We start from the raw sequence: 144179 nt of genomic DNA on the forward strand, positions 1-144179 counted from the left end.
TTTCCGCACCTTGGCTTCGGAACTCGGGTGGAATAACGAGGCCCTAACCGCCGCCTTCTGGGAAGGACTCTCGGGTCGAATCAAAGATGAGCTGGCTGGTCGTGACGTACCGTCCACCCTGGACGCCCTGATTACCCTAGCGACTCGAGTGGACATTCGCTTTCAGGAGCGGTCCAAAGAGGTGTCCCGTGAGAGACGTCCAGTACGGCATTCCTCCCCTCCACAGAAGCCCGCCGTACTCCAGTCAACGGCCTCTGGTGTCTCCGTCCATGAGCCCATGCAGATTGACCGTGTGCGACAGTCTGAACAACGTCGAGCAGAGCGGCTCGCCAAGGGCCTCTGCTTCTACTGCGGAGAAGGCACACACCTGCTACGCGCCTGTCCAGAGAGGCCGGGAAACTCCAAAGCCTAGGGTTGGTAGGAGAGGCCACCCTAGGTGCTGGGACTCTCTCAGACCCGGTTACATGGACTGTGCAAGTGACAACGGGAGAGACGCGGTTCACGGCTGAGGCGTACCTCGATTCTGGGGCAGCAGGCAATTTCATCCAGCAGGCCACGGTGGACAAGTACCAGGTGCCTGTTACTCCACTCGCTAAACCTCTTGTGATTGCCTCTGTGGATGGGAGACCCCTCTCTGACACCATCTCCTGGATCACCAAGCCGCTTGAACTGCGTATCGGTGCTCTGCACACCGAGAACATCGCTCTCTACGTCCTCCCACACATGTCACATCAAATCCTGCTGGGCCTTCCTTGGTTGCGGACACACGAACCCTCAGTCAGCTGGGGCACTGGTGATATCACTCGATGGGGGTCTTCTTGTCATGAGAACTGTCTGAAGACCATACAACCCATCCGGCGACCTCCGGTTCCAGAGTCCCTACCGGGACTGCCCTCAGCCTATTGGTCCTTCGCGGACGTCTTTGATAAGAAGGAGTCAGAGGTACTTCCGCCACATCGTCCTTACGACTGTGCCATTGACCTGCTCCCGGGAACTACACCACCTCGAGGACGGATATATCCCCTGTCTCCAGCCGAAACAAGGGCCATGTCTACGTACATCACAGAGAGCCTGGCTAGGGGATTCATTCGGAGATCCTCCTCTCCTGCTGGAGCAGGCTTCTTCTTCGTAAAGAAGAAAGAGGGCGACCTACGCCCATGCATAGACTACCGGGGATTGAATCAAATCACCGTAAAAAACAAGTACCCCCTGCCGCTCATCCCCGAATTGTTTGATCGGCTCAGAGGAGCTCGTGTGTTCACCAAGTTGGATCTTCGGGGTGCCTACAACCTGGTCCGTATCCGCTCGGGGGACGAATGGAAGACCGCGTTCAACACTCGCGATGGGCACTATGAATATTGCGTGATGCACTTCGGCCTGTGTAATGCACCAGCAGTCTTCCAAGAATTAGTGAACGACGTGTTCCGGGACCTTCTCTACATCTGTGTGGTGGTATATCTGGATGACATCCTTGTCTTCTCTCCGGACCTCCAGACCCACCGAGAGAACGTGCAACTGGTTCTACAAAGACTGAGAGAGAATCGTCTGTACACCAAGTACGAGAAGTGTGTCTTCGAACAGTCTTCTCTCCCCTTTCTGGGTTACCTCATCACCGATACCGGACTGCAGATGGATCCAAAGAAGGTCTCTGCCATTCTCAACTGGCCTCCTCCTTCTGGACTGAAGGCAATCCAACGCTTTCTGGGATTCGCCAACTATTACCGCCAGTTCATTCTTCACTTCTCTGCTCTGACTGCTCCTCTCTCCGCCTTGACCAAGAAGGGGGCTAATCAAAAGGACTGGTCACCTGCGGCCGACGCCGCGTTTGGCTCTCTAAAGCGAGCCTTTGCCTCCTCTCCTGTACTCCACCTTCCAGAGTTAAACCGCCAGCTCACCTTGGAGGTGGATGCCTCCTCCTCGGGAGCCGGAGCAGTGCTCATGCAGAAGTCCTCCTCCGGGAAGATGGTGACTTGCGGTTTCTTCTCCAAGAGCTTCTCCGCGCCTGAACGCAATTACACCATCGGTGACCGAGAGTTATTGGCAGTCAAACTGGCTCTGGAGGAATGGCGCTATCTTCTGGAAGGAGCAGTGTACCCCGTCATTATTTACACGGACCACAAAAACCTGGAATACCTGCGGTCTGCTCAGCGACTGAACCCACGGCAAGCCAGGTGGTCCTTGTTCTTTGCCAGATTCGACTTCTAGCTCCATTTCCGACCTGCGGACAAGAATGTACGCGCTGATGCCTTGTCTAGGTCTTTCATGCCCATGGAGCAAGAGGAGGAGACATCCCAACCCATCATCTGTCCTAGTAAGATTATTCCGGTGGCTCCTGTCACCCTGGCCCAGATACCGCCCGGGAAGACCTATGTCTCTGAGACTGACAGGCAAAAAGTGTTACACTGGGGCCATGCCTCGAAAACAGCCGGTCATGCTGGTCAGAAGAGAACATGGAGTGCGATTGTACGTCATTACTGGTGGCCATCCCTTCGCACGGACGTCGCTTCTTTTGTCTCTGCCTGCTCCTCTTGTGCCAGGAACAAGACGCCCAAACACCTGCCATATGGCCGTCTTCTGCCTCTGCCTATACCCTCAGTTCCCTGGCAACACATTGCGATGGACTTTATTACGGACTTGCCATTGTCCTCCGGACACACAGTCATATGGGTCGTGGTGGATCGGTTCTCTAAAATGGCCCATTTCGTCCCTATGGCTGGACTGCTCTCTGCCCAGGAACTCGCGGACGCCTATATACATCACATCTTCCGCTTGCATGGCTTTCCATCACATATTGTGTCTGACAGAGGAACTCAGTTCACCTCCCGCTTCTGGAGGGCTCTTTGTAAACATCTGGGAGTAACTCTGGACTTTTCTTCTGCCTACCACCCTCAGTCAAACGGCCAAGTGGAACGGGTCAATCAGATCTTGACCTCCTTCTTACGTCACTACGTCAACGCCCATCATGACGATTGGTCCACACTTCTTCCTTGGGCGGAATTCTCCCATAATCACCATGTCAATGAGTCCTCCTCCAGTTCTCCCTTCCATGTCGTCTACGGACTTCAGCCGTCTGTCCCATTGCCTGTATCCTCTTCCTCGGATATCCCTGCTGCTGATGCAGTACTCCGTGACTTTACAACCATTTGGGACTCAGTTAAGGCGTCCCTTGCACGTGCATCTCTGCGGATGAAGAGACACACGGACAAGAGACGTCTGGATCCTCCATGTTTCTCTCCAGGAGATCTCGTCTGGCTTGCTTCTAAGAACGTGTGATTGAAGTTACCATCCTACAAGCTGGGACCTCGCTACATCGGACCGTTTAAAGTCCTCGGCAAGATCAATGAGGTCTCCTACAAACTGCAGCTCCCGGCCACGATGAGGATACCCAACTCCTTCCACGTCTCTCTGCTCAAGCCGGTTGTCCTTGGTCCCTTCTCCGCTGCTGCCAGTCCGGCTCCTCCTCCTATTGCTGAGGACGACATCTATGCGGTAAGGGATATCGTGGCCATGAAGACCGTACGAGGTCGACAGTTCTTCCTGGTGGACTGGGCAGGGTATGGTCCTGAGGATAGGTCCTGGGAGCCCAGGGAGAATGTGGGCACTCCTCTGATCCGTGCCTTCCTGTCCCGGTTGCGGGGAGAGGGGTGTGGGGGGGGGGGTACTGTCACGCTCCCCGGCTCACCTGCCACGCTCCCCGCTCTCCAGCCTCCATTGCCCTAGGAGTCAGGTCTCCTTGTGTTCCTGTGAGATACTTACCTCTCTCTCTTCCTAGAGCCGATCCTGCATTGCCATCCGGTCCTGCTGTATCTCGAACCCCGAACGCTGCCTATCTGCCATCCTGACAGTCCGTACCATCTCTGTTCCCTGCGGTGACCCGTCATCTTGCTCCAACGGTTCCGGACCCCGCCTGACATCATCTCGGCTTCCGAACCTGAGCTCCGTCACCCGGACCACCATCAGTGACCCCGTGGTCCCAGGGACTTCTCCATTGTGCTCTAGTGCACAGACTGTCCTGCTACCTAAAGTGCTCCGGCTACCGGACTCCTTTCCCTCATCGGGGAGTTCGGCCCAGTGGATCCACCTCCCAGGTCTGCCCATCCATCTGGCCCTAACACATGCTAACTACCACCTGAAAAACTTTTTGTCTCATGTTTCTGTTTTCTCCTGACCTGTTTCCTTAATGAGTTTATTGTGTATCTCAGTGAACTCTCTCTCAGTGCTCTGGATCACGCTATCTTCTGAATATGTGGCGCTCCTGAGGCTCAGGTCACCACAGGGTACTGCACCCTACTCAGGGTGTGGTGCTGATCATTGATCCAAAAGGAGGTCGATACCGGTTTCATTATCCACAACTACTACACACATTGGTTGCCCCTTCCCCACTGGGGACTGGGCTAAGGTCGGGTATAAAAGGGGTTTCCAATAGTGTGTGACATTTACAGGATGCCATCACAACAGGGGTCCCAATCCACTAGCTTAGGACCTGGATAGGGGGAGGAGCGGCCACCAGGGGGAGTTAGGAGTCACACACACAGTTTACAATTTCAGTGAGTTCTTCAGCAGGAGTGATAGTGAGCAGACGTCTTTCCCAGCAGCTCCTGTGGGACATAGGAGTTTAATGGTCGCTGAGAAGGATACCGTGTCAGTTCCCTCGGGACCAGCCCTGTTCAGGGTGCAGCACCCTAGGGTGGTGTAATTCCACATTGTATTACTAGATTCTGCCAGATGGAGAGGTTCCACGCTTCTTCGACCACCCAAGTTTACAGAGCCAGGTGGCATATAGGACTCCCGGGGCTTAGATTACAGTCAGACTCAAGGGGATCCCCGCTACTGGCATAGGGAACAGTACTCTACCTGGTACGGAAGGGACTCTAAGTGCTTCAAGCCACAGGGCCCTACACTACAAAGTGCAGTGAGGAAGGGCCCCGTAGACTAGTGGACCGGTTCTGACCTGCCGCGCTTCTTCGACCACCCAAGTTTACAGAGCCAGGTGGCATATAGGACTCCCGGGGCCTAGATTACAGTCAGACTCAAGGGGATCCCCGCTACTGGCATAGGGAACAGTACTCTACATGGTACAGAAGGGACTCTAAGTGCTTCAAGCCACAGGGCCCCACACTACAAAGTGCAGTGAGGAAGGGCCCCGTGGACTAGCGGACCGGTTCTGACCTCCCGCGGATCGACCTGAGCCCATCACGGCAATGACCAGTGTCATTACAGCCATATAATTCCTTTTTCTTCCTTTCAGCCGCTTTTATAGCGGTTCTGCACTACTATCACCTCCCCTATGGGAAATAACAGTACATTGTCTACATTATCTGCTCCATAGAGGTAAAATAATTGCTTTGTAAACATGAATGTTATTCATGTGTTTTCCTAGGTATCCGTTTAACTACATATTTGATTATGTCCCATAGATATCTATAAATCTGAAACTTACCAGACTCCTTGAGCCCTTAATTACAAGGAGACTCTATTGAGCTCCAATTAAGTATGTTTCATTTATTCAAGATGTTTATTATTTTTTTACTTATCTTTCCTTATCCTTCAACATATGGGCATGATTTTTCATAGATATAAATTAATATCAAGCACGTCTGACGTTCTTCCTAGAATCTTTGCATACATTATTTAGGTAAATTTATTAGACTATATGGCATTATGTACTGTACATATATCTGGATACTGATATGAAATTGAAAAAATATATATCCATGGTACTAATTGTATTCTTTTTGTATTCCATTATGTAATATTTCAGTTATGAAGAAGGCATCAGCCGAAACGTCATAATTTTCTGATTATGAAATAGACAAAAATTCTTTTTTCATCATATATGAGTGCCAGAGTTCTTTATACTAGGCAATGACCAGTGTGACCGGGCTGGCAGCTGAAGTTGTGAGTAAACTACACCCTAAACCCGCAGAGACTGTGTTGGTTAGTCCTAACCGGTGGCGCCGTCCAGCGTTTAGGCGCCAACAGCCATTACAACCCTCATCATCCACTCGGGGCCCGTTATGCCTTTGGGGAGCGATACTATCCCGGCTGCCTTAACACCTGCCCTGGAGAGGAACCCGGCAGCGGCGGCTATTACCTGGCCGCATATCACAGGTGGCGTCATGACAAACTCTCCCAATTACCCCACTTCCCCACCATTTACTGTACGCCTTGGGGCAACGGAACTGGGCAAGGCCACCCGTGACATCGCCTGACCTGACCTGAAATGGCCCGGCGACCAGTAGGTTAACCGCCTGATATCCTCTGTCATGCGGCTCTGCTAACTAGCCAGACCTTAGGTCTGCTCTCACTGCACGCTGGGCCTTATCTGCTCTCCTAACAGAAAACCATCACGGTCCCTTCCCTCTAGCCTCTCCCACTCTGGCTTCATCCCAAATATGAACTTTTTCTTACCCTATTTTGAAGCAAAATATGCTTTAACACAAATGATGCATATCCCAGTTCACATTACATGTTGCAGTAACACTGGTGTATTCAAGGGGGAACATGGGCAGTATGTCCATCTTCTTACACACACAAAATGCAGACATACTTATGTAAATGTGCACAAAGATATATACATAGGGTCTGATTCGTCTTTGGAGTTGAGTCCTTTTTGTCTAGTTTTTGCAGTTTCTATCCTATTTTGGATTTGCGCTGAATTTCTGCCTTTAATTGCATCTTTTCATAAGTCTTTTATATGTGTTCACTTGTTTTTGGGCTTTTTTTTATGTTTGCCAATGTGGGCATGATTTTTGTTTTCCAGATCTTGAAGGCTGATTCATGAATTACAGTCACTTCTTGACGTTATTTTATCTATATCTGAATTTTTAAGTGAATTTTGCAATATTTTAGCGGAAGATGCAACTTTTTGCTCTAAAAAGGCACAAAAAGGTGAAAGAAAAAAAACAAACAAAAAACTGCATTTTTAATTTGGCGCAAGATTCATGAACTGTGTGTGCCAATGACTGGCTGAAGCACTCAAAGCGCATAACAATATTATGCAAGACCCAGGAGACGCAGCTCCGACATACTTGGGATGGTGGGCGTGGAGAGTACTTGTTTGTTTTTATTTCCAGGGAATACAATATAAAAAGGGGATATCTGAATAGTGGACAACCCTTTTAATAAGGCACTCATTATAATGCTGCTCTAGACACCCTACCTCAAAGCACTTAGTGACAAATTCAGCTAAAACAAAGGCATACAATATTACCGCAACTCGTGCCAAAACCTGACCATCTCATTTTCAGCATTGCTGCCCTGTTTTGCCAAAAATAAGACCTACCCCAAAAAAAAGCCCTAGTAGCATTTTTGGGGCTTCTTTGAGTATGCTTAAAATATAAGACCTTCTCCAAAAATAAGCCCTAGTAAGATTTTTGGGGCTTCTTTGAGTATGCTTCAAATATAAGCCCTTGTCCAAAAATAAGCCCTAGGCGCGGTTCCATAAGGAAATTAAAAGAGGTAAAGAATACAGCAGGACTTTTCATCAAAGAATGTAGACATCCCAAAAGAAAGCAGACCCCCCCAAAAAAAGTGACATTCACCAGACCCCAAACAATTACAGTTGGCAAGTGCCAATGGTGGATGGGCTCTCACACAGAGATCTGCATTGCTGTCAGGTCCTTTGCTATTCCAGCTGCATTGCACTGAAGCTCTCAAACAGATCAGGTATGAGCATTACTCCACACAAGTGATACTACTTCCAGTCACCAGGGGGAGCCATCTGCTGTAAAAGGCAGGAGGACCTAAGAGCGATGCAGATTTGTATGTGAGAGCCTATTCACTTCCCAACACTAATTGTTTGGAGACTGGTAAGTGCGATTCTTTTACGGAGTGTCTGCTTTTTTTGGGGGGTAAACTTAGCAGTACATAGAGAATAATAAATTTAAGCAGGTAATTTAAACCTTTGTAAGTATGGTATGTACCCTCCACTATAGGACTGGTTCTGCACTACAGGAATAGCAGATCAGATAAGACAATGTGCATCTGAGGCAGTAATTGGATTAACACAAAATGTTGATGTTCCGAAATGTGATGACAGGATTAGATTTGAATAAATGTTGATTTCTTTTTGTTCAAGAATATGTGGATTGTTCAAGGGAAATCATAAGACATTCCCTAAAAATAAGTCCTAGCGCATCTTTTGGAGCAAAAAATAATATATAACCCTGTCTTATTTTTGGGGAAACATGTTACCAATATTGTCAAATACAAGCAATGCAGTGTTTACATTGATCTTAAGTGTCTCTCCATGGTAGAACATTTAATGCGTAGATATCCATTTACGTCGCCTATAAGTGCGGGTCGGCTTCCTAAGAACAGTCTTATTTCACACTCTTCTTTACGTGGTTCTGTATTGTGCTGTCTGCATCTTTGGAGAGTGAGCTGTGATTAATGATATACCGGCTGTGGAACAATGTGTCTATGTTTATGTAATATGTACTATATGGCAGTTCTTTATAGTACTCGGACATACAACGCAGTACTCGTAACTTATGAATGATGCATCAAATTACTTAATGTGCTGTGTGTAGAAATATGTATATAGATGTAAATACTGTAAAGTGTACAAAATCTAATAGTATCATGATCAGTAGTGCTGAGGACTCCGGATCATTCACAGTGCATATCCATCCTCCACCGGCCGCCATGAACAGTGAGGTATGTGTGACGTCACTGCCCATTCATTAGCATGTTAGTACTGCCACAGGGGCGTGCTACCATGCTATATAAGCCGACTAGCTAAGGGAACAAACACCCTTGGGACTAGTCCCTGCACTCATTAGCATATAATATACGATCTTTAGAAATACTTTTTCTTAAGATCTCTTTATCTATGCTAGTGTATATGTGGCGCCCCTGAGGCTTCCATTGCCACAGAGACATGCACCCCAGCCAGAGGTGTGATGTCCCATCCTGGGTAAGGACAGGGGTAAACACCGGTTCACAGCCAAATTCACACTACACCCATTGTTAGGCATATATTGGGACCAGGGATAGTGGCAGCTACCCCCATGCTGCGTGCTGGGGGGGCCGTAAGACCCATCTCTTCTCCCATAGGAGGGGCCTAGCAACAGGGAAAGTGGGAAGAGCCAATCAAAAGACAGAGCAGAGTCAGGAAGTTGAAAAGTTAGTTGAAGTCAGTAAGGAGAGCTGAAAGGAGTTAGTTGTGAGCAGTGAGTGAAGAGAGTTGAGAGGAGAAGGAGAGGGAGGTTGATACCTCAGAAAAAATGACAGAGAGTGAAGCTTCCTGGTGGAGACCCTGGGGCCCAGATAGGCCCAGGTGACACCACAGACCAAGAGAAAGGATTCCAGGGCCACGGAAGGCTTTCAAGCTCGTGGCCTGTTCCACTAGGACATTGGGTGGAGGGATCAGGCTGCATCCAGGGACGGTCCATAGAAACCAAGGAAAAAAAGACATTTCCAAAGTAAACACCGAAGGCCCGGGGTGGTTGCAAGCGCCCCAGGCCACATCCCACCGTAGATCCCCTGGGAAGAGGGCAAGAAACCAGTGAGGCAAGCCCCCTTGACCAGAATCTATGGTGGAGGCCGAGACAGGTTTATCCAGAGAGGTCAAGGCTTTGAAGACAGCCGAGGGAAGAGACACAACTAAAGGGTGCACCGGCATTTACTCCCAGAACTACCCGGGATTGGTGGAGGTCCCTGACAGGGAATCCCAACACACCAGTGGGCAACCAGTTTGCTGCAGCCTGGAACAGTGAGTAAAACCTTGAAACTGCACCCCCTGGTGTTGCCTCCTTTATTTCGCCCTGCACTGCACCATCCCCAAAGACACCATTGACTTTAATAAGCACCAACGGTTGCCCCGGGGTACCGCTCCACCTGTGGGGAGCAGAACCATCCCAACTGCCATTCCAACAGCCCCGGATGTCCCATCCAGCAGTGGCGGCTCCATAGCCGCAATCCACAGGTGGCATCACAAATAATTCTACAAACTTTATTATTAATTACCACCCCCATAACTGCCATATTAGTTGACCCCGCCAGGGTCATGGAGTCGGGCCCCGCCACCACTGACTACCCCCGGACTAGTCCGGCCCGACACCGGGTGTCCCAAAGCCCTGGGGTGGGCGAGTCATATACAGGGACTGCTAGGCAGGAATTGTACCACCTCGCGGGCTCGGCTGCGACCACCGAGCCGCTCGGATCCGTGCTCGTATGGTGGGTGGTGGCTTGAGTCTCTCACGGACCCGGGGGTCACGTCGCTCTGCAAGGGAGTTGGCGCTACACGCAGGGACTTTACGGGGAGTTCCACGGCCGGGGCTGCGGTGGTTTGGTTTGGGATGTAAGTTCGTGACGCCACCCACGGGTTATGGTGAATGCATGGACACCACCGCTGCCGTTAAATAGGCCTCCAGGGGACGGTGTTGCGCAGCTTGGTGTTGACCCCTCCGTGGGTAGGGCACCGATGGTCCCGGGGGCCCGAGGGAGGTGCTGAGGCGGGGGAGCGGGTGCATGCTGGGTGCTGATGCTGTGCGGCCCGAAGGCACTGGTGAACTCACTATGACACAATACACTGGAGTCTCTGGTAAACCAAACGGGGTGATGAACGGGGCCCGCAGCCGGCTTCAGCTTCTCCCAGAATAGGTTGGTGGTTTCCGCCTTTCTCCTGCACCTCTTTGTAAGAATGTTTTGACTCCTATGCCTAAGCAACGGTAGTCCGCTCCCCGACTTGTATACGTCGAAGGAGCCCGTTTGCCCGCAGACGCTGGCCCTTTGGGTCTCTATGCCTTGGCGGTGGCTTTACCCTGTATGGTTGGGCTGTTGTCTTCTAACGGGTCTTATGTGGGATAGGTCCTTAAGTCCAGTCCTCAATCAGTTGATTTGACTTGGCCAGGACTTTGTACTGGGTCTGAGAAGCCCTCCTGGTGCTCCGGTTTCCAATCGGTTCCCCGGTTCGGTTTCGGCGGGCCACCGCCCGACCCCGGTCCCTACGGTTCCACCAGCTGTAATCCCAGCTCCTGCAGGCAGCCACCACCGTCTGCCTCCTTGCCAAAGGTGACTGGGCTCCGACCCAGCCACCGGAGTAGTCTGTTGGCAGGCCTGGACACAGGTCTGCCCTTGAACTCGACTTCTCTCTACTCTGCACTACAACTTGTGTTTGTTTTCCCGCCTCCAGGCCTGTGAACTCCTTGGTGGGCGGAGCCAACTGCCTGGCTCCGCCCCCCTGGTGTGGACATCAAACCTGGAGGGTTGTGACAAGGGTTTCTAGGTTGGCTGCTGTCAACTAATCGGGGAGGGGGGTGATGTGTGTGTGACTACCTGGGACGACCTGACTAGTCCAGGGCGTCACAAAATCACTAATATGCACCCAGAACTGCTCGTGGTTCCGGGTGCACATCAGTTCGGGAAGGTCCATGGTTCTTTGGGCTTTTAAGAGCCTCAAAATGCCAGCCCACAGCTGCCTAAGACTTAGTTGCACATCACATTAGATGCGCCAATTCTGGCACTTCACACCAGCTCTTCCTGATTGCACTGGTGGGTTGGTAGTCGGGGTATTGGTATTTGGGGTGGATGTCAGCTGTGTAGTGTAAGCTGGCATCAAGCCCAGGCTTTAGTAATGGAGAGGTGTCTATCAGACACGTCAATTACTAACCCAGTAAGTAAAAAACACAGAAAAAAATAGTTTATTTTAAAAAAAACACTCTCTGACTTTTTCCCTGGTTCACCAATTTATTTAAAAAAAAAAAATCAGGCAGGTCCGATGTAGTCCCGAAAATCCAACGTTGTCCACAAATGGAAACATGGAAAACATAAATGGAGAAACTAAAGCAAGAGACTGTCCCTCATTCAACAATGTTTTAGAAAGCAAAGTTCCCGTGCAGGTCCGATGTAATCCAGCGCTTCTCACAACGTTCCCCAACGTTCCCCAACTCCGACTATTGAAGGCTATAGAGCCTCGTTCTGAGGCTCCATTGGCTTGGAGCAGGAGCAACTCCCGGCTTACACTGAGCTCCGCGAGATCCAGTGAATGTAATGAACGGTAACATCAGGAACATCACCATTTTCCATTTGTGGACTACATCGGAATACATGTACTACATTAGACCTGTCTGGGTTTTTCTCTTAAATAAATTGATGTACCAGGAAAAAAGTCAAGGAATATTTTTTTTTAAATAAACTATATTAGTGTGTGTGTTTTTTTTCCTTTTTACTTACTGGGTTAGAAATGATGGTGTCCGATAGACACCTCTTCATTACTAACACCAGGGCTTGATGCCAGCTGACACTACACAGCTGACATCAACTCCAACTATCATTGCTCCAGGGCATCAGGAAGAGCAGAGGCAAACTGCTAAAATTGTTACATCTAATGTAATGCGTCACTTCTGGGGTGGCTGTGGCCTTGTATTGTTAGGCTGGAATAGCCCCAATAGCCAATGACCTTCCCAGCCTGATAATATCAGCCTATAGCTGTGTACTTTACCTTTGTTTGTTATCAATAATGGAGGGGACCCCATGTCATTTTTTAAAATTAGGCTTGATTAACTTAATAAATAAATACACTTTAGTGGCACATGAAAGGCAAATACAAATTCCGTAACTAGGCCTCCATCTCCTATGTGCCATTTATAACACTGATATCTTATTTGGCATAGGCAGTGTCGGACTGGCTACCGGAGGAATCTCCAGTAATGCCAAGGCCTGGATTCAGTTACCTGCACTCAACTCCGAAGCTCTCACCTAAACTCCGGAGATCAGCCCAGCCTATCCACAGCTGTCATGAACTTAACCGCAATCGCCGGGGAATCAATCACTCGGCGCTCGCGGTGCAGTCGTGCAAACTCTCAGATCAGTCCAGGCTGCAGGTGAGAGTTCCGGTGTGCAATGCAGGTAACTGAATCCAGGCCTGGCATTACTGGAGATTCCTCCAGTAGCCAGTCTGACCATGGACATAGGGGCATTTGGATCCCCTTTAGCCATAGAACCAGCTTATGTTTGCAGTCTGAACTACCATAGCTATGACTCTGTTGCCAGTATTTTGTTAGACTAAACTACCAGCCTCTAGTGTAAGGACCTTGCCGCTGAATAACCTTTCAATTCTGAGATCCCCATTTTTCAATATGAGATAGGTAAATGGATTGTCACGCTAGTGGGTTTGGATCCACTGAGCCACGACAGAGCTTACCCGGATGGGCGTGGCTACTGGTTGTCACCAGTGCCTCTAATGGTGAAAATGCATGGGCTGCCGGTAGACCCTAGGCACTACCCACTCCAGGGCAGTCCCTGATACTGCAACAGCTGATCCAAAGGTCAGGGACAAAGGTACAGGAGGGCAGGCTGGATGGAGATAAAGTAGCAAGCAGGTGTCTGTACTTAACACTGACAGGACGGAGTCAAGACTGAAGACAGACAGAGGAATCGGAGCAACAGACATGAGTAGTTTGTCAAGCAGCAGGCAACAGACTGGAGTTCTAGCAAGAACTAACATACCAAGAACCTAATTGCTCAGGCACCTTCCTACAGGGGGAGGTGCCTTAAATATCCAGTGCCTCACAGCGATAGGCTGTAGAGCACTTCAGAGTGCGCACTGTCCCTTTAAGTGATGAGGAGCACACGCTCACACCCTAAGGATGTCGCAGTAGATCTGCCCAGCAGGCAGAGGGCCTGGGGTGTGGGAACAAGCAGGGCAGCTGCAGCAGTGAAGCAAGCAGTACAGTGCAGGGATGCAGGCATTACAAGGACAACCTGGTTATACACAGTCACACTCAGGTGGACTTTTCAGGACAAATCTGCACAGTAATATCATGGGCCTATAAAATAACACTAAATAATCTGCTTTACATCTGCAACCTGACATTGAGCATAAAAATGCCTGACGTTCATCCACATTTTTGTAATTGTCCATGTATTGAATCAGTAAGTTTTGTGATCTCCTGGTGGAGGATTAAGGGTTACCCAACCTTAAAAGGACTCTTGGCAGCACATTATGGCCTGTGTCAGACTGTCAGATGGCGTCTGTCAAGGACAATATCTATCCTTGGACAATGAACGGCAGAGCCTGTCCAGGAAGCATTGGGAGAGCGGGGCTTTCCTCTCTTTGTTCTGTCTGCAGACGATTGGGAAGGCGTTCTCCACCCTGCTTTACACATCCCTGATCCATGTGGGGGGCATCATCTCCCGGTTCCTGGTTATTAATACATTTACATAGTGACAGATTGGCTCCAGCATTCTCTTCTTACCTGTCTGTCCTTTGTGCTTTCATATCCTCTATAAAATGTTTTTGATGAACTCTGATGGTGATAACATCTGCTAACAACTGCAGAATATCACAACCTCATGTAATATCTAGATTGGATACTATGACTGAGGTCAACTATATCAGTAGTAGAAGTACTAGGATCCCCTAAAGTGGAATAAGAATCCCCTAAAGTGCAATAATAAAAAAACCTCTAAAAAGAGGTGAGAGCTGAAATGTTAGCATGGCCATAAGATTTATTTATAAATTATATTCATTAAATTATATATTTTTAATAGAAAAAAATGTGATATATATAATGGCTAAAGATTGGGTTGAAGATTTCATAAACATCTACAAAATAACATGCTGCACTATCTCTTCTTGCAAAATGATGGAAACCTGAAGGACATCTTTATAGTCAGTAGAGTCTGGCAGCCATCACCGGTGTCTGCCATGTGATGGATCTGGCACTGCCGCTAATTTTAATGTTCAGTTTCTGTGATGAAGCAGTACAATAGATTTAACTAACATAAACCAACTCTGTACACTTGTATGTGGCACAACCGTAATGTCAGTTTGGATGTTAACGTTAAAAGGGTATTCCCATCTCTAAAATCCTTTCGCAGGCCTCTTTCCACGTTCATGAAAAAACACGCACGTTTTTCCCGGACGTGTCAGAGGTGCATTTTGCCCTCCATGAGCCGTGTTTATGGCACATGTGTGTTCTCTGTGTGTTATCCGTGATAACACACGGAGAACGGGAACTTTCTGCTCACCTGTCCCTGGCGTCGCTGTCCGTGGTGCTGATCTTCGGTCTCCGGTCCTGCCGCCTCCCGCTGCTGCAGCTTCCGGCCGCAGTGAAGTGAATATTCAATTAGCATAATGAGCGGCGGTCAACAGCAAGTGACAGCAGCGGCAGAGACAGGAGGGCTGGAGAAGGTGAGTAAAGTTTTTGTTTTTTTCTCGCAGACACATGTCTTTTCTCCGGTGCGTGTCACACGGAACACATACGTGTGGTCCGTGTGTGTTACGTGTGACAGGTTTGCGTTCCGTGTCCCGGAGAGAAAATGGACATGTTGCCGTGAGAAACACATGGATGTACGGAACGGACACACGTTCCGTGCGTAAATACATACGTGTATCCAAATCCATTGGAATACCTAGGTCTACGTGTGTACGTGTCATTGGTACGTGCGGAAACTGACCAAACACGTACCGGAAGCACGTACGTGTGAAAGAGGCCTCAATACGTAATAAGTATAATGTAGTATAGTTCTCCTAATTAGCTATGTCGCTTACCTCATGTGCAGGGTATTACAGCTTAAGTGTGGTGGACAGCACAGGGCAGGAAGTGTTAGTGTCGCGGGCAGAGGAGGGGACACTGCGCTCTCCCACTGCTCGGGTCCGGCTGCTGCTGCTCGGTGGTGGCTCGAGCGGTGGGCCGGATCCCGGGGACTCGAGCGGCGTTCCTCGCCCGTGAGTGAAAAGGGGGGGAATTGATTGTGGGGATTTGATATTGTCCGTGACGCCACCTACGGTTGTGGTGAGATTGGTGACACCACCGCTGCTCTGGACGGGGATCCCGGGAGTGATGACAGGGAGCAGCCTGGATGTTAGTTCTCCCCTCCGTGGGTAGGGGGTTGGTTGTCCCGGGGCCCGGTGAGGGGGGTAGGAATTGATTGCAGGCGGGCTACGGGGCCTGGTGAGGTGCAGGGTCGCGGGGGCAGCGCTGTGCCGCACGGCACGGTGGTACTCACTCAGCCAATGATGAACACAGAGTCTCCGGTAAAACAAACGGCTGGATGGACGGGTCCCACAGACGGCTGCGGTGTTTCTTCTCCCGGCAGGTTGATGGTGACTGCCTTTCCCTGCACCTGAGTAGTGTGTACGGTTCCAATGGGTTCCCACCGGTAACCCGCTCCCCAGCTTTGATATGTGCTGAAGGAGCCCCTTTTGCCCGCAGGCTCTGGCCCTGGGAACTTTAGCCTTGGCGGTGACTGTGTTTCCCTCTAACGGTTGGACTGTTGCCTTCTATCGGGACTTGGCTGCTGGGAAACCTAATGGATTTGACAAATTGCACGGCGACTCCTAGCCTTATCGGGGTCCGTAAGCCCCTGCCGAATGGTGCTGGCTTCTCTTTGCGTACCGGTCCGGTACCGCCGGGCCACGGCCCGTCCACGGTCCTTACGGCTAGCTCCAATAGGCCACTCCTGCAGACGGTCACCACCGTCTGCCAACCTTGCTGTTCCGTCCGGGCCAGACACCCGGACCAACTTCAGGCTCCTCAACTGCCACTTCACTCCTCTCACTTTCACTTCCAAAACTCATCTGCCTGCTTTTCCCACCTCCAGGACTGTGAACTCCTCGGTAGGCAGGACCAACCGCCTGGCCCACCCCCTGGTGTGAACATCAGCCCCTGGAGGAAGGCAACAAGGGTTTTTGTCTGACTTTGGTGTGCCTGACCGGGAGTGTGGGGTGTGTTGGTGCAGTGCTTGTGACGTCCTGGCTTGCCCAGGGTGCCACATTCCCCCTTAGTAAAATGCAGAACGTCCGCGGGCTGCCCGTCCATCACCGGTTTTATTTTCACAACTGAAAAAGATAAACGGTAAAACATATAAAAACATTTTGCAATCTTCCCACATCGGGAGGTACATAACCGACTTCCGCTCTCTCCCACCCAAGCAACCTGGCCCTGATGCTGCCCCTAAGCAAATGGGCAGCACCCCTTGACCCCAGTCCAGCACAAGTTACCCGAGCGGGTTCTGTCCTTTTCAGGGGACCCACGTCCATGGGGAACCCCTGAAACCCCTGGAGGATTGCCACCGGTTGCGGTAGTGGCGGGCCTGGGCCATCACTTCCCTCCAGGCCCATCCTCCAAATCAGCCTCTCCGGAGGCGGTCACGGTTTAGCCATAAAACATTTTTTTATTTACAGACCACACGTTCGTGGTTGCCCTGCCAGTTCTCGGGCTTGTCCGTAGTAGTTCCTACGCATAACATGTAGACAGTCCCCACGGGGACAACAGTTGCCGGCAACGACCGGTTCTAATCAGGGTTGCAGTAAATCAGGTGAACTGCGGTAATCATTATTTCTTATCATTTGCTAAACTTTCAAACAGCATTCTGGTGGTCCCAACGGGGACAACTTGCAGCGGGGCTCCGCTGCCGTTACTCGGACTCTTCGGTTGAGGCGGCCCCATCCTCCGCCACCAGCATATCGAACATGCAGTGACATGCCTGCTGTGAAAGGGTTGCCCGGTATCCATTCCCACCGGTGTGCGGGGTGTAATAAACCACAGGCCCCCCCTCGTAGCGGAGACGCTCACTCGCCTCCTCGGGTTCAGGTGTGGGCTCGGAGCCGGGGCCAGAGTCGTTTTCCTTCATCCCTGCGCCAGGCGGGTTGCCGCCAGCTGCCGCAGTTTCCAGGCCACCGACATCCAGCACATCAGGTTCAGCTGTAGTAACACGGGGTAGCAGATCGGGTTGGTCAACACTGAGGTGCCTCATGAGTAACGGCAGGGACGACGCGAGGGCCGAGACGGGACCGGGCCCTCCAGCCGCAGTGGCCGGTCCTGGTAGCACATGGGGACGTGGGTTACCCGTCGGCTCCGTCACATCTGCTCCCATCCCATACATTGGGGCAGCTGCAAACAGCATTTCCACCTCATGGGTCCACTGCTCCATCATGAGATATATCTGATGTTGCTGGCGCTGATTGAACTCGACTACTCTGGCCTTCATCCACGCCACGGTCCCGGTCTCGGGCACAGCGCCTGGTGCCCTCCTGGCCGGGGCCTCTGACACATCTTCATTAAGGGGCCGCGATATCGGCGGTTCCCACAGGGGCGATTCAGGACGGCCCCGCGCGTCTGCAGCCAGTCGGTCCGCCGGGGCGGATTGGCAGGGTGTCGGTACCGGTTGGACGGGTAGCGGGCCTAGTGGCGGGGCGGCAGCCACTAACACGGGTAGCGGGGGAGGAGGTAGGGTGAGCGGGCGCAGGCCGGGCCCCCCAGCCGCAGTGGCCGATCCCTCGGGAATACAGGGGCGTGGGTCTCTTACCCGCTCCTCCGAATCCTCCTCCACCTCGCGTCTCCGCATAGCAGCCACCACGTCCGCCATGTCGGTCTCCCACTCCTCCAGGAGGAGCTGCATGTGGGCCTGCAGATGGTTACTCAGCGGGGCGGTCTGGTCTCTCAGCCACGTCGCCGTGCCGGGTGCGGGGGCATCATCGTTGGTAGTCGGACTGTGCATCTCGGCAATGAGGTTTTCCAGGAACCCAGTATCGCTGCAGAGTCCTGGCGTCCCTGCTTTTATAGCCACGGGCTACATGCGGCCAGACGCCATCAGTCCCCCTTAGTCTTTTTCCGGCTCCTCCTCTACAGGGGCGGGATTTTGGCCTTCGCGCCTCCACTGCTCGAGGAGACACTCGAGCGGGGAATTTTCACGCCCAAGATGGCGGCTTCTCAAAATTTTCGGCCGGACACCTCCGGTGGTCACAAGGCGCACCTCTACCAGACGGCAGAGCGGTAAGATCCTGTTCGTGACGCCAAGTTGTCGCGGGCGGAGGAGGGGACGCTGCGCTCTCCCACTGCTCGGGTCCGGCTGCTGCTGCGGCTGCTGCGACTGCTACTCGGTGGTGGCTCGAGCGGTGGGCCGGATCCCGGGGACTCGAGCGGCGTTCCTCGCCCGTGAGTGACAAGGGGGGGAATTGATTGTGGGGATTTGATATTGTCCGTGACGCCACCCACGGTTGTGGTGAGATTGGTGACACCACCGCTGCTCTGGACGGGGATCCCGGGAGCGATGACAGGGAGCAGCCTGGATGTTAGTTCTCCCCTCCGTGGGTAGGGGGTTGGTTGTCCCGGGGCCCGGTGAGGGGGGTAGGAATGGATTGCAGGCGGGCTAGGGGCCTGGTGAGGTGCAGGGTCGCGGGGGCAGCGCTGTGCCGCACGGCACGGTGGTACTCACTCAGCCAATGATGAACACAGAGTCTCCGGTAAAACAAACGGCTGGATGGACGGGTCCCACAGACGGCTGCGGTGTTTCTTCTCCCGGCAGGTTGATGGTGACTGCCTTTCCCTGCACCTGAGTAGTGTGTACGGTTCCAATGGGTTCCCACCGGTAACCCGCTCCCCAGCTTGGATATGTGCTGAAGGAGCCCCTTTTGCCCACAGGCTCTGGCCCTGGGAACTTTAGCCTTGGCGGTGACTGTGTTTCCCTCTCTCGGTTGGACTGTTGCCTTCTGTCAGGACTTGGCTGCTGGGAAACCCAGGAGGTTCCCTTCGCTAACGGATTTGACAAATTGCACGGCGACTCCTAGCCTTGTCGGGGTCCGTAAGCCCCTGCCAGATGGTGCTGGCTTCTCTTTGCGTACCGGTCCGGTATCGCCGGGCCACCGCCCGTCCACGGTCCTTACGGCTAGCTCCAATAGGCCACTCCTGCAGACGGTCACCACCGTCTGCCAACCTTGCTGTTCCGTTCGGGCACACACCCGGACCAACTTCAGGCTCCTCAACTGCCACTTCACTCCTCTCACTTTCACTTCCAAAACTCATCTGCCTGCTTTTCCCGCCTCCAGGACTGTGAACTCCTCGGTGGGTGGGACCAACCGCCTGGCCCACCCCCTGGTGTGAACATCAGCCCCTGGAGGAAGGCAACAAGGGTTTTTGTCTGACTTTGGTGTGCCTGACCGGGAGTGTGGGGTGTGTTGGTGTAGTGCTTGTGACGTCCTGGCTTGCCCAGGGCGCCACATTAGTAGTCGGGTTGAAGGGGTCAACAAGCCGCAGGGCAGCCGTCCGTTAACCCCTTGCCTCCACGTCGCCGCACCACACACAGGAGAATTCTGTAACCGTTCAGGCGACATTGCTTTCTTGCTTACAGCAAATAAAGTCCTGACACTGTTTCTTCTCTCAAACATGCAAACTTTATTTTACTTTAACTTCTGGGCTACTTCGGTCCGCGCTTCGCCGGTACAATTCCCATAGGGGTTCCTTTCACTCTTTCTTCTCATACACAATTTAGCAGCAGTCCGTATCCATGGCACCTGGGTTCTGTCTGTCACCTCTAGGCTTCTCCTTCCATCACTGCACTTCACACTGGCACTGACCAGATCATTAAGTCCGTTGAGCCACTTCACCCCACCCACAGCGGATGGTAACACGTAAGAAGGACTGCAACCGACAGGGCTCGTCCATGCTTGCGCAGGCTATCCAGCCATACCCTACTCCTTGAGGGCGCTCTAACTTTCAGCTAGTGAGGAAGTCGTTGAGTATCACAAGCCAGGTGATACAGATGCCAGACTCCCAACCGTCTGACTAAACCCCTCTTTCTGGGGTCGCAGTTGGACAATCTGGACCGGATCCCGCGTGTCACGGCCACAGGGGTGACCCTTAGGGTCAGAATCTTTAAATTGGGGATTGTTAACACTGCGTTCTCCACTGGGATTCTCCGGTCCCCTTCCCATTTTCTCTCCCTTATAGATCCTCTACTCTCCTCCTCCTCCTGCCCACCCAGGTGCCAGGACAATTGTGCTGCTACACTGCCAACTGGTAGCGATTCTACACAAGGCATTTACATTTTACAATTGTTACACAGACCTTCAGTGTGATGGACACGAATACAGGGGTGGGCCTAACCCTAAACCCCCCTAGAGCTTACGTACTGTATCTATGATTATGAACATGACCAACTAACTAACTGTGAATATATGAGTGAGCGTAACCATGAAAACCCAAGCTGCAATGCCCTGCACATGAGGTAAGAGATGCAGCTAATCAGAACTATACTATATTTCTAATTGGAGGTATTTGCTAATATTATTGTTACACCTTCTACATATTGGGATGGGATCGAGAAGATGAGAGTACCCCTTTAATTATAGGCATTGGAAATTTTCGACCATGGATCTTGACATTTTAGAAGCAAAACCACACTAAAAATTGTGGTATGTGTCGCATGCCATGGACCATGTGGTCTGTGGTAGTTAACACGCCACCATTGTAGTGTCAAAAAGTAGAAAACAAAAAAAAAAAAGAAAAGAAAGTTTGTGACGCCAGTGTGCACTCTATTTACCTTTGTTTCCTGGCAGTGTGGTGTAATGTGGTGCACTCTGATTACTCTAGAAAGCAGGGAGGCCAGTGGAGCAAAAAACAACACATCAACTTGTAAGTTTACATAGGTACATCCAGATGAATGATGTTTGCACACAGGCTCAATTCCTATTCAGCCATCACAGGGTAGTCATGTGGTTATAGCTTCACTTTCAGATGTCATGCACAATCCTAAGCACACAATTTGTACCGCCCCGACGCAGACCAGGGTGCTCGTGGCTCGAGGGGTCCGGACCCGGGCTCGGCACTCGCTCCGATCCTTGAAAGGGAATTATTTACAGGGGAGAAGTTTGTGACGCCACCTGCGGGTTGCGGTAATGAGAGTACCGCCGCTGCTGGAAAGAGTACCCGGGCAGATGGTGGGGAGCAGCAAGTTGTCAGTCCCCCCGCAGGTAGGGAAGACCCCGGTCTCTGGGGTATTTTGGTTAGATGTTTGGGAGCACAGGGTGCAGGGGAACCAGTGTACTCACTGTGGGTAGTCGTGGTGCAGGATGAGGATTATAAAGCAGACACTCACACTGAAGATAAACCAAAGACTCTGTGCATCACAGTCTCTACGGGGGATACCGTTCAGACGTCCGCTCCCACCGGTGCCACTGTGTAATCCGGAGCCGCCTCCGTGCACAAGTTAGTTCTCTGTGTGGCCCCTCGGCTTGAAGCTGTTGGGGCCCCGCTCACTATATTTTGTGTCTTCAAAGTAAGAGGAGAAAAGGGGTTAATCCCGCACAATCCGCCAGAATGAGATGTAGAAATGTTGATAAATTAATAACTCTTTTATTCCATAGGTCTACGCATTTCGAGGTGTAAAAACCTCTTCCTCAGGCCCAGAATATTGATATTCTGGTCCTGAGGAAGAGGTTTTTACACCTCGAATTGCGTAGACCTATGGAATAAAAGAGTTATTAATTTATCAACATTTCTACATCTCATTCTGGCAGATTGCGCGAGATTAATCTCTTTTCTCCTCCTACTTTGAAGACATTTCCACGTGGGGCCGCGGCAGCCGCCATTATCTCATGCTATCTATGGTGGTTGAGACCCTTCACAACCACAATTGGTGAGTGTATTATATTATATACTACCTCGTTGTTTATCTAGTAAGACCCTATCAGCGCTTCTGTTTTCTAGCTATATTATATTTTTAGTGTAGCTGTAATCTTGATGGCTGGCACTTGGGATTTTATTGGACCGCGTTACTGGAAAGCCCTATCCCCCACGGTGTGCTGTCACCTTCAATCTCTGAGGTCCTAGGAAACTTCATAAAGATACTCTCTCCCACCCAGGTTAATTATCAGGACGATGAACTGCTCCTGATCTAGGGTCCTGTACCCCGTCGTGCTCGGTATCGGTCAGTTATCTTGGATGTCTGATGCCGGCAGTCCTCCTAGACTATGTCCGTCGCACCCTTCCAATGTCGCTGCCACCAGTCCCCGACTCCTCTGGTTCCGGACCACCGTCTGCGACCAAACCTCGGTCTAGCTCCTCGGGAGCTACTACTCCCCAGCTCCTCACTCTTTGAGGGCTCTCACTTGACTCTCTAGACTCAACTGACTGAACATCCCTCCAACCAGTCTGCCTGACCCCTAGGTAGGTGGCCTTATTCCGCTTATCCAACCCACTGGTGTGTCTGACAGGTTGTGATGTGAGGTGTGATTGGGATTGGTGCTGATGTTAGTGACACCGGCTTCTTAAGAACCTGGAACCATGGGGGGTAGGTCCCGCACCCTGGGTAAGGATTGCAGTATCCTGTGGCACCCTGATATACTCAGGGGCGCTACAAATTATCTGCAGCTGAGGCTCTGGGTTTTGATATATACAGGCGCTATGGCTGCTCCCTACTGGGTTCTGTATTTTTTGTTTGTTTGTTTTTTAAACCCGCCTTACACCGACAGAGATATGATCCTTTTTAGTGCAAATTTGTATTGTCTAACAATGGGCTTGGCTAACAGTTTATTAAAGTGAACCTGTCACGTACAATATGCACCCACAAGCACGAGTAGTTCTGGGTGTATATTGCTAATCTCTGCCTAAGGGTCCCTGTATACACTAGCATAGATAAAGAGATCTTTAGAAAAAGTATTTCTAAAGATCTTTTATCGTATGCTAATGAGGCAGAGACTAGTCGCAAGGGCGTTTCTTCCCTTGGCTAGTTGGCCCCCTTAGCATGTAAGCACACCCACATGGGTGTGTTAACATGCTAATGAATGTGTAGCGTCAGAGGATGATGGCTCTCACCGCTCTCTGCTGCCATCGCTGGTTTTTGGCTCAGTGCGTATGATCAGAAGTTCAGAAGAACGATCAGAAGTTCAGAAGATCAGAAGGACTTCTGGTCATGCGCACTACAGTAGTTTGAATCTGGGATGTGTACACCGGGCTTCATAGTGCACATGACTAGAAGTCCGGGACTTTCCTATGTGATGTGTGTGCCTCCAGCATCTCCTGGGATGTGTATACAGCGTCTGTTATATGATGTATATGATTTACCAATCTTATCACAAGGAGTTGACTGTGCTCCAGACCGAAACAAACCTGAAAAAGCAGCTGTGTGAAGAAACATGATTAGTATCATCAAACATGACAGCCGCACCACAGACAAGCAGCTCCGGCCGCCACAGTAGGGGTGAGTTAATTAATTGTTTGACCAAATATAGCAGGGTCATTTTCACATTGATAATTTTGTGCGGCCCCCAAAGGTTGGTAGAAATTTCCCCCGGCAGAAAAAAGGTTCCCCACCCCTGCCCTACACAGTATGATACCCACACACTATGATGCCCCAATAGCCACGCTGCACAGTATGATGACTCCAGTTACATTCCACAGAACCACAGCCCACTACAGACTCCCACACACAGTACAATGACCTATAGCACCCCACACAGTATGTTGGCTTCATTATGGCCCCCTTCATGGTATGATGTCCCCCACACAGTTTGAAGGTCCTCACTACACAGGATGATGCCTTCACTGACCCACACGCAATGTTATGCCCTGCATCCCCCGCCTCCCACACTATGAAGCCTACATCCCGCTAATAAAATTAAATAATAATGTCAGTACCAATAGCTTTGACAGCCAGTTCAGGCTCTTGCATGATATGTCATGCATAGTGAGTTGAGGTCTGTACTCCTTAGCCTGATGAAGTTCACTGTGCATGACAGGAGGCGACCTGAGGCCGGATCCCGGAAGTGTATGCACTGGATTTCAAAGAATATGGTGCTGATGTCACCTGGCGTAAGCCATCAAAGAGAAAGCACATTTCTTCCAACCATTACGCGGTGACTTGGCGGGTATACAGCACCGCCCTGATGACTCAGAAGTACCATTTTCCACTTACAAAGGAAAGTTTGCTCTTTGGAACTATGGCAAAATCCCTACACACATAGTTTAGCTACAAAAATCATTGTAATTATCATGCTATTGCCTGCAGGATCATTGGATTTGATTACTAGGCAATTGTCTGGTGCCAGGTTCCCTTTAAAGACTGGGTGATTTTTTTTATCTTTGATCTTTCGTTTTTTTCTTCACCTTTCAAGAGTCATAACTTTTCATTTCTCCATCCACATTGTCATATGACGGTTTATTTTTTCATAGGGCGAGTTGTAGTCTAGAGAATGACAGCATTTCATTATACAGCGTACCGAAAGACACTAATAAAAATTACAAGTAAAAAAAATCTGTTATATATTATATTAAATAAATTATATATATATATATATATAATAATAATAATAATAATAATATAATATAATATATATATAATATATAATATATTTTGCAGTTTGTTTTTATGGCGCTCATTGTATGGTAAAAATGACCTGGCCACATTATTCTTAAGATCTGTATAATTATGGAGATTCTAAACTTGCAAAAATCTATTTTTTATTTATGTGATGTAAAGGAAAAAAAAACAAAACAGAAATTTGTAAAAAAAAAAAAATGTATTGGTAGCAGATTTGTGTCACCATTTTCTGTAACCTTTTTCTGTTTTTTCGTGGATGGAGATGTGTGAGGGCTTGATTTTTGATTTGTGAGCTAAGATTTTCATTAGTACCATTTTGGGGTACAAAATCGTTTTTGATCATTTTTTTATGCATTATTTGGGGTAAAGTGCGACTACAAACGACAGTGTTTACCGATTGGTTAGTTTGATATGTTGATAAATCTGACTTTTAGGGATGTGGTTATACAATTTTTATTTCTTTTTTTCTATTTTTATTGGGGATGTTTTGAATTTTTACCTATATAATCGTTTAATTTAAAAAACTTTTTTTTACTTTATTTTTTAGTCAACCTTGTTCTGTATACTGCAATAACACAGGAATACCAAGATGGCCTTTAGTAATTTTATGGTTGCAATGGTAAGCCAGTGGTACCCCACAGAGGGCCTATGGGAGCCAGTGTGCACATACTGTTGAGCGTTCCATTTAAAGAGGACTGCCCACCAGGATTTTCCTATAGAAACTAAAGCCAGTGCTATACTGGTGCTATCACGCTCATTCTATGCATACCTTTAGTTGTGAGATCGGATGTATAGTTTCTGAAATACAGGCAAGTAAAGTTCGTGAAATGCACTGTTATATGATTGATAGATGCTACAGAATATCTAATAGGTGGGTCGAGTTTTGCTGGTTCTTCCTGCCCCTATCTGCTGCCTGTCCTTCCTCCCCCTGTAATAACAGAGACGGTTGGAGGAAGGACAGGCAGCAGACAGGGGCAGGAATAACTAGCAAAACCTGACCCATATATTAGCTATTCTGCAGCACCTAGCAATCAAGTAACAGTGTATTTCACAAACTTTACTTGCCTGTATTTCAGATACTATACAGTGCTGGCCAAAAGTATTGGCACCCCTGCAATTCTGCACCCGTGTCCACTATAGCTGTGCCAGCCAACCTGGTGCCACTCTCCCACCGATGCACTCTGGTGTATTTGTCGGTCCTCCTTGGTGTGGAGCTCCTGGAGGTCCGTCTGGTGTCTGGGTCCTGCCGCAGGCAGCTTGGACTATTTAAGGGTATATAGTTCCGGTCCCCCTTTGCTGCTGATGCCTCGGAAGTTTGTGGTTGTAGATAACTCCTGAAAACCCACCCGCCTGGCAGATTTAACAGATGGCTTGAAGTCCTGGTCTGTTCTGGGATCTGTACCCCGTGTGTGTGTAAAGTACTGGGAGCCTGGATGTCCACCCCACAGGATCCCTCTGTGCTTGGAGCTTGCTCTCTCGCTCTCCAGCTACTTTCTCCTCTCAGTGGCTGATCTTTCTACTCAGGTCTTGGCGGGGTCTTTGCTACTTTCACTATGTCCTCAAGATTCTGTTGTCTGTCTTGACACTTGTCCTTTTACTACTGCTCACTTCTCACTCCTCTTCTCAACTCTCAACTCCTTTCTCACTCAACTCCTTTCTCTCTCTCTGTCTACCCACACTTCCCAGGTCACTCGCTCCTCCCCCAGGTCTGGTCCCTCCCTTCCAGATGGCTGCCTGTTAGCTCACAGTGCCCAGCCCTGTCACCTGGTTCTAAGGGGGGTCTCCCGCCCTGGTTGTGAGTGTAAGTTTCCTGGTGTGCTAGTATGTGTACTGATTGGTACAGTCATGTAGGGCTGTTACAGTGATGTTACCTTGTTTTTGTGACACCTGGTTACCACAGGGGCGTCACATATCCATGGTTATGACCACTCATATAGTGACAGTTAGGGGTACAATGCACGTTGCGACATCGCTACTGCGATATCGTCGGGGTCAAATCGAAAGTGACGCACATCCGGCGCCGGTAACGATGTTGCAACGTGTAAAGCCTAGATGCGCCGATAAACAATCGTAAAAGCGTCGAAAATCGGTGATCTGTGTAGTGTCGGACATTTTCATAATGTCGCACCAATAGGACATACGATGTTGTTCCTCGTTCCTGGGCCAGCTGCAGGAGCGAGGAACATCTCCTTACCTGCCTCCACTGGTTATGCGGAAGGAAGGAGGTGGGCGGGATATTTACGTCCCGCTCATCTCCGCCCCTTCGCTTCTATTGGCCGCCTGCCGCGTGACGTCGCTGTGACGCCGCATGACCCCCCCTTAGGAAGGAGGCGGGTCGCCGGCCAGAGCGATGTCGCAGGGCAGGTAAGTCCATGTGAAGCTGCCGTAGCAATAATGTTCGCTACGGCAGCTATCACAAGATATTGCATGTGCGACGGGGGCGGGGACTATCGCGCTCGGCATCGCTAGCATCGTCGATGTCGCAGCGTGCAAAGTACCTTTTAGTTGCGTTTGGTCACAACTATAAATACCTAAGCTGCAATGCCCTTCACATGAGGTAAGAAACATGGCTATATCATGAGAACTATATTACATTTCTAATTGGAGGCATTTGCTAATATTATTATTACACCTACTACATATTGGGCAGGATCTTGGAGTTCCCTTTAAGAGGGTTTGTTTGTATCTGTAAGAATCTTCAAATGTCCGAAAAAAGTACAGACATTCATATGTGGGAAGTGCAGGCGGCTCTGTGCTAAATATCAGCTGTTTTGAGGTGGATTGGATTCTGTAGGGAACAAGTTTCTGAAAAGTTGTAACATTGTGTTCCGGAGATCCCGCGCTGTTCCATCCTCTTTTTATCTAGTACAAGTCCCTTTCTGTGTTCTCTGCTTGCATACTAATTGTGCAGCGGCAAGCAATAATACAGTTTCTCCTTGTATGCACTGCTACACAGGGCAGGAAACAGTCATTTTCTCAAAATGTCACCGGTAATGATAGGATGCTGCATTTCAGTCAGGAATTTCTGCTTCTGAGATTTAATACATTTATTTCACTGCTGCTTATGTTAATATTGGATTTTTTCAGCATGTAGTGGAAATAGTTCCTATTAAAAAAAAAGTCATATAGGGATACTGTCCATAATGCAAAGGGAATCTAGATGTAAATTTCCACTCTTTTGCTTTATGCATAGCTACAGTTATGTTCAAGATAATAGTGTGTTCAAAATCATCAGTTAAGCCCAAAATCTGTATAGTTTAATTTCCATGCATTGGGAATGTTGCACACTGTTTTCTAAATCAAAACATGCAGAGAAATGTTCATAATGTTACAGAAAATATAAAAAAATGAACATTGAGCTGTTCAAAAAAAATACTAGTATCTGTGTTTGTCTTTACATACTCAGAATCTGTTCTCTTTATATTCAGGATTTAGCATTCCTGTGAATCACTAACCTAATATACAGTGTGTCCACCCATATCCTGTCCACCGCCATTAACTTGAGAATGGCGGCAGCTATAGGCATAGAAGTGGTGTTTAGGTATAGTAAAGTAGCCTTATGCTACACAATGAAACCACCTATAGCGCCACCTGGTGGAAAACAACGGAGTCAGCATTTTTATCTCGAAAGCGGAACGAGATAGAGGAAAAAAAGTGAATTACAAAGTTGTAGGGCATCATCAATTCAATAAGAATCGACACCTTGCATACAGAAATGCTATGATAAGAATGTGTAAAACTCCCAAGGACGTGAAGCGATACCTCATGGAGACCTTATAGTTTCATAGTTTCATAGTTTTTAAGGTTGAAGGGAGACTCTAAGTCCATCTAGTTCAACCCGTAGCCTAACATGTTGATCCAGAAGAAGGCAAAAAAAAACCCCAATGTGGCAAACAAGTTCCAATGGGGAAAAAAATTTCCTTCCTGACTCCACACACGGCAATCAGACTAGTTCCCTGGATCAATACCCTGTCATAAAATCTAATATACATAACTGGTAATATTAAATTTTTCAAGAAAGGCGTCCAGGCTCTGCTTAAATGTTAGTAGTGAATCACTCATTACAACATCATGCGGCAGAGAGTTCCATAGTCTCACTGCTCGTACAGTAAAGGATCCTTGTCTGTGATTATGATTAAACCTTCTTTCCTCAAGACGTAGTGGATGTCCCCGTGTTCCAGTCGCAGGCCTAGGTGTAAAAAGATCTTTGGAAAGGTCTCTGTACTGTCCCCTCATATATTTATACATTGTGATTAGATCCCCCCTAAGCCTTCGTTTTTCCAAACTAAATAACCCCAAGTTTAATAACCTATCTTGGTATTGCAGCCCCCCCATTCCTCTAATAATCTTGGTGGCTCTTCTCTGCACCCTCTCCAGTTCAGCTATGTCCTTCTTATATATCGGTGACCAGAATTGTACACAGTATTCTAAGTGCGGTCGCACTAGTGACTTGTACAGAGGTAGAACTATATTTTTTTCATGAACACTTATACCTCTTTTAATACATCCCATTATTTTATTAGCCCTGGCAGCAGCTGCCTGACACTGTCCACTAAAGTGAAGTTTACCATCCACCCATACACCCAAGTCTTTTTCTGTGTCTGTTTTACCCAGTGTTTTACAATTAAGTACATAATCATAAATGTTATTTCCTCTACCCAAGTGCATGACCTTACATTTATCTACATTAAACTTCAATTGCCACTTCTCAGCCCAATCCTCCAATTTACATAAATCTCCCTGTAATATAAAATTATCCTCCTCTGTATTGATTACCCTGCAGAGTTTAGTATCATCTGCAAATATTGAAATTCTACTCCGCATGCCCCCAACAAGGTCATTTATAAATATGTTGAAAAGAAGCGGGCCCAATACTGACCCCTGTGGTACCCCACTATGAACTGAGACCCAGTCCGAGTACGTACCATTAATAACCACCTTCCTACAAGTCATTGGGAATGGTGGCTGTGTGGAGTGGCCTCCACGCTCACCTGACCCCATTGGACTTCTTTCTGTGAGGTCACATCAAACACCAGGTGTATGCGACCCCTCCACCAACATTGCAGGACCTACGACGACGTAACAAAGATGCTTGTGCAAACGTGTCGCCTACCATATTGCACAGCGTGCAGCAAGATACAGTATGATGTGCAGAGTCCAGATGTGCATTGCAGCTGACGGTGGCCACTTTGAGCGTCAAAGTTAAATGAGCGCCATATGCGTGACCAGCATTCAATGTTTTGGGGGGGTCATGGGTTTCATATCATAGCATTTCTGTATGCCAGGTGTTGATTCGTATTGAGTTGATGATGCCCTACAATTTTTTAATTCACTATTTTTCTCTATCTGGTTCCGTTTTCAAGATAAAAATGCTAACTCCGTTGTTTTCCACCAGGTGGCGCTATAGGTGGTTTCATTGCGTAGCACATGGCTACTCTATGCCTATAGCTGCTGCCGTTCTCAAGTTAATGGTGGTGGACAGGATATCGGTGGACACACTGTATAGTTGTATAACCTCAGTTTCTTAGAGCTGTCTCATATCTATGTTGCACAGAATCACCACCTTATGGCTCCTGTCACCTGTTATTCCAGCCCAGAATGCTTTGACTACATACCACAATTTATTTGCATTTGTTAGTTTTGCATAAGAAACAGCATTTTTGATGTCACCCCAAAAGTGTTCTTCATAGTTGTAAGGTTGAAGGGAGACTCTAAAGGGGGCTTTACACGCTACGACATCGCTAATGCGAACTCGTTGGAGTCACGGAATTTGTGACGCACATCCGGCCGCATTAGCGATGCTGTTGCGTGTGACACCGATGAGCGACTTTGCATCGTTGCAAAAACGTGCAAAATCGCTCATCGGTGACATGGGGTTCCATTCTCAAAAATCGTTACTGCAGCAGTAACGAGGTTGTTCCTCGTTCCTGCGGCAGCACACATCGCTCCGTGTGACACCGCAGGAACAAGGAAGCTCTCCTTACCTGCCTCCCGGCCACAATGCGGAAGGAAGGAGGTGGGCGGGATGTTACGTCCCGCTCAGCTCCGCTCCTCCGCTGCTATTGGGCGGCCGCTCAGTGACGTCACTGTGACGCCGCACGGACCGCCCCCTTAGAAAGGAGGCGGTTCGCCGGTCACAGCGACGTCGCCGGGCAGGTAAGTATGTGTGACGGGTCTGGGCGATGTTGTGCGGCACGGGCAGTGATTTGCCTGTGTCGCGCAACAGATGGGGGCGGGTACCCACACTAGCGATATCGGGACCGATATCGCAGTGTGTAAAGCCCGCTTATGTCCATCTAGTTCAACCCGTAGCCTAACATGTTGATCCAGAGGAAGGCAAAAAAAACCCCAATGTGTCAAACAAGCTCCAATGGGGAAAAAAATTCCTTCCTGACTCCACATCCGGCAATCAGACTAGTTCCCTGGATCAACACCCTGTCATAAAATCTAATATACATAACTGGTAATATTTAATTTTTCAAGAAAGGCGTCCAGGCTCTGCTTAAGGCCTCTGCCACACTCACGTGAAATTCACGCACGTGCCGAGAGACACGTATTTTCCCTGCGTGTTGCATGCAGGTAAGTACGTGTCTCTGGTACGTGCGTGACACGTGTGTTCTACGTGTGCTATCCGCGATACCACACGTAGAATCAGTAATTATTATACTCACCTGGTCCTTCCTGATGTCCGCGCTGCTGTCCGTGGTGCTGATCCTCGGTCTCCAGCCCTCCCGTCTCCCCGCTGCTGCTGCTGCCAGGCAGTGAAGTGAATATTCAATGAGAATAATGAGCGGCGGTCGGCAGCAAGAGGCAGCAGCGGCAGAGACAGGAGGGCTGGAGAAGGTGAGTTAATGTTTTGTTTTTTTTTCACTGACATGTGTGTTTTCTCCGGCGCGTGTCACACGGGACCGCATCCACACTACACCCGTGTGGTACGGGTGCGGGCCGTGTGACACCCGTGCTGCCGGTGAAAAAACGGACATGTCAGCGCTTTGAAAATCGCACACACGTACAAACGCACACGGACACACGTTCCGTGTGGTTTTACGTGTGTGTGCCTGCTACAATAGGGTAGCATTGGTTAAAGTGTCTCCGTGCCGCCGGTACGTGTAAAAAATGACAAACACGTGCCGGAGGCACGGATGTGTGGCGCAGGCCTTAATGTTAGTAGTGAATCCCTCATTACAACATCATGCGGCAGAGAGTTCCATAGTCTCACTGCTCGTACAGTAAAGAATCCTCGTCTGTGATTATGATTAAACCTTCTTTCCTCAAGACGTAGCGGATGCCCCCGTGTTCCAGTCGCAGGCCTAGGTGTAAAGAGATCTTTGGAAAGGTCTCTGTACTGTCCCCTCATATATTTATACATTGTGATTAGATCCCCCCTAAGCCTTTGTTTTTCCAAACTAAATAACCCCCAAGTTTAATAACCTGTCTTGGTGTTGCAGCCCACCCATTCCTCTAATAATCTTGGTCGCTCTTCTATCTACCTGTAAGATTATGCTATTTATAACCTTCTATACTTTTGCTATCAAGAAAAGCATCCATTCCTCTCTTAAATTCATTCAGTGAGTTGGCCTTCACCACTTCCTCAGGAAGAGAGTTCCAGAGCCTCACTGCTCTTACCGTGAAGAACCCTCTTCTATGCTGATGTAGGAATTTTCTTTCCTCCAATTGAAGAGAATGCCCCCTTGTTCTTGTCATAGTCCTTGGTACAAACAGATCATGGGAGAGATCTCTATATTGCCCTCTGATATATTTGTACATATTTATTAGGTCTCCCCTAATTCTTCTCTTTTCTAGAGTAAATAGACCTAATTTTGATAACCTTTCTGGGTATTGTAATGCACCCACTCCATTTATTATTTTAGTAGCCCGCCTCTGAACCCTTTCAAGTTCAGTAATGTCTTTCTTGAGCACCGGCGCCCAAAATTGCACACAATACTCCAAGTGTGGTCTGACAAGTGATTTGTACAGAGGGAGAATGATGTTTTCATCTCGTGCCCCCAGACCTCTTCTAATGCATCCCATCACCCTATTTGCTTTGGTGACTGCTGCCTGACACTGGGCACTCCAATTTAGCTTCTTATTGACTAATATGCCTAAAGGGGGCTTTACACGCTACGACATCGCTAATGCAAACTTGTTGGGGTCACGAAATTGGTGATGCACATCCGGCCGCATTAGCGATGCCGTTGCGTGTGACACCGATGAGCGATTTTGCATCGTTGCAAAAACATGCAAAGTCGCTCATCGGTGACATGGGGGTCCATTCTCAAAAATCGTTACTGCAGCAGTAACGAGGTTGTTCCTCGTTCCTGCGGCAGCACACATCGCTCCGTGTGACACCGCAGGAACGAGGAACCTCACCTTACCTGCCTCCCAGCCGCTATACGGAAGGAAGGAGGTGGGCGGGATGTTACATCCCGCTGAGCTCCTCCCCTCCGCTGCTATTGGGCGGCTGCTCAGTGACGTCACTGTGACGCCGCACGGACCGCCCCCTTAGAAAGGAGGCGGTTCGCCGGTCACAGCGACGTCGCCGGGCAGGTAAGTATGTGTGATGGGTCTGGGCGATGTTGTGCGGCACGGGCAGCGATTTGCCCGTGTCGCACAACAGATGGGGGCGGGTACCCACGCTGGCGATATCGGGACCGATATCGCAGCGTGTAAAGCCCGCTTTAGTCTTTTTCCATGTCTGATTTCTCCAGCAGTTTTCCATCTATCGGATTAGGTGTGGGGATTGGGCTGGCCGCTCCATAACCTCATTTTGTTGGACTGGAACCAAGATTTTGCTCCTTTACTGGTGTGTTTAGTGTCGTGGTCTTGTTGAATGACCCATTTCAAGGGCATTTCCTCTTCAACATAAGGTAACATGACCTCTTCAAGTATTTTGATATATGCAAAATGGTCCATGATCCCTGATATTCAGTAATTAGGCTCGGCACCCTAGTAAGAGAAACATGCCCATATCATGATGCTTGCACCACCATGCTTCACGATCTTAAGAGTGTCCTGTGGCTTGGATTCAGAGTTTGGGGGTCATCTGACGAACTGTCCTGGACGCAAAAAAGAACAATTTTGCTTTCATTGGCCCACAAAATGTTTCTCCATTTATCTTTACGCCAGTTGATGTGTCTTTGGGAAATTGTATTCGCTTCAGTCATACCTCCCAACTTTTAAAGAAGGAAAAGAGGGACAAAGTTTGCGGCGCGCGTAGCGCGCCGCGGCAAATTTTTAGGCCACGCCCCCTAACCACACCCATTTCACAGTCACGCCCATATCCACTCCCCATCCACACCCATTCAGCACAAACACGCAGGCAGCCGGCAGGCCTCCAGCACGGACACGCAGGCAGCCGGCGGGCCTCCAGCACGGACACGCAGGCAGCCGGCGGGCCTCCAGCACGGACACGCAGGCAGCCGGCGGGCCTCCAGCACGGACACGCAGGCAGCCGGCGGGCCTCCAGCACGGACACGCAGGCAGCCGGCGGGCCTCCAGCACGGACACGCAGGCAGCCGGCGGGCCTCCAGCACGGACACGCAGGCAGCCGGCGGGCCTCCAGCACGGACACGCAGGCAGCCGGCGGGCCTCCAGCACGGACACGCAGGCAGCCGGCGGGCCTCCAGCACGGACACGCAGGCAGCCGGCGGGCCTCCAGCACGGACACGCAGGCAGCCGGCGGGCCTCCAGCACGGACACGCAGGCAGCCGGCGGGCCTCCAGCACGGACACGCAGGCAGCCGGCGGGCCTCCAGCACGGACACGCAGGCAGCCGGCGGGCCTCCAGCACGGACACGCAGGCAGCCGGCGGGCCTCCAGCACGGACACGCAGGCAGCCGGCGGGCCTCCAGCACGGACACGCAGGCAGCCGGCGGGCCTCCAGCACGGACACGCAGGCAGCCGGCGGGCCTCCAGCACGGACACGCAGGCAGCCGGCGGGCCTCCAGCACGGACACGCAGGCAGCCGGCGGGCCTCCAGCACGGACACGCAGGCAGCCGGCGGGCCTCCAGCACGGACACGCAGGCAGCCGGCGGGCCTCCAGCACGGACACGCAGGCAGCCGGCGGGCCTCCAGCACGGACACGCAGGCAGCCGGCGGGCCTCCAGCACGGACACGCAGGCAGCCGGCGGGCCTCCAGCACGGACACGCAGGCAGCCGGCGGGCCTCCAGCACGGACACGCAGGCAGCCGGCGGGCCTCCAGCACGGACACGCAGGCAGCCGGCGGGCCTCCAGCACGGACACGCAAGCAGCCGGCGGGCCTCCAGCACGGACACGCAGGCAGCCGGCGGGCCTCCAGCACGGACACGCAGGCAGCCACAGTGAGGCGGCCGGTCGCCCGCACAGTGAGGCGGCCGGCCGCCTTCACAGACAGGCGGCGGGCCGCCCGCACAGAGAGGCGGCCAGCCGCCCGCACAGAGAGGCGGCCGGCCGCCCGCACAATGAGGCGGCGGGCCGCCCGCACAGACAGGCGGCAGGGGGGCGCCCGCACAGACAGGCGGCAGGGGGGCGCCCGCACAGACAGGCGGCAGGGGGGCGCCCGCACAGACAGGCGGCAGGGGGGCGCCCGCACAGACAGGCGGCAGGGGGGCGCCCGCACAGACAGGCGGCAGGGGGGCGCCCGCACAGACAGGCGGCAGGGGGGCGCCCGCACAGACAGGCGGCAGGGGGGCGCCCGCACAGACAGGCGGCAGGGGGGCGCCCGCACAGACAGGCGGCAGGGGGGCGCCCGCACAGACAGGCGGCAGGGGGGCGCCCGCACAGACAGGCGGCAGGGGGGCGCCCGCACAGACAGGCGGAGGGTGGCGCCCGCACAGACAGGCGGCGGGTGGCGCCCGCACAGACAGGCGTCGGGCCGACCGCACAGACAGGCGGCGGGCCGACCGCACAGACAGGCGGCGGGCCGACCGCACAGACAGGCGGCGGGCCGACCGCACAGACAGGCGGCCGGCCGCACAGACAGGCGGCCGGCCGACCGCACAGACAGGCTCCGGCCGGGGGTGAGGGGGGAGGGAGGGAAATCAGCGCTGGGGAGATTAGTTTACTGTACCAGCAGCAGCACAGGCAGCGCTCCTCTCTATGCCACGTGTACTAGGATGGTAGGAGGGAAAAGCAGGGAGGCGGAGAGAGAGTGGGTGGGCGGAGCCCAGGAGCCGGCCGTCCCGCCCGTGGCAACGGGACAAACAACGTAAAGCGTGAAAGTCCCGCTGTATCCGGGACGGTTGGGAGGTATGCAGCATGTTAGAATGTGTACATAAGATCCCGCTGGTGGTGGCCGCAGCTTATAGGCCCCAAATCTGGTGACAGGTTCCCTTTAAAGTGAACCTGTCAGGTGCAATATGCACTCAGAGCCAGGAGCAGTTCTGGGTGTATATTGCTAATCCCTGCCTAACCGTCCCTGTATACACTAGCATAGATAAAGAGATCAAGAACAAATATTTTTAAAGATCTTATATCTTATGCTAATGAGCGCGGGGACTAGTCACAAGGGCGTTACTTCACTTGGCTAGTCGGCTCGCATAGCATGTTAGCATGTTATTACGCCCCTGTGTGAGTACTAACACGCTATATGAGCCGACTAGCCAAGTGAAGTAACGCCCTTGGGACTAGTCCCCGCGCTAATTAGCATAAGATATAAGCTCTTTAAAAATACTTTTTCTATAGATGCCTTTATCTATGCTAGTGTATACAGGGACAGTTAGGCAGGGATTAGCAATATACACCCAGAACTGCTCCTGGCTCTGAGTGCAGATTGCACCTGATAGGTTCCCTTTAAAGGGAAACTGTCACCAGAAATTTAGCAAAAAAAATAAAAGATTCCCCTGTGCAGCTCCTGGGCTGCATTCTGGAAAGGTTCCTGTTGCTATTGTGCCCCCTTTGAGACCTAAAAAAATACTTTATGAAGTCTTACCTTTTTGTATGCAAATCTGTTTTTATGGTCACGGGGGCGGGCTGCCTGGCGTCCGTTATTCCCCCTCCTGCCGCTGTACGCCGTCCCCCATTGCTCATTTCCATACATGAGGACGCCTTCCTCATGTAACTGTCCTCCTGAAGTTTTGTGCATGCCCAGTGCCACTCTCGCGGGACTGAGCACTGTGCAAAGTGTGAACGCTTTTGAGGTGATTGCGCAGGCGCGAGATTATGGGCGGCGCTGTGATTGTCATCAGCAGCGTCATCCAAGTACCCACCCATAATCTCGTGCCCACGCTTCTCACTCTGCCTCCACCGTTATGCGCAAGCACTGGCCATATGAACCACGTTACCTATTACCATGGGCGCGAGATTATGGGCGGCGCTGTGATTGTCATCAGCAGCGTCATCCAAGTACCCACCCATAATCTCGTGCCCGCGCTTCTCACTCTGCCTCCACCGTTATGCGCAAGCACTGGCCATATGAACCATGTTACCTATTACCATGGGCGCGAGATTATGGGCGGCGCTGTGATTGTCATCAGCAAAGTCATCCAAGTACCCGCCCATAATCTCGTGCAAGCAGTAATAGGTAACATGGTTCATATGGCCAGCACTTGCGCATAACGGTGGAGGCAGAGGGAAAAGTGCGGGCACGAGATTATGGGCGGGTACTTGGTTAACGCTGTTGATGACAATCACAGCGCCGCCCATAATCTCGCGCCTGCGCAATCACCTGAAAAAGCGTTCACATGCGCAAAACTTCGGGAGGACAGTTACATGAGGAAGGCGTCCTTGTGTATGTAAATGAGCAATGGGGGACTGCGTAAAGCGGCAGGAGGGGGAATAACGGACGCCAGACAGCCCGCCCCCGTGACCATAAAAACACATTTGCATACAAAAAGGTAAGACTTCATAAAGTATTTTTGTAGGTCTCAAAGGGGGCACAATAACAACAGGAACCTTTCTAGAAGCAGCCCAGGAGCTGCAGAGGGGAATCTTTTATTTTTATTGTGAAATTTCTGCTGACATGTTCCCTTTAACTGGTAGGGGAGCCAGGATAAAGCAGAGCTGAAGCTGTTGGGAAGCTAGGACCCAGCAGCTCTGCTCCACAGGCAGGAGACCACTGATCGGTAATAGAAGTCTGCAGATGTCACTCTGCATAGGTTATTGTCACTGCTATCTGCAGGAGATAAGTGCTGATTGCACGGTCTCCTCAGCTTCCTGATTCCCCGTGTCTGCAGCAGTGAGAAGCCGCACACGGGGAATCAGAGACAACAGCTGCAGACAAACGCAGGCTCCGGGACTGGGGGGGTCGGCTCTGGTGCAGGGGGGGGGGGCTCTGCTGCAGGGGGGGGGGTCGCTCTGCTGCAGGGGGGTCGCTCTGTTGCAGGGGGTGATTCATACCTCAGCAGCAGTCACAGGAGTAGGTGCGCGCTCGGCTCTGTAATGAATAGAAGGGAGAAACAGCGAGGCGGGGCTACAGTGGGTGGGTGGAGCCCGGGATAAACAGCCTCACGGGCGGGACCCGGGATCAAAGGCTCAGAAGAGGGACTGTCCCGCTGTATCCGGGACGGTTGGGAGGTATGGCTTCAGTGTATGTTGTTTTTTAACAGTGGGACTTTTCGGGGACTTCTTGCTAATAGATTAGCTTCACACAGGCGTCTAACTGTCACAGTATTCACAGATAACTTGACACGTCTTTGATCATTCTGGAGCTGACCATTGGCCGAGCCTTTGCCATTCTGGCTATTCTTCCATACATTCGAATGGTCGTCTTCTGTTTTCTTCTGTGTCTCTGTTTTTGCTTTGCATTGTAAAGCATTGGAGATCATTGTAGCTGAACAAGCCGATCATTGTCTGCACTTCTTTATAAGTTTTATCTTCTCCAATCAACTTTTTAATCAAAGTACGCTTTTCTTCTGAACAATGTCTCACACAACCCATATTTCTCAGGCTTTCAAGGAGAATTGAATGTACAAAATGTGCCGGCTTCAGCCTTAAAGGGAACCTGTCACCAGTTTTTTGCCCTATAACCACCACTGAGCCCTTATATAGAGTGTTCTAACATACTGTACATAAGAGCCCAGGCCGCTGTGTAGAACATAATTTTTTTTATAATACTCACCTAAACTGGTCGCTGCGGTGGATGTGGTTCAAATGGGTGTCTTCGTGCCGGCGCCTCCTCTTTCGGACATCTTTGTCCTGCATCTTCTGAAGCCGCGGTGCATAACGCATCCAATGTCATACACACTCGCCGGCATTCAGGTGCTGAGCAGGGCAGATAAAAGTATTGTAGTGCGCATGCGCGGGACCGGCGAGTGTGTATGAAGTAGACGCGTCATGCTCACAGGCTTCAGAAGGAGGACGAAGATGGCCGAAAGGTGGTGGCCGCAGCTAATAGGGCAAAAAACTGGTGACAGGTTCCCTTTAAATAAGGGCCACCTGATTCACACCAATTTCTTCACAGAATGATTGACCGCACTAATGTAACTCCTGCTACTATTTTGAACACCCCCTTTCAATTAATTATTAAAAACCTGCAGATCATGAATTCTGAGTCTGGGGTTTTTCTAAGAATTTACTGCAACAACTGGTAAATTGTCTGACATGTGGTAATATATGTGCTTTATACCAAAAACAGTGAATAATCTGGTTAGTCATATTGGACTGTTATTATTTTGAACACTACTGTACATCTAAGAAATAACTTCTAAAGACCCCATCCCCATAAGGCCAAGACGACCAATGAAAGCTGAATCCTAGAAACTCAGTAACAGTGCCAAGTATTGTCTCCATAAGGGCTTTTGAATAGAACCGTATTTTCGGTCCGAGTGATATCCGGATCGCACACTGACCCATAGTATTCAATAACACTGTGCAGATAAACTTTTTTTTTCCTCAGATCAAGTGTCCATAAGAATAAAGAATTGCGTCAGGCACTACTGGAATTTGAGCTTTGGATGAGACTCCCCCATTCAAGTCTATGGAAGAGAGAAAAAAACTATATCCCACATGGAGCATCAGAGTGGCATCTGGTTTATACAGATAGATTTCTATTATAAACCTAAGATACTGTATGTGATCATGTAGTTGTATGAAAAGGGATCAATTGAACACGGATAGCTCTCAGATGTCACACGGATGTAAAAAACGGACACACAGGTGGCACATGGATGAAAGTCTGATGAAATTTAGGAAAAACTTATCCAAATTTTCTGCATAAAAATTGGACAATTTTTCATACATTCATCTGCAGCCACCCTAATTCAGGGGCACAATGGCTGTCACTGTTTTAGGGTCCCTGTGATTGTGACTAGTTTAGGGGCCCCTGTGGCTTTCACTATTTTGGAAACACTGTAGCGGTCAGTAATTCAGGAGCACTGTGGTTGTTTTTTTGAGGTGGGGGGGGGGGTTGCTGTCACTATACGCCATCCGAGAAAAACATACGATTCCTATCACTAGTTTAGGGGCCCTGTTGCTGTCACTAATTTAGGGACATTGTAGCTGTCACAATTACTGGGGCACGGAGGATATCACTATTTTAGGGTCTTGTGACTGTCAGTAGTTTAGGAACATCGTGAATCTAAACTAGTGACAGCTGCAATGTTTCCAAAGTACTTATAGCCACAATCCCCAAAAGTCGTGAGAGCTACAGGGCCCCAAAAATAGTGACAGTCACAGGCCCCTAAAGTAGTGAGAGCCACAGTGCCCCAAAAATAGTGACGGTCACAGGCCCCTAAAGTAGTGAGAGCCACAGGGCCCCTAAAATAGTGACGGTCACAGGCCCCTAAAGTAGTGAGAGCCACAGGACCCCACAAATAGTGACGGTCACAGGCCCCTAAAGTAGTGAGAGCGACAGGGCCCCTAAAATAGTGACGGTCACAGACCCCTAAAGTAGTGAGAGCCACAGGGCCCCTAAAATAGTGACGGTCACAGGCCCCTAAAGTAGTGAGAGCCACAGGGCCCCTAAAATAGTGACGGTCACAGGCCCCTAAAGTAGTGAGAGCCACAGGACCCCACAAATAGTGACAGTCACAGGCCCCTAGAGTAGTGAGAGCCACAGGGCCCCTAAAATAGTGACGGTCACAGGCCCCTAAAGTAGTGAGAGCCACAGGACCCCACAAATAGTGACAGTCACAGGCCCCTAAAGTAGTGAGAGCCACAGGGCCCCTAAAATAGTGACGGTCACAGGCCCCTGAAATAGTGACAGCCATGTTTCCCCTAAACTAGTGATATTCACAGGCCCCCTGACAGCCATGGGGGCACATAAAGTAGTGACAGTCACAGTGCCGATAAACTAGTGACAGTCACAATGCCCCTAAACTAGTGATAGTCACAGGCCCCCTGACAGTCAAGGGGGCCGCTAAAGTAATGACAGTCACAGTGCCCCTGAAATAGTGACAGCCACAGGGCCCCCAAACTAGTGACAGACATCCACAGGACCCCTAAACTAGTATTAGTAAGAGTGTCTCCAAATTAATGACAACCATAGTGGTTTTAAAATGGAGACACTTTCAGTGTTCATAAACTAATGACAGCTACATTGCCCCTAAAATAGTAAAACCGTAACAGCAAAGTCCTTTAAAATAGTGACATTTATGTTGCCCCTAAAAGTTTCATTTGCAGAGGTCATAAAATAATCACAGTTATATGCCCCTAAAATCGTGACATTGACAGTACTCCAATAAGAGTGCTAGCCACAATGACCTCACTTTCGCCACATATGGGTAGATGGGCAGTAAGATTCATGATGGCAGCAGGAACTGGTATTTGTCCAGAGGTGGCTACACTCTTGTGATGGCATACACGGGCACCATTTACATGTCACGGGTGGCGGGGCGCTGCGCTCGCCAACGCTCGGGTCCGGCGCTGCTGCTGCTCGGTGGCTCGAGCGGTGGGCCGGATCCGGGGACTCGAGCGGCGCTCCTCGCCCGTGAGTGAAAAGGGGATGGTTTGGTGTGGGGATGTTGTCCGTGACGCCACCCACGGTTGTGGTGAGGTTGAGACACCACCGCTGCTCTGGACGGGGATCCCGGGACCGATGACAGGGAGCAGCTGAGATGTTTCTCTCCCCTCCGTGGGTAGGGGGTTTTGGTGGTCCCGGGGCCCGGTGATGGTGACTGTAAGATGGATAGCGGGGTTTGGCGAGGTGCAGGGTCGCAGGGGCAGCGCGGTGCCGGACGGCACGATGGTACTCACTCAGCCAATGACGTAGACGGAGTAAAACAAACGGCTGGATGGACGGGTCCCGCAGCCGGCTGCAATGGTCACTCCCGGTAGGTTGGCGGTGACTGTCTCTCCCTGCACCTGTGTTGTGTTGTCGGCTCCGATGGCTTCCCACCGGTAACCCGCTCCCCAGCGGTGTATTTGCCAGAGGAGCCCCTTTATGCCCGCAGGCTCTGGCCCTGGGAACTCTAGCTGTGGCGGTAGCTGTATTTCCCTTCACGGTTGAGCGGTCGCCTTCAGTCGGGTCTTTGCTGCTGGGAAACCCCGGAGGTTCCCGTCGCTGACGGATTTGACCGGTTTAACGGCGACTCCAAGCCTGGTCGAGGTCCGTAGGCCCTGCCGAATGGTGCTGGCTTCTCTTTGCTCCCCGGTCCGGTACCGGCGGGCCACCGCCCGTCCCCTGGTCTTTATGGTTGTGCGTCATTGGCTGAGTGAGTACTACCGTGCCGCCTGGCACTGCGCTGCCCTCCCGCGACCCTGCACCTCACCAAACCCCGCTATCCATCTTACAGTCACCATCACCGGGCCCCGGGACCCCCAAAACCCCCCCTACCTCTCCCTGCTATCGCTCCCGGGATCCCCGTCCAGAGCAGCGGTGGTGTCCCAACTTCACCACAACCGTGGGTGGCGTCACGGACAAAATCCCCAAACCACCCCCTTTCACTCACGGGCGAGGAGCGCTGCTCGAGTCCCCGGATCCGGCCCACCGCTCGAGCCACTGAGCAGCAGCAGCAGGCAGCAGCGCCGGACCCAAGCGTTAGCGAGCGCAGCGCCCCGCCGCCTGCGACAACTTGGCGTCATGAACAGGATCGGACCCCTCTACTTACCAGTAGAAGTGCGCCTTGTGTCCCGCCGGAGGTGTCCGGCCGAAAATTTTCAGAAGCCGCCATCTTGGGCGCGAAAAGTTCCCCGCTCGAACGTCTTCCCGAGCAGTGGAGGCGCGAAAGCCGAGGCTCCACCCCTGAAGAGGAGGTGCCGGAAAGAAACCAAGGGGGAACGGATGGCGTCTGGCCGCATGTAAGACACGGCTATAAAAGCAGGGATGCCAGGACTCTGCGGCCATCTTTGGTTCCTGGAAGAGGCCGCTGCAACGATGCACCATCTGACCGGCAGCACCGTAGCCCCCGCGCCCGGCACCGCGGCGTGGGTGGAGGTCCGGACCGCCCAACTAAGTAGCCGTCTGCAGATCCGAGTGCAGCTCCTCTTGGAGGAGTGGGAGGCCGACATGGCGGATGTGGTGGCGGCCATACGGAGACACGAGGTGGAGGACGTTTTGGAAGAGCGGGTAAGCGACCCACGCCCCTGTATCCCTACCGGGTTGGTCGTCGTGGCTGAGGGGCCCGGCCTACACCCGCTCGCCCTGCTGCCTCCCCCGCTGCCCATGTTGGCTGCCGCTGCCCCGCCACTAGGCCCGCTACCACCGCAACCAGTAGCGGCACCCTGCCTATCCGCCAAAGCGGACCGATCTGCAGGCGAAGCCTGGGGCCGCCCTGAACCGCTTCCCTGGAAGCTGCCGAAGACCAAGCCCGTCGGCGGAGATGTACCGGAGGCACATGCGGTGATCGTGCCTGGTTCTGTGCCCGTGGCCCACACCCTGCGCCCCGGACTATGGCGTGGCTGAGTGCCCGAGTAACTGAGTCCAACCAACACCATCGGAACCAGATACGTCTCCTGGCGGAGCAATGGATCACCGAGGTGGAAACGCTGGCTGCGGTTGCCCAGATGCCCGAGATGGGAGCTGACGTGACGGAGCTGGTGAGTGACCCACGCCTCCATGTCCCACAGGAACCGGCCGCTGCGGCTGGGAGGCGCAGTCCGATCCTGGCCCTCGTACCGTCCCTGCCATGACCCATGGGCCATCCCAGTGTTAGTCTACCTGACCTGCTGCCCCGCGCTGCAACGGTGGGGCCTGGCGTGCTGAGTGCCGGGGGTCAGGATGCTGCCGCGACTGGTGGCGACTCACATGGTGCAGAGTCCGAGGAAGCGGGTGAAAGCCCTCGCCACGACGGTGGACCGGTGGTTTTCTATACCCTGTGCACCAGTGGAAATGGATACCGGGCGCCCCTTTCCCAACAGGCCTGCCACCGCATGTTTGAAATATTGGTAGCGGAGGGTGAAGCCACCTCAGCAGAAGAGACGGAGTGAGGCAGCGGCCCCCCGCTGCAACTTGTCCCCGTTGGGACCACTAGTACCGTTAAGTAACCGAATGATAAGATTAAATCAGCCGAAGATGTTATCCGATTTGCAACTGTGATTGAACCGGCCGTTGCCAGCAAGTTGTCCCTGAAGGGACCCTTTGCACCGTTTGTGTAAGGAACTACTTACAGACATGCCCGAGAACTTGCAGGGCAACCACAAACTTGTGGCATGCAAATAATTGTTGGCATACATCCGTTACCGCCTCCGGAGTGGCAGATTGGAGGAAGGGCCTGCAGTGGAGTAGGCTGGGGCCCGGCCACCACCTGGACCGGTGGCCAACCTCCGGGGGTCAGAGGTCCCCCCTGGACATGGGTCCCCTGAAAGCGACCGTACCCGCTCGGGCAGCTTGGTAATGGACTGGGGCAGGGGGTGCTGTCCACTTCTTAGGGGCAGCATCAGGGCCGGGTTGTTTGGGTGGGAGAGCGCGGAAGCCGTGTACCGTTAATGAAAATGTATTTGGTAACGTTAAAGGAAGTGCCTCCCGTTAAGGGAAGAGTTATAACATGCTTATGTTTGAATGTTTTATGTGCTTTCCCCTTTTTCTACAGTTGCAGGGTGGGACTGGTGATGGACGGGCAGCCTGCGGACGGTCTGCGTTTGACCAGGGGGGAGTGTGGCGCCCTGGACAAGCCGGGGCGTCACAGGTGCTGCGACAGCACACCCCACGCCCCGGTTGGGCACATCGGTCGCACACAAATCCTTGTTGCATCCCTCCAGGGGCTGATGTCCACATCAGGTGGCCCCACCCACTGAGGAGTTCACAGTCCGGGAGGCGGGAAAGGAAGTCAGTGTAGTTAAGGAGAGTGAAAGTGAAGGAGCAAGAATTGTAGTTAAGGAGAGTGAAAGTGAAGGAGTGAGGAGTGGTAGTTGAGGAGAAAGAGCAGACTGACCGTGTCCGGGTACGTGGCCCGGGCACCTAAGAGCAAGGTTGGCAGACGGTGGTGACCGTCTGCAGGCGAGGCCGATTGACGCACAACCGTAAGGACCGGGGACGGGCGGTGGCCCGCCGGTACCGGACCGGGGAGCGAAGAGAAGCCAGCACCATTCGGCAGGGCCTACGGACCCCGACCAGGCTTGGAGTCGCCGTTAAACCGGTCAAATCCGTCAGCGACGGGAACCTCCGGGGTTGCCCAGCAGCAAAGACCCAACTGAAGGCAACCGCTCAACCGTGAAGGGAAATACAGCTACCGCCACAGCTAGAGTTCCCAGGGCCAGAGCCTGCGGGCAAAAAAGGGCTCCTCTGGCAAATACACCGCTGGGGAGCGGGTTACCGGTGGGAAGCCATCGGAGCCGAAGACACATTACAGGTGCAGGGAGAGACAGTCACCGCCAACCTACCGGGAGTGACCATCGCAGCCGGCTGTGGGACCCGTCCATCCAGCCGTTTGTTTTATCAGAGACTCCGTCTGCGTCATTGGCTTAGTGAGTACTACCGTGCCGTCTGGCACTGCGCTGCCCTCCCGTGACCCTGCACCTCACCAAACCCCGCCATCCATCTTACAGTCACCATCACCGGGCCCCGGGACCCCCAAAACCCCCCTACCCACGGAGGGGAGAAAAACATCTCGGCTGCTCCCTGTCATCGCTCCCGGGATCCCGAGCAGCGGTGGTGTCCCAAACTTCACCACAACCGTGGGTGGCGTCACGGACAAAATCCCCAAACCAAACCACCCCCTTTCACTCACGGGCGAGGAGCGCCGCTCGAGTCCCCGGAACCGGCCCACCGCTCGAGCCACCGAGCAGCAGCAGCAGGCAGCAGCGCCGGACCCGAGCGTTAGCGAGCGCAGCGCCCCGCCGCCGGCGACATAGGCATCATAGAGCCAAAAATGTAACACAGTGATGTTTGGAGAAAGGCCCTCTTATTTTTTTATTTTTTTAACACTTTTTTAAAGCTTCTATGATTTACTTTCATCTGCGACAAGAAAAAAAACTGTAATTCAGCTTCATAGTTTATTTTACATAGAAAACTGTATAAAGTTTATATCACAGCGTCTGTTTATTATCGTCATCTGGGATAACTCCAACTGGGACAACTTGTGCAACATCTCACCATAAACTGAAAAACATCACACTTTCTGTATCAGCAGGATTGTCTGTAACTTACTAGTTTTAGGACCATGAATGGGGGTTGTGTCCAGACAGGGGTAAACATATTGGTGCAATTTGTGCAGCCGCCCAAAAGGTAAGGAGACCACTACCAAATCAGGTGGAATTGTGCATTATGATTTGCTAATGGCCCATATATTGTTCTCACACAGGGGCCCTTTTCTGTCTGTGTTTGCCCGTGTCCAGAATAGGGTCATTACTAATAAAAAGAGAGAACGAAAGCAGGAAGAGATCAGCACACCAGTTTTCCCTGCTGTAGAGGGTTAAAAAAGTTCTCACTCTGATTCAGAGAGGAGAATGCTTCCAGTAACAACCAGCAGTATTATAAATGCAGCTCTGGAATACAACATGCACTCAGAAGAATCAGCATAAAATACATACTTCAATAGGTTTACAACTTAATTCAGATATGTTTTATAGCATATGACTCACCCACCCCAGGGCTATGGGACACCCGGTGCCGGGCCGGACTAGTCCGGTGGTAGTCAGTGGTGGCTGGGCCCGACTCCGTGGCCCTGGTGGGTGTCAGTAAAATATGTGGCTTGATGTTTGAATAAAGTTTGTGTTCGTGACGCCACCTGTGGTATGCGGCTATTAAGCCGCCGCTGCTGTGTAAGGCCTCCGGGGTGATGATATGGCAGCAATGGTGGTACTGCTCCCCACAGGTGGAGCGGTGCCCCGGGGACACTGTTGGTGCTCGTGAGAGTCTATGGTGTGGTGGAAGTCTGAGCAGCAGAAATAACAGAGACCACTCCAAGGGTGCAGTTCAAGTTCTTTACTCACAATTCTTGTCTGGGCCCAGGGGCCCTTGGACTGCTGGGACCACCGTCAGGGACCTCCGCCGTTTCTGGGTGATTCTGAGAGTAAAAGCCGGTGCCCTTCTCTTAAGTGTCTCTATCTTCTGCTGTCTTCCTTAGCCTTGCCTTGGTAGGTTGAACCTGGCTTGGCCTCCACAACAGCCTCCAGGCCGGGGAGTCACCTGTCGGCTGATTATCCTCACTCTCTCACACCCTGAGGTAGACTACTCCTAACTTGACCTTCCTTCCTCTATCTGCTCTCAGATGGCTCCTCCCACCTCCCCCATTGCCCTGTTCTACCCTATAGGAGCAGGGATGGGTCTTACGACCCCTCCCAGCATGCAGCATGGGAGGGTTGTCTGCCACTTTCCCTGGTCCCAGTGTGTTCCTAGCAATGGGTGTAGTGTGGATTTACCAGGGGACCGGAGTTCACTCTCTTCCTCCCCCAGAATGGGCATCACACCGCTGGATGGGGTGCAATGACCTGTGGCGACGGAAGCCTCAGGGGCGCCACACTCCCCCATAGCGAATCCCAGCACGTCCTCGGGCTGAAAAGACAACAAAAACATGTGGAAGAACTGCAAAACATTTTTGTTATAAATAACAGTAAAACAATAAACATCTCTTCCCTTTATGGGAGGCACAATGATTCGAACGTTACGAACTTCTTATAAAGAAACTTCTACGTGTGCACTTTCAGTCTATTGCACAGTTTGGGCACATCCCCCATAATTCTGGTAGGGGGCACAACGGGTGCAACTATATACATACTTGGCTACAGCAAGTCCAGTAGCCTGGAAGTTCGTTCAGCTTCATTTTAAACGCAAGGCACATAAACAACATACCAGCCACTAAGTCCAATGGCCTGGTATGACATGACACAAAAACATTCACCGGGGACCACATTCCAGTTCCGTGGCCCGGTACATATAAACATGGGGGGTGACATCTTCAAAAAGTACAAGGGGCAGTAAGGCAGGAAAGGTGTCATCTTCGAAAAGAACATTAGGGCAGAACACAAGGGACATCTTCACAAAGAATGAGGGGCAGACAGGGGCTATATACAGTTCAGCTTCTTTTCTTACTTCTTTACATGTAGGGATTCTTCTCCGGCTCCCCACCTGGCAGCAGGTAGACAGCGGTCAGCACAGTCTGCGTCTGCTGGTCTTGGCGGGCCGCGCCTGGCATGGCGGCGGCCTGTATTGGAGTCGCTGCTGTGACCGATTCTTGACGGGCCGCACCTGGCGTGGCTGCGGCCTGGGCTTGGCGGGCCGCATCTGCGGCGTGGATTAACGTCGCCGCTGCGGCGGGATCTTGCTTGTCCGAGCAGGGTATCGCTGCTGGGGCCTGAGCTGGACGGGCCGGACTTGGCGTCGCTGCTGCGGTGTGGATGGGCGCCGCTCCGGCGGCGAAATCTTGGCGGGCCGCACCTGGCGTGGCTGCGGCCCGGATCGGCGTCGCCGTGCCGGGCGTCTCTCTAGGGACCGCAGGAATGGCAGCGGGGGTTGGGGCACTCGCGCCGGCAGGGGCAGCATGGGACTCACCCAGATCTAGGCCGGAGATGCTCTGCAGCAGGATCGGCATCGCTGGTGTGGACTCTGGATGGACGTGGGCATCACCCCCACGCAGGCCTCGCTGCACAGACTTCTGCAGACTCCTCATGGCCAGCACCATCTCCTTCCCCCACGCGGCTGTCTCCCGTCCGCTCTGCTTCTTCATCCCGTCAGCCATCCTTCCGACCTCAGCCTCCAGCTCAGCGGCGGTCACAGGCCTGATCCAGGTAAGCTCCTCCTGGCCTCCGATTGCAGGAGCCATTTTCTCTCTCTGCTGGTCTGGCATTTAGACTTGTTCTGCCAGCCGGCCAGCTTTTCTAGGCGCCATTTCTTCTTCTTCCGCCTTCCATGGCGAGCACTGCTTCGCGCTCTTTTCTTGGACAAGGGGGCGGGGCTTCTCTTCGCGCCCTTTCTGCAGGCACACCCCCCTTTTTCCTGCGCTCAGTGGCTTCAATGGCGGCAGTTTCTCACAGTAAAACACGGCTATTTCACGATTCTTCAGGCGCACAGTACCCGTCCTGGGCACGACATCCTGTTTGTGACGCCAAAATTTGACTCGCCCACCCCAGGGCTATGGGACACCCGGTGCCGGGCCGGACTAGTCCGGTGGTAGTCAGTGGTGGCTGGGCCCGGCTCCGTGGCCCTGGTGGGTGTCAGTAGAATATGTGGCTTGAATTAAAGTTTGTGTTCGTGACGCCACCTGTGGTATGCGGCTATTAAGCCGCCGCTGCTGTGTAAGGCCTCCGGGGTGATGATATGGCAGCAATGGTGGTACTGCTCCCCACAGGTGGAGCGGTGCCCCGGGGACACTGTTCGTGCTCGTGAGAGTCCATGGTGTGGTGGAAGTCTGAGCAGCAGAAATAACAGAGACCACTCCAAGGGTGCAGTTCAAGTTCTTTACTCACAATTCTTGTCTGGGCCCAGGGGCCCTTGGACTGCTGGGACCACCGTCAGGGACCTCCGCCGTTTCTGGGTGATTCTGAGAGTAAAAGCTGGTGCCCTTCTCTTAAGTGTCTCTATCTTCTGCTGTCTTCCTTAGCCTTGCCTTGGTAGGTTGAACCTGGCTTGGCCTCCACAACAGCCTCCAGGCCGGGGAGTCACCTGTCGGTTGATTATCCCTTTTCTAGAGATGCTGCTGTGGGCTGTGGCCCGGGGAGTTTACAACCTTCCCTGGGCCTCGGTTTTTACTGTTTGGAGATGATTTTGCACTCCTCCGGTTTCTAGGGACCGTCCCCTGTTGCAGCTTGATCCCTCCACCGATGTTCTTGTGGAGCAGGCCACCGCAGCTCTACAACTACCCGTGGTACCTCTAGGACTACCCGTGGCCCTGGGACCCTTTTTGTTCTCTGCGTGGTGTCACCTGGACCCTCTGAGTCCCAGGATCTTCACCAGGAAGCGTCTCTTTCTTTCCTTTCAGCTCCTGACTGACTTGGAGCTTTCTTTCCGTTACTTCTTCTCCTCCTTGCCTGCTTCCAGCAGGCCTCTTCCTCCTTCCCCACTTTCTCTCGTTCTCCTTCTTCAACTACATGCTGGCTCCTCACTCTCTCACTCCCTGAGGTAGACTACTCCTAACTTGACCTTCCTTCCTCTATCTGCTCTCAGATGGCTCCTCCCACCTCCCCCATTGCCCTGTTCTACCCTATAGGAGCAGGGATGGGTCTTACGACCCCTCCCAGCATGCAGCATGGGAGGGTTGTCTGCCACTTTCCCTGGTCCCAGTGTGTTCCTAGCAATGGGTGTAGTGTGGATTTACCAGGAGACCGGAGTTCACTCTCTTCCTCTCCCAGAATGGGCATCACACCGCTGGATGGGGTGCAATGACCTGTGGCGACGGAAGCCTCAGGGGCGCCACACATACATCTGTGGTAGTGGAAGGGAGGAGTGGCATATGGTGGGAAAGAGAACTGGAGGGAAGGCTCAAGAGGGGACCAGTAGAGAATAGGGTTCAAGTGTGTCTTTTGGTCTCGGTGCTAGGGCCTATGGCTCACCCCCGACGGGCTTAAAGAGTCGTCTAACTAGAGAGCCACCAGGGCCCAGAATCAGACGGAGTTAAGCTGAAGGAGACACAGACCCTAGAGCTTGAGGACAAAATCCAAGATAGAGGGGGGAACAGGTCGAGGATCAGTACCCTGTTACGGTTGCTGCGAGCACTGGAGACTAAGTCCAGATTTCTTACTACTGCACATGTGCGAGCGCTGGAGACTAAGTCCAGATTTCTTGCTACTGCACATGTGCGAGCACTGGAGACTAAGTCCAGATTTCTTGCTACTGCACATGTGCGAGCGCTGGAGACTAAGTCCAGATTTCTTGCTACTGCACATGTGCGAGCGCCGGAGACTAAGTCCTATCTTGGAGCCATTGCACATGTGCGGGTGACATCATCGCTGACACGAGGTCACATGTCTCTGACACCTTCTATGCCGATTGGTCGCTGGTCATGTGCTTGTGATGCCTTGCTCGGTGATAGGCCAGCATGACGTCACTCCTGTCGTTCTGGCAGCGGATTGGCTCTGGTGTCCTCCATCTTGGATGAGGCACAGAGTCTATATAAGACCCTGACACACGCCGCATGGCGCTCAGTCCTCTTGGTTCATGCATAAGAGTAGACGCTCTGTGCGCGTTCCTCTAGGCATTCCTCTGTCTATGCTAGGTGAGCGCTACCGGCAGGGTAGCGTTCTTATACCTTACAGCTTCGGCTGCTGTCCGTATCCTTACCTCTTAGGGGAGCGGACATAGGCAGGTGCCTGAGGCACATGGTCTGGCTGGGCCTTGTGGTTCGACTCGTAGGTGGACGTTGCCGCTAGGGTAACGTTCCTTATACTGCGTCTGGCAGTTGTTCGTATCCTCGCACACTAGGGGAGCGAACAGAGGTAGGAGCTTTGTGCGGCTTACGCTGCTGTTCGTCTCTTTTGCACCACTAGAAGAGCGGACCTAGGCAGGTGCCATATCTAGTGGGTCGTGTCCTCGCACACTAGTGGAGCGAACGCAGGTAGGAGCTTTGTGCGGCTTACGCTGCTGTTCGTCTCTTTTGCACAACTAGAAGAGCGGACCTAGGTAGGTGCCATTTCGCACACATTGCCTTTGTCTCTGTGATTATTAACAGAGATCATTCCACACACCCTCCAAGTAAGGGAGGAATTGCTTTACTTACTTATTATATCCTTCTGTGAGTTAACAGAGGTATTGCACTCTGCCATAGTCTGCAGCAGAGTCTTTGCACGGTGGACCCTGACTGTCTGATACTCCTTTAGGTTATCAGACAGCCCCCCGTAACATTAGGACTGAGCCAAGGGTCTGGCAGTTATGGCAGAATATCAGCAGTTACACCGTTACATACAAGTACTTGAGTCACGGCTCAAGAGTATAGAGGATAAACCTCAGACCATGGTGACATCTGCACATGATCCTCGACTTGCTCTGCCAAACAGATATTCTGGCGATGCCAGATCATGTCGTGGTTTCATTAGTCAGTGTCAGATACACCTAGAGGTCAACTCTTCTCGCTTCTCTACGGAGAGGTCCAGAGTAGGCTTTATCATCTCCTTACTTCAGGACAAAGCCTTAGAATGGGCAACTCCCCTATGGGAGCGCTCTGATGTGGTTACTCTGAGACATCAAGACTTTCTTGATGCTCTTAAGGCGGTATTCATGGGTCCGCAGGTTACCCATGATGCGGCCCTGAGACTGTTAGATCTATCTCAGGGTTCGTTATCCACTAGTTCTTATGCCATTGCTTTTAGAACTCTGGTGGCAGAACTAGATTGGCCAGAGAAGGTGTTGATTCCTATCTTCTGGAGAGGGTTGGCAGGCTATGTCAAGGATGCTCTTGCTACTCGTGAGGTCCCTGCTTCTCTGGAGGACTTGATCACAGTAGCAACGAGGATCGATGTACGCCATAAGGAACGTAGACTCGAGGTCTCTTCCTCACGCCCTAAGCATCGGGCTACTCCAGTTGTTGAGGGTCCACTACCATCTTCCTCAGCATCTGAAACATCTCCCACTCCTATGGAGTTAGGTCATACGTCTTCCAGACTACGCAAGTCTGGTCCTCCTATATGTTACGTATGTCGTCAGGCTGGGCACTATGCCAACAAGTGTCCTAGTCGTCAGGGAAACTCCCTGGCCTAGTAACCATTAGAGGGGGGTTACTAGAGACGTCTTCTGCACCCTCTAAGTGTTGTATCCCAGGTCAGCTCTCGTTATCTGAGAATACATGGCCTATTATGGCTTTTGTGGATTCCGGAGCTGACGGGACTTTTGTGTCCTCAGGATTTGTAAAGGGACACAATATTCCCTCTATCATGTTAGAGGCGCCTATTCCTGTCCGTGTTGTTAATGGAACTATGTTGTCTGACTCCATTACATTGAGGACAGTTCCCTTGCGCCTTTCCCTGTCTCAGGGTCACATAGAGGAGATTTCTTTTCTTGTTTTGCCTGAGGGTATAGACGACATCCTTCTGGGTCTCCCATGGCTTCGGACTCATGCTCCTCACATTGACTGGGAGTCTAACAGCATTATTAGTTGGGGTTCGAAATGTCAGTCCCGATGTCTTCCCTTACCACCTGAGGTCATTGCGGTTGCATCTACTGATCTCTCTCCCATACCTACACCCTATCTGGATTTCGCTGACGTGTTCTCCAAACAGGGTGCTGAGGGTCTTCCACCCCATAGGCCGTATGACTGTGCCATAGACCTTATCCCAGGTTCGGTTCCACCTAAAGGCAGGGTTTACCCCCTGTCGATACCTGAGTCGGAGGCCATGTCGACCTATATAAGAGAGAGTTTAGAGAAGGGGTTCATTCGTAAGTCTGTCTCTCCCGCGGGAGCTGGGTTTTTCTTTGTTCGGAAGAAAGAGGGTGATTTGCGTCCCTGCATAGATTTCAGGGGTCTCAACGCAATCACAATAAAGAACAAATACCCATTACCTTTAATTTCGGAGCTCTTTGACAGATTGAGAGGAGCTCAAGTTTTTACAAAGTTGGATCTGCGGGGTGCGTATAACTTGGTACGAATTCGAAAGGGTGACGAATGGAAGACCGCTTTTAACACCCGAGACGGTCACTATGAATACCTCGTCATGCCTTTTGGGTTATGTAATGCACCCGCAGTATTTCAGGACTTCGTAAACGATGTGTTCAGGGATTTACTGTTATCCTCAGTAGTGGTGTATCTGGACGACATCCTGATTTTTTCTCCTGATCTGGAGACTCATCGTCAGGATGTCGTTTGTGTCCTTTCCCGTTTAAGGGAGCACTCATTGTTTGCTAAACTCGAGAAATGTGTATTCGAGCAGTCCTCATTGCCTTTTTTTGGGTTACATTATCTCACAAGAGGGCCTGGCTATGGATCCTGCGAAGCTCTCTGCTGTCCTGCAATGGTCCGAACCTCATTCCTTGAAGGCGGTGCAACGCTTCTTAGGATTCATAAATTATTACAGGCAGTTCATACCCCATTTTTCTACTTTGGTGGCCCCTTTGGTGGCCTTGACTAAGAAAGGTGCTAATCCCAAAGCCTGGTCTACTGAGACATCTCAGGCTTTTGAGGCAGTAAAAAGACACTTTTCAACTGCTCCCGTTCTTCAAAGACCCGATGAGAGTAAGCCCTTCCTCTTAGAGGTTGATGCCTCTTCAGTGGGTGCTGGTGCGGTCTTGTATCAAAAGAATGGTGCAGGTAGAAAAAGGCCGTGTTTCTTCTTTGCGAAAACCTTTTCACCAGCAGAGAGAAACTATACCATTGCGGATAGGGAACTGCTCACCTTGAGATTAGCCTTGGAGGAGTGGCGTCACTTGCTGGAAGGAGCGAAACATCCTTTCCAGGTCTATACAGACCATAAGAATCTGACGTACTTACAAACCGCTCAGCGTCTGAATCCTCGCCAAGCCCGCTGGTCCTTGTTTTTCTCCCGCTTTCACTTCTCCATCAACTATCTGTCTGGGAGTAAGAATAACAAGGCAGACGCCCTGTCTCGCTCTATGCTTTCTACCCAGGAGGAGATTGACGAACCTCGTCTTATCCTTCCCTCCAGGGTTTTTCATACGCTCTCCCCTGTGACGTTAGACCAAATCCCACCGGGCAAGACCTTTGTTCCGCCTGATCGACAGAATGATATACTGTCATGGGCCCACACCTCAAAGGTGGGTGGGCATTTTGGTATTAGGCGGACACGAGAGTTACTGGAAAGGTGGTATTGGTGGCCACACTTAGCCAGCCACGTCAAGAGATATGTCGGTTCCTGCTACTCGTGTGCTCGCAACCGTCCATTACGGCAGAGACCGGCTGGACTCTTGCATCCTTTACCAGTGCCAGATAGACCATGGGAGGTGGTAGGCATGGACTTTGTGGGTGATCTTCCATGTTCACAGGGACATAGATTTGTGTGGGTCATTACGGACCATTTCTCCCGGATGGTTCATCTCATACCGTTATCGAGAATCCCATCTTCCAGGGTACTAGCCAAACTATTCCTCAAGCATGTCTTTAGGCTTCACGGGATGCCAGATCGTATCATTTGTGATAGAGGCCCGCAATTTACTTCCCGTTTCTGGCGAGATCTTTGTAGCCTTCTGCAAATTGAGTTGAATCTCTCTTCGGCATACCATCCGGAGACCAATGGTTTGGTTGAGCGTACCAATCAATCTATGATTATATACCTTCGACACTTTGTTGCTGAGAACCACGATAACTGGTCCTCCCTCCTACCCTGGGCAGAATTTGCCCTTAACAATTCGCTGGCTGAGGCCACTGGGCAGACACCGTTCGTACTCAATAATGGGCAACACCCTAGGGTACCGGTACCGTTTCCCGCTGCTGCACCTCCTCCTCTTGTGGCCGACTGGGCAACTAATGCCAGAGAGGTTTGGGATCGGACTCAAGAGTCGATCCAAGCAGCTAAGGACCGTATGAAGACGGTGTCCGATCAGTTTCGTCGCCCGGCTCCTGTCTTTTCTCCAGGGGACTTTGTGTGGCTCTCTGCAAAACACGTGAGACTTAGAGTGAGCTCTGTCAAATTTGCTCCTCGCTTCCTGGGTCCTTATGAGGTTCTTCGACAGGTAAATCCTGTAGTCTACCAATTGAAGTTACCCGTCCATCTTAAGATTCATGACAAATTCCATGTCTCACTGCTAAAGCCGGCTATTTTACCTCACGCTCGTGAAGTGCACTCTCCTGCCTCTGATTCCTCTCGCTCTAGCTATGAGGTACGAGCCATAGTTGGTTCTAAGATGGTTAGAGGGTGAGGTTCTTCTTGATAGATTGGGAGGGTTATGGCCCGGAACATCGCTCTTGGGAGTCTGAGGAGGCTGTCCATGCTCCCGACTTAGTTGCCGATTACCTGCGTCGCCGGGAGGGGGGCCCTTGAGGGGGAGGTACTGTTACGGTTGCTGCGAGCACTGGAGACTAAGTCCAGATTTCTTACTACTGCACATGTGCGAGCGCTGGAGACTAAGTCCAGATTTCTTGCTACTGCACATGTGCGAGCGCCGGAGACTAAGTCCTATCTTGGAGCCATTGCACATGTGCGGGTGACATCATCGCTGACACGAGGTCACATGTCTCTGACACCTTCTATGCCGATTGGTCGCTGGTCATGTGCTTGTGATGCCTTGCTCGGTGATAGGCCAGCATGACGTCACTCCTGTCGTTCTGGCAGCGGATTGGCTCTGGTGTCCTCCATCTTGGATGAGGCACAGAGTCTATATAAGACCCTGACACACGCCGCATGGCGCTCAGTCCTCTTGGTTCATGCATAAGAGTAGACGCTCTGTGCGCGTTCCTCTAGGCATTCCTCTGTCTATGCTAGGTGAGCGCTACCGGCAGGGTAGCGTTCTTATACCTTACAGCTTCGGCTGCTGTCCGTATCCTTACCTCTTAGGGGAGCGGACATAGGCAGGTGCCTGAGGCACATGGTCTGGCTGGGCCTTGTGGTTCGACTCGTAGGTGGACGTTGCCGCTAGGGTAACGTTCCTTATACTGCGTCTGGCAGTTGTTCGTATCCTCGCACACTAGGGGAGCGAACAGAGGTAGGAGCTTTGTGCGGCTTACGCTGCTGTTCGTCTCTTTTGCACCACTAGAAGAGCGGACCTAGGCAGGTGCCATATCTAGTGGGTCGTGTCCTCGCACACTAGTGGAGCGAACGCAGGTAGGAGCTTTGTGCGGCTTACGCTGCTGTTCGTCTCTTTTGCACCACTAGAAGAGCGGACCTAGGTAGGTGCCATTTCGCACACATTGCCTTTGTCTCTGTGATTATTAACAGAGATCATTCCACACACCCTCCAAGTAAGGGAGGAATTGCTTTACTTACTTATTATATTCTTCTGTGAGTTAACAGAGGTATTGCACTCTGCCATAGTCTGCAGCAGAGTCTTTGCACGGTGGACCCTGACTGTCTGATACTCCTTTAGGTTATCAGACAGCCCCCCGTAACATACCCCACACGGAGAAAAAGGAACGGAAGGCCATGTCTGTTATAATGATGTGAAGAAGAAAAGTAAACTGTTCTGGTTGGCTAAGCGAAATCTGGTGTTGTGTTAGTTACTGACTGTCCATGACGGCGGCTTCCAGCAGGGTGATTGACACCGGCCTGAAGAAAACAGTAAGTGTCATACAACCCACCCGATGTCATATCCGCTCAGTTTCCTTGGCAAAGGAGAGCAGTGCCCGTGCGGCCCTGGGCAGCACCTTCCTTTACATGTATGAATGAACTTTAAAATGGTGTTAAGAAGTGGACATGCTCTTGAAAAGTGTTGTCCGGGGATAGGATAGGTTATACTGTAACTATCCAATCTGTCAGAGCTCCTTAGCTCCACGCTGTATTCCCTGCCAAACACCACCCTCCTCAGGCTGATTGACATGTCATTGTCACGTTAGGTACAGGGAAATACCAAGCAAAAGGGAAGGGACACCTGTGTGTGTCTAGAGAAGGGGGCGATAGTGATTCCTGACCAATCCTACCACTGGTCTATAGGGTCCCTCACAACGCTAGATAGGTTCCGCACCTATGCACCGTGCCGGATACCTGACCCTAGGTATCCATAGTGCTGGGCCCTAAATACGGAATGGGTGGGATGAGCTCTTCGTCAACCCCACTAACAACACTAGAGAAGAAACACTTGCGGAAATGCATCAACTTCTTATCCACAGATGAATCAAGTAGAAGTTCAGCAATGATACCACAGAGGAGTACAAGCCTCCCGCTTGTATCTAGAGCTTGAATGAACTGAATAATATCACCAGCACACATGGAGAATACTGAAAATCAGCAGTTGGATGGAAGGAGGTCTCCGCTGGGTGCCAAAGGGGAAGAGATGAAAACACTGCAGAAAAGCTACCTAGCGCAATGAATACTAACAGCAGGAACAATAGAAAGTCAGGGAGCATTTTGCACTTTCAAATGCTGTGAACTTCTATTGCCAGAAACCACATGACTGTCTGTTACCCGTGACAGTCATTTGCTCTTGTACATGGTCACATGTCAATCAAGTAGTGGAAGGTGGCAGAAGGTTGAGAACACAGCATGAGCCTGAGAAGCTGGTAGTGCATCATTATGCCCCAATACACTTCCACATTGACGTATACTTAACTTAAAATTATGATTTCTTGCTGTCAGAGCAGTTTTGGTGTCATAAAGAGAATAACTGTCTTATCTTTTAAAGGGCTAAATAGTCATTTAAATGTTTTGGGAGGTAGACATTTCTGACAGGTTCCCTTTAAGGGGAATATATCAGTAAGATCAAGCTTCCTAAGCTATCTACATGAGTATACAGGTCATAGAAGTTACATATAATGATATCTTGATATATGCGTTCCGATGTCTTAATTCATAAAATCTACATTTTTCTTAATATGTAAATGAGCTGTTAAGATCTCTGGGCTGGACATAGATCTTCCTGAGAATCGGCCTCCAAAGATTATTATACATGTAAGGGAAAGTTACCAGTGTAAGACATCTAGATCAAGAGAACAGTTTATAAAAAATAAGCTCTAGAGGCCGATTCTCAGGAAGATCATTGATCGGCCCATAGATCTAAACAGCTCATTTACATATTAACAAAAATGTGGATGTCTCTGAAATAAGACATTGGATTGCAGATATCAAGGTATCATTTTATTTTGCTTTCTATGACCTACATGACCATCTAGACGGGTTAGGAGGGGTGATCCTACTGACAGATTCCCTTTAAGGGATAACATTTGATTAGTGGGGGTTGCTGGATTTAGACCCCCAACAATCTGATACTGAAGACTTGACCTAAAAATAGGTTATCAATATCATATGCCCAGACAGCCTCTTTAAGGATATATCTACTTTATGTTGATTAGTGGTGGATTATGGTATGAGGCAGAGTTCCTTATTGTCTGTGACCCATTAGCTCACTTGTTAGCGCTGAGTATTCAGTTTTCATCCCATATTTTAATCTTGAAATTGCCATGTAAATTAATTCTATGTATAAATAGATTGAGAGCCTGTTTGGGAAAATACATTCTGGGTATGATGTAATATGACGATACTATATACCAGGCAATAAAGCGCTAAGTATATAAATTGTGCAATCAGCGCCTCCTGAGTACGTACATTCACACATCTTCTATTCTTTACAATCTGTATAACATTGCATCAAGTGGCAATCCTCCAGCTTCTCTCAATATCTTTCATAGAAATACGTCTTAAGTCATTAGTAATATGTTCCACACCGAGAGCCGTTCACAAGCGCTCCACCCTGTACTACTTCACACCTAATCATTAGTACATAAGAGATGTAAGAGCGTCGACGCACATTTGATTCTATTATATTAACTCTGGTCACAGGAATAAAACTGGTTGTTATCGACATAACGGAGGCTAAAACGTGACTGTTGCCTCCATGGTGTCTCCTTACACGGCCATACAGGTTCCATGAACACAGCCAGGTAATTACTATATTGGTACTATGGTTTCACACGGAGATTTTTACAAACTTCTCCGACTGTCATGGTGGCATCGGGTTCTGTTCAGATTAAAGATTCTGACATTCCGCCAGATAACTTCTCTGTTGCCTGTCATCAATGCAGGTGGATTCTGGCACTGACCTGCAGAATGATAATTCATAGGCAGGCTAGCAAGAATTAAATCTCTGCTAGTCTGCTTGTTAGTCTCCTTTGATCACATGTTGTGGGGAAACAAATCACATATGCTCCCCTCCAATATTTGTTGAATAGGTCCTTGCACCTATGCCAGCTATAGTTTATCTTACCTGGTCTGGTGAGGTGATGTGATCCAGACTATCTGGTGGTTGTTATACTTGTTGTGGAGTTAACCCTTGTTACCTTTTTGTTGTTACCTTCCTGGTCCTGATTTATGCCTGAGTCTCTCATTGTCTATTCCTGTGCGTGTACAGTGTGTCAGTTTTGGTTTTCCCTTGTCTGTCTTTGGCTATGTGCGCACTAGGCGTTTTTGCCGCGTTTTTAGCGGCGTTTTTTACCGCGTTTTTGTGCTGAAAACGCAGTGACATTGCTTCCCCAGCAATGTCAATGGGTTTTCAGAAGTGCTGTCCTCACACAGCGTTTTTTTTTAGCTGCGTTTTTGTGGTGACCACAAAAACGCAGCATGTCAATTATTTCTGCGTTTTCCACTGCGTTTTTCACTCATTGAATTCAATGAGATGTTAAAAACGCAATGAAAAACGCATATAGCCGCGTTTCTATGACTAAAAACGCAGCTATACACGCAAGGGGTGGGCAGTAAAGTGACGTGTACAGGAAGAGGATTCCTTCTGTTGGTAAACACAGAAGCATGAATCCTCCCGGTACCGTCACCGCTGCTTCCACCTCCCGTCCTGTGCATGTCAGCTCCGTGTCTGGGCGGGAGGTGGAGGCAGCGGCGAAAACCAAAGTGAACAGTAGAAAAAAAAAAATGTCATATACTCACCTGTCCGCAGGGTCCCGGTGCCATGCCCGCTCCCAGCTCCTCCCGGTCCCGCCGCTCTGGCTGTGTGCAGTCTCCCCGGGGCAGGACCTTGCTTGCAGGACCTGGCGCTGATCACCTGATGCAGTCACCTGACGCATCAGCTGATCGTAGTCTCGCCGGCTTTTTCGCGCCGGCCGGCTATCAGCTGATCCTGCTGTCAGGGGACTTCATCAGCTGATTACCGGCAGCTCCGGCAGCGATCGTATAGGATCAGACTCCTGTCCAATCGATCGCTCCAGGAGCTGCCGGTAATCACCACAGCACATAAGTGAGTATTATTTTTTTTTTTTTTTTCTACTGATGCATCAGCTGATTGTATAACCGGCTTTTATACAATCAGCTGATGTGTGATGGGATTCACATCCTTTAACCTGACACATCATCTGATCGCTTTGCCTTCCAGCAAACCGATCAGATGATATTGGATCCTGATTGGACGGCGCGGGACCCTGACCCAGGATTACTGCGGAGGGGGGTTTATTTCAATAAAGATGGAGTCACTAATTGTGTTGTTTTATTTCTAATAAAAATATTTTTCTCTGTGTTGTGTTTTTTTTTTATCATTACTAGAAATTCATGGTGGCCATGTCTAATATTGGCGTGACACCATGAATTTCGGGCTTAGGGCTAGCTGATAATATACAGCTAGCCCTAACTCCATTATTACCTAGCTAGCCACCCGTCACCAGGGCAGCTGGAAGAGTTGGATACAGCACCAGAAGATGGCGCTTCTATGAAAGCGCCATTTTCTGGGGTGGCTGCGGACTGCAATTCGCAGTGGGGGTGCCCAGAAAGCATGGGCACCCTGCACTGTGGATTCCAATCCCCAGCTGCCTAGTTGTACTCGGCTGGACTCAAAAATTAGGCGAAGCCCACGTCATTTTTTTTTTTTAATTATTTCATGAAATAATTAAAAAAAAAGGGCTTCTCTATATTTTTGGTTCCCAGCCGGGTACAAATAGGCAGCTGGGGGTTGGGGGCAGCCCGTACCTGCCTGCTGTACCCGGCTAGCATACAAAAATATGGCGAAGCCCATGTCATTTTTTTTTTCTTTTTGGGCAAAAAACTGCATACAGTCCTGGATGGAGGATGCTGAGACTTGTAGTTCTGCAGCTGCTGTCTGCTCTCCTGCATACACTAGTGAATGGAGGATGCTGAGACTTGTGGTTCTGCAGCTGCTGTCTGCTCTCCTGCATACACTAGTGAATGGAGGATGCTGAGACTTGTAGTTCTGCAGCTGCTGTCTGCTCTCCTGCATACACTAGTGAATGGAGGATGCTGAGACTTGTAGTTCTGCAGCTGCTGTCTGCTCTCCTGCATACACTAGTGAATGGAGGATGCTGAGACTTGTAGTTCTGCAGCTGCTGTCTGCTCTCCTCCATACACTAGTGAATGGAGGATGCTGAGACTTGTAGTTCTGCAGCTGCTGTCTGCTCTCCTCCATACACTAGTGAATGGAGGATGCTGAGACTTGTAGTTCTGCAGCTGCTGTCTGCTCTCCTCCATACACTAGTGAATGGAGGATGCTGAGACTTGTAGTTCTGCAGCTGCTGTCTGCTCTCCTGCATACACTAGTGAATGGAGGATGCTGAGACTTGTAGTTCTGCAGCTGCTGTCTGCTCTCCTCCATACACTAGTGAATGGAGGATGCTGAGACTTGTAGTTCTGCAGCTGCTGTCTGCTCTCCTGCATACACTAGTTCTGCAGCTGTCTGCTCTCCTGCATACAATGAACATTTTGAAGAAGGAAATGACATCAGACCTTTTTTTTTTTTTTTTTTTCATCAACAATCTTTAATGGCATTGTGCACTGATTAAAAACGCAGTGAGCAAAAACGCAGCAAAAAACGCACCAAATCGCGGCAAAAACGCATGCGTTTTTGCCGCGTTTTTTTTAGCCGCGGGTGCGTTTTTTAGACAAAAACGCACATAAAAACGCAGCGTGAAAAAAACGCCTAGTGCGCACATAGCCTTAATCTGTTTTCCATACCATCACAATCCTGCCCAATCCTTCTCTGCTGGGGTATCAGAGTAGTACTGGTAAGGAGCATAGCCAGGAATGGGACTCAGGCATTTGCACAATCAGGAGAAACCCTGAGGTTAGGGATAGCCCAGGGTCCCCTAGCATGAAGGACAGCATAGGAGCCCCTGTCCCCTGCTATCCTAACAATCACCTCGTAACATATGGCTGGCATCATTATGTTGATAAAATATCATGGGCTTTCACTTGAGTATTTTGATGGTCTCTTTCAGGCAGATCTGCTCCAAGAACTACCTGTAAAAGTGTCCAGAAAACGCCCAGAAAAATTAACATTTTCTGTGCATATGTTACGGCAGTTAAAAAAAGTGACCTGATCATTCTTCATAGATGACGTCGCTCCAGCCCAATTAATCGAAAGCAACTCTGGGGATCATAGAAGCAAAGAAATGATTGAGATTTTCGTCCAGAGACCAGAGACTACGGACCTGGTCAATGGACTGGAATCCCGCGAATAAATCTGCCCAACTCAAGTGACCATTCATATGGAATGGCACCGATTCGCTTTTTTTCCTCTTTCTCTCGTGGTATATTACACACTGTTAAGATTCACATTCTACTGTGCCGGGTGAAAGTCAGTATTTAACCAGAGAGCGGCGTCTAATGGAAATGTAAGTTCTTCCCACTAAATTCCTTATGATGGAGTATAGCCTTCCTTCGCAACCCTCAGAGAAGTCTGTTAGCAATGGCTGATGCATAAATGGGAAGAAAATATCAATTTGTGGTACCAAAGCAGCAGATTGCAATTGGACCAGTTGAGATGAAGGCAGTGGAGGGAACGACAGACAAATGGTCAGGGCAGGTGCAGTTATTTAGCTTTGGTATACAGCTGGTAGGTCAGGATGGACAACAGGTGGCAGGACATGGGTAGAAAACATGTTGAGTCAGCTCAGCACCAAACTGTAGAGAACTAAGAAAAAATGCTCTATCCTAATATAGAAATGTATAACTGCCCAGGGCATTGGTGAAGGGTCTCTAATAAAATTGATAAAATGCATATGAGAAAAAGTAGTTGGGTGGACAAGAAGATTATGCCAGGTGGTAAAAGATCATGGCGTTACCAATTTCAATCCAACTCCAAAGTAACAAGGCATTAAAAAGTTTCAACCCCAAGAATTAAATGTAACAATGATCTGGTTTTTGTTCTAATGTCTCAGCCTTCATCCATCTTTTTGTGAATCACGCTTTTCGGAATTTATACACCATCGTAGTTATATATTCCAGATCTCAACACAATATTACTTTCAAACAATAGAGATCAATGCTAAAGGCATGGGTGTAACAAGCGTAGCAGATATAGTAGCCATCCCGCAACTAAGTGGGTCCATTTCTACTTATACAATGCTGTCAGTGATGACTATAAACCATGAAATATTAAACTGAACCAAATTCTAGGTTTTACAACGAATTTCCTTGGTTGCTCCTACTGTGAGCATTATTTATCCTCTGCAGCATAACTTTTTCCACTAATGTATGTAACATCTGTTATGTATGTTACATCTTTTTTTCTGTACACTTTATGCCATTATTGTGTAATTATTTGGTGCATTATCCCAGGACTGCAACATTGTTGTGATATCCCTGTAATATAAATGTATGTATGCATTATTCCATCGTTGTCACTTCACTGTGTATTATCCCTGTACTGTGACATCACGGTGTACATTATCCCTGTACTGATATCACTGTGTACATTACCCCTGTACTGGGACATCACTGTGTGTACATTATCCCTGTACTGGGACATCACTGTGTGTATTATCTCTGTACTGTGACATCACTGTGAGTATTACCCATGTACTGTGACATCACTGTGTATTATCTCTGTACTGTGACATCACTGTGTGTATATTCTCTGTACTGTGACATCACTGTGTGTATAATCTATGTACTGTGACTGTGACATCACTGTGTGTATACTCTCTGTACTGTGACATCACTGTGTGTATTATACCTGTACTGTGACATCACTGTGTGTATACTCTCTGTACTGTGACATCACTGTGTGTATTATACCTGTACTGTGACATCACTGTGTGTATACTCTCTGTACTGTGACATCACTGTGTGTATTATCCCTGTACTGTGACATCACTGTGTGTATTATCCCTGTACTGGGACATCACTGTGTGTATTATCTCTGTACTGTGACATCACTGTGAGTATTACCCATGTACTGTGACATCACTGTGTATTATCTCTGTACTGTGACATCACTGTGTGTATATTCTCTGTACTGTGACATCACTGTGTGTATAATCTATGTACTGTGACTGTGACATCACTGTGTGTATACTCTCTGTACTGTGACATCACTGTGTGTATTATACCTGTACTGTGACATCACTGTGTGTATACTCTCTGTACTGTGACATCACTGTGTGTATTATACCTGTACTGTGACATCACTGTGTGTATACTCTCTGTACTGTGACATCACTGTGTGTATTATCCCTGTACTGTGACATCACTGTGTGTATTATCCCTGTACTGTGACATCACTGTGTGTATTATCCCTGTACTGTGACATCACTGTGTGTATTATCCCTGTACTGTGACATCACTGTGTGTATTATACCTGTACTGTGACATCACTGTGTGTATTATCCCTGTACTGTGACATCACCATGTACATTATCCCTGTACTGTGACATCACTGTGTACATTATTCCTGTACTGTGACATCACTGTGTAAAATACTCCTGTACTGTGACATCACTGTGTGTATTATCCCTATACTGTGACATCACTGTGTGTATTATCCCTGTACTGTGACATCACTGTGTTTATTACCCCTGTACTGTGATATTACTGTGTTTATTATCCCTGTACTGTGACATCACTGTGTGTATTATCCCTGTACTGTGACATCACATTGTGTATTATCCCTGCACTGTGACATCACTGTGTGTATTATCTCTGTACTGTGACATCACTGTGTACATTATCCCTGTACTGTGATCACTGTGTGTATTATCTCTGTACTGTGACATCACTGTGTACATTATACCTGTACTGTGACATCACTGTATGTATTATCCCTGTACTGTGACATCACTGTGTGTATTACCCCTGTATTGTGACATCACTGTGTATTATCCCTGTACTGTGACATCACCATGTACATTATCCCTGTACTGTGACATCACTGTGTACATTATTCCTGTACCGTGACATCACTGTGTACATTATCCCTATACTGTTACATCACTGTGTGTATTATCCCTGTACTGTGACATCACATTGTGTATTATCCCTGTACTGTGACATCACTGTGTGTATTATCTCTGTACTGTGACATCACTGTGTACATTATCCCTGTACTGTGATCACTGTGTGTAGTATCTCTGTACTGTGACATCACTGTGTGTATTATCCCTATACTGTTACATCACTGAGTATATTATCCCTGTACTGTGACATCACTGTGTACATTATTCCTGTACTGTGACATCACTGTGTACATTATTCCTGTACTGTGACATCACTGAGTATAATATCCCTGTACTGTGACATCACTGTGTGTATTATCCCTGTACTGTGACATCACTGTGTGTATTATCCATGTACTGTGACAGGGCTTCAGAGTTCAACATTTTAACCCTTACCAATGAAGGTGACTCGCCCACCCCAGGGCTATGGGACACCCGGTGCCGGGCCGGACTAGTCCGGTGGTAGTCAGTGGTGGCTGGGCCCGGCTCCGTGGCCCTGGTGGGTGTCAGTAGAATATGTGGCTTGATGAATAAAGTTTGTGTTCGTGACGCCACCTGTGGTCTGCGGCTATTAAGCCGCCGCTGCTGTGTGAGGCCTCCGGGGTGATGTTATAGCAGCAATGGTGGTACTGCTCCCCACAGGTGGAGCGGAGCCCCGGGGACACTGTTAGTGCTCGTGGAAGTCTATGAGGTTGTGTGGCTAACACGGTGCAGGGCCGACAGGCAATGAAAGAACCAGGCACAAACAACAGTCTCTTTACCTTTTCCTCTTTTACTTTGGAAACAGTCCAGTCCTGGGAGACCGTTACAGGTGGTGATGGGGATCCGGTCGGCCTGGAAGTACTTGGGGTGATCTTTCTGGCCAGCTGAGTATGAGGCCTACTCCTGTACTTTTCTTTGTTATGATAGGACCCTGCTTCTCTGAATCCAGCAATGGCCCTCTTTGCTGCTGGGACTGATGGTACGTCCCTTCCCCTCTGTAGCAGGCTGCGCAGGCCCTCTCTCTGGTGCTTCTCTGCTGGAGTCCACACCGGGCCTTGATGCTGCAGCTGTACCTTTGGGATGTTTTTGGGCCAGGTGCTTGCAGCTCTCCTGCCCTTCGGATTCGGCTACCAGGGAATATGTTTAAGCCCTGGTGGCCACAGACTCCGATGTCCGAGTCTCTCCGCTGCCTCTCAGCTACTCCTGCTTCTTTGGGCCAAGCTACTCTAGCTCTAGGCCCCATATCCACAGGACAGCTCACTCTGCGTCTGTTCACTTCTACTGCTCTCTACAGACTGACTCTACTTCCTCCCTCAGATCAGACTTAAGGGATCCTCCCTGGAATCCCAGGTTCAGAGCTCCCCTTGCTGGCCGGAGGGAGAACTGCGTTGGATGTTAAACTTGCTGGCCAATGGACCTCCCAACTACCTCCAGGCTCAGCATTAACCCTTTGGGAGGGCAATGCTGTTGTGGCGACCAGGTCCTGGGGCGCCACAAAGGCCTTCCCACTGACTGTTTCCAAATCACACGACACACATCATTAATTCTTTTGTTGGATGTGGGTTGGTTACAGCTTTTATTTAAAATTCAACCAGTAAACCAGGTAACGTGTCATATGAATTACCATCGATGTGAACCAGGTGAGCAAATCTGCCTTCTGCTCCACCACCTCATCTCCAAGGTGACCATCACCCCCAGATGTGACTGATTATAAGGAGGTATTAAGAGAACACTGAAAACAGGCGGAAAAAAGAGCGTATATGACCAACTGTAATAATATATCACAAAAACATAAAAATAAACAAATTTCTATAAGGGCAGGTAGACAGCTGGAAACAGATAGATTAAAAGGAACCTGTCACCAGATTTGGTGACTATAAGCTGCAGCCACCACCACTGAGCCCTTATATACAGCATTTCAGAATACTGTATATAAGAGCCCAGGCCGCGCTGTAAAACATACAAATCACTTTTATTATACTCACATGGGGGGCGGTCAGGTCCAATGGGTGTCGCTGCTCTCCGGTTCGGCGCTCGTCTCTGCTGCGATCTCCATCCTCCTTCTACCCAGCCCAGTATGGATGATGTGTCTACGTCATCCACACAGGCCGACACTGCGGTCCTGCGCAGGCGCATTTTGATCTGCCCTGCTGAGGGCAGATCACAGTACTGTACTTCAGAGGTGCAAGGAAAGGTTAAAGACCGCCCGCGCATGCACACTACAATACTTTGATCTGCCTGGCTCAGGGCAGATCAAAGTGCGCCTACGCAGGACCTCAATGCCGGCTAGTGTGCATGACGTAGGACGCGTCATGCATTCGGGCCTCAGAAGAAGGAGCACGGTGATCACCTCAGAGAGGAGGCGGCGTACCGGAGTGAGTAGATGCCGGACCGGAGAGAGGAGGCGCCAGACCGGAGAGAGGAGGCACCGGCCAGAGAGCAGCAACTTCCATCGGACCGGACCGCCTCCTGGGTGAGTATTATAAAAGTGTTTTTTTACGTTATACAGCACGGCCTGGGCTCTTATATACAGTACTAGATGGTGGCCCGATTCTAGCGCATTGGGTATTCTAGAATATGTATGTAGTTTATTTATGAAGATTTAAGAATAATGCAATGAATATACATATATGTCACGTTGCTAAGGCCGCAGTCGGGTATCTAAGGGGCCTACCCACACCACTCACTCAGCAACACCCACATCCAATCCGGAGGCAGCTGAGCAGAGAGGTGGGCGGGACATGCCGAGGAGGAAATAGGAAGCAGCCGCATCTCCCAGCCTGCAGGGCCAGCGAGGGGAGGGAGAAAGTACTACAGAGTATGAAAAGAGAAGAGCGTGCAAGGTGAGTATAATCGTTTTTTTTTTTATTTACAGTATGCTGGAGGCTGCTGCTGGGGTGTATATACAGGCTTTGGCTTGTGGGGTGTATATAAAGGCTGCTGGGGTGTATATGCTGGGGTGTATATAGAGGCTGCTGTGGTGTATATAGAGGCTTCTGTGTGCGGAGGTGTCTGTGTGCAGTGGTGTCTGTGTGTGATGAATCAGCGGAGCGTGGTTCAAATCCCGCACCAATTTGCGGCCGGACTGCGCCTGTCGCTGATTGGTCGTGGGTGGCTGGCGCGACCAATCAGCGATGCGGGATTTCCATTACAGACAGACAGAATTAGACAATTATATATATAGATTCTGGAATGCTGTATATTAGGGCTCAATGGTGGTGGCCGCAGCTTATAATCGCCAAATCTGGTGACAGATTCCCTTTAAGGTCTGCATTAAAACATTGTCTATCAGGATCTTAGACCTGGCTCCTGCAGTCAGTCATCCGAATTACTAAATATATGACTAAAGTTATGGCGCTATGTGCCTCCATTTGTCATTTTGCTGTAGGGCCCCATAGTTACTTGTTTTGCCCCTGGCTAAAAGTGAATCTGCGGAGTCCCGGTGCCCATCTGCTGTATACACAGACTCTTCTTACTATCAGTAGATATTTGAGAACAGCACAGTAGAGACTCATGTAATTTACACAGCTGACTAATACCCAGTGTAACCTCAGAAGCTGGAGTATTTCCGAATGCTTTCGTCACGCTGTTGTTAACAAGTCGGCTCTTGTTGCTTAGCTGTGCTTTGTGTTAATAGACAGACATTTCTCAGCAACACTTCCCACGACCACTGAGTAACTGCAGGGTACAAACATCCCGGAAATTAATACAAGGAATGAGGTGACAGGTTTAGAAATACGACACAGTCAGAAGCTGCTCATATGAGGTGACCTTCAGAAGAAGACAGGCAATAAACCAAAATGTTCCAGGTTCTAGAACATTTACTATAACCTTTCCCCGTAAACACCGCATGCGGAGTGAGGATGGCCATAAGAGTGGTTGCCCATGGTATCAAATTCTATAGAAGTACAAAATTTCAACCCCTGCCCTCATTACCACCTTTTCTCGGAGCAACGACGTGAGTGTCCCTCTGCCCACCGATGAGGTAGCCAACTAAAGCATCCAGGGACTGCTTTGAGATCTAGATTAGTGTCATTGGTTCCTATGTAGAGTGTAACAGATAAGATTTGTCATCAGCTGCTGCACTCTGCATAGGCAGCGAAAGAGATAAAGCTCTCAGTGAGCTTTTTTATCTAGGTTGTTCCCTATGTAGAGCTTAACTGCTGATAATAAAGTCAACTAGACTTCTGTGCTTGGCATAGGCAGTGACTGAGATGACATAGGCTGCACTTTGTTCTCCTGCAGCTTCCCACCTCTCCTTTCACATACAGAGACGTGTTGGGGAAGCTGTCCCAATTTTTTTAAAAAAGTGTACCCAGTAAAAAAAACCCATTAATGTTATCATTTTAATAAGCCTTACATTTTTACAGGACTTTTCTAACCCTAACTGTAGTTAAAGAAAGCCATGGACCCCATAGGGGGGAGGGGCGACATGACCAAAGGGAAGGGAGGGAGTGAGGGGGTTAATAAAGTGGAATAAGGGGATTATGGGAAATCATAGGGGATTGGTGGAAAAGGGTCCCTATAGGGGAGGGGGGGGAGTATATAAGCTATAGGGGAGGGGTCTTACCTTCCCTTGTGATTCCGGACGGCGAAGGATTCAGACCCAGGACCCAGCATGGCGGACCTCCAGGAGCTCGATAGGCTCCTCAGAGCGGCGATGGCGGTGCACGGGGCTCAGGCAGTGCAGTCCCACGTCAGGGCTGCCTGGGCTTCCCCGTCGGCACCTGCCCCTTGCTCCCCCCCTAGACGCGGGCGGCGTTCCAGGCCCCCCATCCGATATTCCCCAGGCGCAAGAGCCCCCCTCAGGACCCTCCGCGGCAGGGCGGGCAGCGGCAGCTCCCTGCGTCTGCCCCGGCCGCCGGGAGGAATCTCCGGTGAGGCCGCGGCGGCCGAGAAGGGGGCGTGGCCAGCCCGGGGCCTTCTTCCGGTCTCCGGCCTCGGGCTGGAGTCCGAACCCCTGCGGCGTCTCCCGGCCGGGAGCGAGCCCGGCGACGATGTGAGGCCAGCGGCGGCCTGGATGGAGGCGGGCCCGGCCTGGGGCCTACTTCCGGTCCCAGGCCTCGGGCTCAATTTTACAGGCCGGCGGCAGCCCGGGATCGGGGGCGTGCCCAGCGCGGGACGGAGGCCCGGGGAGGGGGCGTGTCCAGCCTGGGGCCCGCTCTGGACGCCAGGCCCCCAGCGGTGGGGCACTTCCCGGCGGCAGCAACCACACAGGAGCGTGCCCGGCAGAGGAATGAGGCCGGCAGTACCCCCCAAGGACCGTGGAGGAGCCGGGCGCAGGCAGCCAGCAGGGGGACCGGTGTGGGCAGGCGCCACCCGGATACCTGCAAGGCTGGGGAGAGTAGGGGGGACGGCGGGAGCCCGGCGGTGACTGCCAGGTCCCTCAGATCAGCTGCACTGCGCCCGTCGGCCGCAGTCTCCCCCGGGCGGGGGAGGACCCAGCGGGAGGTTCCAGTTGGAGGCCCTGGAGGGCGAGGAACGACGGTGGGGAGCCCCCTGAGTCCGGGGAGCGGCTCCTCCAGGAAGAGGCCTCGGTCAGCGGCGGCCCAGGGGACAGGACGGTCTCGTGGGCTGTCGCCGCAGAGCAAGCGACGGATGTCGACCACCAGTGCCCACGCGGCGGCCCAGGAGGGTGGCCGTGGTGGAGGGGACGCATCGGCTGTGTCCTCTGGAGCGGGACCGGTAGGGGTCGACTACAGTGAGGAAGAAGAGGGAGCCATCCGGTCGAGTGACGAATCAGAGGAGCAGCTGGCGGCTGACGTCGCGGAACCGTTTTCCATCTCTACGTCACGGTCGGGTGAGCTGGCCGTGGATTCGGCATTGATTGCGGCGCGGGGCGCTGGTGTTGGGGAGGCGGCTGCGGGCACGGCAGCGCCGGAGGGGTCAGCTTTGCTTCGTCAGTTGTTGGGGCTGCTGCAGGGATTAGCGCGAGCACCGGCGGCTGCGGCGGCCTGGACGGGGTCGGCGGCGGATAGCGCGGCGGCGGTCGGCAGCGAGGCGGCGCCGGTGGGGGCAGCGGCAGTTAGCGGAGTAGTTGAGTCTGTAGGTGAGAAAGTGGTAGAGAAGGAAAAGGAGGATGAGGTGGTGCGGCTGGATGACAGGGCTAAGAGCGAGGTGTATGTGTGCTTTGAGGGGCCGCTGGGGGCGCACCTCAAAAAAGAAGTGAGGGACAAAATTTGGAAAGGGGAGTATGTGGAGATATTTTCCCTGCTACCCCTGGAAAAATTTAACCTGGACAAGGTCAGGCCGAGCGATTCCAAGAAAGAAAAGGAGGAGGAAGAAAAGCGCCGTTATAGGCTCATTCCTCGTTCCTTTTCTAATTGGTTGCAGGCATTTGCAATTTTGGCTAGCGTGATAGGGGAAAAGGAGTCGGAGCACTGCTCGGCCCTTTTCGGCTATATGGATGCTATTGGGGAGGCATATCGCACGTTTGGGGGTTTGGCGTGGCTGCGGTATGACGAGCAGTTTAGGCAGAGGAAGGCGTTGCGGCCCAATATGCGGTGGGACCACAAGGATATTTCCTTGTGGATGCGTCTAATGGCGGCCCCGAGTCAGCCCTTTCGTGGCGGTGTCGGGGGAACGGGAACCGGGCCCTCGGGTACACAGAAAAAGGGATTGTGCTGGCAATTTAATGAAGGCCAGTGCAAATTTAGTGCAGCGTGTAGGTTTAAGCATGAGTGCTCCGGCTGCGGGGGGGGACATAGTTTGTCCAAGTGTTTTAAAAAAGGGAGGGGCAAGGCCGGGGACGGATCTGGTAAAAGGGAGGACGCCAGTGAAAATAGAGGCGATGGCGCCGTTTTTAAATAGGTATCCGGACGGGGCAGCGGCGTCACTTTTGCGTGGTGGTTTTTTGTATGGTTTTCAGATTCCGTCAGCGGTTGAGGCACTGCCTTCGGTGTGTCGTAATTTGCGGTCGGCGAGGGACCACCCTGAGGTGGTGGGTGAGAAATTGGGGAAAGAGGTTGAGCTGGGCAGGATGGGGGGCCCATTTGTAAGCCCGCCGTGCAGTAATCTGGTGGTATCTCCATTGGGGGTGGTGCCGAAGAAGGAGCCGAACAAATTTCGGCTCATTCACCATCTTTCATTTCCGGAAGGGTCGTCTGTGAATGACGGCATTGAGCCGGCATTGTCGGCAGTGTATTACGTCTCGTTTGACAAGGCGCTAGACTTGGTGCGGGCGGCGGGGCGTGGTGCGTTGATGGCAAAGGCGGATGTGGAATCGGCGTTTCGTTTGTTGCCGGTGCATCCGGAGAGCCAGCACATTCTGGGTTGCTGGTGGGGTGGGAAGTTTTATGTTGATCGTTGTTTGCCTATGGGTTGTTCAATTTCTTGTTCGTATTTCGAGGCATTTAGTTCCTTTGTCGAGTGGGTGGTGCGGGACGTGTCCGGCTTGTCCTCTATTATCCATTACTTGGATGACTTTCTTTGTGTTGGGCCGGCGGATTTTATGGTTTGCGCTGGTTTGTTGTTTACCTTGCAGAAGGTGGCGGATCGTTTTGGGATACCTTTGGCGCGGGAAAAAACTGAGGGGCCGGCGCCGGTTATGCGGTTCCTGGGGATTGAAATTGACTCTTTGGCGATGGAGTGTAGGTTGCCGGAAGAAAAAATTGCGGATTTGCGGAGCGCAGTAGCAGCAATGCTGGCGGCAAAGAAAGTGCGGCTTAAGGTGGTGCAGTCGTTGCTTGGGAAGCTGAATTTTGCGTGCAGGATTATGCCGATGGGGCGTGTGTTCGCCAGGAGGTTGGCTACTGCTACAGCAGGTGTACGTTCCCCAGGGCACTTTGTGCGGGTCACGCGGGAGATCAAGGAAGATTTGGTGGTTTGGGATGTCTTCTTGCGGTGTTTTAATGGCCGAGCTTTGTGGTTGAAGAAGGTGGTGCCCAACGGTGCGCTGGAACTGTATACGGATGCGGCCGGGTCGGCGGGTTTCGGCGCAATTTTTCAAGGGCACTGGTGTGTCGGGAGGTGGCCTGAGGAATGGCGGCAGGGTGGCCTGGTTAAAAAAAATCTGGCTCTGCTGGAGTTGTTCCCAATCGTGGTGGCGGTGGAGTTGTGGGGGTCACAATTTTCTGGACGGAAAGTGTGTTTTCATTGCGACAATCAGGCGGTCGTGCATGCAATTAACAGCTTGTCAGCAAAGTCTGGGCCTGTGGTGGCGTATCTGCGGCATTTGGTGCTCAAATGCTTACTGTGGAACATTCATGTGGTGGCAAAACATGTACCAGGGGTTGACAACGGGGTGGCTGACGCTTATCTCGTTTTCAGTTTCGCAGGTTTCGGGAGTTGATGCCGGGGGCGGACGAGATCGGAGCGGTGTGTCCAGAGGACTTGTGGAGCCTGGTGAGGCAGTGATTATGGGTTTGATTCGGAATTCGGTGACTGAGGTGACTTGGTGCCGTTATGCTAAAGTGTGGGTTGAGTGGCAGGTAGTGTTAGGTGAGATGTTTGGTAATGGGCGAGCAGATTATTTATTGGCATTACTGGCGTTGGTGAGTGAGAATTTTAGGGCCGGGAGATCGTCATCGGCGGTAGCCCTTAGGGTGGCGGCTGTTGCCTTTTGGTTGCAGGTCAGGGGCGAGCGAGACGTGTCGCGGGATTTTCGGGTGCGGCAGTCCTTGAAAGGTTTTCGAAAAGGGGTGAAGGAACGGGACACTAGGCGGCCCATTTCATTTGAGTTGTTACAGCGGTTGGTGGATGGTTTGAGGGTAATCTGTGTCTCAGGGTATGAGAGGGTGCTTTTTGGAACTGCTTTTGTGTTAGCCTTTTTTGGGGCTTTTAGAATCGGGGAATTGGTAAGCCCGTCCAGGGTAAAAGGGGGTGGTTTGCTGTCTGAGGACGTGGCAGTAGTGGGACGGAGAGTGGAGTGTCGGCTTCGGCGGTCAAAAACGGACCAGATTGGTCGAGGCAGGCTGGTTGTGCTGTATGCGGTGCCGGGAGAGGAGTTGTGCCCGGTGCAGGTGGTGAGCAAGTTTTGCAGTTTGCGGGGCGGTCTTCCGGGCCCGCTGTTACGGCACGAGGATGGTAGGTGGTTGTCTCGCTACCAGTTTGTGGCAGTGTTGCGAAGTTGTTTGCGCTGGGCGGGGGAGTGCCCGGAGGATTTTGGGTCCCATTCCTTAAGGATCGGGGCACCTACGGAGGCTTCGCGTTGGGGCCTGGGAGATGACATGGTGAGATGGATTGGTCGTTGGGAGTCCTCTCGTTTTAAGGGTTATGTGCGCCCACAGTTGTTGTCTCGTTGAGGGATGTGATTGAGTCGGTTGGTTTGCCGTTGGTTGATTGTTCCTTTGCGTGTATTGGGGAGTGGTGATATTTTGTTTATTAAAATTGTTTCCTTTATTGTAGGAAGTTGCCTGATATGGATTCTATTGCACTCTTTCGTGTTCTGGGGGGCTCGTCGGGCCGACGCTCGCCCGAATGGTCGGCAGCTGGGCCTGGACAGATCGGTGGCGTCGGTCAAGTGGATCGGCGTGCGGGGCATGGAATGGAGCCGGGTCGTGCCGGAGTTTGAGTATTATTGTAGGGTAGATAGACCTCCGAACGTGTTGGTTTTACACGTGGGGGGGAATGACTTGGGTGCGCGGGCGTCCCGGGACTTGATCAGGGACATTAAGATTGATTTATTACGTTTATGGACTAAGTATCCGGGTTTGATAGTGGTGTGGTCAGATATTGTGGCCAGATTGGTGTGGAGGGGGGCGCGGTCGGTTGAGAAGCTGAATCGCGCCCGGGCTCAAGTGAACAGTGTGATTGCTCGTTTTGTGAGAAGAAACGGCGGTGTTGTGGTACGGCATGTAGACCTGGAGTCGCCGAAGTGGCAGTTTAGGAGGGGTGATGGGGTTCACCTTAATGAGATTGGTTCAGATCTATGGGCCTTGGGTTTGCGTGAGGGTGTGGAGCAAGCCTTGGGTGTGTGGTGGGTCTAGGCCACGTAAGGTGTCACGTGTCCTGTCCTGTGGCAGGGGTAGGTCTGGTCCAGAGGCGGTTGTAAGGGATTGGTGGCTGGACCGAGAGGCACTGTCTTGGTATGGTGTCTCCGGGTTCCGGTAAATTGCAGGCACGGGGTTCTGCAAAGTTTGGGGGGTATTAATCCGTGGGGTGATTAATACCTCATCTCTGGGTCGGAGTGTTGCGGCCAGGGATTTGGTGTAGGAAAGGATTTCTGGACCGGGCCTACATAGGGTACTTGTACAGTGTATTATTTATGTGTTACCTATTATTATTTGTTTGGGGTCGCCCGTTGGACGGCGCCCCCTGGTGTTAGAATGTTAATAAAAGGTAATAAAGGCTGCTGTGGCCAATTTGTTTAACCAAAGTCGCATGCAGTCGGTGTGTTATTTATTAGGTTAAGTTGGGGGGATATGGTAAACCATCACGACCGGAGAATCCTTCCTCAGTGGTCATGCTAGCTAGGGTTATTACTATCAGGGTTCGGGTTCAGACCAGGGTTAGGGTGAAGAGTAGGAATAGGAAGAGGACTATGGTTAGGGATATGATTAGGAATATAGTTAGGGTTGGGCTACAGTTATAAAATAACACCTGGAGATGACTGAATCCTTTTGATACAAATCAAATTTGTGTTGAATTTTATGAGATTTGCAGGTCATTGGAGAATCTGAACAATATGCAATGAACTAATTATCAAAAAAAAAAAAAAAAGCAGCAGTAAATAAAGAGTGATAGGATTTTTTTTCTCGTATAAAAGTTAATGTTGATTTACTATGCTGCACTTTGAAAAATTCATATGACCTGTCAACCTGTTTAAAAAAGTTGAAATGTTTGAAATGCTTTATATGCTGTGTCTCCCAAAAAGGGAAGAAATGTTATTTATTTAAATGCATAACAAAATGTGGTAATCCTTGTAAAATGTTGCAGCCCTGGAGTGCTGCCATTTGCCACCGGGGAATGTGGTGCCCTGGGCTTCAGGCGCCACAGGGTATTACACCTCATATCAGGGGTAATATACATTCCGGGTCAGGAGGGGTTTAACTGTCCGTGCCTTCACAAAACACACACATACAACAGTAAGGTGCTTTCCCACAAGGGGGTTGACTAGGGCAGACAGGGTGGTTAGCCATCACTAAGCATGGGACTTACCCAGTCGCTAGGACAACCACTGTGGGGCATGCACCACTTAGGGTAAGAAGTAGGCGCAACCATCACACTTGAGCAGACTTTCCCGGGCACAGCTTGGGATAACACCTCGCACAGACAACAGGATTCGAGTGTTTCTCCGTGGGCGCATGATTGGAGCTGGTGGCTCAGCCCGGGTTCTGAATAGTAAGCGAGGGACAATTCACTAGAAAGATGTTCACGGGCACCGGTGGTGATCGGCTGGAGCCCATCGTGGCAGAGATCAGTACTCTGCGGCAGCACCTGAACTATCAGTGAGTAAAAGACCTGGAACCGCAGCCCCTACCTCTGCCTCTCCTTTACCGGCGCCCAGCGCTGCGGCGCCAACGGGGACTGCCACTACCCCCCGTCCGTCCTCCATTATCCTCCCCAGGGTAACCCCGCTCCATCTGTGGGGAGCGACACCACCCCGCTGCAACCTTCACCATCAGCCCCGGAGAACAGCACCTGCAGCGGCGGTCCAACCTTGGCAGCGTACCACAGGTGGCGTCACGATCTAAAAAGACTTTCTTAACCGTCACTACCACCCCCATCCTCCATCCTTCCTCCCGTCCACCGCCTTCCCTCCCTCCTGTCTGTCTCGGGGTCATGAAACCAGGCCAGGTCAGCCTGTAACGACGCAAAGGATCTGCATCCCCCGCCCGTCGACGTGTCTTGGTGAAAACCCCCCGACCCCAGGGTGTTACTTACGTACACATACAGGCATACAGTACGTATCTGTGTATATGGCCCTGTACGCACACTGCGTTTTTTGCCATGGATTTGCTGTGGATTTTGCTGCAGAATTGGTGCGGTTTGTGCTCATAAGCTTCATGCAGTCCTTCCCCAGCAAAGTCTATGAGAAATCCAAAATGCTGTGCGCTTGTTGCTTCTTTTTTCCTTACAAGTTTTGCTACAGAATTTCTGCAGCATAAAAAAGTAGCACGTCACTTCTTTTCTGCATTTTTCCCTGTGTTTTGCCATTGACAATGTTAAAAAAACACAGGGGCAAAAACGCAGGCAAAAATGCGTGAAATCCGCACCCAAAACGCAGTAAAACCACATGCGTTTTTGGTGCAATTTTGGGCAGGTAGGTGCGTTTTTCACTGGAGAAACAAATCCGCAGTGTGTGTGCATAGCCTAAAGCGGGCTTTACACGCTGCGATCTCGCAAGCGATTGTACCCGCCCCCGTCGGTTGTGCGACACGGGCAAATCGCTGCCAGTGCCGCACAACCTCGCTTAACCCCATCACATGGACTTACCTGCCCTGCAACGTCGCTCTGGCTGGTGAACCGCCTCCTTTCTAAGGGGGCGGTTCATGCGGTGTCACAGCGACGTCACACGGCAGGCGTCCAATAGGGGCGGAGATGAGCGGGACGTAACATCCCGACCACCTCCTTCCTTCCGCATTGCCGGTAGAGGCAGGTAAGGAGATGTTCATCGCTCCTGCAGTGTCACACACAGCGATGTGCGATGCCGCAGGAACGAGGAACAACATCGCTAATAAGCAGAAAACGATTTGTCACATACTGCGATATCGATAATGACGCTGGATGTGCGTCACACACCGTGACCCCGACGATAATTCATTAACGATATCGTAGCGTCTAAAGCCCGCTTAAGTGTGTTTGCATGTGCATAGGGCCCACTGAGACTTTTATCCAGGGCCTACAAACACCTGGATCCGACCCTGTGCCCCACCTATACTGTGGCCTGCTTTCTGCTTATGTGTTTACCTACATAGCATTTCTTATTACATCCTGTTTGAATGTTTGGGGTTGAAAAGATTTTCAAAAGTTAATTTTTATGTTATACAAAATGTATAGTTAAAGAAAGAGTAGTACTGGCAATGTATGGAGTAGGGTAAAATAAAAAAGAACTGTCACTCACAGCTAATAATGAGAAAGTTGCTAGCAGCAGCAAGAGTACCAACAATGTCACTAGCACCAGCCATCCACGCGGTAATGCTACCAAATGCGAGTTACAAATGGCCTCCTGCCCTTTAGCAAGAGTATTAATATGAGAAAGGAGGGGATTATGGAATTTATGACAAATTACTTGTGTCTGTCACAGAAAGATGATGTTACCTCTGACAGTAACATCGTCAGTTTGAGTCAGTGTTCTGCGCTTAATGGTCTATCCAATCACAAAGAGGCATATTTCATATTCTGTTTTAAGGGTGGCTTTACATGCTGCGATATCCGGCCCGATATCGCTAGCATGCGACCCACCCCCATCGTTTGTGCGAAACGGGCATATTGCTGCCCGTCACGCACAAAATCTGGCACCCCCGTCACACATACTTACCTGCATAGCGACGTCGCTGTGACCGGCGTACCGCCTCCTTTCTAAGGGGGCGGTCCGTTCGGCGTCACAGCGACGTCACTAAGCGGCCGCCCAATGAAAGCGGAGGGGCGGTGATGAGCGGGACGTAACATCCCGCCCACCTCCTTCCTTCCGCATTGTGGCCGGAGGCAGGTAAGGAGATGTTCCTCGTTCCTGCGGCGTCACATGTAGCGATGTGCACTGCCGCAGGAACGAGGAACAACTTCGCCCCTGCGACAGCAGCGATAACTGGCAGCGGACCCCCATGTCAACGAGGAGCGATTTTGGACGTTTTTGCAACGATCCAAAATCGCTCCTAGGAGTCACACGCTACGACATCGCTACAGCGGCCGGATGTGCGTCACAAAATCCGTGACCCCAACGAGATCGCTGTAGCGAAATCGTAGCGTGTAAAGCCCACTTTAGCAATATGCTACAATTTAAATGGGTGCTGATCACTACAGGGTTACCACCTATATCTATGGTAAAGTCCCTTTGGCATTATTAATTATTATACACTATTACTGTGTTTGCATTAAAGAGCTCAAATGGGGTTCAATATGTTCTTAGAACACTTCAGGCACTTTTTCTGTTTTTTGTTTTTTTTTTATACATGCAAATTTAAAGATGTATAAAACTTTTCACTTTTACCCCTTTTAAGGGGGTTGTCACAACTTATTAAATAGGTGAAATTGCAAAGTGTGAAAAAAAGCAACTTTGGAATTTACCCACATTTTAAAAAATTTAAAATTGGTTACCTAGGCGATGAAAACGCAGTACTCGCAGACACAATCCTTCTGTGCCCCTCCCCTGCAACAAAGGAAAAGTTATCTCTGTTAGCAGCACGGTCAAGCTCTCAGAATTGTCAATCTTTAAGAGCAGACCGCTCCCCCGGCATGTGGTTAAAGGTCTTCTCAATTACTTCTTATAAGGACTGTGTCAGCACAGAATGACTGTTCAAACTACGCACAAGCGCTCGGTGCATCATGGTGTGGCCAAACATTTAAGTGCATCTCCTGCTTGTTTTCTGTCTAGCCCCACCCTTCTTTGGCTCTAAGAAGCCAGAACTGATAATCAAAGAAAAGGGGGCCTTGGAGACAGAGGAAAAAGAAGTAGGTGGGAAGGTGCATTTACATGTTTGGCCATACCTTGTTGCATCTGTGACGCCCCTGGACTAATCCGGTTGTCACAGGGTACTGCACGCTCTTTATCTCCCAGTGCAGGACTCAACCCCCATGGTTCTGAGTTCCCATCTTGCAGTACTGCCTCCACCAGCATCTACAAATCCTAGTCACACCTTGCACCACACCCTGTCAGGCACACCAGTGGGCTGCTAAGCTGGAATAGGGCCGCCCACCTAGGGGTCAGGCAGGGAGGTGGAAGGTGACAAGTGAGTCGATTCCAGGGGAGCATAGTGTTGAGTGGTAACCCTCGAGCTGAGATACTCGGAGGAAGCAGAGAGTTGGAGCTCCCAGGGAAGAAGCAGATTAGGTCGCAGACGGTGGTCTGGACCCGGAGGAGTCGGAGACCCAGTCGCGGGAGATTGGTACTGGGTGCCTGGCTAGTCTTGGAGGATAGCCAGCAGCCGCAGTTCAATAACCGGGCTGGGACCGAAGGCATGTCGGGGTACATGGACCTTAGGTCATGGAGAAGCTTCAAGAAAACCTGGCAATTAACCTGCGGAGGATAGGGCCTATATGGACTGTTCCCACGAAGCTCAAAGATCAGGGACACTAGCACAACGAGGGGGATAGGGCTTTCCAAGCAAAGCAGCCCACTGAAATCCAAAGCGTGAGCTCCTGAGAGCAAGCTCCTCTGCTACTCATAGTAGGGAGCGAGGCCCGGAAAGCTCCAAGCTTACGGGCTATCTGGACACTCTAAAATACTGTGTACGGAGGCAGGCCACAGACCACCAGGCAGTGCTGCAGGGGACGGATCTCGGACGAGCTCCCCCAAGAGGGCAGTGGCACCTAGAGAATTGGTTTACCACGTTGTCAGCGTCTGCATTCCTTCTGAGTGAGTACCTGATTAACCCCTGCGACCAACGAGCTTGCGCTCCCCCTGCAATCCATCCCACCACCCAGGGTCCCTGGGCTTTTCCCTACCCATGGAGGGTAACGCCATCTAGCTGCCCCACTCCATCACCCTGGTTACTCCCAACGGCAGCGGCAGTACTCCCCATTACCACACACCACGGGTGGCATCACTACCGATCTAAAATCCCCTGTAAATAACCCCCCATCATGTTTCGGCGTGACCCCAAGCCCCCAGGACCGGAGACCCTCGAGTCACGAGTAGTGCCACCTGGATCCGAGCGGTTCGACCGCTGCTGGGGCGGGACTCGTCCGAGACACATCAAGCGCCTGTACTTGGTTTGAAAAGTCATTCTGTGCTGACAGAGGCCCTTTACATGCATCAGGGCTCTATGTAAAATAAAAACAGCAAATACCTCCCGGACCGGTGTAGTGCCAGTGATGTTGGTCTTGTGTCTGGCTGCATTTGTGTGACATTGTTATTTTATGTGAGCGCTGCAGCCCATCAGCGGTTGATGATAGTCTGCAGTGCTCATGTGACATATTGTCATGTAAGCACTGACATCATTGAAACTACACCGATCTGGAATGAGTATTTGCTGTTTTTATTTTATATGGGGCTCTGTTGCCTGTAGGCGGGGGTCATCCAAGTAGTAGACAAGCCCATTAAAGTGCCACACATCCAGTGTACCATGGACACGACTGTGGGATTTCAGTAATGGTCCAGGATATCTTTGAAAAGACCCGTAAAAATACTTTTGTGGTGACCGATGGCTGTCTACAACCTTGTGCTTAAAATGCATGGTGGCAAGTTACGCTATGGTGAATATTCCAAGGAAATAATTGTGCTATTCTTTCAGAACCATATTGTTTAATTGTAACATGACCTGATGACCTCACTACTAGTCCTTATATAATTGTCAGGAATTTAAATGACGTCCCTCAAATACATTCCTTGGACACCTACATGTCGCTGAGGTGGAACAGATTTTACCTTGACAGATCTTATTAAATTTATTAATCAATACGTGCTTTATTGTCTTGGAGCATTTGATCTTTCATGGTATAATAATCTTCCATGCTCACATACTTCTAATAATTTCTCTTAACCTTTATGATTCATTGCAGTTGAGCTTGTATGCCTTACTACGCCGCTTAATAATTTGGGTTTGGCAGTGAAGGGGTGAACGGAATGGCCTGAGGCCGATACAGCTGGATGGGCTATTCTCAGCGCTCCATAAACAGCAAAAAAGGAAAAACAAACAGACTTAAAAATACTCCATCAAGAATGTGAATTATGTTCTGTATTCTTCTTGATCCCTTTGTCCTCTTAAAAAAATTACATCATGGTGCAAGGATCCCAAATACTGCAGATAATGAGCTGCAGGGCAAGCACACCTCATTTGCAGTTTTGCCCTGTTTGCCCCACTTTTAAAAGTGTATCCTAAGTGGAAGGGTATGGCCGGATGGGGCAGCATTGCTCACTCAGGTGGACCCATGACATCACGACCCAGAACCAAAATCATACTACAATTCACCATCATGGTAGATGGAGTCTCAGCTACACATGGCCAGCCACAATGTTTGGCCCTACCCTCACAGCACCCAACAGTCCTGATTTGGGGGAGATGTCCTACTGTCTCTGTAGTTCAGGGCTATCCTGCTGTTGCAGGCTCACTGCAAGTTAACTGATGAGTAGTGTTCAGCGGACCCGAACCGGAAAAATCCTGATCCGCGCTGTTTCACTGGTAGATCCGGGTCCGACTCGGACACGGGTTTCCAGGTGCATGATCCGTATTTTTTTTTTCTCTCTCTCTCTCTCTCCCCTCTCTCTCCTCTCTCTCTCTCCTCCCTCTCTCCTCCCTCTCTCCTCCCTCTCTTTCTCTCTCCTCTCTCCTCCCTCTCTCCTCTCTCTCTCCTCCCTCTCTCCTCCCTCTCTCCTCCCTCTCTCCTCCCTCTCTCCTCCCTCTCTCCTCTCTCTCTTTCTCTCTCCTCCCTCTCTCCTCTCTCTCTTTCTCTCTCCTCCCTCTCTCCTCTCTCTCTCTCGCTCCTCTCTCTCTCTCCTGATGAGTAGTTCCTTCTCTTCCTCTGGGGAGGAGCTGGAATATCTGTACTCTGTACAAACTTATATTTATTTAAATAACTGATTCTTCTCTTTTCTTAAAGTTTGTTCCTCCCAAGGATTTGGACTCTCAAGCTATAGCATTGGAGGAAGCAGCAATAGCTGTGAGCTGCACTGCCATACCTAGAAAAAAAATGTTGTATTTGAATGTGCGTTATATTCTTCTTTACAGGCACAATGAACTGGTACATTGATACAGTTAGGTCCAGAAATATTTGGACAGTGACACAAGTTTTGTTATTTTAGCTGTTTACAAAAACATGTTCAGAAATACAATTATATATATAATATGGGCTGAAAGTGCACACTCCCAGCTGCAATATGAGAGTTTTCACATCCAAATCGGAGAAAGGGTTTAGGAATCATAGCTCTGTAATGCATAGCCTCCTCTTTTTCAAGGGACCAAAAGTAATTGGACAAGGGACTCTAAGGGCTGCAATTAACTCTGAAGGCGTCTCCCTCGTTAACCTGTAATCAATGAAGTAGTTAAAAGGTCTGGGGTTGATTACAGGTGTGTGGTTTTGCATTTGGAAGCTGTTGCTGTGACCAGACAACATGCGGTCTAAGGAACTCTCAATTGAGGTGAAGCAGAACATCCTGAGGCTGAAAAAAAAGAAAAAATCCATCAGAGAGATAGCAGACATGCTTGGAGTAGCAAAATCCACAGTCGGGTACATTCTGAGAAAAAAGGAATTGACTGGTGAGCTTGGGAACTCAAAAAGGCCTGGGCGTCCACGGATGACAACAGTGGTGGATGATCGCCGCATACTTTCTTTGGTGAAGAAGAACCCGTTCACAACATCAACTGAAGTCCAGAACACTCTCAGTGAAGTAGGTGTATCTGTCTCTAAGTCAACAGTAAAGAGAAGACTCCATGAAAGTAAATACAAAGGGTTCACATCTAGATGCAAACCATTCATCAATTCCAAAAATAGACAGGCCAGAGTTAAATTTGCTGAAAAACACCTCATGAAGCCAGCTCAGTTCTGGAAAAGTATTCTATGGACAGATGAGACAAAGATCAACCTGTACCAGAATGATGGGAAGAAAAAAGTTTGGAGAAGAAAGGGAACGGCACATGATCCAAGGCACACCACATCCTCTGTAAAACATGGTGGAGGCAACGTGATGGCATGGGCATGCATGGCTTTCAATGGCACTGGGTCACTTGTGTTTATTGATGACATAACAGCAGACAAGAGTAGCCGGATGAATTCTGAAGTGTACCGGGATATACTTTCAGCCCAGATTCATCCAAATGCTGCAAAGTTGATCGGACAGCGCTTCATAGTACAGATGGACAATGACCCCAAGCATACAGCCAAAGCTACCCAGGAGTTCATGAGTGCAAAAAAGTGGAACATTCTGCAATGGCCAAGTCAATCACCAGATCTTAACCCAATTGAGCATGCATTTCACTTGCTCAAATCCAGACTTAAGACGGAAAGACCCACAAACAAGCAAGACCTGAAGGCTGCGGCTGTAAAGGCCTGGCAAAGCATTAAGAAGGAGGAAACCCAGCGTTTGGTGATGTCCATGGGTTCCAGACTTAAGGCAGTGATTGCCTCCAAAGGATTCGCAACAAAATATTGAAAATAAAAATTTTTTTTTGGGTTTGATTTATTTGTCCAATTACTTTTGATCTCCTAAAATGTGGAGTGTTTGTAAAGAAATGTGTACAATTCCTACAATTTCTATCAGATATTTTTGTTCAAACCTTCAAATTAAACGTTACAATCTGCACTTGAATTCTGTTGTAGAGGTTTCATTTCAAATCCAATGTGGTGGCATGCAGAGCCCAACTCGCCAAAATTGTGTCACTGTCCAAAGATTTCTGGACCTAACTGTATATCTCTATATACCAGTGCATTTCTATGTACCTGTATAAAAGATTCAGAATTTTTTTCTTCCTACAAAATTACTATAAAATAAAGAAAAACAATTACACTTTTAATGGACTTTAACAAAAAATAAACATGACACAAATCAGCAAATAACAGTCATACTGTAACTGATATCCCTGTAATTGTAACAATGTGTACAATGCAATAAACAGATTATTTACAGTATTTGGCATGAAAAATGACACAATTTATTTTGTCTTCAATAAACTATTCAATAATCTCTGTGATCATTGCATTTTTGCTGTATTTTTTTATGCTTTTTTCTCCATTTTTTATAGTACAGAAAAGCAATGATTCTGTACTTAAACATGCAACTGCACAGAGTTCAATATCACAGCGCAGCGATGCACAGTGGGCATACGTTTTCATCCACTTTGCTTGGACAGTGAGGCCATTTTCTCTCATAGTATAAATGTTATGTTTTTTTGTGCAGAAAATCTACTGCGTTTAAGTGTTAAAGCAAAGTGGATGTGATTTATTGAACACTGCCCTCATCTAAACACGCTGCTGAACTGTGCAATTTCGGTGCTATTTTTCTTTATAGGCTTCTATGGGGAATGTGAAAATATGCATGTTAAAAATGCAAAGGTGTTTTTTTAAGTACAGAATCAAAGTTTTAGGCTGGGGCCCCAGGGGGATTAGTGTGACTGCTCGCATGACACTTGACTCACGCTTGTGTGACACCCTGGACTATTCAGGTCGTCACAGGGTTCTGCACAATCTTTCCCTCCCCGTGCAGTATTCAACCCCCCATGGTTCTGGGAACCTAACCTGCAGTACTGCCTCCACCAGCATTCACAAATCCTAGATACACCCTGCACCACACCTGTCAGGCACACCAGTGGGCTGCTTAAGCAGGAATAGGGCCACCCACTTAGTGGTCAGGCAGGGAGGTGGGAGGTGTCAAGTTGAGTCGAGTAGTAACCCTCGAGCTGTGAGGAGTTCTGAGGACGCTGGGAGTTAGGGCGGCTTTGCACGTTGCAACATCGCATGTGCGATGTCGGTGGGGTCAAATCGAAAGTGACGCACATCCGGCGTCACTTTCGACATCGTTGTGTGTAAATCCTAGATGATACGATTAACGAGCGCAAAAGCTTCGTTATCGTATCATCGGTGTAGGCTCCGACTTTTTCATAATTACGCTGCCGCGACAGGTACGATGCTGTTCCTCGTTCCTGCGGCAGCACACATTGCTGAGTGTAAAGCCGCAGGAGCGAGGAACATCTCCTTACCTGCCGCCGGCGGCTATACGGAAGGAATGAGGTGGGCGGGATGTTTACATCCTGCTCATCTCCGCCCCTCCGCCGCTATTGGCCGCCTGCCGTGTGATGTCGCTATGACGCCGCACGACCCGCCCCCTTAGGAAGGAGGCGGGTCGCCGGCCAGAGCGACGGTCGCAGGGCAGGTGAGTGCATGTGAAGCTGGCATAGCGATAATTTTAATAATAACGACGGGGGCGGGGACTATCGCGTGCGACATCGCATCGGCTTGCGATGTCGCAACGTGCAAAGCCCGCCTTAGAGCTCCCAGGGGAGAGGCAGACTAGGTCGTAGGCGGTGGTCTGGACCTAGAGGAGTCGGACCCCCAGTCTCAGGGGATTGAGGCTAGGTGCCTGGGTCTTGGAGGACGGTCAGCAGCCTGGTCCTATCACCGGTCCGGGACCGAAGGCATGCGGGGTACACGGCCCCTAGGTTGGAGGATAAGCTTCAGGCGACCTGGCAATTAACCTGCGGAGGACAGGGCCTTTATGGACTGTTTCCATGAAGCTCAGAGATCGGGGGCACTAGCGCAACGAGGGGGATAGGGCTTTCCAAACAAGCGGTCTACTGAAATCCCAAGCGTGAGCTCCTGAGAGCAGGCTCCTTCACTTAGCCATAGTGGGGAGCAGGGCCCGGAAAGCTCCAAGCTGACGAGCCACAATAGGACACTCTAAATTTTGTGCCAGGAGGCAGGTCACGGACAACCAGGCAGTGCTGCAGGGGACGGGACTCGGACGAGCTCACCCAAGAGGGCAGCGGCACCCAGAGACTTGGTTTACCTGGTTTTCAGTGTCTGCTTCATTGCTGAGTGAGTACCAAATTAACCCCTGCAACCAGCGAGCCTGCGTTACCCCGGCACTGCACCCCGTATCACCATCCAGAGTCCCGGGGCCTTTCCCTACCCGTGGAGGGTAACGTCATCTTGCTGCTCCACTCTATCACCCCGGGTACTCCCAATGGCAGCGGCGGTACTCCCAATTACCGTACACCACGGATGGCGTCACGAACTATATCTCCCCTGTAAATACCCCCACACTTCATTTGAGTGTGGCCCCTAGCCCCCGGGTCTGGAGACCCTCAAGCCACGAGTAATCACCACCCCCGGATCCGAGCAGTTCGATCCCCTACAGGGGTGGCACACTCGCAGTACAGCGAGACCAGAGTGTCATGCGATTGTGGTCCGATCCTGAGATCAGACCACAGCTGTAGGGGGGAGGGCCGGCGCTGCGGGGAGGAGGGCCGCCGGCACTACGGAGGAGAGGGAGGGATTTATCTCCCCATCTCCTCCATTGCCAGCTGATGCGAGAATTGCATTGCACTCCGCTGTAATGCGAGTGCAATGCGATGTTTCTCTTGCACCCAAAGACTTGAAAGGGTGCGAGTGAAACAGGATGGCATTGCACCCGCAGCATGCTGGAATTGTTTTCTTGGTCTGATTAGGGCTGAGAAAAAAATTGCTCATGGGAGCCACCCCATAGAGTAATATCGGTCCAAGTGGAATGCGATTTTTTATTGCATTCCACTCGCTCGGTATTACTCGCCGTGTGTGCTTACCCTTACTGTAATAGAAAAATACATTAAAGAGGTTGTCTACTAATAGGACAACCCCATTTTTTTGATTCCACTTGTTTCCACAGGTAAAGAGGTTGATCACCCCTTTTCATTACTGGCCACATCGATATAACATTGAGAAACAAGGTTTTCTCAAACATCTTGTGTTGGCAATAGTGCCTGTGAGCGGTGCTATTACGGTGTGCTCATCCCCATTGCGTGACCCCTGGGCTCCGTGACCTCTGATGTCCGGTGTTCCAGTTGACCTGACATCTTCCAGTTGACTTGACATCACTCCATGAGTGACAGGGCTGTGGGCAGCGTTTCACCACTCACCACAGCCCAACATCACAACGTAGCATGTTATGTGCTCTTTCCTTCACTGCAGAGTGCCGCAAGCAGGAGTGATGCTGAGACGTGATGAGCGGTAAAACGTCGCCCACAGTCCAGTCTCTCACGGAGATTGGGGCCAACACGGTGATGTCAGGTCAACTGGAAGTTGACGTGACATCACCGGACATAAGAGGTCACGGAGCCCGGGGGTTACACAATGGGGATGAGCGGATCGCAATAGCACCGTTCACAGGCACTATTACCAACACAAGATATTTGACAGAAGCCTTGTTTTTCAACATTATATCTATGTGGCTTCGAAAATTAAGTGGTAAACTACCTCTTTAAAGTAAAAGACCCTGTACTCTGCTCCCATTCTAGTGCGGTACCTACTCTCCTCCCATTCTAGTGCGGTACCAGTGATAATCGGGGTTTGGGGTTCACGTGACATTGTGAGTAGCAAGAGCCCAGTGTCCACTCACCACTGGCTTTTCTCTCCCCGCCTTCAGACCAAATGAGGTAATCAACGAGAAGTGGCGCTGCAGCTGCCCTTCACTTCCTGTTGATTGCTGATTTTATCCGAAGGCATGGCAAGAGAAGTCAAAAGTAATTGGACGCAAGGCTCGTGTGATGTCTCAATGTCATGTGAGCCTCGAACTGTGATTTCATACAGCGCTGGAAAGGCAACAGAATGGGAGGTAAGTACAAGGTCTTTTATTTTAACTGGGGGGAAACAAGTGGAATCAGAAGGGGATGCCCTAGTAGTGGACCACTCCTTTAAAAAACTGCTTCAAATCTGCACCAAAAATCATGAAACAAGGGGGAGAATGCATTCAAAAATGCAATAACCATAGAACATTGTTATTGTGTACCCCTATAGACAAAAAATAGTCAATGCAAGAATAGAAACAATAAAACAGAGTTTTATTAATGAATGATTTAAAAACAGAATAAAAATAGTGCAAAGTGCACAATAGGACGGCACGACAAGGGACATATAATAGTATCACAATTTACAACAATATATACACAAGGCTCCACATGATATACCAAAAAATGTAAAAAAAAATAATAGCCAAAAAATAGCATTAAATATAAATAGTACGTCCAAGGTATATTCTCCCAAATAAAATACACAGATACAAAAAGGTGACACTGTATTTTATTATCTTTTTTACATTTTTTGGTATATCATGTGGAGCCTTGTAAATATATTGTTGTAAATTTTGATGCTATTATATGTCCCTTGTCGTGCCGTCCTATTGTGCACTTTGCACTATTTTTATTCTGTTTTTAAATCATTCATTAATAAAACTCTGTTTTAGTGTTTCTATTCTTGCATTGGCTATTTTTTGTCTATAGGGGTACATAATTTGTATTTATAGCTTTTCCATATAAATTGAATAGGGGATATGAGGGTATATTGATACCATCGGACATTTCGGTTATTCCCCCATGTGTGACATATTTTGGTAACAACATTGTTATTGTGTAGTTTACTACAGACACTGGTAGAAAACATACTACAGATAAAAAGGAGCAGGAAAAATGCATCATTCACGCTATACGTGTGAAGAGATGTTTTGGCTAAATGACAGCTTGTCTCGCAAAAAAGCAAGACCTCATATATAGTCTAGTCAAGATATAGTCAAGATTTAGTAGAACTTACGTAAAAATTAAAAAGATATGGTAGCTACAATTAGAATGAATGAACAAAAAATAAATTCATAGGTGACTGCCAACCAAACCAAATACAGCAGGGCAGTTCTGGATTTGGGTCTATGCTCTGCCGTCCCGGGTGGTCTGCTGAATGTCCCTCACTGCTCCCATGCCCTGTCTGACATCTCCTCATGCTATGGTAGAAGAAATGGTAAATGAGTGAGATTCGGAGTATGGCCAAAATTTGCCACTCTTTGCATAACTTCTTGACTTTGGTATAATCAACGCTTCGTTGACCCCCACCCCTTATAAATCGACCTTATAACCCCCTCCCCACCAAGCACCCGCTAATTAACGTAAAAAAAATACAACGACACCGAGTTGGATGAAATGACCACAGCAGCCATTTAAACAACATAAAGCATTTATAAAGAAGTTGGTGGGGTGGGGTCCTTGAAGCTAATAAATCTGGTGATTAGAAATAATGATAATAACAACAGTAACCTCCCCCTGAACCACAATAAGTCCCAGCCGTAACCACCAGCTCGGGGGCACCAATACCCAGAGGGGGAGGAATATCCACGAACACCAAATAACGGGACCCGGCATTCCATTGCTGTGGGTTCTGCCCAAATCACCAGATCACCACCAAACCAGTAAATTAAGGGATCCATAACTCCATGAAATCCCCAAGGCCAATTTAAACCAACTCCAAGGACCCACCTTGACCGCTACTAGCCACCATTACCCTATAACACCTCGACAGGGAGGGCGGGCGGGAGTGTTCCAGGCAGCGCGGGCAAAAAGTGTCCCTACCCCAAAACTCCTCCATATATATACCCCAACGGTCTCACGCCTTAACAGTTGTTCCTCCTTCCCTAACCAAATTCATGGCTGGCCTACACCCACACCAGGGGTGAGGTTCCGGCCTCAGACTTTTATTTCTTTTCTCTGAAGTTGGGAGCTATGCTACCCTTACGTTCTGAGGAACAAAAAATAGAGAGCACTAAAAGTCCATTGGGTTTTAGCAGGAGATAGTCCTAGGTGCAAAGGCATAGTTGAAGGAGGGCTTTGGGCAGGCCATGTCAGAGGAAGTGCCAATATGTCATTAGGGCAGCAAACTGATTCCTTGTCCCAAGTATAAGATGGCATAACTAACAACAGATTAGAGGCATAACATCAAGTTTCTGACCCCAATGCAAAGTGTCCAACAGAGCCCTCAACTATCATGGGTCTTCAATAGTCTTTAATAGAATTTGGTGTTCTCATATAGAATAAAGGGACTTTTTGAGCCCTCATGGCCCTAGGTACGACTGCAATCTTTACACCCATTATTGTCAGGGGTATATCCAGGGGGTTCACAAGGGGCATTTAACCTGGGCACCGGTGGCAAGGGGCGCTATCGGGCCACCTGATGCGGCGGTCTGAGATGTCTCTCTGGAGGCTGCATTTTGCAGCATTCCGGATTGGGATGCAGCAGTTTTCTGAGCCAGCTGTCAAGCTGAAAGCTGACTCAAAAAAGAAGTAGCGCGCCGGCTCACAGCAATCAATAGTACTCACATTTTTCAAACATGATTACAATTGAATCCCTGACTGCTGGCACATCCGGGTCAGGGCGATTTCAGCAACATGATCAGGTCATGTGATCACACTGCTAACGTCACTCGCTGGCGCCACAGAGGCGCAAACAACGACGGTGGTGCGTGCACCATTGGAGCTGAAGACACAAAAGATTTATTGTGAAAGGGGAAGGCTGGAATTCAAGAACACAATTTGGGGAGCGAGGGGGAGAGTATGGACACAGAATGGGGAGCGAGGTGGGGAGAAATTTAAAGACACAATTTGGCGAGTGAAGGTGGGATGGGTGCTGACCCATAGTGGACGGGGAGAAATTTGAGGACACAGTTTGGGGAATGAGAATGGAGGAATGGGTTCGAACACCGCATAGAGAAATTTGAGGACACAATATGAGGAGAAAGGAATGTATAAGGAAACCATATGAGGGGGGAGATTGGTGCAGATATAGTATTGGGAGTGGGGGATGGGTGTGGAGACAGTATGGGGAGTGAAGGGAGATGTATGAGGAAACAGTATGAAGAGCAAGAGGGGAAAAGTATGTGTGGCGCCCTGGACAAGCCAGGGGCCACAGAGAACAACACCAACACACCCCACACTCCCGGTCAGGCACACCGAAGTCAGACAGAAACCCTTGTTGCCTTCCACCAGGGGCTGATGTCTACACCAGGGGGTGGAGCCAGGCGGTTGGTCTCCGCCCACCGAGGAGTTCACAGTCCTGGAGGCGGGAAAACAGTCAGTTAGAGTTGAGTTGGAGAGGTGAAAGGGAGAGGAAGGAAAGTGGCAAGAGAGCAGAGCAGACTGAAGTTGGTCCGGCTATGTGGCCCGGACGAAGCAGCAAGGTTGGCAGACGGTGGTGACCGTCTGCAGGAGAGGCCGATTGGAGCAGACCATAAGGACCGTGGACGGGCGGTGGTCCGGCGGTACCGGACCGGTACGCAAAGAGAAGCCAGCACCACCCGGCAGGGGTTTACAGACCCTGACAAGGCTAGGAGTCGCCGTGAATTTGTCGAATCCGTTAGCGAAGGGAACCTCCTGGGTTTCCCAGCAGCCAAGTCCCGATAGAAGGCAACATTCCAACCAAGAGAGGGAAACAGCCACCGCCAAGGCTACCGTTCCCAGGGCCAGAGCCTGCGGGCAAAAGGGGCTCCTTCAGCCCATATCCAAGCTGGGGGAGCGGGTTACCGGTGGGAACCCATCGGAACCATCAACATTACACAGGTGCAGGGAAAGGCAGTCACCATCAACCTGCCGGGAAGAGAAACACCGCAGCCGCCTGTGGGACCCGTCCATCCAGCCGTGTGTTTTACCAAGAACTGTGTCATCATCATTGGCTGAGTGAGTACCACCGTGCCGTGCGGCACAGCGCTGCCCCCGCGACCCTGCACCTCACCAGGCCCCGCAACCCGCCTGCTATCCATCCCTACCTACCCCATCACCGGGCCCCGGGACAACCAACCCCCTACCCACGGAGGGGAGAAACAACATCCAGGCTGCTCCCTGTCATCGCTCCCGGGATCCCCGTCCAGAGCAGCGGTGGTGTCACCAACCTCACCACAACTGTGGGTGGCGTCACGGACAATATCCAATCCCCATAATTAACCCCCTTTTCACTCACGGGCGAGGAACGCCGCTCGAGTCCCCGGGATCCGGCCCACCGCTCGAGCCACCACCGAGCAGCAGCAGTAGCAGCCGGACCCGAGCAGTGGGAGAGTGCAGCGTCACCTCCTCCGCCCGCGACAACTTGGCGTCACGAACAGGATCTTACCGCTCTGCCGTCTGGTAGAGGTGCACCTTGTGACCGCCGGAGGTGTCCGGCTGAAAATTTTGAGAAGCCGCCATTTTGGGCGCGAAAAATTCCCGCTCGAGCGTCTCCTCGAGTAATGGAGGCGCGAAGGCCTAAACCCCGCCCCTATAGAGGAGGAGCCGGAAAGAGACTAAGGGGGACGGAAACAAGATATCTGCGCCCGACGGAGCCGCTGGAGGAGCGGCGGTCGCAGCCGCAGCGGTACCCGTGGCTGTAAATGGGCCTGCCCAGGTCCCAGCCACGCTGGCGGGGGGCGCCGCGGCCCCAGCTCTTGCTCAGGTGATGCCGTTCTCTTTGCCCGGAGCTGCCTGGCTACCGCAGTACGATGGGAAACCTGATGCCTTGCAGGTCTTCCGGAAGAAGCTTAGTCCGCTACTGGAACTGTACCCCCTGACTGATAAGCAACGTGCAGCGCTAGTGCTGGGGCAGCTGACCGGCGCGGCTGAGCAAGAGGCGGAGACCTGGGCCGAGGGGGACCGGTCCTCTGTAGCCACCATCTTTGAAAAGCTACAGACTGCCTTTGAGACCTGTACTGAGGCAGAGTTGCGGATGCAGTTCTATCAATGTCGGCAACGGCCCGCAGATAGCATTCGGGACTATGCCTTGCGCCTGCAAACCGCACTCCGCACACTGAAGCGGGTGGACACCATCAACAGTGCGGACAGTAACAAAATGTTAAGTGAACAGTTTGTGCAGGGGATGAGGTCCTCAGAGGACCGCAAACAACTTCGGCTGTGAGCCCTAGAACATCCTGATGTGGACTTTGCCGTGTTAAAGGAACGGGCCATCAAAGCTCTGCAACCCCCCGCATCTGAAGCCCCTGAGCCAGCCCCATGGCCAGTTGAAACTGCTCCCGTCATGGTGACCCTACCCCAACAGCACCTTCAGGACCTGCAGCCCCAAGTGGAACGATGAAAGAACTCGCTGCCCAGGTTCGCCGCATGGATGGGGACCTTGCTAAGATTCTCGCCGCACTCCAGCCTCCAACCAGATCCCAGGCTCCGGTGAAGATGCAGCTCGCCGACAGCCCTGAGGACGTCCCCTGGATGCAGCAGAGAAGAACCAGGTTGCTTGGGTGGGAGAGAGCGGAAGCCGTTACCGTTTCGCAACGTTTTAAGTAAGAGTACCTCCCGATGTGGGAAGAAGTTATTATGCTTGTAATATGTTTACCGTTATCTTTTTCAGTTTGTGAAAATAAAACCGGTGATGGACGGGCAGCCCGCGGACGGTCTGCATTTTACTAAGGGGGAATGTGGTGCCCTGAAAAAGCCAGGGGCCACAGAGAACAACACCAACACACCCCACACTCCCGGTCAGGCACACCGAAGTCAGACAGAAACCCTTGTTGCCTTCCTCCAGGGGCTGATGTCCACACCAGGGGGTGGAGCCAGGTGGTTGGTCTCCGCCCACCGAGGAGTTCACAGTCCTGGAGGCGGGAAAACAGTCAGTTAGAGTTGAGTTGGAGAGGTGAAAGGGAGAGGAAGGAAAGTGGCAAGAGAGCAGAGCAGACTGAAGTTGGTCCGGCTGTGTGGCCCGGACGGAGCAGCAAGGTTGGCAGACGGTGGTGACCGTCTGCAGGAGAGGCCGATTGGAGCAGACCGTAAGGACCGTGGACGGGCGGTGGCCCAGCGGTACCGGACCGGTACGCAAAGAGAAGCCAGCACCACCCGGCAGGGGTTTACGGACTCTGACAAGGCTAGGAGTCGCCGTGAATTTGTCGAATCCGTTAGCGAAGGGAACCTCCTGGGTTTCCCAGCAGCCAAGTCCTGATAGAAGGCAACAGTCCAACCAAGAGAGGGAAACACAGCCACCGCCAAGGCTACCGTTCCCAGGGCCAGAGCCTGCGGGCAAAAGGGGCTCCTTCAGCCCATATCCAAGCTGGGGGAGCGGGTTACCGGTGGGAACCCATCGGAACCATCAACATTACACAGGTGCAGGGAAAGGCAGTCACCATCAACCTGCCGGGAAGAGAAACACCGCAGCCGCCTGTGGGACCCGTCCATCCAGCCGTGTGTTTTGCCAAGAACTGTGTCTTCATCATTGGCTGAGTGAGTACCACCGTGCCGTGCGGCACAGCGCTGCCCCCGCGACCCTGCACCTCACCAGGCCCCGCAACCCGCCTGCTATCCATCCCTACCTACCCCATCACCGGGCCCCGGGACAACCAACCCCCTACCCACGGAGGGGAGAAACAACATCCAGGCTGCTCCCTGTCATCGCTCCCGGGATCCCCGTCCAGAGCAGCGGTGGTGTCAACAACCTCACCACAACCGTGGGTGGCGTCACGGACAATATCCAATCCCCATAATCAACCCCCTTTTCACTCACGGGCGAGGAACGCCGCTCGAGTCCCCAGGATCCGGCCCACCGCTTGAGCCACCACCGAGCAGCAGCAGTAGCAGCCGGACCCGAGCAGTGGGAGACCGCAGCGTCACCTCCTCCGCCCGCGACATATGCATACACAGTATGAGGAAAAAGGTTGATGGATGAGGACACAGTATGGTGAGTGAGGGGTTGAGAAACTTGAGGACACAGTATGAAGAGCCAGGGAGGGGGGATGTATGCGTACACAGTATGTAGAGTAAGGAAGATGGGATGGGATATACTAAGGACATGTCATCCATGTAAAAGTACTGGACAATCCCTTTAATTTTGCTTTCTTCATTTCCAGGTAAATAAGAGCTAAGGGACTTTCCAACTGGACACGGCCATATTTTAAAATATATACAATATTGGAGTAACAGTATATAACTTATCATAACTAGTGCAAGTTAATAATGGAGCATTTGCCCATGGCAATCAATCATATTTCAGCTCTAACTGTGTAAGGACTGTTTACAAATTGAAACAGGCAACCTGATTGGTTGGTATGTGTAACTCCTCCATGTTATAGGGGTTTGTGTGAACTGTGTAGATGGGACCTCAGGTGGGGTGTCACCTTGCTGGGGATCATCGTCATAGACAGTAACGCACGCGAAACCAGAGCTCATTTAGCCAACCAGAAAGTTCACACATTAATGACAGACATGGCCTTCCTTTCTCTTTCTGTGGGGTACTACTCTCGACCTGTCCCCCGCTATCTTGGGACTTGTCGTCAAGCTCCTCGGGGTCAGTGTTTTCTTCCCCCTGATTCCTCTAACCTTCATCCGATTCTGGGCCCCAGTGGCTTTTGAGCCGAACAACTCTGTAAGCCTGCTGGGGTGAGCCGTAGGCTCCAGTTCTCTCAAGAATATTTCAAGGTTCCCTGACTGGCCCCTGCACTGAGGGCATGTCTTCCCAAACTTGAGCCCTATTCTAGATTAGCTCCTCTCAAGACCCTCCAACCAACCTCTTTCCTGCATGTGTCACTTCCCCTTTAACCCTATCTCTCCCGTTCTGCTGCTATCTCAGCCCAACCACTAGGTGGCACCTTTGGTAACCATCCCACTCCACTGTATCTGGAACCTGCACCCAGCTAGCTGCACAACATATTTACACATGCAATGAGTACTTAAAGTGAACCTATCAGGTGCAATATGCGCCCAGGACCACGAGCAGTTCTGGGTGCACATTGCTAATCCCTGCCTAACCGTCCCTGTATACACTAGCATAGATAAAGAGATCTTTATATAAAGTATTTCGAAAGATCTTTTATTGTATGCTAATGAGTGAGGGGACTAATCCTCTGGGCATTGCTTCCCCGTCCAGTCGGCTCCATTAGCATTTTAGTACACCCCGGTGGGTGTGTTAACATACTAATGAATGTGCAGAGTCACAGGATGATCTCACCTCTCCGCTGCCATCGTGTCCGACACTGGATTTCGGCCCAGTGCGTATGACCCCGGAGTTTGGGTCATGTGGCCTACTTCAGTTTGAAGCCAGGACGCGTACACTTGGCTTCATAGTGTGTCGCGGGCGGAGGGGCCGCGCTCGCTACACTCGGGTCCGGGGCTTCTGCTGCTGCTCGGTGGCTCGAGCGGTGGGCCGGACCCGGGGACTCGAGCAGCGCTCCTCACCCACGAGTGAAAAGTGGGTGGTTTGTTTGGGGAGATAGTTTGTGACGCCACCCACGGGTCGTGGTGATAATGGGCACCACCGCTGCTGGTGACGGGAATCCCAGGAGCGATGGCAGGGAGCAGCTAGGATGTTGGTTCCCCCTCCGTGGGTAGGGGTTGGTGATCCCGGGGCCCGGTGGTGGTACGAGGAGGCAGGAAAGCCGGGGTGCAGGGTTGCAGGGACAGCGCGGCGTGGTGCCGGATGGCACTGTTGTACTCATTCAGGCACAGATTCACAGAGTCTCTGGTAAACCAAACGGCTGGATGGATGGGTCCCGCAGCCGGCTGCAGTGTCTTTGCTCTTCCCGGACAGGTTGATGGTGGCTGTCTTTCCCTGCACCTTTGTAGAATGTATTGACTCTGATGGTTTCCCAACAGTGTTCCGCTCCCCGGCGTATATGTACCGAAGGAGCCCGTTTGCCCGCAGGCGCTGGACCTTGGATCTCTAGCCTATGGCGGTGGCTTTTTATCCTCACTGTGTGGACGGTTGCCTTCTGTCGGGTCTTGGGTGTTAGGGAACCCCTGGGGTTCCGGTCACTCTCGGATTTGACCGTTGTCAGCGGCTCCTAGCCTGGTCGGGGTCCGATGGCCCTGCCTTTGTGCTTGGTACAGATCTGCTCCCCGACTCGGTACCGGCGGGCCACCGCCCGTCCCCGGTCCTGTGGTTCCGCTGACTTGTACCACCTCCTGCAGACAGCCACCACCGTCTGCCGACCTTGCTGACAGTGCCTGGGCTCCTACCCAGACACTAACAGTTTCTGTCCTCTCACTTTCAACTCCAACTCCTATCTGTCACTTTTCCCGCCTCCAGAACTGTGAACTCCTCGATGGGTGGGGCCAACCGCCTGGCTCCGCCCCACCTGGTGTGGACATCAGACCCTGAAGGAGGCAACAAGGATTTTGTTTGACTGATGTAGACTATCCGGGGGAGGGTGTATGTGATGTTGTGTTTGTGACTACCTGGCTAGTCCAGGGCGTCACAAGTGCGCATGACCCAAACTCCGGGGTCATGTGCACTGAGCCGAAATCCGTCTGACACGATGGCAGTGGAGAGGTGACATCATACTGTGACGCTGTGTATTCATTAGCATGTTAGAACACCCACAGGGGCGTACTTAAATGCTAATGGAGCTGACTGGCAAGGGGAAGTAGCGCCCTTGGGGCTAGTACCTGCGCTCATTAGTATACGATAAAAGATCTTTAGAAATGCTTTTTCTAAAGATCTCTTTATCTATGCTAGTGTATACAGGGACAGTTAGGCAGGGATTAGCGATATACACCCAGAACTGCTCGTGGTGCATATTGCACCTGACAGGTTCCCTTTTAATATAACCACAGAGTATAAGACATAACCGGTACATGGCAAGCCCACCTTCTACATTATTTCCTTATGTATTTAGGACTGGACACTTTTACCGTATTTGTAACATTCAGGATCACATTGGGACAGAGGGGCACTGTAATTCTTGAGCACTTGGTGCCCACGTCCTGTAGTTGTAGGACACTTGGATACAGCTATCTGGAATGGGCAGGCTGCCGGGGGCATGAAGAGTTAGTTTTGCCCAGAATTTTCAGACCAAACATGGCATGAGAATTACCGAACCACATTCTCCACATGTCAGTGGGAGTGTTGTACTACAATTGCTATCATCCTATACCCCGGCTACTGTAGAAACTCAATTTATCCTCGTGCATATATAGCAGAGCTGGATTTGCACTCTCATAGGGAATAGTGTTTTTACATAGGACTGCAGATAAAGCAATTAAGTTCATTGTGTATTATCCTGATGGCAAAATTACAAAGATTCTGACATATTCGGCTCTGCTACATCATCCATGACAGCTGATGATGACTTGATAGGACATAACCACCATCAAGTGTGCTCACCTTAGATATGTAATCAGTTGCTGGCCTTTAGCTTCAGGCGTGTATATATACACACACCCATGACACGTATATAGTGATGAAATCTCAATTTCACTGGAATGTGAAGAATCTCTGCCGTCACTAATGACTTACTAGAATTGGAGGAAGTACAGTATAAACTATACATATATATATATATATATATATATATATATATATATATATATATATATATATATATAGTATATGAGTATTTTAAGCCTTGCATCTAGGAATCAACCGTTTTTGATACCCAATTCAGATGTAGCAGAGCCCACTTTGTATTCAGCATCACTTATGGTATACTAACCAGTTCTACACAGAGCTGCAGGCAATCCTCCTGCACTATGCTTACTAAACGTGCAGAAAATGCCATGATAGCACATTCAGCTCTGCTACATATACTTAGGAAACACCACTATAGATAGCCTCCTTGTACCCAGTGTTGTGCCTATTAACAAGGAGACATCGTGGCAGACGGCCCAGATCCATATTATGCTACATTATGGATAGGTCTATTTTAACCCCTTACTGGCCAGCTGTCATATATTATCACTTACTTTCCTGCATTAATAGGTTTGTTTTAACGCCTGATTGACCGGTTGGCATTTATTTTATCACCTATTGTCCTACATTAATAGGCAGCTTTGTTGTAACTCCTGAATGACTGGTTGGCATTTATCACCTATTGTCCTGCATTAATAGGCAGGTTTTTTAACCCCTGAATGCCCGGTTGGCATTTATTTTGTCACCTATTGTCCTGCATTAATAGGCAGCTTTGTTTTAACCCCTGAATGCCCAGTTGGCATTTATTATCACATAGCGTCCTGCATTAATAGGCAGGTTTGTTTTAACCCCTGAATGACCAGTTGGCATTTAGTATCACATAGTATCCTGCAATAGTAGGCAGGTTTTTTTTTAACACCTGAATGCCCGGTTGGCATTTATTACCACCTATCGTCCTGCATTAATAGGCAGGTTTGTTTTAACCCCTGAATGCCCAGTTGGCATTTATTGTATCACCAATTATCCTGCATTAATAGGCAGGTTTGTTTTAACCCCTGAATGCCCAGTTGGCATCTATTTTGTCACCTATTGTCCTGCATTAATAGGCAGGTTTGTTTTAACCCCTGAATGACCAGTTGTCATTTCCTTATCACCTTTGAGCCTTAGATTCAGCACCGAATGGAGGAGACCATTATAAACACCAGGAAATTATATAATTGCAGAAATATACAAAATTGTCAGGATTAACCACATAAGACAAAAAAATGGCATGGGGAGGGGATGGGGGAAAAAAATCCAAAAATGTTAACAGGATGTGGATTTGAGAAACATGTTCGTTGTCCCTGATCTGCAACTACAAGTCCCAGTATGCCCAGAAGAACACGCTAGGACTAGTAGTTCCACAACAGCTGATGATCGATTGATGAACGGCCCACTGGTTACATTAGAAATAAAACAATAGAAGAAGAAATGTAAAATTATAAAACAATTTATTAACAAAATATAGAAAACATGATGAATAGCATAAATGCAGTATCATAGCACCAAAAAAGTCATTATCTGTCGCCAGTCCTCCGTTGCTCCCCATAGTCCAGTTAGGGAGAGCTTGCAGGGCCCCATTTCCTTGGCACAGGCGGGTGGGCCCCATATAGTCCTTATCTCTCTGCTTCTCCTTGTCACCCAGGAGTCATGTTCAGTCTCCTTTCAGCTTTGGAGGGAACGCTCAGTCCTCTGAAACAGTCTCTTTTAGAGCACATGCTTCCAGCTCAGCAGGACAGTCTCATTAGAGTAGAGTGCAAGCTCTGCAGAACAGTCTCTCAATTCTTCACCTTAAGATAGGCAGTGAGTGACAAGCTTGCCGGACCATCCTCTTCCTCCAGATCAGTCTTGACTTTTCAGCTTAGATTGAAAGCTCTGCAGCCAAGGAGCTCAGATCACCTTGATGGGAAGTTTGCGGAGCTTGAGGAATTGCAGGATTTTGTCCCTGGTCCTCTGCTTTAGTGCCAGTAGAGCCCTGGCTTTCTCCTCATTGTCCTGGTCAATGCAGAAGATGATCCTGGCTCTGTCCTCTGCTTTCTTATCGCCAGTCTTTTTAAAGAGCTTCTGCAGCGACTCCTGGTCTACACCCTCAAAGATGTTGGCCGTGGCTTTCTTCCGGGAAGCCGTGTCGAACCGGTAGCCATGGACAGAGGGGCTGACTCTCAGTGAGGTGGACATGGTGCTGGTGGTGGTGTCTTGGCAGTGGGATCACTGTAGCTTATTGCTGAAGCTGTGAATGCCACAACTGGAGCTGAGTGAGAGCTCTCCGCCTTATATCCTGAGCCCTGCTGACATCATCCACCCACAGGGAGGGCGAGGAATTAGGAATTAACCCCTTCGCCTAGGAGCAAGTCCTCTGGCGTGAACACATTCTGCAGAAATTCCACCCCAAATCTTTACTTTCATATGAAAATTCCCTTTTATTTCTTGCAGTTATAGCACACACATGTAGCGGAGCTTGTCATAACACATTCTGCGATTGTAAGGCTATGTGTCCACGACGCGTTTTTACATGCTTTTCTGCAGCGTTTTCAACTGCACCTTTTTAATGCCAAAATGCATGCGTTGTGATTTCCCAGCAAAGTCTATGAGAAATAGGGATTTCTTGTGCCCACCATGCAGTTAAAAACGCTGCGTTTAATTTGCATAATTTTGGGCAAAAACTCAGCGTTTAAAGAAGCAGCATGTAATTGTTTTTGCCATTTGGGCTGCGTTTTGTTAACATTGAAGTCAATGAGAAGTTGCAAAAAGCAAGCAACATCACAATTCCTGCGTTTTACCTGCTTTTTAGCTGCAGAAAACATGCGTTTTGGACATCAAAATAAAGATTTGATATGTCCCTTTACACACACACATAGTCCGACAATTAAATTAATGAAAAATATCAATTTATTGCTATTTTACGGCTAAATAGTATATAACCGCTAGAATTATATGAAATATAACTATTTTCTTTTTTTTTTAATAAATTATATGTTGTCCTTTTATTTCTCTTTTTTCATTATGTTTGACTGTTTAAACTTTATTTAGCAGTGTCTTTATGTTCAAAACGCATCTGTCAAAACGCTATTGAAAAGCATGTAAAAAGCGCTAAAAACGCACCTAAAACGCGGTAAATACGCATGCGTTTTTAGCGCTATTTTATGGTAAAAAGCAAATTTGGCAAAATTAATTACTGCCAGAGGGTGCGTTTAGAACTGCACCTAGCTCGACGCATCGTGGACACATAGCCTTAAACTATTTATTCTTGCTTTGCATCAGACTGCAGGTAAATCGCCGGGTATATTCAGATGAAAAGATTAATTATTTAATTGCAGTCAGATATATGGAACAGTCACAGAGGGTTTTTTTTGCAAACAATCTGACATGCGCATCTACACAGGCTACATGCTTACAAATACTGAGGTAAAAAACTCACCAAATACTCCGTGTGTACATGGGCTTATCAGGTATGATATAAGAAACTTTTGGTCATGTGCACACTTTAAGTATATGGTGACTTTTTACCTCAGTATTTGTAGCCAAAACTAGGAGTGGGTGATAAATACAGAAATGGTGACCATCCATGATTATTAAACTTTCCTCTGATTGTTCCTCTCCTGGTTTTCTCTTACAAATACTGAGGTAAAAAACTCACCAATGACCAGCTGAGGGAGTATTCTCCGGTCGTGATGTCTGTGTTACTGTGGGGCCCCGAGGCTCGGTGTCAGTGCAGCGGTGCATTACCTTCAGGGACTCCACGCGGCTGGATCTTGTCACAGGTAGGAAATCCTCTATTTTGATTGTCGTGACGCCACTCTCAGAATTGCGGTCAGTGGGGACCGCCACTGCAGGTTAGGGGTGCCTGGGGCTGATAGTAGGTGCAGTCAGTTGTAATAGCCTCCTGAGAGTGAGGCATGCCCCAGGGTCCCGTGTTGGTGTGTGGAACTACAAGTCGCAGAATAACTCACACGCACAAGCAGGATGTCCTTCAGGGATTTTACTCACTGATGGCGGCAGGGTGAGTAACCCGGGCGTAGCTGGGATGAACCAGGCTGGAACCAGGTGTCCTTCAGGCTGACTAGTGAGAGTGGCTACCAACTCGCCTTCCTTAGCCCGTTGTGTTTTGGGGTAACCCCTGCTTGAAGCCCTGCTGGGGTCGCCCAGGGAAGTTGCTGGTGCCTCTCTCCCCTTCTTTTTGGCCCGTTTGCTTGTAGCCTGGACCAGGTCACTCCGGCTGCTTGCCTCCTGAGAGCTATGGGCCCTCACTTTGGCTACGTGGCTGCGGACTCTGTGGTGTTGTCTTGGGGGTGTAAAGTGCCCCCTCATGCAGGTTTGGCAAAGGACAGGTGGATCTATCCCTGCACTGGGACCTGTTACCCGGTTGGGCCTGGTATCTCCCTGACAGTCTCCTTACTTTCCACTCCGTTGCTCTCTCTTTAGCCGTGTGTGGATTTCGGGCAGCACTCCCAGGTGACCATTCTCCCCCGTCGGTAGTCACTGCGCGTACGTTGTCAGAATTGTGTAGAGCTACAGGGTCTGCTTCTGCCCTCCCTGAACTTCACCACTCAACTGTCTTCGGCTCAATCTTCCCTACTCTCCTGTTCTTGCCTACGTCACCTAGCAACCAGGCTCTCTACAACACCCCTCGAGTGGAGATGGAGGCTTCGCCCCCTCCTGGGATCCCCAGGGGTCCTCTCAAAGGTAAATGTGTGAGACCTGATCACTATGCGCCTGTGTAGTCACACACCTCGGTCAGCCTTCTGGATTACCTGTTTTGTACTGTCCCCAGCATGGGTGCAGTACTCAGTGGTGCCTGACCAGGTCAGGGGCGCCACATTCCCCCTTAGTTATCACCAGCACGTCCTCGGGCTGCAAGACAACATTTTAAAATGCATAAAACAGTAAAACATGGTAAAACGTTTTAAAACCATCAGGTACCATACATCACCACCTTCCACCCACAAGTCCGTTAACCCACCCTAAACCCTCTCAGGCGGCAGGTCACCGGTTTCTTTTGGTAACCAGGTCTGGGCCATCAGCTTCCCCAGACCTTTCTTCCCATCTGCCTCTCCCGTTGGCCGCGCCTTCAGCCACTTCTGGCAGGATGTAGAGGCGGCTTTCATGGTCTGGTGGTTTCAGGGTATACCTGGCCTGGTGGAGCCGCGCCTTCAGCCTCTTCTGGCAGGATGCAGAGGCGGCCTCCACAGTTGGTGCTGACCAGGTACCCTCTTTGTGGTGGAGAGCCAGGCCCCATAAACAGGCGTGCTCCCTGGTAGTGGTTGTACCTCTGGGGTAACTATAAACACTGCGAGAGTTTGTGGCTATAGACAGTTCATAGCCTATGGTCCATACGCGAGGTGCAAAAGGATTTTCTCACATCAGTTCATGTGGGCACATTTCTTAAACTTGAACGTTGCAAACTTCAAACTGCTGTAGTTTTCTTTACTTTTCTCTACTCCGTTCCACCAGGGCTTTTGCCTATTGGGCTTTGGCACCTGACATTTTCTATGTTTCTGTCGTCTGTTTCTTTTTCTGTATCTTCATCTTCTGTTGTTGAGATAGCAGGTTTACTGTAGGGATTTCTGGGGCAGGGTGTGACATCTAGTGCGTACCATCCGCGTTCTCCTTGGTGCTTTGTGAATTCTACTGAGTCTCCTATCTGTAGGTTTCTTCCTGGATGTCCTCTAGGTAAATGTGCTCTCACATCCCTTCTGTTCACAAAGATGCCCTCTTTTACACCAGGTGCTACTATAAAGCCATATCCAGACCTTAGACTGAAGTCTTCTACAACTCCTCGACAAAGGGGGCCTCTGACCTGCGATTTGGCCCTTCTCAAGGACCGCTTTTCCTCTAAGTCTCTGGCCGTGACCTCGTCCTTCTCCTCGGGAGACTGCTGTGCAGGTGGATCCCTTGTCCTGCTGCGGCGCCGTGTCCTGCGGGCTGGGTCCTGCCTGACTGCCACCTCACCGCTTGCAGGCTCCCAGGTGAGGTATCTGGACAAATCTTCCTCAGCGGAGGATGTCGGGCTCTCTTCATCCCAGCGGGAGTACGGCAGCATCTCTGGCTCTTGGACTGGTGCTGCATCCACTGCTGATGGCTCTGGGGTCAGCTTCTCAGCTTCCTGGCCTCCCCTCCCCCTTAGTTCTTCTGGGCACTCCTCTTGTGGCAGCGCTAGGGATGGATTTTCATCAGCAGGCCAGGGCGGGGGACCCTTTGGCATGAATGTTGCAGGAGTCTTCCTGTGAGTATGCGGAGGGAGCAGATACCGGTCCACCATCTCCTTTGGGAAGTGGGCCTCTAGATCAGCCTTCAGCTTCCAGTATTCGGGGTCCTCCCCCAGCAGGGGCTTCCTAGCAGGGACTTCCTTGGGCTGGGGAGCGGTGTCTGCTCTGACCTGGCAGGCCGGGGTAAATAATTGTACAGTCTTGTCTTGGCGGGCCGAGCCTGGCGTGGCAGCGGCCTGGTCTTGGCGGGCCAAGCAAGGCATCGCTGCAGCGGCCTGGATTGGCGTCGCAGCTGCGATGGGATCTGTGCGGGCCGGGCTGGGCGCTTCTGCGGCCTGGATTGGCGTCGCAGCTGCGATGGGATCTGTGCGGCCCGGGCTGGGCGCTTCTGCGGCCTGGATTGGCGTCGCAGCTGCGATGGGATCTGTGCGGGCCGGGCTGGGCGCTTCTGCGGCCTGGATTGGCGTCGCAGCTGCAGCCGGTCCTTGGCGGGCCGCACCTGCGGCGTGGAGGAGGGTCGCGGTGGCAGCCGGATCTTTGCGGGCCGGGCTGGGCATCGTTGCGGCGGCCTGGGCTCGGCGGGCCGCACCTGGCGTGGCTGCGGCCTGATTCAGCGTCGCCGCGCCGGGCATCTCCCCAGGGACCGCGGGCATGGCAGCAGGGGTCGGGGCACTCGCGCTGACAGGGGCAACACAGGACTCACCCATCGGTAACATCATCGGGGTCTGAGTCGTCGCCGCTCGGTCTGGCACTCGTCGTGCGGTTCCCCTCTCATAGGCCTGAACCGCTGCAGCCATCTCCAGAAGCTCCGTGCGTCCCTCGCTGATCTGCCATACGACCCTGGCCTCCAGTTGGTCGCAAAACTGGGCAAGTTCCCGATACCACCAGGCAGCGGAGCCTGGCTCTGGGTCTCTGCGTTCAGTCGCCATTTCCTCTGCGTCTCCTTCTTCTAGTAGCAGGCTTCTGGCTCCCTTTCTTTCCCGACGTCTCTGAACGCCCCTGCTCTCATCACTTGCGAGGCCAGGACCCTCCAGGGGATCTCTGGGTAACCACGCCTCTTCGTGGGCGGTAACTTCTCCCAGCGCGGGCTGCTGTTGTTTTTCAGCGCGCTTTTCATGGTGGCAATATGGCGGCGCTTCCAATTTTCCAAGCGGACCGCCCAGGCACATGGTCACCTGTCTGAACAGGTCTAGTCCTTATCCTGTTCGTGACGCCAGATGTTTGGGGCCCCGAGGCTCGGTGTCGGTGCAGCGGTGCATTACCTTCAGGGACTCCACGCGGCTGGATCTTGTCACAGGTAGGAAATCCTCTATTTTGATTGTCGTGACGCCACTCTCAGAATTGCGGTCAGTGGGGACCGCCACTGCAGGTTAGGGGTGCCTGGGGCTGATAGTAGGTGCAGTCAGTTGTAATAGCCTCCTGAGAGTGAGGCATGCCCCAGGGTCCCGTGTTGGTGTGTGGAACTACAAGTCGCAGAATAACTCACACGCACAAGCAGGATGTCCTTCAGGGATTTTACTCACTGATGGCGGCAGGGTGAGTAACCCGGGCGTAGCTGGGATGAACCAGGCTGGAACCAGGTGTCCTTCAGGCTGACTAGTGAGGGTGGCTACCAACTCGCCTTCCTTAGCCCGTTGTGTTTTGGGGTAACCCCTGCTTGAAGCCCTGCTGGGGTCGCCCAGGGAAGTTGCTGGTGCCTCTCTCCCCTTCTTTTTGGCCCGTTTGCTTGTAGCCTGGACCAGGTCACTCCGGCTGCTTGCCTCCTGAGAGCTATGGGCCCTCACTTTGGCTACGTGGCTGCGGACTCTGTGGTGTTGTCTTGGGGGTGTAAAGTGCCCCCTCATGCAGGTTTGGCAAAGGACAGGTGGATCTATCCCTGCACTGGGACCTGTTACCCGGTTGGGCCTGGTATCTCCCTGACAGTCTCCTTACTTTCCACTCCGTTGCTCTCTCTTTAGCCGTGTGTGGATTTCGGGCAGCACTCCCAGGTGACCATTCTCCCCCGTCGGTAGTCACTGCGCGTACGTTGTCAGAATTGTGTAGAGCTACAGGGTCTGCTTCTGCCCTCCCTGAACTTCACCACTCAACTGTCTTCGGCTCACTCTTCCCTACTCTCCTGTTCTTGCCTACGTCACCTAGCAACCAGGCTCTCTACCACACCCCTCGAGTGGAGATGGAGGCTTCGCCCCCTCCTGGGATCCCCAGGGGTCCTCTCAAAGGTAAATGTGTGAGACCTGATCACTATGCGCCTGTGTAGTCACACACCTCGGTCAGCCTTCTGGATTACCTGTTTTGTACTGTCCCCAGCATGGGTGCAGTACTCAGTGGTGCCTGACCAGGTCAGGGGCGCCACATTCAAAACCCTTATCCTAAAATAAACACACGGACTGCATGCGACTTGGTTCAAAAATGGCCACAGCAGCCTTTATTGCCTATTGTTCACAAACTAAGCACCTTAGGGACGCCGTCCAACGGGCGACCCAGAACAACAACACACAGATAACAATAGACAATGCCAATTACATGACCCTCCCGGGGGCAGGCCCAGTCCATAACTACTACTCCCCTTGCCCCTGGCCGCAACACACTGACCCAGAGACGAGGTGCCAATCACCCACGGATTGACACCCCCACACTTTGGCAGAACCCCGTGCCTGCCACATCCCGGATCCGAGAGCCACCATACCCAGACAATGACTCCCGGTCCAGTTACCAGTCACTTCCAACCTCTGGACCAGACCTACCCCCCCCCGCCGCTGTGACAAATAGCATCCCAACGTCCCAAACCACGTCCCCCAGATGACAACACAAAAAGGGAGGGTGGGCGGGGATCTCTTGGCGTCCGGAAGAAGAAGAGGAGGTAACCCCCTCCTCTCCCAGACTAACCCTTTCCCTACTCCTCCTCTTCCTCCCAAGCTAAAACCACCCCTTAATGCCATAATAGGCCTGCCTACCAAACTGTCCCTATTAACCCCATCACTCCCTAACTACCCCTTGGTCATGTCGCCCCTCCTCCCCAAGGGGGGATCCATGGCTTTCTATACCGAACATGTGCATCTGACCAAAGGTTTCTTATATCATACCTGATAAGACCATGTGCACACGGAGTATTTAATGAGTATTTTACCTCAGTATTTGGTGAGTATTTTACCTCAGTATTTGGTGAGTTTTTTACCTCAATATTTTTAAGCCAAAACCAGGAGTGGAACAATCAGAGGAAAAGTATAGGCTGTGTGCGCACGCTGCTTTTTTGCCACAATTTTGGTGCAGTTAGTTGCCCAAAACTGAATGTCTTTCCTTCTCCCAGCAAAGTCTATGAGAATTCAGAAATTCTGTGGCCACGTTGCTTTTCTTTGCCTGCAGTTTTGGGTTGACAAAAAAAACTGCAGCATGTCAATTATTTCTGTGTTATTGTTCAGCGTTTTTTACCGCTTCCAGGCATTAATTTCACTAAAAAAGCATGGAACAAAAACGTGGCAAAAATGCATGCGTTTTTTGTTGTGTTTTCTTGCCCAAGGTGCAGTTTTCTGCCAGAAAATGCAGTTTTGTTGTTAACAAATAAACTGCAGAGTGCGGACATAGCTTAAGGCCTCAGTTCCATATGCGTTTGCACAAACGAGTGCAATCCGATAAAACCTCGGATTGCACTCGCACCAGTGTAACTCTATGGGTCAGTGTCCATCTGCGATTGATTTCTCATACCATATCGGCATGAGAAAAGAATCGCAGCATGCTGTGTTTGGCAGGGAGTCTCAGCTTAAGTGTGGCACCCCAGGGTTGCCACAGTAACAATACACAGGGTTATCTCCCCACACACAACACCAAGACCTCCTGGCCAGAAGGGGGAGACCAAGCTGCTTCCCTGTATATTCTGGTGGGGGGAGGAAATGGTCAGTAGTTTCAGTTTGGAAGTTCAGCGCAGAGCACTGAGGAGAAAGGATCTCTGCAGGTTGGAAGCTGGCTTTAGCTCACCTCAGGATCCACTGACCAATTCCAGGCCTAGCTGAGGGTCTGAGGAAATGAGAAAGCGTACACAGAGGAACATTCCTGGGAGGCAGAGCATTGCTGAGCTCATCCCAGTGGAGCACACAGAACGGATGCTGGATCCGAGACTGCAGGTTACATACTGCACAGTGAACACTAGAGAAGTGAGGATTCCACATTCTCTATCTGTACCACAGACACAAGCAACAAACGCAGAGTTCAGGAACATACAAGTAAGGACTCGAGTTGCCTGTCAGGTCGGTACCTAGGAGCAGAGCAGAGCAGAGCCGGCTGCATAGTTCACAAAGCAGCAGGGCCACAGACACACAGTGCAGACAAGGAAGCCAAAATGGCCCGGCTGGGTGGGAGAAGCCCTGAACCCCTCACAGACTCCGTGGACAGTACTCTGCTGAATACCATCATCAGTAAAGGACAAAGAAACTGCAAAGCCGTGAGTCTGCCTGTTTATTGTGCTCGTGTCCTGCACTCCCCCCATAGACTAACACACTGCCCCGGGGAAAAGGCTCTACCCGTGGGGAGCCGTCCCATCTCAAGCTGCCTTCCATCACCCCGGAGGTTCTGCAGCAGCGGTGGTCATCTCTGATCACATTCCACGGGTGGCGTCACGAACATAACCCCCCTTTTTATTGTGGAACCAGGGAGCACAGACCGGGTCACGACACCGTGATCCCCTTTCCAGAAGCGACCCCTTGGCCCGGTTCTGGGTATCCCCTTAACCCCTGGCGACACAACTTTGGCGTCACGAACAGGATGCGGACTGGACCCGGCTGCAACCCGGGTGACGTGCGCCTGTAAAGACTTATTGCGTAGCATAAAAGACTTGCCCTGTGAATTGTTGCAACAAAGAACGTACTTTACACTTTGCAAAGATACCTGGAAAATCCAAAAACATCATTGGTAAAATTTTCCAGGCGCCATCTTTAATCGCGCCATTAGCTGCTACGCGCGGGAAAACATCGCGCCTAAACTAAGACTCCGCCTACCGCTTGCAGAGGAGGTGCGCTCGGTGCTGCGACCCGAACGAAAACGCAGAAAAGTGTCCCAGGCTTGCTGTCAAGAAGACTGGTGAAATTAACTAAGGGGGTGCAAAGATGTCGCAGCAGGGAGACGCTGTTGTACCCGGCGGTGCAGCGGCACCTATCATGCCGTTCCTGATGCCGTACACCCCGGGTGCAGTGTGGCTGCCGCAGTACTCAGGTGCGCCCAACACACTTAATGACTTTATCGGAAAGCTAAAAATCTACTACAGCATGTACCCCCTGACAGAAGCTCAGCGTGTTGGTATGCTTATGGGACAGTTAACTGGCAATGCCCAGTGGGAGGCTACATCCTGGCCAGACGATGCAAAGGACACTGTAGAGCATATAATAGCTGGACTAAAAGCAGCTTTTGAATCCACTGCTGGCAGCCGGGCTAAAATGAGGTTCTTTGGATGCAAGCAAAAACCTAGAGAGAGCGCAAGAGACTTTGCCTTAAACTTGCAGGAGGCGCTCAGAGCACTTAAATTAGCAGAACCTGCCTTAGCCCCTGGAGCAGATAAGCTGCTGATAGACCAATTCCTGGATGGACTCTCATCCCCTTCCCACCGGGGACAACTGAGCATGATGGTGATCCAGGATCCAGGACTAACATTTGCCCAGCTAAAGGATAGAGCCATCCGCCTCCAGCAGGTGGAGGAGCCGCAGGATATAGACTCTGTTCAACACCTTACAGTGGCACCCCAGCAGCCAGTAGTGCCGGTTACATCGGCCATGTCAGCGGCTGCTGCTAACCACCTGGAGCCCATCACTAATGAGGCTCTCCATCAAAGGCTTGATGCCCTGACAGACACTGTTGCTTCCATGGCTAGAATCGTCCAGGAGCTGCGTGGATCCAAGTCTGCACCCAAGATTGAGATGGCGACCAGCAAGGAGGATGTCCCGTGGATGAGGCCTAGGAGATACCAAGCGACGAGAGGACGACCCAGCGACCGCTACCAGCTGGATGGACAGCCCATTTGCCGCCGTTGCAAGGAGCCAGGTCACTTTGCCCGTGAATGTGCTTTAAATGGGGATCCCCTGGGGAGGCGGGCCGCTCCTCAGGAATGAACTCTCAAGGTCCTTCACCCTGGCACGACAAGTATGTGGGGGGACGTCCAGTCATCCCCATCATGCTGGATGGCATTCCGCTCAACGCCTTGCTGGACACTGGTTCCCAAATAACATCAATTCCGCATGTCCTTTATAAGAGGTACTGGGCTGATTCAGACGTTAGCAGTGGTCCATCTAATGTTGCATTGAATATATGGGCTAGCAATGGTGAATTAGTACCACAGGTTGGTTTCAGAGAAATGACCATTAAGATTGGGAGAGTAGAATTGCAGAACCAAGGTATTGTCATTGTTGATGTTGACCGACGAGAACGCGAACCAACTATGCTGCTAGGAATGAATGTAATTGAAAATTGTTTTGCAGAGGTAATTACTGTCTTACAGCAGATCGTTGAGACTGCCAAACCTGGGCAACAGAGACTCCTGCAGAAGGAAATTAAAGCCTTGATGCTGAAGCAGCAGGTAGAAATGTCAGGAGGTGAAATTGGCAGTGCAAGGGTAAGTGACCCAATACCTATTGTAATTCCTCCCAAAACAGAAATGCTGGTCTGGTGTAGAGCCGCAATAGGCATCAGAGGGCGAGACTATCAGGCCCTGGTAGAACCCGTGTACTCAGACAGTAGGCCCACTGTACTGACGGCCAGAGGAATAGTTGAGGTACACAGGGGGAGAGTGCCAATATGCCTTCTAAATTGTGGGGAAGATGAGGTCACCCTACCAAAGTATGCTACCATGGCTAAGCTATATACGGTTGATAACAACGCCATCACCACCGTTGAGCCCTTGAAGCCGTCAAATCAGGCGGAGGACAATGGCTCAGAGGGAAAGCTGGAGGATTGGTGCCAAAAGCTACATGTAGGTACCGATTCTACACCCTCCCATCAAAAGCATGGAGTATACAGGGTAGTGAATGAATATGAACAAATATTCAGCAAACACCCATTAGACTTTGGGCAGATCAAAGGGGTAGAGCACACTATACCCACAGGTAACCATCCACCCATAAAGGAGAGGTATAGACCAGTACCACCGGCTCACTACCAATGCGCCAAAGACATGCTCAAAGGAATGAAAGAGGCAGGGGTAATAATAATAATAATAATAATTTTATTCATTTATATAGCGCTATTAATTCCACAGCGCTTTACATACATTGGCAACACTGTCCCCATTGGGGCTCACAATCTAGAGTCCCTATCTGTATGTCTTTGGAGTGTGGGAGGAAACCGGAGAACCCGGAGGAAACCCACGCAAACACGGGGAGAACATACAAACTCCATGCAGATGTTGTCCTTGGTGGGATTTGAACCCAGGACCCCAGCGCTGCAAGGCTGCAGTGATAAGAGACAGTTGTAGCCCCTGGGCAGCCCCACTAGTGCTAGTTAAGAAAAAAGATGGGACCATGAGGATGTGCGTAGACTACAGACGGATCAACCGCATTACACACAAGGATGCATACCCCTTACCTAGGATAGAGGAGTCATTGGCTGCATTAAAATCCGCTACTTACTTTTCCACCCTAGATCTGACTAGTGGGTATTGGCAAGTTCCTGTGACAGAGGCTGACAAGGAGAAGACAGCGTTCACCACGCCGATGGGCCTCTGTGAGTTCAATTGTATGCCGTTTGGACTCTGCAACGCGCCTGGTACCTTCCAGCGACTGATGGAGTGCTGCCTAGGACATAAGAACTTTGAAACTGTGCTCCTGTACCTGGATGACATCATAGTCTACTCCAAGACCTATGAACAGCATCTACAAGACCTGGCAGAAGTGTTTGAAGCCTTATCTGGATATGGCATGAAAATCAAGCCATCCAAGTGTCATCTTCTAAAGCCAAGGGTACAGTACCTGGGACATGTCGTGAGCTCAGAAGGGGTAGCACCAGATCCTGAAAACGTTACCGTGATCAGAGATTGGCCGAGACCCACCAGCGTGAAAGAGGTGAGGCAATTCCTGGGACTGGTAGGCTACTATAGAAGATTTATAAAAGGGTTCACGAAGCTAGCAGCTCCCCTACAAGACATCCTGGTAGGACAGTCAAAGAAGTCTGCAGCCCGAAATCCTCCTTTCCAGTGGAGTGATGAGAGAGAAGAGTCCTTTAAGAAGTTGAAGTGGGCACTGACAGGAGAAGAGATCCTGGCATATCCAGATTACCATCAACCCTTCATTTTGTACACGGATGCCAGCAACGTAGGACTGGGAGCAGTATTGTCTCAAAAGCAGGAAGGCAAGGAGAAAGTTATTGCCTTTGCAAGCAGGAAGCTCCGGCCTACAGAAAGAAACCCAGAGAATTACAGCTCCTTCAAGTTAGAACTACTGGCAGTAGTTTGGGCTGTAACAGAGCGTTTCAAACACTACCTGGCAGCTGCAGAATTTACCATCTTTACTGACAACAATCCGTTGACCCACCTGGACTCTGCAAAACTAGGTGCGCTGGAACAGCGATGGATAGCCCGACTGTCAAACTACAACTTTGTCATCAAGTACAGGGCAGGCCACAAGAATGGGAATGCAGATGCCTTATCCCAGATGCCACACTCGGGGAACGTGGAAGAGGAACCGGAGGGACTGGAAGAAATTGAGCTGCCGGCCTTTCACCATCCTAAGGTGGGACAGTATCAACCGAGTGTCTACCAAAAACAACAGCAGGCAAGTCTCAACCCATTAGCACACCACGGATGGGCTGACACACAAGACAGCGATCCAGCTGTGAAGCTAGTGAAAGAACTGCTTACACAACAAGGTGCATACCCTAATCAGAATGCCCCAGCTGAGACACAACATCTCTGGAAAGAGAGAGGTAAATTGTTCCTGTACCAAGTGAAGCTCTGTAGAAGGCACACCAATCCAAAAACACATGAGTTGGTCTGGCAGATCATCGTGCTCAAGAGAGACGTCAAGATGGTTCTGGAAGCTTACCACGACGGTGCTGGTCATTTTGGTTGGAAAAAGTTGGAAGTGCTCTTAAGAGAAAGATTCTACTGGGTTGGCATGAGAAAATCAATTGAAGATTGGTGTAGAAAATGCGGACCATGCAACCTCAGAAGAAAGGATCAACAGAACCAGAGAGCCCCACTCCAGCCCATAGTAACCAAGCAACCACTCGACCTAGTCGCATTAGACCACGCCAAGTTGTCACCAAGCCGGTCCGGCTATGTCTATGCCTTAACCATCGTGGACCATTACTCACGCTTCTTAGTGGTGGTACCCGTGAAAGACCTTACAGCTAGAACAGCAGCTAAAGCATTCCAGACGTACTTTTGCAGACCCCATGGTTACCCAGAACAAGTCCTTGCAGATCAAGGTCCAGCTTTCGAATCACAGATCTTCCAAGAATTCTGCAACATGTATGGCTGTAAAAAGAGCCGCACAACAGCATACCATCCCCAAACAAATGGCTTATGTGAGAAGATGAACCATATTGTGATTGACCTGTTGAAGACCTTACCAGAGTCAGAAAGAAATCAATGGCCAGAGAAGTTGCCCGACCTAGTGGACTTGTACAACCATGTCCCGGTGAGTTCTACAAACTGCACCCCCGCTTACCTCATGCGTGCAAGGCCCGGTAAATTGCCAATTGATTTAGATATGGGAATTCTGAAGCCAGATGCGGAAGTTCAAGAATCCAATTGGGATACCCTACGTCAGCAGCAGTATCGCCAAGTACAAGAGTGCGTAGAGAAAAGTCTCCAACAAGCTAGGGGAAGACAAGAGAGAACCTTCAACCAGCATGCTCTAGCAACCCCATTGCAACCTGGTGACCAAGTTCTCAAGAGGAATCGGCGCACAAACAAATTGGATAATCAGTGGGAAACCACCCCATATACAGTCTTACCATCAAGTATGGATAATCCCAAAGTATGTCTCATCAGTAAGGATGAAGGAAGGACATCAGCTGTCGTGTCAAGAGATCAACTCAAACCGTGTCCTGAAACCCTGAAGACACCAGAAGTCACCTTACCCGTACATGTACAACCTGTCAAGAAGGAAGAAGATGTATTCCATACAGTCTTAGGACATTTCCCAAAAACATGGCTAACTTACTATGGAGCAGTAGTAGTCCCAATGATCGCCTTCCCTCAAGTGGTGGAACCAACATCAGAATCCATACCACAAGAAGTCCCAAGACATGAAGAACTGGAAGTTGAAACCGTAGAGGAAGAACAGATTCCTGGTCCCAGTGGGCTTGCCAGTCCTACAGTCAGTACCCCATCCTCACAAGTACCAGAAACACCAAATAGGTACACTTCCACCCACACCATTATGCTAAGTACACCCAGTACAGCAGCAGTACGCAGATCACAGTGTAGTACTCAGGGTCAGATACCAGCAAGATATAAAGACTAATGTGGAATTGCATATAAAATGTACATATGTTATAATGTTTATATGAAAAACCGTAACAGTTTAGTGTACAGAAAAGGTGAGAGAAGAGTGGTGTAAGGTGGCAGCACGGAGAGTTACAACTTGATCACATTGTTGGTGGCCCAAGGGCCGTGAGGCCTACTGCACTTATGACCAGAGTAGAGACACCTTTAAGAAGCATTTGGTTGTTTAAATGTTTATTTAATTGCAACGTTAAGACCAAAAGCCCAGTGCCTACAGAGACTATGCTGTATGAACACATATATTTATGAACATTTTGGACTCTTTTTGAGCTTTAAGGTTTTTGTATTTTTCCTTTTGAGACTCTGTATTTATATATACATTTATTGTTGATAACTTGTTTGTTTGTTTCACAGTCCCGGAGTACTGTTCTTCACTAAGGGGGAATGTGGCACCCCAGGGTTGCCACAGTAACAACACAAAGGGTTAACTCCCCACACACAACACCAAGACCTCCTGGCCAGAAGGGGGAGACCAAGCTGCTTCCCTGTATATTCTGGTGGGGGGAGGAAATGGTCAGTAGTTTCAGTTTGGAAGTTCAGCGCAGAGCACTGAGGAGAAAGGATCTCTGCAGGTTGGAAGCTGGCTTTAGCTCACCTCAGGATCCACTGACCAATTCCAGGCCTAGCTGAGGGTCTGAGGAAAGGAGAAAGCGTACACAGAGGAACATTCCTGGGAGGCAGAGCATTGCTGAGCTCATCCCAGTGGAGCACACAGAATGGATGCTGGATCCGAGACTGCAGGTTACATACTGCACAGTGAACACCAGAGAAGTGAGGATTCCACATTCTCTATCTGTACCACAGACACAAGCAACAAATGCAGAGTTCAGGAACATACAAGTAAGGACTCGAGTTGCCTGTCAGGTCGGTACCTAGGAGCAGAGCAGAGCAGAGCCGGCTGCATAGTTCACAAAGCAGCAGGGCCACAGACTCACAGTGCAGACAAGGAAGCCAAAACGGCCCGGCTGGGTGGGAGAAGCCCTGAACCCCTCACAGACTCCGTGGACAGTACTTTGCTGAATACCATCATCAGTAAAGGACAAAGAAACTGCAAAACCGTGAGTCTGCCTGTTTATTGTGCTCGTGTCCTGCACTCCCCCCATAGACTAACACACTGCCCCGGGGAAAAGGCTCTACCCGTGGGGAGCCGTCCCATCTCAAGCTGCCTTCCATCACCCCGGAGGTTCTGCAGCAGCGGTGGTCATCTCTGATCACATTCCACGGGTGGCGTCACGAACATAACCCCCCTTTTTATTGTGGAACCAGGGAGCACAGACCGGGTCACGACACCGTGATCCCCTTTCCAGAAGCGACCCCTTGGCCCGGTTCTGGGTATCCCCTTAACCCCTGGCGACACATAAGCACCCCTATACAAGTCTATGGGGGTGTGTGAAATATCGCACTGCACTCACATGTCATCCGATCTCAGTGCAATGTACGCAGAGACAGGCTGCAGAGGAGAGGGAGAAAGTGCTGCCTCACTCTTCACCGCAGCTGTGATCCGATCACAAGATTACATCACAGTCGCATGACCCTCAGCTGACGCTCGCAGAAGAGGGTCATTAGCATATCGCTCTCTATGCTCTCGGATCAGAAGCTATGTGCAAGTGGAACCGAGGCCTAATAGAAACACAGGCACCACTTCTGTATTTTTTTTACAACTAACCAAATACCGTGAGCACGTGGCTGATGTACTTGTAATCATGCTGTGAAAAGTCCAGCTCCAGCCAAGACTCTATTCACACCTGCATCCGGTCCTGCTTTTAGGAACAGACATGTCCAAAATGTATCGGATCATACCTCACATAGACCTCAAAAGAGGGTCCCCATTAATAATTATCGGGTCTGTCTCGGTTCTGTCAGTTTTTAGAATAAAAAAAGTGCAGCATTCAGGGCTATTGTTTCCTTCTAAAATTGGACATACAATGGAACCATAATGGATCCCATAACAATCAGTAGGGTCCCTCTGCTTCCATTTACATCAATTATACAACAAATCCCTTTTTGGACATTAATTCCGTTTCTCCTCAAAATGAAACAGATAAATGGAATGTGCAGGCGGAAGTGGGAACACGGCCTAAGGACTCGATGCTTTTTTTAAATACTTTTTTTTCTAGTCTTTCCTTTACACTCGCGGACTTTGCATCGAATATATTAAAATAGCTACAGTGATGAATTAACGTGAATTCAAAGATTCTTAAATTTTTTGCATTTTGCACTTTTTGGAATAAATAGTGGCACGATCCTTTCAATAAATTAGATAGAGTAGGGTACTGGAATACAAATGCACTACAACGTGTGAGGAAAATGACACTCAGGATATAAATAAATCTACATTATGGAATACACAGTGTTGCTAAATGATAGTATCGCCTGTTCTTTATGAAAATTACATGTTTCCTGTTGCATATATTGGATAATTAGGCATGCTGCCGGCATGGGTGCGCATTCAGGAAAATATTATTTCATTTGCGAGGGGTGGATTATGATTATGGAAGAGGAAGCTATGTGACATGTGAGAAGAAATTCTATTTTTTAATTGCCTTTTTATTGGGCTCCACCCGCATTATAAATTAGATGTTTCAATGTTCAGCGGCACCTCCAGTGTGTGATTTGGCACCATTGGCATAACCCAGTGTGTACCACGTAAGGTGTAACTGGATTTTCAGCAAGGGTTTTCTAACTGATCCCTACCTTTTGACATCTTGGAAATATGGCGGGATCGATTACGGCTGTGCTTCACTGTTTATCAGTGATTGATGGCCTTCACCATGAGAGGGATCAGTAGTGATGAGCGAGCACTAACATGCTTGGGTGCTCGGTAGACGTAGCGAGCATTTGGACGCTTGGACGGGCTCAACTCAAGACTGAGTATAATCGAAGTCAATGGAGAACTTGAGCATTTTTCCTGGAAATCTTCTCAAAAAAGTTCCCCATTGACTTCCATTATTCTCGGGTACAGGATTCTATCCCATCTGAGCATCCAACTGCTCGATACAAGTACCAAGCACCCAAGCATAGTAGTGCTCACTTTTAAGTAGTACAGAGCATCCGAGCATGGTAGTGCTCACTCATCACTAGTACTGAGCACCCGAGCATGGCAATGCTTGCTCATCACTAGTACCGAGCACCCGAGCATGATACTGATCACTTATCACTAGTGCCGAGCACTCGAGCATGGTAGTGCTCACTCATCACTAGTACCAAGCACTCAAGCATGGTAGTGCTCACTCATCACTAGTACTGAGCACTCGAGCATGGTAGGTCTCACTCATCACTAGTACCGAGCACGGCAATGCTCTCTCACCATTAGTACAGAGCAACTGAGCATGGTAGTGCCCACTCATCACTAGTACCGAGCATGATAGTGCTCACTCATCACTAGTACTGAGCACCCAAACATGGTAGTGCTCACTCATCATTAGTACCGAGCACCTGAGCATGGTAGTGCTCGCTCATCACTAGTACCAAGCACCTAAGTATGTTAGTGCTCGCTCTTCACTAGTGGTCATGTATAAATACCTGTCAGTCACTAACTGAGACTGCCCACTGGACTACTAAGAAAAAAAAAGCAAAAATGTAATGAATAATCACAGTTTATACAGAATCTTTTTTTAACAAACCCATATATTAATCTGTTCAGCTCTTCCTACTCTATACCATGCTGTTGGGAGATCTGATGACTAAGGCTAGGTTCACATTTCCGTTGTTTTTCATCAGTCACATGCGTTGCTTGACGCTTGTGACTGATGCGTTGTACAATGCATGACAACAATAAGAATTCATTGTCGGACTCCGTTATACGATCAGCTGATCGCTCTCATTAGCCGGCCGCTGGGTGATCAGCTGATCGCTCTTATTAGCCGGCCGCCGAGTGATCAGCTGATCGCTCTCATTAGCCGGCCGCCGGGTGATCAGCTGATCACTCTCATTAGCCGGCCGCTGGGTGATCAGCTGATCGCTCTCATTAGCCGGCCGCTGGGTGATCAGCTGATCGCTCTCATTAGCCGGCCGCTGGGTGATCAGCTGATCACTCTCATTAGCCGGCCGCCGGGTGATCAGCTGATTGTTCGGCTGCCGAGAGAGAGCATGCGCAGCAGAATCAAAAGAATTCTGCTGCTCAAAAAAACGCTACATGCTGCGTTCCTGCCGCCCAACGGTCAGTCGTTCCACGACTAATCAGTCGGGCCACGACTAATCATTTGGGCGGAGGATGCAACGCAGCATCATCAGTCACAATCTGCCGCTCATACAAGTCTATGGGAACAACGGAATCCGCCAAACGGATTCCGTTGTTTACCAGAGCAGCAGATTTTTACTGATACAAATTGATGGAAATGTAAACCTAGCCTTAATCAATATGACAGGTTCCCTTTAAGTCCAGGACTCCATTGCAATTTTTGGGGCTGAAATGATGGCACTTTCTGATTGCGGTAGAATGTAATATAGGCAATTGGCATTATTGACATAAAGTGTCATAGATTGCTGCATTTGAAAAAGGGTCACTTTGGTATTTTAAAAAAAAAAAGTGGAATATTTGCAACTGCAATTGTGTTCAATTTCATGCATCCCCTAAAGTTTATCAATAGAAATAACACAAGATATCGAGCTGTAATTGCAAAATCAGCAAGTGTAGAAAAAAATCACCATGTATACTATCCCACCATGGTAACTAGCCCCAAATATACATGCATACAGGTCACCTCCCCCGCTCTGCGTAACGCTGGGGTGTTTGCTATGTAGAGGCCCCTACAGCTCATAATTTCCTTGAGCTATTCTAGCTGTAATCCCATTTATTTTCATGTAAATTCATGCAAGGAGTCATCGACCTGTTTATATCTTCAGTATATTGTTGGATTATAAAAGATTATAACCTGTTTACGTTGTATCCGAGTGTTTACAAACTACCAGACTTTCTTCATTGTTTTTCTTTCCAGAATTCTCATGAATTCCAGCACATCCCTCTCGGCCGGAGATAGAAAATGCAAAAGAAATTGCTTTTCAGATGTAGTAGAGCTGAGTTTGTCATTTAGCAGATGTCATTGTAAAACAACTAGATAAAAAAATCCACCGCAACACAACATCGCCCACTAGTGAGACAACATCAGTACTGCGGGAGTCTGTAGCTGTAAGGATATCAATTCTGTGGATTTTTGGTGGACCTTTCTACCTTGCGGCTTGCCCCTTACTGGTTTTGCAACTATATCTGCAATGGTAAATTCTGTACTGCTGCAGATTTTGTGTTCGGCATGTCCATGGCTAAGAGGTCCGCAGAGGAAATGCGTATTCACTGTATACTGTGAAATGAGGATAATTACAGTCAAAATAATCTGTATAAGTTTCCTCAGCCTCAAAAAACTCATGGACACCTTAATTTTTTTTTTTTACAGACAGAGCAAAAAAGTGCCCCATTTTTACGGACAGTCCTGGAATTTCTGGATGGTTGGCAACCCTGCTCCAGAAGAACTACATCATTACCATGGGTGTTATTACCTGCTTCATCGCCCAAAAATTATGGAGGCCCATTTCTACTAATACAGTGCAGATAGTGATGATTATAGCCAGTGAAAATTGAGTGTGGCACTTTAAGAATGGTGAACTGTGGCTCTGGCGTTCCTACCCCTGAAGACACCAATTGCATCAATTTTGAGTAGTGGGAATAATGTATTGCGTCTTTTGTATATATTGTGTAATGTATTGTATAGTGATCTACAGCGAAATAAGCATTGATACTGTGATATGTTCCTGTATAATGGATGTGTATTAGGATAAGAAGTTATGCTAATGTATAATACTATATATAACAATGTCATATGTAGTAGAGATAATGAATAGTATAAGATATAGCAATGTATAAAACATTGCAGTGTTGGTAAGGAATTAGATTGATATTATAGGACTAGGTGAGAGGTTAAGTTTACCCAGCAACAGACCGCAGGCACAGAAACGTTTCTGGACTAGCCCACCCTGGGAGGGATTAGCTTACAGGGAAAGGACGGTTCAAAAGAAAGAAACAGAAAAGGTCTAGTAATCGAACGTTACAGGCGTATAGTCGGTCAGTCATGACGGTTATATTCAGTGGGTGGTTTGTAGCAACGGAGGAAAAGAGAAAGAAAGCAAGATAGCATGAATCTCAATAGTCACCAGAGACAGGAACCCTAACATTCAGTAGTGATGTGTCAGTTGCGAACGATCCAACACAAAGATCCGGCTCCCTGTTGTGACTGACAGGAGCCGGAGCCCCAGTGAGAGCCACTATATTCTCTTAACGGCTCTCACTGAGCGTAAAATTTGGGTGTTTGGTTGGCGAAACCCCGCCCACCTGAACAAAACCCCTCCCACTCGGCAAATAAATTGGCCCGTTGTGGGTGGGAGGGTTTAGCCACAGATGGGCGTGGTTTCGGCAGCATTAACACAAGATTAAATATGTGTTCACTAGTGGTGAACACATTTAATAGGGAGCCAGGAACGAGCCAAAAGAGCTGCCTCATTTTGGTGAGGGGAGCCATGGGAACTGGATCACCAAAAGAACCGGACTGCCCAACGCCAGCATCCAGGCCCCTTATCTGTCAGGAACCAGGAGAAAGGAATAAACGTGAGGATCTGACCCACAAAGACCCGCCCATGCTGCACCCGTCAATCAAAGTGCAGTGCTTTTCTGCAACTTTGATTAAAGATATTTAATCAACCAAGCATCGGATCTTTCTATAACAGCTATGCTTGTGTGACGCCCTGGCAAAACCAGGTAGTCAGAGATAGGCCCCTGCACAACACCTTCCCTCACTTAGGAAACACACAGCTGACCTGAAACCCTAGTCACCCCCCTTAGGGAAAGATAGACACACCAGTGGGCGGGACCAGGCGGTTGGACACGCACACCCAGGGGTCCAGACAGGCCGGGGGCGGGAAAGCAAGCAGATTAGCTTTGAGTTCAGTTTGGAGATGAGTGTGGGCTGGAGCTAGGTGTAGCTCCAGCAGAGGAAGTTCAAGTTGAACGGTGCCAGGGTAGGAGCCCTGGTGCCTTTGGCTAGGAAGCAGACGGTGGTCTCCGTCACCAGGAGACGGGAAGACGGCTCGGCAGAACCAAGGTGGACTGGGACAGGGTTGTAGCCCGCCGGTACCGACACGGGGAACCGACCCGGAAACTGGAGCACAAAGGGGGGTACTCGGACCCTGAAGCCAGGACCGGAAACCAGCTGCCTGGTTAATTAAACGATTGAGGCCAGGACTAGAGGTCCTGTCCCACCCAAAGTCCCTCATAGAAGACAACAGCCCACCGATAGGGATAAGAGGTCACCGCCAGGGCCCATAGATCCCACGGGCCAGTGTCTGCGGGCACGGCTCCTAAGGCCACATCCAGCCAGGAGCGGACTCCTGAGTTTCAGACTAGGAAGTCCACCTTACACAAAGTCAGTGCAGAGGAAAAGGATAGAGACCACCAGCCGGGTGGGGGGATCTGAATGCAACCGGCCGCGGCGCCGGCCACAAGCACCTTGGTTTACCAAAGACTTGTGTGATTCATTGACTGTGAGTAATCAAGCATCCCCTTGCCGTCGCTATACCCTACACAAAGACACTGGGTCCCGGGGCAACCATCCCTGCCCATGGAGGGGTTAACATCTTGCTGCTACAACATCTCCCCCGGGTGCCAACATCAGCAGCGGTGGTGTCCCACCTCACCACACACCGTGGGTGGCGTCACGAACTTAATATGGCCTAGCCCGTACATCTACGTCCCCCTTTTTATTCGGCGTGTCCGCGAGACCCCCGGGTCCGGAGACCCTCGAGCCACCATCCTAGAAGGCCTGGATCCGAGCAGCGCCGGCTGCTGGCACGAGGGCGGCACACTTGCAATCAGCATCCTATCATCATCTTAGTACTGGACACAAGGTATAAATACGCTGCAACTTTTCCACCTTGGTTTGCTTATTACAGTAACCTAAATCTCATCCACACTCTGTAAGAAGTCTTCAGCATAAGTTGACCTGTGTTGCAAATTGACAATCTCCAGAATGTCAGGTTATGCTGCGGATTTCCCTCTGTTGCAGAATTTCTGCAGTAATCTACGCCATCAAATCGGATTTTGTTGCTGCAGATTTTCCCATGTGAACGCACATTCCCATACTGATCTACATGTTCTCCATGGAGGATAGACCCCGCACCACCATGAAGCAGGTGGGGGCAATGTGACAGGGGGGGGGGGGTCACACCGGGGAATAGAATTTCCAATTTATGTTATCCCTCTAGAATAGAGCTACAGGATTGCACATTCTGTCCATAGGAAAACACAGCCACCTGTGTGTAGCCCCTACAAGTGGTCTCTGTTTGTGTAGCCCCCGGGGGATGCTTGTCTCCAGCAGAACATCATAAATGAAGCACAGACGAGGACATTTATTTTGAGTGGATTGCTAAATATAGAACAAAGACTTATAACAGGAAACTGCCTATATATAATGTTTACTGAACACATGGATCGGAAAGATGTGATTAACAAGCCGCCGCTTTCTAAGAGCGGCAACAATAACACCGCCATCAGCAATGCTCACGTACCAGCCCACAGAGTGACCATTGCTGTGCCGCCCTAGAGATTCATATCATGCAACACATAAAGCACAGGTGACTGATGTATCATTTTGACTAGTGATATCACTTTATAAAGGCAATGGTTATACGGGGGACTCGTTCAATTTTCCAGTATTTTTGAATGCAAGTTTAGTTCACCGTGCATCACCATCCATGCTTCAAAGTCTTAGGAACCTTAAGAGAACCTGATATAGCACCACGGGGTGCAGGGGTCACCACCATACATAAGTCACGTGTCCCTCCTTACAATGACCACATGGAAATTGACTTCTTTCTTCTTTATCCTCTAGTCTAGCTTTTCTAAGGCTACGTGCACACAGAGATTTTCAAGACTTTTTTGAAACAGAAACGCTACTAATCCTCCTCTAAATTTCAAATCTTGGTGTTTCTGCTCCAAAAAATCATCAAAAAAATTCTGCGTGCAGATATTCTAAAACTCCTTCACACACAGAGCCTTTAATTTAATTAGTTTTACAGCATTTTAGATATTTTGTTTATATTTTTTTCATGGTATTTTTCAATTATAAAAAAAACAGGAATAACGTCAGAAAAAAACGCCAGTCGCAAAGCAAAAATATCCCTTTAAAAACTCCACTAAGAACTTTACAACAAGTCTGAAATGTTTTTATAAAAATGTTTTGCATGAAAAAAGCCCAACACTTTTGGCAATCTCATATCACTGCTAGGGAAAGCTCAGGGGAAATTGAGGGTATGTTCATATGGATTTTTGCAAGTGAAAATCGCTTCAGGAATGCTCCTTTTCTGGAAGGTTTTTGATGAGTTTTTATTTTCCTGACGTTTCTATTGTGAGCAAAATACACTCCTTCTATGCCATTGGAATTCCAACTTAGTAAGATTTGTTTTACAATCGCTTGGGAAATCATTGCAGCACACACGCTTTGTGGTGTACTGAAAGAATCTGCTTTATTACATCATGTGACCAGTTTATATAGTATCCCAAACAAAGAAATAACTTGTCAGGGCTATGCACCAATAAGAGCCGCAGAGGTGTGTGTAAAAATGTGAAATGTCCCCGCCCATCAGTGTTAGCTGAGCCCTTTGACATCATTCAGTTATAAGACAAGATGGTTTCTATTAGAACAAAACGGATTGTATTCTCTCGCAATATAAACTGTTTTTTTTGTTTTTATCTTTTTTGCAGCCTTTTGATTATACAAAAGCGGAATATTTTGAAGCGGATTTCATCAGGATCGACTGCTAAGACATAACTTGCAACCTGTTCAGAAAAACATGCTCAAAAAAACTTGTGTGAGTAGCAAGATAGATTTCTAATGGAAATGAATAGATATTTTCCAATCATTTTTTAACCTTTTTTCTATAATGATTTTTTTCTTTGTCAATCTGCTCTATAATATTCCTCAAAAACCAGAATTTAAATGTGGCGCCCTGGACAAGCCAGGACGTCACAGGTACTACACCAACACACCCCACACCCCAGTCAGGCACACCTAAGTCAAACAAAATCTTTGTTGCCTCCCTCCAGGGGCTGATGCTCACACCAGGGGGTGGGCCAGGCGGTTGGTCCCGCCCACCGAGGAGTGCACAGTCCTGGAGGCGGGAAAAGGAAGGAGTTGAGTTTTAGAGTTTGAAGTGGAAGGAGTTAAGTGGTAGAGGAGCAGACAGAAAGTGGTCCGGGTGTGTGGCCCGGACGAAACAGCAAGGTTGGCAGGCGGTGGTGACCGTCAGCAGGAGAGGCCTATTGGAGCTAGCCGTAAGGACCGTGGACGGGCGGTGGCCCGGCGGTACCGGACCGGTACGCAAAGAGAAGCCAACACCATCCGGCAGGGGCTTACGGACCCCGACAAGGCTAGGAGTCGCTGTGCAATTTGTCAAATCCGTTAGCGAAGGGAACCTCCTGGGTTTCCCAGCAGCCAAGTCCCGATAGAAGGCAACAGTCCAACCGTTAGAGGGAAACACAGTCACCGCCAAGGCTAAAGTTCCCAGGGCCAGAGCCTGCGGGCAAAAGGGACTCCTTCAGCACATATCCAAGCTGGGGAGCGGGTTACCGGTGGGAACCCATTGGAACCGTACACACTACACAGGTGCAGGGAAAGGCAGTCACCATCAACCTGCCGGGAGGAGAAACACCGCAGCCGTCTGTGGGACCCGTCCATCCAGCCGTTTGTTTTACCGGAGACTCTGTGTTACTGGCTGAGTGAGTACCACCGTGCCGTGCGGCACAGTGCTGCCCCCACGACCCTGCACCTCACCAGGCCCCGTAACCCGCCTGCCATCCATCCCTACCCCCTCACCGGGCCCCGGGACAACCAACCCCCTACCCACGGAGGGGAGAATTAACATCCAGGCTGCTCCCTGTCATCGCTCCCGGGATCCTTGTCCAGAGCAGCGGTGGTGTCACCAATCTCACCACAACCGTGGGTGGCGTCACGGACAATATCAAATCCCCACAATCAATTCCCCCCTTTTCACTCACGGGCGAGGAACGCCGCTCGAGTCCCCGGGATCCGGCCCACCGCTCGAGCCACCACCGAGCAGCAACAGCAGCAGCCGGACCTGTGCAGTGGGAGAGCGCAGCGTCCCCTCCTCCGCCCACGACAACTTGGCGTCACGAACAGGATCTTACCGCTCTGCCGTCTGGTAGAGGTGCGCCTTGTGACCGCCGGAGGTATCCGGCCGAAAAATTTGAGAAGCCGCCATCTTGGGCGCGAAAAATTCCCGCTCGAGCGTCTCCTCGAGCAGTGGAGGCGCGAAGGCCTAAACCCCGCCCCGGTAGAGGAGGAGCCGGAAAAAAGACTAAGGGGGACTGATGGCGTCTGGCCGTATGTAGCCCGCGGCTATAAAAGCAGGGACGCCAGGACTCTGCAGCGATACCGGGTTCCTGGAAGACCTCATTGCCAAGATGCACAGTCCGACTACCAACGATGAGGCCCCCGCACCCGGCACGGCGACGTTGCTGAGAGACCAGACCGCCCCGCTGAGTAACCGTCTGCAAGCCCACATGCAGCTTCTCCTGGAGGAGTGGGAGACCGACATGGCGGACGTGGTGGCTGCTATGTGGAGACGCGAGGTGGAGGAGGATCCGAAGGAGCGGGTAAGAGACCCACGGCCCTGTATTCCCGAGGGATCGGCCACTGCGGCTGGGGGGCCCGGCCTGCACCCGCTCACCCTGCCTCCTCCCCCGCTACCCGTGCTAGTGGCTGCCGCCCCGCCACTAGACCCGCTACCCGTCCAATCGGTAGCGACACCCTGCCAATCCACCCTGGTGGACCGACTGGCTGCAGACGCGTGGGGCCGTCCTGAATCGCCCCTGTGGGAACCGCCGAGATCGTGGCCCCTTAATGAAGATGTATCAGAGGCCCCGGCCAGGATAGCACCAGGCGCTGTGCCCGAGACCGGGACCGTGGCGTGGATGAAGGCCAGAGTAGTCGAGTTCAACCAGCGCCAGCAACATCAGATATATCTCATGATGGAGCAGTGGACCCATCAGGTGGAAATGCTGGTTGCAGCTGCCCCAATGTATGGGATGGGAGCAGATGTGACGGAGCCGACGGGTAACCCACGTCCCCATGTTCTACCAGGACCGGCCACTGCGGCTGGGGGGCCCGGTCCCGTCTCGGCCCTCGCGTCGTCCATGCCGTTACTCATGAGGCACCTCAGTGTTGACCAACCCGATCTGCTGCCCCGTGTTACTACAGCTGAATCTGATGTGCCGGATGTCGGTGGCCTGGAAACTGCAGCAGCTGGCGGTAACCCGCCTGGCGCGGGGATGAAGGATAACGACTCTGGCCCCGGCGCCGAACCCACACCTGAGCCCAAGGAGGCGAGTGAGCGTCTCCGCTACGAGGGGGAGCTGGTGGTTTATTACACCCCGCACGCCGGTGGGAACGGATACCGGGCGCCCCTTTCACAGCAGGCCTGTCACTGCATGTTCGATATGCTGGTGGCGGAGGATGGGGCCGACACCGAAGCGTCCGAGTGATGGCAGCGGAGCCCCGTTGCAAGTTGTCCCGGTTGGGACCACCAAAGTACCGTTTTGAAAGTTTTAAAGAATGATAAGAAAAGAATTAACCGAGATGTTACCTGATTTTCAACCCTGATTAGAACCGGTCGTTGCCGGCAACTGTTGTGCCCGTGGGGACTGTTTGCAAGTTATGCGTAGAAACTACTACGGACAAGCCCGAGAACTGGCAGGGCAACCATGAACTTGTGGTATGTAAATAAAAATGTTGGCATGTACCGCGACCGCCTCCGGAGAGGCTGATTTGGAGGATGGGCCTGGAGGAAAGTGATGGCCCAGGCCCGCCACTACCGTAACCGGTGGCGATCCTCCGGGGGTTTCAGGGGTTCCCCATGGACGTGGGTCACCTGAAAAGGACAGAACCCGCTCGGGTAACTTGTGCTGGACTGGGGTCAAGGGGTGTTGCCCATTTGCTTAGGGGCAGCATCAGGGCCAGGTTGCTTGGGTGGGAGAGAGCGGAAGCCGTTACCGTTAGCAACGTTTAAGAAATGTGCCTCCCGATGTGGGAAGAGTTAATATACTTGTATTATGTGTTTTACCGTTTATCTCTTTTCAGTTGTGAAAATAAAACTGGTGATGGACGGGCAGCCCGCAGACGGTCTGCATTTTACTAAGGGGGAATGTGGCGCCCTGGACAAGCCAGGACGTCACAGGTACTACACCAACACACCCCACACCCCGGTCAGGCACACCTAAGTCAAACAAAATCTTTGTTGCCTCCCTCCAGGGGCTGATGCTCACACCAGGGGGTGGGCCAGGTGGTTGGTCCCGCCCACCGAGGAGTGCACAGTCCTGGAGGCGGGAAAAGGAAGGAGTTGAGTTTTAGAGTTTGAAGTGGAAGGAGTTAAGTGGTAGAGGAGCAGACAGAAAGTGGTCCGGGTGTGTGGCCCGGACGGAACAGCAAGGTTGGCAGACGGTGGTGACCGTCTGCAGGAGAGGCCTATTGGAGTTAGCCGTAAGGACCGTGGACGGGCGGTGGCCCGGCGGTACCGGACCGGTACGCAAAGAGAAGCCAACACCATCCGGCAGGGGCTTACGGACCCCGACAAGGCTAGGAGTCGCCGTGCAATTTGTCAAATCCGTTAGCGAAGGGAACCTCCTGGGTTTCCCAGCAGTCAAGTCCCGATAGAAGGCAACAGTCCAACCGTTAGAGGGAAACACAGTCACCGCCAAGGCTAAAGTTCCCAGGGCCAGAGCCTGCGGGCAAAAGGGGCTCCTTCAGCACATATCCAAGCTGGGGAGCGGGTTACCGGTGGGAACCCATTGGAACCGTACACACTACACAGGTGCAGGGAAAGGCAGTCACCATCAACCTGCCGGGAGGAGAAACACCGCAGCCGTCTGTGGGACCCGTCCATCCAGCCGTTTGTTTTACTGGAGACTCTGTATTACTGGCTGAGTGAGTACCACTGTGCCGTGCGGCACAGCGCTGCCCCCGCGACCCTGCCCCTTACCAGGCCCCGCAACCCGCCTGCCATCCATCCCTACCCCATCACCGGGCCCCGGGACAACCAACCCCCTACCCACGGAGGGGAGAATTAACATCCAGGCTGCTCCCTGTCATCGCTCCCGGGATCCCCGTCCAGAGCAGCGGTGGTGTCACCAATCTCACCACAACCATGGGTGGCGTCACGGACAATATCAAATCCCCAAAATAAATTCCCCCTTTGTCACTCCCGGGCGAGGAAGGCCGCTCGAGTCCCCGGGATCCAGCCCACCGCTTGAGCCACTACCGAGCAGCAGCAGCAGCAGCAGCCGGACCCGAGCAGTGGGAGAGCGCAGCGTCCCCTCCTACGCCCGCAACATAAACATAGCCCAACAATCCTTCACACAGTAAAATGTCAGTGTTTTATTTTAAATACAATGAATATCAATTACTTTTTAAAGCAATTTATACATTTTGTTCAAGAATTTTGTGCGGTAGCACACATCGCTGTGTATGAAGCCACTGGAGCGAGGAACATCTCCTTACCTGTGTCCTGGCTACAATGAGGAAGAAAGGAGGTGGGCGGGATGTTTACGTCCCGCTCATCTCCGCTCATCCGCTTCTATTGGCCGCCTGCCGTGTGACGTCGCTGTGACGCCGCAAGACCCGCCCCCTTAGGAAGGAGGCGGGTCGCCGGCCAGAGCGACGTAGCAGGGCAGGTAAGTGCATGTGAAGCTGCCGTAGCGATAATGTTCGCTACGGCAGCTATCACAAGATATCGCAGTTGCGACGGGGGCGGGGACTATCGCGCTCTGCATCGCAGCATTGGCTTGCAATGTCGTAGTGTGCAAAGTACCTCTAAGGGTACGGTCACACTACTTTTTTTTTTCCATGCCGTCAAAAACAACGAGGTTTTCAAGCAGAAACCCCTTCAGGAAATACTGATTTATTATTTTTTTTCCATGAAATGTTTGGCTAATATTTCCTGAAGTGTCTTATTAATGTTTTTCATTGGCGTCTTCTGTAAGGTTTTTTTAGGCCCTGTGCGCAGACTGCTTTTTTTGCTGCTTTTTTGGTGTAGTTTTGGGTGTCCTAAACGGCATGTATGACTTTCCCTGGCAAAGTCTATGAAAAATCTGAAAGGGTGTGTGCACGTTGATTCTTTTCTGCCTACAGTTTTGGGTGCAGAAAAAAAGAAGCAGCATGTCACTTCTTTTCTGCGTTTTTCCATTGAATATAATGAAAAAATGCATAGGCAAAAACGCATCAAAACACAGCAAAAACACACCGATAACGCGGCATGCGTTTTTCGACCAGAGGTGCGTTTTTTGCTCAAGAGACAAAACTTGTGTGTGTGTACTATTCCTTAGCGTTTTAGATTTTTCTGGGTCAAATTTCTGAAATGTTTTTGACATCCATTATGTGCTTTTTTTTAAGTGAAGAAGCTGACAAAGTGGTTACAAACAAGCCCAGGCATCTTCCGGGAAGCTTTTTAGCCTTTCTATTGACTTGTATTGTACAGTACAGAGCGTTCAAAGCAGAAAATGCCTAAAAAATGGTCATGTGTACATGGCCTGGAGTGTATAAAAAAAAAAAAAAAGCTCAAAAGCCTGAATATACTCGTATGAACAGCAAGTGATTTTTCCATAGGAAGGAATAGGAGGATTCTCTAAGTTTTGTGAGTGCTGGATGAAAACATATAATGTGACCTTTCCATCAGGGTAGGTCCACAGAGAGTTTACATGACGTTGGCATAGTGGAGTCCTGGTGACCCCTTAACTGCTACCATACCCCCACCCCCAATACTTAACCCCTTATTGAAATGACCATAGACACATAATTGGATAAAATGGCCACAGCAGCCTTTTATTTAACATAACTTATAATAACATTTATAAAACAGGGGGTTGTGGTCCTCGAAGCTCAAACAATCTGGTGATCACCCAATACTCCAATCCTACCTTCCCCCTCAACCCCATTACTCCCAGCCGCAACCACAAACTCGGGAGCACCAAACAAATATGAGGGGGAAGGGTTAAACCACCAAGCACGGGAACCGACCCCACCAAGCCGATGTTTCCCTATGATCACCAGACCACTCCCCAAACCAGTAATTAACGGGGGGGGGGATTCCACCTCCATTGGGACCCCCCAATCCAATTTTCACCAACTTCGAGGACCCCACCCCCACCACCTCTGCCACTATGACCCAGACAAACAAAACGAAATAAAACAAAACAAAACAAAAGGGGAGGGTGGGCGGGACAACTACTTCAGCTGCAGCCGCAGCAATGCCTAGCTTTTCCCGCTCCTAGCCTAACGGTCCCTAAACCCCCACCCCTCTCCCTCTTCACCCTATCCCCCCTAGCCACGTCATGCCGGCCTCCACCTACCCCCTGGGGAGGGGGTGGAGGTTCCAGCCGGGCACTTGACGTTGGCATAGTGGAGTCCTGGTGACCCCTTAACTGCTACCATACCCCCACCCCCAATACTTAACCCCTTATTGAAATGACCACAGACACATAATTGGATAAAATGGCCACAGCAGCCTTTTATTTAACATAACTTATAATAACATTTATAAAACAGGGGGTTGTGGTCCTCGAAGCTCAAACAATCTGGTGATCACCCAATACTCCAATCCTACCTTCCCCCTCAACCCCATTACTCCCAGCCGCAACCACAAACTCGGGAGCACCAAACAAATATGAGGGGGAAGGGTTAAACCACCAAGCACGGGAACCGACCCCACCAAGCCGATGTTTCCCTATGATCACCAGACCACTCCCCAAACCAGTAATTAACGGGGGGGGATTCCACCTCCATTGGGACCCCCCAATCCAATTTTCACCAACTTCGAGGACCCCACCCCCACCACCACAACGAGAGCGCTTTGACCCCCTCAAACGCTCGAGACCCCCCCCTCTACCGGACAATGCCATGGCCCGCTCAATACCCTCCTGAATCCCCAAAGACCACAAATCTGTCCCCACTGCATTCAGGTGAACCCCATCTGCCAACCAGTAATCCTGATCCACCGCCTCCAAATCAAAATGACGGACCGCCACCCCCCCATTCCTCACTACAAAACCCGAAATGGCCCGATTGATTTTTATACGGGTCTTATTCAGCCTTTCAACTGACCGAGCCCTACGCCATGTCCGTCTCGGGACAATGTCTGACCAGACCGTCCGAAGTCCTGGTACAGCCACCCACAGCCGAAGTAAATCATGTTTTATATCTCTGATCAACTCCCGGCCCGCCACCATTCCCACATCATTCCCCCCAACGTGCAAGACCAGAATATCCGGCACCCGGTCCAATCGCATTGCCCTGTGCACCTCGGGCAACACCCGCATCCACCGCATGCCCCGGATACCCAACCACCGGAGTACCGCCACATTTCGTGCAAAGCCCAGCTGACGACCCTCCGATCGGATGTCTGCCCGGATCGCTGCCCAGTGCACAAAGGAGTGGCCCAATATCCAGACCAAACGGGAAAAGTCCCCTGCAAAGGAAGACAACAAAAACATTACAGTACCATACCATAACACAACAAATCCAAAACTCCCCACCTCATAAGCCATGCTAAGGGCGCACATAACTCAAATATCTCCTGGATTCCCACCGACCTATCCTCCGTACTATCTCCGGACTCAACCCGCACACAGCCGCCTCAGTTGCCGCTCCAATCCTAAAAGAATGAGGCGCATAACAACCAGGATCCAGGCCAAGACCTTCCACACACCTCCGGAAAATTGCCCGAAACTGATAATTCGACAAGAAAGAACCATCCTCATGACAAAGCAACGGCCCATCTACCCGCGGTCGCAACCCCCTAAACTCCCGCAAACACCGCACCGGACACATTGCCGATTCCGCCACCATCCCCAATAACACCCGCCGTCCTCTGCCGGATTGATCCGTCTTGGACCTCCGGAGCCAAAATTCCACGCTGGTGTCAAATAAAAGAACATCTCGCGCCTGAATCCCCCCGGAACCTTGCCGACTAACCGCCACCAATTCCCCAATCCGGAGCGCCCCGAAAAACGCAAACGAAAACGCCAGCCGAAACAAAATAACCTCAAAAACAGACGAACACACCGCACTCAGGTGGGCCCCCATTCGCTCCAAGAGAGCAAAAGACACTGGCCTCCTTCTATCCCCACAACTCTGCCCCCAGCGAAACCCCCTCAACGCCTGCCGCACCAAAAAGTTTTTCGTCAAATCCGGCCTATTCCGCAACTTAAACCCAAAGGCCAGGCCTGCCACCACCCGACCCACCTTCGCCTGGGACCAACCCCATGCCGACCACCGCCCAATCCACAAGAGTAACACGCCTACCTGATCCTCCACCGACCGAATCAAACCAAAAGACTGCACCCAAGCCTCCCATTGCTGCCACGCCTGCTGATAAGCCGTCCAAGTCGCCTCTGCCAACGCTCCTTTGATCAAATGTCCAACTGCCCTCATACCACACTCCAAAGTTCGGGAGGGCACTGCAATCCCACGGCCATCGCCCCCGGCGCCAATTCCCTGAAGCGATCCCACTGGAAACGAGAGAGAGCATCAGCAATAGAGTTCAACACCCCCGGCACATGCGACGCAGACACACAAGCATTGATGGACAAACAGGCCAGCACTAATCTCCGCAAAACTTTAATCACCGGAGGGGAATTGGCCGAGATATTGTTAATTGCTAACACGACCCCCATGTTATCACAGTAAAACCGCACCCGCCTGTTCCGAAATTGCTCCTGCCACAGAGTCACTGCCACCAAAATAGGAAAGATTTCCAACAGCACCAAATTCTTCACCAGCCCCGCCGACCGCCAAACCTCCGGCCATCCCTCTGCACACCACTCTCCTCCAAAATAAGCCCCAAAACCCTGACCCCCAGATGCATCGGTAAACAAGTCCAACTCCGAATTACCCACTAGAGGCTCCATGAAGAGGGACCGCCCGTTATAGTCCGCCAAAAATCGTCCCCACACCTCTAAATCCGCCTTGACGTCGGCTGACAGACGCACAAAATGATGAGGCACTAGCACACCCGCAGTGGCCATCGCAAGCCGCCGTGAAAAAATCCGCCCCATCGGCATCACCCGACACGCAAAATTGAGTCTGCCCAGCAACGATTGCACCTCCCTCAGGGAAAGCTTTTTGACCCTCAGCGCCCTCGCTACCTGCTCCCTGAGAGCGACCACCTTATCCGCCGGTAACCGAAACTCCCACTTGTCTGAATCAATAACAATGCCAAGAAAAGAAATACATGTCCCCGGACCCTCTGTCTTCCCCGGCGCCAACGGGACTCCAAAACGCTGAGCTACCCACTCGATCGTTGCAAGCAAACTCTGGCAAACCCCCGCATTCCCTGGACCAACACAGAAAAAATCGTCTAAATAGTGAATAACAGACTGCAAACCCGAAACATCCCTAACCACCCACTCCAAAAAGGAACTAAATGCCTCAAACAATGAACAGGACAACGAGCATCCCATGGGCAGGCATCTGTCAACAAAATAATTCCCTTCCCAAAAACAGCCGAGCAAGCGTACACTGTCCGGATGAACCGGCAACAACCGGAATGCGGATTCAATGTCCGTCTTAGCCATCAGAGCCCCCAGTCCACACCGCCGCACCCAGGCCGCCGCTTCATCAAACGACGTATACACCACCGAGCATAGCTCAGGATCTATACCATCATTCACCGATCCCCCCCCCGCGGGTAAGATAAGTGGTGAATCAGCCGAAACTTATTCGCCTCCTTCTTCGGCACCACCCCCAACGGTGAAACCACCAGATCCGGAAAAGGCGGGGACCGAAACGGCCCCGCCATACGCCCCAAAGACACCTCCTTTTCCAACTTTTCCCGTACCACCTCCGGATGCTGGCTTGCCGACTGTAAATTCTTAAAATGCCCCTGCCCCGTACCTGCTCCAGAAGGAATGCAAAAACCGAATTGAAAACCCCTCGCTAGCAACTCTGCCTCCTCCCTTCTAGGAAACCTATTTAGGTAAGGGAGCATCTCTCGAAGCTTCACTGGAGTCTCCCCCTTTTGAATTACCAGGCCCCCCCTTGACCCTGCTACGTCGGAAACACTTTGACGCCCCGTGATTGGTGCCGCTACAGTGTGAGCAGTGGTGTTTAAACTTACACTGCTCCCCAAACTTGCACTGGCCCTCATTGAAGAGCCAGCAAAGCCCTGCTTTCTGCGATCCCGGCTGACCTCCGGCTCCCCCGCCGGCCTGCTGGCCGTACCGCCCCCCAGCCTGGCCGGAAGCCCCGGCCGCCCCTGGAAAGGATTGCCCATACCGAGTCGGTGCCATGACCCGCAACCAGAGCCCAATATCCTTCTGGTCCCATCTTATGGATGGCCGGATGGCTTTCCGCTGACGAAACTGTTCGTCGTACCGCAACCAGGCCTGCCCCCCATACACCCTATAAGCTTCCCCTATAGAATCCAAATAGCAGAAAAGGTGCGAACAGTTGTCCGGCGCCTTTTCCCCTATTACACTGGCTAAAATTGCAAACGCTTGCAGCCAGTTTGTAAACGTCTGAGGGATCAACCGCCACCGGCGCTTCTCCTCATCCTCTTTTTTGTTGTCGTCTTTCTTGGGCTTGTCCAAATTAAATTTCTCTAACGGCAACAAAGAGAAGATTTCCACATAATCATCCCTCAAAATTTTTTCCCTAACTTCCTTCTTTAAATGCGAGCCCAGCGGCCCCTCAAAACACACATAAACCTCCCCCCTCGCCTTATCATCCAAATGAATCCGATCCTTGTCTTTTTCCGTCTGCACAGAAACCGACACTGGCTCGGACCCCCGCCGTACCTCCGCCGCACTCGTCGCCGCCACCCCCACACCCGGGACCCCAGATCCCACCCACGCCGACGCACAACTTCCGACACTCCCGCTCCCCTCCAGCCGCGCCAACAACTGCCTGACTTCCGACAAAACCTCCACAACCCCTAGTGACCCCGGCGGAGCCGCCTGCCCCTGAGCCATCCCAGCCCCAGCCGGACCCACTGCACTACCTAACACATCATTAGTCAAAGAAGACAAACAAGACACAGAGCTGTACTCACCAGGAGCTGTGATCCCGCCAGCCGTCAATCCCGAATCCTGCCGTCCAGCCGTCCCTGGCGCCGCGTCCCTCTCCTGTCTGAAGTCCTCCACAGGTCCGATCGGCGAAGGTAACCTCGGATCGGTCGGTCCCGAGCCCAATCCAGGTGGTCCACGCACCGCCGCTCCTGGATCCCGACCGCCAGGCTGCTGTTGAGACCCAGAGCAGTCCTGCCCTGGCCCGCCGACCTCCTGCCAGGGATCCCGCCGTCCGTCCTGCGTGTCCCGTTCCGACCAGCCTGGCCGCCCGACCAGAACATCGCCAGTGCGGCCCGCCGCAGCCTCCAGGTCCACTTGACTCCAGGTAGCAGCAGGCCCCTCCCCCCTATCGGGCCGAGGCCTGCTAACCACCACTGACCTCAGCCGCGGACGTGAATTCCTCCCAGCCCGGAGGGGGCTCCCAAGGCTGGACACCCCCCCCACTGCCGGAGGGTCCCTAATGGGGCTACCCCGCTGCCGCTGAGGCCCCGCAGGCGCTGCACTGGATCGCCCCGGCTCTAACCTGCCCTGTGGCCCGCCCGGAACCGCCAGGAGAGAGACGCTCCGGAGGCCTGGACCTGCGGCATGGCCGCTCCCTAATAACCGGAGAGACCTCCGCGGCCGGCCCTGGAGCCCCCCCCCGACCGCTGACCGCAACGAGCGGGCCGCGCCTGCGGCCTAGCCGGGGCAGGGGCAGACGCACCCGACACCACGCCACCAGCCAGCACCAACCGCAGCTGCTCCTCCAGCCAGCTCCTCTAACAGACCGTCCATAGTAGGTGGAAAACGGTCACTTTCTTTTTTTTTTTTTTTTTTCGGCAGCAGTGTCTGTGACTGTGACAACTACTTCAGCTGCAGCCGCAGCAATGCCTAGCTTTTCCCGCTCCTAGCCTAACGGTCCCTAAACCCCCACCCCTCTCCCTCTTCACCCTATCCCCCCTAGCCACGTCATGCCGGCCTCCACCTACCCCCTGGGGAGGGGGTGGAGGTTCCAGCCGGGCACTTTAGGGTCATAAATCCTAAGAGGCCGCAGCATCTGCATTTGGACTTTCCTGCAGAGTCACCGCAGATTTCACACCTGCTACAAAGAAAGCCGAAAAATCAGAAAGGGAATGATTATATATCTGCAAAAACACTCTGCAGCATGGCGACATTTGTCAAATCTGTGCAGATAAAATCTGAAGCAAATCTGCAAGGTGTGATTTATTCCCTTAATAGGCTTCCATTAGGCTGCTTTCACACATCCGTTTTTTGCTGTGCGGCACAATGCAGCGCAGAAAAAACGCAACCTTTTTTTTTGCCGCCGGTTGCGTTTTTTCCGCATAGACTTGCATTAACACCGTATTGTGCCGCATGGCCTTGCGTTGTGTCTGTTTTTTGCCGGATGCGGCATATTTAGCCCATGCGGCGGCCGGATGGAACGTTGCCTGGCACGTTTTTTTGTGCGGCAAAAAAAACGCATTGCGCCGGATCTGGCGCGATGCGGCGCGATTTACAATGCAAGCCCATGGATGCCGGATGCGGCGTCCTGTGGCAAAAACCGCATCCGGCCGCCAGATGCGTTTTTTTGCACTGCGCATGCTTAGTATCAAGCCGCATCCCTCAAAAAACGGACGGGTCGCATGGAAAAACTTATGCAATGGATCCAGTTTTTTCGCCGCATCTGTCGCGAGCGGGGAGGACGCCACTGCGCTGCACTCGCTAACGCTCGGGTCCAGCGCTGCTGCGATGGCTGTTCGGTGGCTCGGGCGGTGGGCCGGATCCGGGGACTCAAGCGGCGCTCCTCGCCCGTGAGTGAAAGGGGTGGTTGGTTTGGGGGATTGTAGTCCGTGACACCACCCACGGGTTGTGGTGAGATTGGGCACCACCGCTGCTGGTGATGGGGATCCCGGGAGCAATGGCAAGGAGCAGCTGGGATGTTGTTTTCCCCCCTCCGTGGGTAGGGGTTGGTGGTCCCGGGGCCCGGTGAGGTGACGGGGAGGCAGAGTTGGCAAGGTGCAGGGTCGCCTGGACTGCGCAGCGCGGTGCCGGATGGCACGGTTGTACTCACTCAGCCACAAAGGTATGCAAAGTCTCTGGTAAACCAAACGGCTGGATGGACGGGTCCCGCAGCCGGCTGCTGTGGTTTCTCTCGGACGGTTGGTGGTGGCTGCCTTTCCCTGCACCTTTGTGTATGTTCGGTCCTGATGGCTTCCCAACGGTAACCCGCTCCCCAGCGTGTATATGTGCCGGAGGAGCCCTTTTGCCCGCAGGCTCTGGCCCTTGGAACTCTAGCTGTGGCAGTAGCTGTATTTCCTTCTACTGGTCGGACAGTTGCCTTCTATCGGGTCTTGAATGTTAGGAAACCCCTGGGGTTCCGGTCACTAACGGATTTGACCTCTTTACGGCGACTCCAAGCCTGGTCGGGGTCCGCAGGCCCTGCCGGTGTGTGCTGGCTTCACTTCGCTCCCCGGTTCGGTACCGGCGGGCCACCGCCCAACCCCGGTCCTACGGTTCCGCGTTGATCTGCCTCTCCTGCAGACGGCCACCACCGTCTGCCAACCTTGCTCTTAGTGCCCGGGCCACACACCCGGACGCGGTCAGTTTACTCCTCCACTCCTACTTCACTCCTTTCTCTTGCACTTCCCTAACTGATCTGGCTTCCTTTTCCCGCCTCAAGGACTGTGAACTCCTCAGTGGGTGGGGCCAACCGCCTGGCTCCACCCTCTGGTGTGGACATCAGCCCCTAGAGGGAGGCAACAAGGATTTTGTGTCTGGCTGATGTGCCTGTCTCGGGGTGGGGGTGGGGTGTTGTAGTACCTGTGACGACCTGGCTAGTCCAGGGCGCCACACATCCGTTGCATAGGTTTTTGAGTCGGATGTGTGAAAGCAGCCTTAGTGGGGTAATAGTGAGGGTTAGGATTAATAGTGAAGAAAATGGTTAATTTGGGTTGGAGTACAGGGGTGAAGTTTCTGGAACTAAACAGCCATATTTTTATTAATTTCATACAATCCTGTAAGTTACTTTGTAAAGAAAAGGCACTAAAGTGAAGGAAATTGTAGTTTCATCCCTGATGCGTCTGTTTCAAGCCATTTTGATTGATTTTGGCACAACAAAAAATGTCAAAACTGGATAGGATAGGGTGTAGAGATGAATGTCAAAATACTGCTGCCCGTAATCAGAGAAGAATGGTGTCTGAGGTATACTGTAGATAGTAGATGCACCCTTCTTTGTGGTGCTTAAAGGGGACAGGTCACCCGGTCAAAAGTGACCAGTTTCTGCTCTAATTTTATTTTCACTGCTCTTCTGAGTATACCTTTTTTCCTTTTTTAAGAATCTGAAATACAGTTCCAAAGATATGAGCCGTTTTATTTAGTGCTAATATTTAAGGTATTTTCTAAAGGGGTGTGGCTCACATAATTCCATGGGGGTGTCTTTATGGTACTTTGCATTATTACCCTTTGAGCCACTTCACCTACACTGGGCACACTAAATAAAAAGGCCCATATTCCTGGAACCGTATGGCGGATTTAAAAAAAGCAAAAAACAAAATGATCAGGGAAGCAGCAGGCATACAAAAAAAAAAAAAAAACAAAAAAAAACCAGCCCACTTTTTATCTGGCAACGGCCAAGTCTTCTTTAGGGCACCCATATACACTTCTGCCTCCTAAGACAACACCAGCAATAAATCATTAGTGCACATGCTAGGTGCGAGCTCTGCTATAGTCTACGCCTCTTTTAGTTACGCCTTTGGGTGTGCACCAATATTTCCAGCCCTCCTTTTTTCCACTGACTCCCATTATACGCCATAAAATGTTTATGAGTACTGCGTGTTACTTTCATGTCATAGGGATGGTACAAATCTACACATCTTCCCTCAAAGACCCTCAGGTCTTTTTGAGTAAAAAGGACAAGAACAATTTGATAAGCTGTCAAGCTGCCGTCTCCAAAACAGGAATTCGGTCCCACATGATAGCTTTTTTAATGAAAGCCTTGCTCAGAACATAGCGCCGTGTATTTGGGGAAAGCACATTACTGGGAGATTATAGGGACGGGCTGAATGGGAAGTTTCTACTCAACCGGAACTCGGATTTCAATGCAGGTTTGTATCTGAATCCAACTGAACGGAGGATATTAGTTGGAGGTTATTGCATATTTTGTGATGTGAGGCAAGTCTGGAAAATACCTGTGGTAATGTCTTCTGGGACTATTTCCACAACACAGGTTTTATATTCAATATATTTTTTATTTTAAACTTAGAGCAAAAGGGATATATTCCCATATAGAGAAAATGCAGAGAATTACCGTATTTTTCAGATTATAAAATGCACTTTTCCTCCCAAAAATTTGGGAGGAATATAAGGGGTGCATCTTATAATCTGAATGTTGCTTACCAGGGATGATGGAGAGGGGTCGCAGGATTAATGCCGCGGGCGCAGTGCTGGTGTGATGCCTTGGCAAAACCAGGTAGTTTCAAAAGTTGTACATCATCCTTGTTACCACCAGAAACCCACACTCGGGTCTAACACACAGCCACTAAACCCTAGCCGCCCCCTCATGATAATAAGGACACACCAGTGGGCGGGATCAGGCGGATGAGAACGCCCACCTAGGGGTCCTGAGGTGTCAGAGGCGGGAACACAACAGTCTAGTAACACAACAGTCAAGTGGAGGAGGTGAAGGAGAAGAGTTCAGTTTTGACAGTTGAAGTGTGGAGAGCTGACAGCAGTGTAGTCAGGTAGGAGCCCTTATACTACCCATTTAGGTGGCAGACAGTGAACAGGGCCACAGGCGACGGAGATACGGTCGCGGGAAACCTTAAGTTGACCGGGGCAGGGTTGTAGCCCACCAGTGCCGACAGCGGGAATCCGTTCCGGAGGCCGTGCACAGTCGGGGTTCCTGGACCCTAGGGCGAGGAAGGTTGCAAGCCCCTTTATAATTAACCAGCCGGGGACAAGGTTCCAGACTTTGTCCCGTTAACTGCCCAGATAGAGCAAAATGGAAGCCCAACATGGGGGATAGGGTGTCCGTCAGAACCCACTGAGATCCCAAGGGTCAGCTTTCGCGGGCCACAGCTCCCAACTACACACAGAACCGGAAGTGGACTTCTCCGTTCCATGCGAAGTCATCCAAAAGGAAAGACAAACACAGAGTGCAGGAGGAAGGGACACCTGTTCATTAACCTGGGTGCGGGACCAGAATGCACCCTCCTTAGGCAGCCGGCCACTGGCAACTTGGTTTACTACTGGACTTGTGTGAAATTACTGAACTGTGAGTACACCATTGTCCCCCAGTCCAGCCCGGTACGCCACCTCCAGCAGTCATCACTCCCGTGTTCAGACCATGGGCCCCGGGACTACACCTCCCCTACCCGTGGAGGGGATCCCATCTTGCTGCCCCGCTCCATCAGCCCCGGGCGCCCCATCACCAAGCAGCGGCGGTGCCACCATCCCTCACCGCAACCCACGGGTGGCGTCACAGACACAACAACTCCCCTGTAAATATCCCTTTTCCGACGGCTCTGAGGACTGGCGGCCGTGCAAGCCCGGGTCCGGTCACCACTTGAGCCGCAGCAGCGAACCCGGATCCAAGCAGGCCCCCGAGAGAAGAAGCGGCAGCGGCTCCCGCCCGCAACACTGGAGCTACGCTGTGCTGTGGCTGCGAGCTGAGGGTACTTTGCTTTGCTGTGCTGGGGCTGCAGGCGATGTGCTGGAGCTGTGATGTGCTGTGGCTGTGGGTGCCATCCTGAAAATGTAAGTGGTGCGGACTTCAAAATAATGGTGCCCGGAGTCGGCGTGTGCGCGGATAGAGCTTTTGGCTCGGGATCTCCATTTGCGCACACACCACCTCCAGGAGCCATTTTCCTTACGTCCGCTGATGGGAGAATAAAGGGCTGGAGGCGGCGCGTGCACAGATGAGATCTTGAGCCGAGAGCTCCATCTGCCTGCAGCTCCAGGACATCGCCTGCAGCTCCCACAGCATCGCCCTACTCCACCATCGCCCCTGCCTCCTGTGACCCCGCTCCACCACTGTTGCCGCCCACTCCCGGTAAGACACTACTGGATTGTAAGACAGACCCCTTTTTTTGCCTCTAAATTTGGGGTGCATCTTATGAATAGAAAAATACGGTATCTCTCCAGATTCGAAAATCTACTACACTTTACATTTTTAGAAATCTCATGCAAATGCTCCAAAAAAATTGCAGTTTGCAATGCATATTTGTGTCAGACTTATCTTATCTGCAACCTATCTGCAGCAAAATCTTCAGTAAAATCAGCATGCATGTTTATGCTACAGATTTGACCCTTTAGGCTATGTGCCCACGTTGCGTTCTGTCCCTGCAGAAATTTCTGCAGCGATTTGAACAGCACATGTGTGCTTCAAATCGCTGCAGAAACAATGCGTACTGAAAAGCCGATTTCATGTGTGGCGCCCTGGACAAGCCAGGGGCCACAGAGAGCAACACCCACACACCCCACACTCCCGGTCAGGCACACCGAAGTCAGACACAAAACCCTTGTTGCCTTCCTCCAGGGGCTGATGTTCACACCAGGGGGGGGGGCAGGTGGTTGGCCCCGCACACCGAGGAGTTCACAGTCCTGGAGGCGGGAAAAGTAGAGAGATCAGTTTTGGAGGTGAAAGTGAGAGGAAGGAAAGTGGTCGTGGAGCAACTAACTGACAGCGTCCGGGTGTGTGGCCCGGGCGGTACAGCAA

General features: G+C 50.7%; 1 protein-coding gene across 1 annotated transcript; it reads right to left on the reverse strand.

The window, feature by feature from the left end:
- Nucleotides 1-101115: 101115 nt before the first annotated feature.
- Nucleotides 101116-101916, reverse strand: TCIM (transcriptional and immune response regulator). Its single transcript, XM_075342947.1, has one exon. The coding sequence runs from the start codon at nucleotides 101857-101859 to the stop codon at nucleotides 101572-101574; it is 288 nt and encodes a 95-aa protein (XP_075199062.1). The 5' UTR covers nucleotides 101860-101916; the 3' UTR covers nucleotides 101116-101571.
- Between the last annotated feature and the right edge of the window lie 42263 nt (nucleotides 101917-144179).

This window comes from Anomaloglossus baeobatrachus, chromosome 4, assembly GCF_048569485.1.
Source record: "Anomaloglossus baeobatrachus isolate aAnoBae1 chromosome 4, aAnoBae1.hap1, whole genome shotgun sequence".
NCBI classification, from domain to species: Eukaryota; Metazoa; Chordata; class Amphibia; order Anura; family Aromobatidae; genus Anomaloglossus; species Anomaloglossus baeobatrachus.

Excerpts from the sequence above, each read along its gene's own strand:
- TCIM (XM_075342947.1), bottom strand. The coding sequence starts at position 101,859 with ATGTCCACCTCACTGAGAGTCAGCCCCTCTGTCCATGGCTACCGGTTC.